At 43.8% G+C, this 144,179-nt stretch overlaps 1 protein-coding gene across 1 annotated transcript; it reads left to right on the top strand.

The window, feature by feature from the left end:
• Window positions 1-49,175: 49,175 nt before the first annotated feature.
• LOC115469072 (ankyrin repeat and MYND domain-containing protein 2-like) lies at window positions 49,176-142,833 on the top strand. The gene is made up of 10 exons (XM_030201358.1): window positions 49,176-49,285; window positions 56,474-56,538; window positions 75,217-75,355; window positions 86,845-86,943; window positions 96,241-96,401; window positions 105,010-105,224; window positions 119,460-119,595; window positions 134,759-134,887; window positions 137,563-137,704; window positions 141,545-142,833. Exons 1-10 carry the CDS (start codon window positions 49,219-49,221, stop codon window positions 141,751-141,753), a joined length of 1,362 nt encoding a protein of 453 aa, XP_030057218.1. The 5' UTR covers window positions 49,176-49,218; the 3' UTR covers window positions 141,754-142,833.
• The last annotated feature ends 1,346 nt before the right edge of the window (window positions 142,834-144,179 follow it).

Genomic DNA, 144,179 nt, shown 5'->3' with positions numbered 1-144,179 from the left:
CTGGCAATCAGTGTCCAAGGAAAATGAAGGTAGTACTTCTGTGACACTGGAGACCAGCAGCTGAGAAGAGACTTCTATAATGGCTGGATATGAGCCCTTACCCATGGCACCACTTCCATCACCGTAGTCATTGACTCCAGAATCTGAACGTAGTCCCAGATCCTGGGCCTGCCTTGAGTGAGGAGAAGACGCTTCAACCTCCTGCGTTACATGAGGAAGACACTCTCCCTTGCTGTGTCAAATAGAATTCCAAGATACTTCAGCATCTGTGATGGAGTTAGTCTGCTTTTCTTGAAATTTATCACCCAATCCAACAACTACAGAAGACTGACAGCTTTGTCCATCGCTGCCAAATAGGATGACACACAAATGAGCCAGCCACTGAGATTGCTTTGATGGAGGGATCAGATCTCTTCTTGTTAGGCATAATTTTGTAAAGAGTGTTATATATTGTATGTGTAATTTAATTATGTATGTGCAATTGTAACCTGCTTTGGTTAAAGCGGGATATAAATCTTAAAAATAAATAAAATAAAAATAAAGGTGAACTCTGATTCCCTGGTGCTGAAGGAAAGCCACCACCACCACGATAACCTTGATAAACATTCTTGGTGCTGTAGTGAGACCGAAGGGCAAAGCCCTGAACTGGAAGTGACGGCCCAGTACTGCAAAATGTAGAAAGAAGTAAGCCAACACTTCCACACACTTCAACTGCATGAACTAAGCATGTGTGGAAATGTTGCCATTGATGGCTGGAGCACTCCGCTGACTTCCTGCTGCTGAGACAGCATGGTCCTGGACTCTGGTGGTGAATCTCTGCCTGGCAGGGTTTGAGTATCCCTGCCAGCCATGCATTTGGTGCCACAATTTTGGAGGGGGCCTGAGCCCAATTGGGAAGGTCCAGGGCCCCGAGCCTCCCTCCCCCCCCCCCCCCCCCCCATGGCTACGCCACTGTGAAGAAATAGGAGTCCTAGGGATCGTAATATGAAACTCTTGAAGGTAGAGAGCAGGAAATATTTTTTTCAAAAAAACATGAGATAAATAAAGAATCCCTAAAGGCAAATGGATGGTAATGAAGAACTGATCTGAAGTGACCTGCAAAGAATACTCCTGGGGGAATTCTACGCAACTGCGCAGCAAAATTTGCACAGAATTCCTCCGCTCCCAGAACACACAGAATTCTGCAATTATTTTACAGAATTCTACTCAGTGCGATCATCAGGTCTCTCTCCCTCTCCCCCGCAAAGATAGCGAGCAGGAGGAGGAGGAAGTACATTGGGTCACTTCCTTCTCCTCTGCCGGCTTAGACCAGACTCTTTATGTGAACTGCAGAGGTCCTGCAGGAGGGCGGAGCAGACAAAGGTGAGTGTGCCATTGCGGAAGGTGGGGAGGCTGGAGCTTGAACAGGGAAACAGGAGGAAATTTCAGGCCTTAGGATGGGGACATTCTGTGTTAAAACGCTACAAATAAACAGCACAGAATTTTCAAACATTTTGTATAAAATTCAGCCAGGAATAAAAGAGCAGTGGTTCAGCCCAAAACATCAGTTAAATGATTGCACTGTGCTCCCATGAAAGCAATATTGTAACCTACCATGGAATGGAGTGACAAGCCTAAACAGGAGGCATGAGGAAGCACCTGACTAGAGATTGAATAGACCATTTTGGTCCTTATCTGACATCATTTACTTTACTACACTGACACATTTTGACAGAAGAATCTTTTTTGTTGTATTCCCATCTACTAACTTGTGACCTGGCTTGGCCACTGTTAGAAACAGGATACTGGGCTAGATGGACCACTGATCTGATCCAGTATGGCTACTCTTATGTTCTTAGGTAAGTGATCTGGGTGGGTAAGGCACCTGCCTCTGAAGAAGCTATTAGAGTAATTTTACATTTGCTCATCTAAAAGTAATATGAACAAATGCAGCACAACAAAATATAATAGGCCAGATTCAGTAAACAGCGCTCAAGGTTAGCGCTGTTATGATCCACGCTAGCCCCTGGATTCTATATATGGCGCCTCGAAATCCGCGCAAAAGCCAAGACATATTCTATAACATGCACATAACTTAATTGGTTAACAAGCTAATCAGCGCAGTTAATTGGATGTTAACAAGCAATTATTGGCATTAATCGGCATTGAGATTTACGTGCACAACTCTCTAAGAGTATTCTATGACGCAGTGCTCCTAAATTCTAAGTCGCATAGGTGAAAAGGGGGTGTGGCCAAGGGTGGGGTGCAGACGTTTCTAAAATCTATGCGCATTGTTATAGAATATACCCGCTCTCCCAGGATTCTATATAGAGTGCCTAGAGTTATGCGCAGAAGGCATATTCTGTAACTATGTGCATAGATTAATTGTTTTAACACGCTGTTAAGCGTTGTTAACAGATCTTAACAAGCACTTTATTATTCTCCTCTCTTTTTGTTTGGTTTTATTTCTATTCATCAAAATAAAGGCAAAATCCATGCTCTTGGCAAGATGAAGAGTAAAGACAATACTGTCTCTGCTTGCAAATCCATGACCTCATCCAGGGTATTAAAAGGTATGGATCTGTAAGCAGAACCTGCTGTGATCTGCAGACATCACGTCTCCATGGACAGATTTAGAAAGAAAGACTGAGAAAAAAAAAACATGAGAGGAAGTACGAGAATATGAATAATGAAAGATGGAAATGTAGGTTATATAGTATTGGTTATGTCATTGGAATGAAAGTGGGCAGTCATCAGCAAACAACCTTCACAACATAGACTGCAAGTCTGTCTCTGTATAAAGGGACTCTGGACAACAGCTGGGGGAGTGGAGGACTAATGTTTACTGCACCCAATTAAGGGAGTCCTTTACTAATGGTCAGCATGCACTATAAGCCCATTTTACTCCTACAGGCCCCATGCCAAATAGTGAATGCCAATGCCATTAGTATGTGCTGTTAGTAAATGACCCTCTAAGCCAGGGGACTCTCAGAAGCAAGCGATAGAAATAATCAGCACTGTGGTGCCTAGGGGTCAAGTACTGATTGTTTTTTATGCAGGGTGAACTATGATGGAAGCGGATATATGGACATTCTGAGGTCAGACTCCTGGGACAGCTTGTAAAAGACAGGAGGCTGGAGATGTTGCAGCTAATTCTAAACGCCCAAACAGCAATATACAGTGAAATACAGTGTTCTTCCCAGGACCATCTGATGGGGGGGCCACCTGGCTGGAGAATGACACGGGGACAAAGTTGTCCCCACAAGCTCAGTGTGACCCCATCCACACAATCCTCGAACAGTTATGATTTTATATTTAAATCTTTTTATTAAAGTATAAAAAAGAACAATTCTTTACAACTGTCCCTTATAAATCCCAAACAATAATACAAATAAGGATGTCCCCCCTCACAAACATCCCCTCCACTATCATGAAAACTGAACATGCCAAATTACTACAGAATGCTACATAGAAAATTTGCTAACAGAATACCTGGTTAAAACACACAGAACGAAAAAAGAGGTCGGAACAAGATGGCTGCCGCTGCATAGAGCTGTTGTAACAGCGTTCCAACTTATCTGGGCAAAGCGATTTTCCCCTTTTAAAATGCCCCACACAAAGAGAAAAGGGGTGGTGAAGAAGGTTCCCTCGCCCTCCGCTACCTCAACACCAACCCAACTAAGTTTGGATCGATTTTTGACATCAATCTCCCAATTATCAAGGGAAGGTAGTACCATAGTGGAACCTACCGGAGAAGTGGAGTCTCCACCGGTTTGAAACCTCCCTGTCTCCTCCATCGCAGTTGCTTCCTCCGTGTCCGGCAGCATCAGCAGCCCTTGGGGCGACCCCATACACCACCGGAAGTGTGGTTGGAGATGCCAGTTGAGGGACCTGAGCTGCAATACTCGCTGCCGAGCCCTCAGAAGATTTTGGGGGGAAAAACCGGAGGTAAATTTAAATTTGATTTGGACTATGTTGAATGGAATGAATGAAACGTTGCTAAAAACGTCTGGGGAAGTTCATGTCATGAATGAAAAATTTGAGGAATTGAAAGTAACAATAGAGCAAGTTAAAACAGAAACCTCAACAAAGATCACGAATATCCAGAAAGAAGTAGATTTTCTCCATGAATTTAAGAATGCAGCAATAAGAGATAGTGGCGATGTTCGGCGCAGAATCGAACAAATTGAGAACTATAATAGAAGATTGAACCTACGATTGCTTAATTTCCCAAAACTCCTAGGAAATTCTCCTTCTGAGCTCTTTAGAAGATACCTAAATGAGATTCTAAAGTTTCCCCTTGAAAGTATGCCGCCAGTAAATAAAATCTATTATATTGGAAATCCTATGGAGAAATTGGGGAAAAACAGAATCAGCAGCAAACAAATGGTAATTTGGACATATCTGCTCTATTAGAACAAACTTTGGATAAATGTACTGACAGGGCGACCCTCATAGTTTCTCTGGTATTTGAGCAGGACTTGAATGCCATTATGAGAAACTACTTCAAAAATTCCACTACTCCTTTCGGAGAGAAAGGATATGGATATACCCGGACGTTACAAAGCAGACCCAGCAAAAAAGAAAACTTTTCCTGGCAATGAGAAAGAGGACATTGGAGATAGGGGGTTCTTTTTTTCTTGCCTATCCATGCAAATGTAATGTTAAGTTGGGTTTAAATAAGTATGTTTTCTATTCACCAGAACAGTTAAAATCTTTTTTAGATTTAAAGCAACTTAAATAACATCTAAATAAGTAATTCTGATTGGGAGTATGCAGCGAATATTTCCTTAATATTTATTTCTACTTTGTAATCTTCTCTATTCTTTTGTTCCTCCATTTTTTTATTTTGTGGTCTGAGGAAGCTAACAAATTTTTTTTTCTCCTTTGTTAATTAATTAGATGATATAATTTCTTTGGCTGTATTTCATAAACAAGTTATGCTTGTTAATTATATTGAAATTAATAAATAGAATAATAAAAAAAAAACACACACAGAACACAAATACCAGATCCAGAATAGCAGGCCAAAAATGCTATACGTAAATTAAACCAAAACACCAAGAAGCCACAACTTGCATGCAGTACAACACCAAAGAAATAAAAACAGATACATTTCCTCCTATACCGTACAAAATAAAAATCACACATGCCAGGGATGGTGTTAGGGGAGTGCTAATAGTGCCCCCTGGCTAGAGAGAGTCCTAAGTCTGTTGGAAGCTGAAGAAGGAACAGCCTGGTAGTGGGCTTTGGGGTCCCCTCCCAAATTTCTAACCTGGGCCCCAGCCATATCTAACTCCAGCTCTGGAGCCCCTGCCCTCTGGGTTAACTAAAGTATTACAAGATGAAAAGTGTGATGGAGCAAAAAGTGAACATTTTCACCAAAACAAACCAGCACTGTGGGACGTTTTTCTCCTAGTGTTGGCTCAATTAGGGGCCCTTTTACTAAAGCATGCCGAAAAATGGCCTGCACTGGTGTAGGCATGTGTTTTGGACATGCGCAGGTCCATTTTTCAGAACACCTGAAAAAAGGCCTTTTTTTGTGGCCGAAAATGGACGTGCATCAAAATTAAAACCAGAACATATTCATTTTTGGCCTAAGACCTTACCACCACCCATTGACTTTGTGGTAAGGTCTCACACGCTAACCAGGCGGGAAGTGTCAGTGCATGTAAACTGCCAATTACCGCCGGGTAAGTGCCACATGGTAGAAAATAGAAAATACGTTCTACTGTGTGTTTTGGATGCATATCAAAAATGGAATTACCACCCGGAGCATGTGGTAGCCAGGCGGTAGTTCCAATTTGACGCACACTGAATGCACGTAGGCGCCTAAGCACCTTAGTGAAAGGGCCCCTTAAATAATAAAATACAAGAATCGGAATTTTTTTCCTGAAAAGATCCATGTAAAATCATGAATATTTTTGCTAAATAAATACATAAAGAAAGAAAACAAACAAACAAACCTATAACTATGTGTAATGGTCCTCTCAGACAGTAGGGCTGAGCGATATCCCTGAGGCTGGTGCATAAACAATTAAGAGCATAGTTATCAACATGGGCTACCATTAAAATGTATTATTTTACCACTAACTTGTGGTACTTTACCACAGGTCCCATTTTATAATGAAACCTAGTTACTAATAATTGGGGTTAACAGTAATACAACACATGTTAACAGCCCACGTTGATAACTCCTCCACCCCCAGCCTCTGTCATCAAAAAAACATCAAATCTTCCAACCTTCCTCTCTCAAGGCAGACTATCAAAGAGCCCCCCCACCCCCCCCCCCACCCAGCAGGTTTAAATGTAATGATTTGTAGCTGGGAGGACTATTCTTAATGATAATAAAATTCCCATTTATTGGCTCTCCAATACTGTACAAAAACATTTAAACAAAGAGATAAGAAACCCATGGAACAAAATAGTCCATAAGAAAAAGTAAACCAGTTAAAAAAGGTATCAAACGTTTCTCAGGGTTCAGGGACTCTAGTACTCTTCTAGCTGCACCTCTCCACTTCCAGCTCAAACATATTTCACAGCTTTTTGCAGTCAGGCTGATATTACAATCCTTACTTTCCAATACGGGATTTTATTTTCCTTTATGTTGGTCAGTGCTCTTTTTCCCTCTTAAAACAAGCAAGTTGATCAGCCCCCAGACTGGGTTCTATCTCCTATCTTTTTAAGTCATCCAACTCACCAGCTCCACTGCTCCCAGTTTTCTGGTCTTATCCCTATATGAACTGTATCCTCCTGGCAGCAGCTTCACTTCATCTCTGTCTCCTCAGAGGATCAGGATCAGGTCTCCCCGATAACCTATCCTTCCACTTTTATGGCACCCTGTGCCTCAGGGGACAGCTGTCAGTCAGAATGGCAACCCCTGATCCGTTTAGTCTCTTTTGGGCTCATTTTTCAAATAGAAAAACATCTAAAAAGTGTTATAAATCTGCATTTGAACGTTTTTCTCACAAAAACGTCCAAATTGGTATTTTTCAAAAACAATTTCTAGACGTTTTCTATGAAGTCCATCAGAAATGCGTTCAAATCACCAAGGGGTGTGTCAGGGGCATGTTACGGGCAGGATCTGGGCGTTCCTAAACACTTGGACGTTTTTCAGCCATAATGGAACAAAACAAAACCGTCCAGGACTAAAACTAAGACGTTTTGAGCTAGACCTGCTTTTATGAGAATAAGTCACAAAAAGGTGCCCTAAATGACCACTGGAGGAATCAGGGATGACCCTCCCTCTACTTCCCCAGTGGTCAATAACCCCCTCCCACCCCAAAAAAATGTGATCAAAACCATTATTTTCCCAGCCTGAGATGTTATACTCAGGTCCATTAGAATAGAATGCAGGCCTGGAGTAGTCTAGTGTTGGGTGCACTGCACTGCAGACAGGTGGACCAGGCTTCTACCTTCCCCTACCTGTTACAATTGAGGAGGAAACCGTGAGCCCTCCAAAACTCACCAGAAACCCACTGTACCCAGCATATTGTTTTTCACCCATAGCGGCTATGGTAGTGGTGTACCAGTTGTGGGTAGTGGGGTTTTGGGGGGCTCAGCAGACAAGGTAAGGGAGCAATGGTGAGATGTTCTACCTGGAGCATTTTATGAAGTCCACTGCAGTGCCCTTTATAGTGCCCTATTGGTTTCCTGGGATGTCCCAGGGGACAGTCTACTAAAATGTGTGCTCCTCCTAAATCTAATGGCTTGATTTTGTGCATTTTGCACTTGGACCTTTTTTTTCCCTGAAAATGGACCAAAAAAACCAAAACTTACAAATCACAAAACCTTGTTCAAAACAGTATTTAAAAACAAAAGGATAGATGTTTTTCTTTTTTTGAAAATGACTATTCTTTCCTATTCAGATTGCGGACATTTTTTTGCAAAACGTCCAAAGTCTGACTTAGATGTCAAATCGAAAATACCCCTCTTTGGGAACAGGCTTCCCTTTCAATATGCAACCGAGAGACAGTTTGAACCACACTGGCAACCCTTGTGCTTTTCCTTATTCAGCCTCTAAGCATACAGCCAAATAGATCAAAGTGGGATAACCCACTTACCACTGTTCTATACCTCTCCTTGCATGGACCCCTCTGGGGGAGGAAAGACACGACTTCTCCCTATCTTCAGTTTATACATCCCTCCAAAAGCTTAAGTTTCAACTCTATTTGTCATTTTCCTCGGAATAGACTTCCTCCTATTCAGATTTGATTGGCACCTTTCTGAAGCAGGGGCCCAGAACGATTTTCCTGCACATTTGATAGCCTTACCAGATGTGCAATTAAGTTTTGTGGAAAATGACAGACTGCAAAAAAATGTTTGCATGAAAGGTAGTTATACTTGATTACTAAGTAACTCATGTGCATGATTTCTGAAATCATATAGCAATTAGCCTCATTTTGTGAAAGGTTTAGCAAAAAAAAAAAAAAAGCACACGCACTTTTAGTAAACATGACATGACTGACATGGTCTATTCAGTCTGCCCAATAGTTGATTGGGTTTGTAACTGCTGATCTGAGCAGGTTACCCCCATCTTTTCTGGGTACTTCTGTGTACATTAGCACTTCAGAGAACTCATTCAGCATTTGATAAATTGACTCAAAGTGACATATGGCAGGGACAGAGACAGACAAAATTTGAATCCAGGCGTCTGATTCCCACTTCATTATTGACGCCAATTAGGCCACCTGTCCTCTCCAGTCACATTCAATGACTCCTGTTTCAGTTCACTGTATAGTCAGTCACACCTCTGCAAACTGTATTTAGTCACAAATGCAACAACTAGATAAAGGCATTTAAAGATTGTGTGCATAATAATACAAAAACTCGGTGCAGGAGGCACAACTGGACCAGCAGGGCTGAGCGATGAATCGCTCCCGAGGTCTGGGCTCTTCCTATGCCCTGACCCGCCAGTTCGTACATCAAGCTGAGAGAAACTGGTAATCTCACCTGGCAAAGTGGTCTCACAGTCTGTGAATTGGCCAGGGATCTGCTGCTGTTTAGCCCTCCTCTTAGGCATTGAAGAAACGGCAGCGTTGTCAGGAAAGAGATAATGGCTGAACCTACGTCGGCAGCCATCTCGCTTCCCCTCTAGATTATCTTCACAGAAACGAAGACAGGGAATTTGCCTCAATGTAGTACTGCTGGATTTGTCAGCTGCTTTTGATATTAAAATTTCATGGTATCACAACTGGCAGAAACAAATATCAGTGGCATAATACTTGCCTGGTTAAGATCATATCAGACAGGCAACAATCCATACTGTTCAGCAGTACCTCATCCAGTACCACAGCCAGACAGTCCAATTTAAGGTAGGCCAGAGACCAAAGAGGTAGGCCCAAAAATTCATCTCTTCCTCCACCCTCCTTGCCCCAAACCAAAAGAAACATCTGAGCTGGAAGGGATTTGCAAGCCCTGCCAACTGAAGACCTCCTCCCAGCAGAAACAACATTACATTCTATGCAGCTGGCAGCATGCAAACTGAACATAAGCATGGGGTGGGGTGGCAGCAGCTTGGGGACACTGGCACAGCGTGCATAGCTTATAAGTGTTCCTTCTGCTGGGAGGATGTCCTCGGCTGGTGGAGCTTGTGGATCCCTGCCAGCCACACCAAACAGAATCCTGATTATGGGCGAGACTGAGCCCTAAGTAGCTGGGCCCTGGAACAGCCAGTCACATCTCTGCCTATGCCACTGACCTCATCACCACCATGGGTGCTGACCTATAGGGTACCACAAGGATCCATACTGTCATCTATTTTGTTTAATGTCAGACTTACCTACAACCCTTAATAAACTGTCTAAAAGCGTTTCAAGAATGGGCTAAAAACAACACACTTTGCCTGAACCCAAGTAAAACTGAGCTCCTGTGGATCACCTAACACAAGCGGTCACATACCTGACATCAAAATCCCTTTTGGGAGCTACAAACTCCCTCTTAAATCACAGACCAGGAACTCTTATGCTGATCCCGCAAATCTAAGCAATGCTCACAAGTTGCCTCCATCATGTAAGACAACTATAATGCCTCTCTCCATACATTGAGAAAGAAAGTCTTGTCACAGTGATTCACACCACGTTGACATCAAGACTGGATTACTGTAACACACTCCGCATTGGTCTGACTACAAACTGATTCAGAATGCAGCAGTATGACTGACAGAAGGTTGTAAGTGATATGATCACACCATTTCTGGAAAAGCTTCTCTGGATACCATTATAATACAAGGTTAAATTTAAAACTCTATGTCTGACCTTAAGGGCTCTCGAAGGTAATGGGCTAAAGTGCCTGCAGAACAGGATCTCCCTCTACACACCTCCAAGGTCAGTAATTCCTCCAACAAATATCCCTAAACCACACCCTCTGCAAAGGAAATCACATGATGTGACACCCATCCATCAACCCTTCTCTAGAGTAGCCCCCCACATTCTGGAGTGCACAACTTGAAAAAATAGTTTTGTGTTAAGCAAACCTATTTCAGCCATCAGGTGAAAGCATGGCTCTTCTCCTAAGCCTTTAATGGAAAGAAGCAACTAAAATTACACACACAGGTTGCACATACTGTAGCGGGACTTGCTTATCCACTCCTGAGATCATTTAATAAGCAATTTTTCCTTCGGTTAGTCACCATTATTTCTAAACTCCTGTTACTCTACCTTAACTGCCTATATGTTGCCTCTGCTCACCCCCCTGCTGTCTATTAAAATGTTTTTAGTATCAATGCAAGAGACCAGTTATTTACGTAAGCCCAATACTGAGGAAAAAAAGTCCAATACTGAGGAAACAAGTTTTTCTAGGAGGAAAAAGCCTCAAGAAGCACAGTTTTCCACTATCTAGGTGGAAGAAGGGCTAGGACTTCTTCATCATCGGCAAAAAACCTCCTGATGTCAATAGCTTGTCTTTAGTTATAGTAATCAAAGCGGGGAACCTCAACCACAGACACAATACCGTTCCCCTCAGTTAACTTTCAAAAGATGTACTTAGCTTGAGGAGCGGGTCTTTCTTCAGTGTTCCTCCGAACAGAGGCCACCGTTGACCACGGTCCGACACACGGAGGAACACTGAAGGAAGACCCGTTCCTCAAGCTAAGTACTTCTTTTGAAAGTTAACTGAGAGGAACGGTATGTGTCTGTGGTTGAGCAGTAGCAATGAGGATGACAGGGTCAGGGCTGACGAGAGACTGAGCAGGGCCCGCTGGCCCCTTCCAATCGCTACTACTGTCACCTCCTTCTCTTGCTCCCAGGCCGCCGGCACTGCAGTCCCCATTCTCCACCTGCCTACCCTCAGCTCCGTCGGACAGCCCCCTTCTGTCTGCCACTGGGCCCCCTGCATTTAAAAAAAAATCTCTAATTGGCAGTGCAGCACCTCGAGTCTGTGTGAAAGCAGCAGATCACCTCGGGCCTTCCCTCACTGTGTCCCGCCCTCATCTAATGTAACTTCCTATTTCCTGAGGGAAGGCCCGAGGAGAGGTGATCTGCCACTTTCACACAGAGGTGAGGCGCTGCGCTACCGATTTAGAGATTTTTTTTAATACAGGGGGCCCAGTGGCAGACAGAAGGGGCTGTGACGGAGCTGAGGGTATGCAGGTGGAGACTGGGGACTGTGGCGCCGGTGGCCTGGGAGCAAGAGGGAGGTGACAGTAGTAGCGATTGGAAGGGGCAGCGGGCCCTGCTCAGTCTCTCGTCAGCCCTGACCCTGTCATCCTCATTGCTACTGCTCAGAAGGAGGATCAGCAGTTCTGACATGGAGGCCCCGGGGTAGAGCTAATCTAATCAAGGTCTTCCCCTCAGCATGTCGGAGATCTTCCTCTGCATCCTACTGTGCCACCTCTTACCACTCTCTGAAGCTCTCTGTCATCCTCACTGCTGCCGCTGGGAGGATCAGCTGTTCTGACACAGAGGGCAAGGCCAGAAGTAATCTAATCTCAGCCAAGCGCCATTGGCCCAGGCACAGCAGCAGCCACCATGGCAGAGAGAACTTGCTACTCTCCAGGACAGAGATGGGTCAGAGGCCGTCTTGCCGTGGTCCTTCGGCTTACATTCTGCCACTGCATACATGCAGCCCACCCTTTCCCAGACATCATTTTAAAAGATTGAAAGTGACAGATGACAGGGGGGCTGTCAGAGAGCAGTGAAGGAGTGGCATAGCTGTAAGAGGAGGGCAGGAAGATGGCCCACCTCTTCCCCTCTACCACAGATCAGTGCCATGGTGGCTGCTGCTATGTATGAGCTGCTGGCTCTGGCTGCAATTAGATTAGCTCTGTCCCCACCTTCCATGTGGCAGCACAACAGCAAGAAGAGCAAAGTGAGATAGCTCCGCCCCCTGTCCTGACACAGTGGCATGTCAAGAGGAGCCAAGACAGGAGGCAGAGGAAGACCTCTGACATGTTCAAAGCAGTAATTGCCGAACCGCTGATCCTCCTTTCCTTAAGTAGCAGCAGAGATGACAGGGCAGGGGAAGGGGGGAGGCTTCAGAGAGGCACAGGAAGACCTCCAACATGCTCAGTGGGGTGGGGGTGGGGGGGTACACTTAGGCAACACTGTTTGAAGCATAAATATCCCGGTGTCTACACATCTATCCTGGTGCCTAAACATCCTGCTTAGCATTTTAGAAGGCCTAGATATCATTCACAATGTAAATAGTGATTGGTAAATAAACAGAATATCAGAATCCTTCAACTTTCCTTTGTCCAGAGACTGTGTAGTCACCAAAAGACCAGTTGCTTCTTCATGAATGCTGGCAGAAAGGCAAGCAAAGATAACTCTCCCTACAATACAGCTCCCTTTGAAATGTATCTGAGATCACAAACCTCCTCTCCTGGCACCATCTCAGTGAGGAAGCCAGCCAGCTACTAAATTATTCCCAGTATGCATTATACAGCTACCTAGGCACCATAACACAGTACCATGCCTCGGTAACGGAGCACTACTGAGGCAAAACATACTCATTAGGGCAAAGAGGTAATTCTATAAAGAAGGTGCAACATTTATGCATCAATACATATGAACATAAGAATAGCCATACTGGGGTCAGACCAATAGTCCATCTAGCCCAGTATCCTGTTTTCTAACAGTGGCCAATCCAGGTCACAAGTACCTGGCAGAAACCCAAATAGTAGCAGCATTCAATGCTACCAATCCAAGGGCAAAAAGTAGCTTCCCCCATGTCTTCTAACAATAAATATCTTCAGCCTGGCCTTTCTGAATACAAAGAACTCTATTTGAACTTACCTATATCTTTTTATATTACTATTATTAGTTACATTTGTATCCCAACATTTTCCCACCTATTTGCAGGCTCGATGTGGCTTACATAGTACCGTAAAGGCGATCGCCAATACCAGTATGAACAATTACAAAGTGATGGTAGTGGTAGGATAAGGTCATGTGTAAAAGACACAATAGGGAATCGTAGAGTGGAAGAGATGTGTTAAGTCCATTACCCTCTTTGGTTTCATTTGTGTGCAGGGTTCAGGCATTTAAGTTTGGGTCGGTAGGGTATGCCTTTTGAACAGGTTAGTTTTAGTGATTTCTGGAAGTGTAGGTGGTCATACGTTGTTTTCACAGCTTTTGGTAATGCATTCCATAGTTTGTACTTATGTAGGAAAAGCTGGATGCATAGTTAAGTACATAAGTACATAAGTAGTGCCATACTGGGAAAGACCAAAGGTCCATCTAGCCCAGCATCCTGTCACCGACAGTGGCCAATCCAGGTCAAGGGCACCTGGCACGCTCCCCAAACGTAAAAACATTCCAGACAAGTTATACCTAAAAAATGCGGAATTTTCCAAGTCCATTTAATAGCGGTCTATGGACTTGTCCTTTAGGAATCTATCTAACCCCGTTTTAAACTCCGTCAAGCTAACCGCCCGTACCACGTTCTCCGGCAACGAATTCCAGAGTCTAATTACACGTTGGGTGAAGAAAAATTTTCTCCGATTCGTTTTAAATTACCACACTGTAGCTTCAACTCATGCCCTCTAGTCCTATTATTTTTGGATAGCGTGAACATCCACCCGATCCATTCCACTCATTATTTTATACACTTCTATCATATCTCCCCTCATCCGTCTCTTCTCCAAGCTGAAAAGCCCTAGCCTTCTCAGCCTATTTGAGTCCTTTGCAGTTTGGGTAGTGGAGATTTAGGTATGTTCGTGCTGATCTTGTTGTATTTCTGGTTGGTAGGTCTATGAGGTCTATCATGTATCTCGGGGCTTTGCCATAGATAATTTTATGACCACTGTGCAGATTTTGAAAGCAATACGTTCTTTGATTGGGAGCCAGTGCAGTTTTTCTCAGAGGGGTTTGGTGCTTTCGAATCGCATTTACCAAATATAAGCCTGGCTGCCGTGTTTTGAGCGGTCTGAAGTTTCTTTATAATTGTTCTTTGCAGCCCACATAAATTCTGTTGCAGTATCTACATGGCTTAGTACATTGACTGTATCAAGTTGCGAAATGACATCCCGCGGAAGAATGGTTTCACGCGTTTGAGTTTCTACATTGATGGAACATTTTCATTGTGTAGATTTTGCTTGGTTCTCTAGGGTGAGGTTACGGTCGACTGTAACACCGAGAATTTTCTTAAATCTCGTTTCGTCCTTTTTTTTCCCAGTCTAGTCCTGCCTAAGTAACTCTCACCTGTTTGTCTCTGAGATAGTCTAAATCCCTGGTTACTTACTGCACACGTATTAATCTGCTTCTTGAAGTTATTGTAATTTATGTTATATTCTGTGCATTATTATGTTTTATTCACTTACAAAGCCAAAAAAGCCCATTTGCGAAAAATGAAACGGGCCCTAGGAAGACTATCATCTAAGCGATTTCTCCTCTCTCCCCGCCCTCCATAATCCCGCCATTCTCCTCTCACCTTCCATCCCATTCCATCCATGTCCAGCCATTCTCCTCTCCTCTACCATCCCATCCATGTCCAGTGACTCGCCCCAGCCCCCACCTGCCCCCCTTTTAAGCACCCAAGGTCAAGTTCAACCACAGCCCCTCACCTGCTCTCCCTCATCTCCCACAAGAGCCCTATTTCCTTCCTGCCACCCTGCCTTTAAAACTTTCCATTTACCTCAGGTGGCAGCAGCGGCAGACTCGGCTCACGTTGCCTCCAGCGTTCCCTTCCCTCTCAGTATCCCCGCCCTCCTCTGATGTCATTTCATCTTTCCGTGAGGGTGAGACACTGAGAGGGAAGGGAACGCTGGAGGCAAGCTGACATAAGCTCATTTGCATGCTGTTACGAACCCAGCCAGCAGCCACCCAGGGATGCAGATGGACAATTATTATATAGAGAGATTGTTTGTTTGTAAGCCACATTGAAATTGAGTCTATTTCAGGCTCATGTAGGGTATAAATGTCATGAATAAATAAATAAATAAATAAATGTCCATCGCAATAACAGACCTATGGACATTTCCTCCAGGAACTTGTCCAAACCTTTTTTAAAACCCAGATACATTAACCACTGTTACCACATCCTCCAGCAGCAAGTTCCAGAGATTAACTATTCTTTGAGTGAAAAAATATTTCCTCCTATTTGTTTTTAAAGTATTTCCATGTAATTTCATTGAGGTTTCCCTAGTCTTTGTACTTTTTGAAACAGTGAAAAATCGATCACTTATACCATTCTACACCACTGATTTATAGACCTCAATCATATCCCCCCTCAGCCGTCTGTTTTCCAAGCTGAAGAGCCCTAACCTCTTTAGCCTTTCCTCATATGGGTGGAGTTCTATCTCCTTATCATTTTGGTCACTCTTTTTTTAACCTTTTTAATTCCGCTATATCTTTTTGAGATATGGTGACCAGAATTGAACGCAATTGAGGTTGCACCATGGAGCGATAAAGAGGCTTATAATATTCTTGGTCTTATTTTGCATCCTTTTCCTAATAATTCCTAGCATCCTTGTTTGCTTTTTTAGCCATCACCGCACATTGGGCAGAAGATTTCAACGTATTGTCTACAATGACACAGGGCGTAGCCACAGTTGGGCCTGGGCCCACCCAGTTTGGGATCAGGCCCACCCAGCGACAGTGTCCCTAAAGTAGCTTGCTTCCACTGACGGGCAGGCTCACAGCAATTCCCACACCTGCCTGCCACTCAACAAACTCCTTCTTTTTTCCTATCCCACCCACAACTCTTCTTCTCATGCTTCTATGGGTTGCTGGCAGCAGCAGCGATTTCCACATGCTGCCTGCCGCTTAACGACCTCCTTGCAGCCACTAAGCGCTAACCCAGAAGCCTCTCCTCTGTTACCCGGGCATAATAATACAGTGAGACAAACAAAATGAGGAGATGGACCCACTAGCAGAACCAAGAAACTTTATTATAATCAGCATCTGCAGCACAAACAGAGCAACCCGACACTGCTGTGTTTCGGCAGAACGATGCTTGCGTCAGGGTCAGAACAATCTCAGTTTCAGTGTGTTGCTGGTTTGATGTGGGAAGAAACACTGGTTTAAAGCCTCAGTCAACTGGTATCAAAAATAGATATCTGAGCTTGAATTCAAACGTGAAGCAAAACCTACAAATCTACCGTGCTGCAGATGCTGGGCATAATAAACTCTCTTTAGTTCTACTAGTGGGCTCTACCTGCTGACTTTGTTTGTCTCGCTGATCATTGTCGTGGGGATCTTATGATTCTCTTACGCTCCGTAATAACACAGAGCCATGCCCTTGGTAACAGAGTCAACACTGAGGTAAACACATTACTCATTAGGGCAAAGAGGTAATTCTATAAAGAAGGTACTAACATTTATGCATCAAATATGTGTGAATGATCAGAATACGAGCATACATATGTGTATGTAAATGCTAAAAATCTGGCTATGTCTACTCTATAACTAGAGAAACCAAACACAGTGAGGCGATGGCTTGTAAAACCAATTTAATCCAGCCACCTCCTCACTGTGCTTGGTTTCTCTGATCTTTTTCATGAGGTGTTGGCCTTTCTTCTTTGTCTTCTGGTTCTACTCTATAACTAGGCACATATCTTCGACAGCAGGTAGTTTTCAGGTTAACATTCACATGGGCAGAGTCTAGACAGAGCGTGGGTGGGGCTCACACTTAGATATGTAACTTACAGAATACTAAGCCCGAGCATTTACACCAGCTCTATGGCTAAACATCTGGTTACGCTAGCATTCTATACAGGAAAGGAGGCACCTACTTCCCTTTCTAGAATAGACGCCCCTTTATAGAACTTCCCTCTTAGCGACTTGGATCATGAATATATCTGGTGATGCTTTGTATCCTTATAGTGGGAAACATTTGGGTTGAGGCAGTTTTTGAGCTAATGTTATTTATTGTAGGTTGCTGCCAGATCTTAGGGTACAGGCTGCAGAGCCAATGCCTTAGTAGAACTACAGACTGTTGTCACCCCACTGAAGGCTACTGCTGTCTACTGATAGGACTCAATTGTCCTTCCAGCCAGTAAATTTGAACAATGGGATGTAAGAGGGGATTTGATGTGGAGTTGTATTTTGAAAATGAGCCCTTAATGTATTTAGGAAGTGTTGCCAGAGGATTTATTGGCTATGTTGTTCATTCTTGAGTCTGATACAATGCTTAGAAAGTCATGAGATGACTCTTTCTTGGCAAGATCCTAACTATGAGTGCTTAGGATTTGTTGCAATAGGCATTGAAGAGTTCAAGTTCCTTTTGGACACAGGTATTAGCACATCTGAGTGATACGTTGGGTGTAATTTTACATGTGAGTGACAAGATGAGTTTGTTGGATCGAACGGAGGATTGCACGAGGAAATGCAGGTTTTTGCATTATTTATCTGCAAAGCTTGTTTGATGGTGAAATATTCCATTTTGTTACAATGAATAGAAGCCTAAGACATTGATGCTGTGGTGAAATCTAATGCATGAACTACTCACAATATAGAGAATGTCAGTGGAAATGGTTGGAAAAAAGACACAGAAGAGTTTTCTTAAGATATGGACACCCTTCTTAAGCACATTGACTATAGTAGTTCACAATGCCTTGTTAAATAATTTGGAGATTTATGAGATAGGTGGGGAGTAGGGGGTAACGGGGGAGAAAGGGGAAGAGGGGATTGTAGGAGTTTATGTATATAACTATGGCATAACTATTGTGCTATCACACGACTGGTTGCAGTTGTGTAAGGAACTTTGTGTGCTATTTGGTTTGGATGTTTTGTTCTACTTATTGCCTTAATAAAAGATATTTCAACGTAAAAGTTAAAGTTCAATTTATTTTGATATACTGCAAATCAAGAAGATTGACTTTGTAAATTGCTTAGGCAAAGTACTTAAGGTGTAGCTCAAGCAAAGACGGACAGGGACAGAGCAAAACACAACAAAAATAAACACATAAAAGGTTAAATGGTTACAATTTAAATAACAGATAACGATGGAGGGGGAGGAGGATAAGGAGTCATGCCGAAGCCAACTAAGAGAACATAAGACAATGAATCAAACTTGCAGAAAAGCCTGAGTAAACAAATAGGAGTTTCTGATGGTTAAGTTTAATCCTAAGGCAGAATAGGAAGCTACTCCAGAGTTCTGAGGCAATGACACTGAATCAAGAACTTCTGATGCTATCAAGCCTCATATGTCAGTGAGATGGAATAGTAAGGAGACACTTGAGATGAGCGAAGAGCTCATTGTGGATCATAAAGAATGAAGAGACTGGTCAGAAATTATGGGAGTCCAGAATATAAAACCTGATGGGTAATGGGCAAGTATTTTTTAGGGCTTAGGACTAGGTTTATGTTTCTTGCTTCATCTATTCTTTATTAATTTGCATAATTTGCATTACTGTAATGTTATGGTTTTTATTGGTGATTTACAGACATGTTGATAGCCAAATTCATAGAAGCCAACTTTAAAAATGGTTGGGATTTGCCTAACTACAAACAAGAACTTTCCCTGGACCAACGAAGGAGTTTGTTCAATATTCAGAAAGCTCAAGCAACACTGTACCCACATAGCTAGCACCTATTGCTGGATTATATTATATTTCTGGTTAATCTGCATTTTATTACGTATGCAGGTCCTTGCAGACTTGATGCCCCATAATCTATATCCTTTGCACATACACTACGTGATAAACATTTTAAATAAATAGGTGTCTTACTCAGCTGTGGTCCCACATTTCAAAAATTATTCCAATACTGAACAACAAATCTACAGAATGAGGAACAGTAAAGAGGGATGAACCATCAGGACTGGAGAAAATCATCATAAGGGAGACCTTAGCTCTTGGTTTATTTACCTCTGAGAAAACACAAAAGGAGGTTTTCAACCTCATTTGGTGCCTGTGGATTTTACTACTACTACTACTACTTATCATTTCTATAGTCCTACTTGACGTACACAGCACTGTACACTTTAACATGAAGAGACAGTCCCTGCTCAAAAGAGATTACAATCTAATCAGGACAGACAAACAGGACAAATAAGGGATAAGGGAATTAATAAGGTAGGAAAGATAAAACTTATAAGGGTACTCTACAAGTGAATAGGGGTTAGGAGTTAAAAGCAGCATCAAAAAGGTGGACTTTTAGCCTAGATTTGAAGACGGCCAGAGATGGAGCTTGACGTAACAGCTCAGGAAGCCTATTCCAGGCATATGATGCAGCAAGATAAAAGGAACAGAGTCTGGAGTTGGCTGTGCAAGAGAAGGGTACAGATAAGAGAGATTTACCTGATGAAAAGAGTTCTCGGGGAGGAGTGTAGGGAGAGATAAGAGTGGAGATATACTGAGGAGCTGCAGAGTGAATACACTTGAAAGTCAATAGGAGGAGTTAGAACTGTATGCGGAAATGGATAGGGAGCCAATGAAGTGACTTGAGGAGAGGGATAATATGAGCATAGTAACACTGGCGAATATAAGACGTGCAGCAGAATTTTTAACAGATTGTTTAGTGGGAGACCTGTGAGAAGCAAGTTGCAATTGTCTAAGCTAGAGGTGATAAAATTGTAAGTATTTTGGTGGTGTGCTTAGAAAAGAACGGATGAATTTTGGTGGTATTATAGAGAAACATTATATTATAGCAGTCTGTTTGATATGTGTAGAGAAAGAGGAGTCAAAGATAACTCCAAGGTTACAAGCTGATGAGATGGGGAGGATGAGAGTGTTATCCACAGAGATAGAGAATGGGGAAAGAGGAGAGCTGGGTTTAGGGGGGAAAGACAAGAATCTCAGTCTTGGTCATGTTTAGTTTCAGATAGCAGTGAGACATCCAGGCAGCAATGTGAGTCAGGCAGGCTAATATTTGGGCCTGGATTCCTGCTGAAATTTCTGGTGTGGAGAGGTAGATCTGGTACTCATCAGCATAAAGATGACACTGAAAACCATGGGATGAGGTCAGAGCACCAAGGGAAGAAGTATAGATGGAAAAAAAGAAGAGGTTCCAAGACAGAGCCCTGAGGTACACCAACTTATAGTAGGATAGAAGTGAAGGAGGATCCGCCAGAGTATACACTAAAAGTGTGATGGGAGAGATAAGAAGAAAGCCAGGAAAGAACAGAGCCCTTATATCCAAGTGAGGACAGCATATCAAGGAGCATGCGGTGATCAACAGTGTCAAAAGCAGCAGATAGATCAAGAAGGATGAGGATAGAATAGAGACCTTTGGATTTGGCCAAGAACAGGTCACTGGAGACTTTAGCAAGGGCTGTTTCAGTTGAGTGAAGATGGTGAAAGCCAGACTGAAGTGGATCAAGAATAGCTTGAGATGAAAGAAAGTCAATACAACGGCGGTGAACAGCACGTTCCAGTATCTTGGATAGGAAAGGGAGGAGGGAGATGGGGCGATAGTTAGAAGGACAGGTTGGGTCCAATGAAGATTTTTTGAGGAGTGTTGTAACTATGGCATGTTTGAAAACATCAGGAACAGTTGCACTGGAAAGTGAAAGATTGAGGATATGACAGATAGAAGGGATGACAGTAGGAGAGATAGTGCTAAGCAGATGGGTAGGAATAGGATCAGAGTAACAGATAGTCAATTTGGAGGAAAATGTGCAGTTTCCTCTTCAGTGATTTCAGAAAAGGAAGAAGAGGAGGCAGGGGTTGAAGGGGGGTTGAGAGAATGGACTGAGGGAAGGAGTGGTGGAGGTGACTTGGTTGAGAATTCAAGGTTAATCTTGTGAACCTTATCATGAAAGTACTCAGCCAGAGTCCGGGGAGAAAGTGAAGGGGGAGTTGGAGGTGAAGGCACTTTGAGGAGAGTTCAGTGTGGCAAAGAGATGTTGAGGGTTTGAGCCAAGAGTTTGACAACTAGATGAAGTAGTCCTATTTGGAAAGTGAAAGAGCAGACTGGAAGGAGGTCAGCAAGAATTTGAAATGTATAAAGTCAGCATGGGCACGGGATTTCAGCCAAAGGCATTAGGCACAGGAACATATGCAGCAGATTTTAGAGGTCAGCCAAGGCTGGGGTTTGGTACACCTTACAGAACAGGGAATTGGAGGAGTGAGAGTATCCAGAGCAGAAGAGAGAACAGTATTATAGGAAGAGACAGCCTCATTGACAGACTTGGATAACATAGTGATTGACAAGAGGTTTGAAACACTGGAGGGCAGAGTAAAAGAGTCAAGAACCTGAAGATTCCTAAATGTATTGGTGGAGATTGGACGGTACTGGGGGGGAGGGTGTTTAAGTGTGAAAGTTATCAGATGATGGTCAGAGAGGGGAAAAGCTGAGGTGCAGAAACTCGAGAGAGAGCAGTTGGAGAAGAAGATAAGATCTAGATAGTGGTCATTCTGGTGAGTAGGGGTAGTGGAGCACAGTTGAAGAGGATGTTAAAGTGAGAAACTGAGAGGCATAAAAGTCAGAGGGATCATTAGCATGAATGTTAAAATCCCCAAGAATGAGGGAAGGAGATGAAGGTTCAAGAAAGAAGGAAAGCCAGGAGTCAAAGTCAGTGAGAAAGGAAGAAAGGGACTTGGAGGTTGATAAACGACAGCTACAAGGAGAGGTAGAGGAGTGAATAGACGGATGGAGTGGACTTCGAAGAAAGAAAAGCAGTGACACTTGAGGTGAAAGAAGAGGCTGAAATCTACAAGAGGGTGAGAGTAGCAGCATGATACCACCTGCACGGCCAACTGGGTGAGAAGTATAGGAAAAAAGGTAACCTTCATGACACAAGGCCGCAGCTGAAGCACAGTCTTCAGGGAAAAACCAAGTCTCAGTTAGGTCAAGCAGATGGCGAGTACGAGAGATAAAGAGGTCGTGGATGTAGGAAAGTTTGTTACAGACAGAGCGGGCATTCCACAGAGCACGTGAGAAAGGGAGAGAAGAAGGGGAGAGAAGAGGAACAGAAATTAGACTGGAGACATCACTGTGTGACCTGCAGGAATAGGATGAGAGCTGATGTGGAGGACCAGGATTTGGATTGATATTCCCAGTGGAGAGCAGAGCAAGAGAATACGGAGAAGAGTAGGAGAGGCATGACGACAGCAATGAAGACGAGATGGACTCAGACAGAATGGAGATGGATGCATGAAAGGAAAGAAATGTTGAAGGCTGAGAGCTGAGAAGGGAAAAGACAAAAGGGATGGTAAGATAATGAAGCAGAATGTGGGTAATGTGTTCCTGCAGTATAATGTTGTTTCAGATAAAGAAAGAGAATGGGAAGGGAACGTGCCAAGAAGAGGAACTGTACTGGAGCCATAAGAACTAGAAGAGAGAAAGTATAAAAAGTTTAGGGAAGATGTTGCGGCGAACGGCTCCTGGAATTTGCTTCTATGTTTTGGTAAGTCTGACACATCCTGGTGACGCTGTGGAAATGGAGCAATTTATACCAGAAATATATATCTATTAATAAAGTATTAGCTATTAGACTAGAATGTTAGAATACAGGCATGCCCACTAACCTATAGACAACCCTGTAAGCCACATGCACATTACATCATTGTCTTAGAAGGAAAAACAGAGTATACTGGCTCTTGATGTTGTGACCTCTTGGGAAAGGAGGAAAATGTTAAGTCATTTACATTGGGGCAGCGAACAGGAGATAACCCTGCAGGACAAAAAGACTCAGGTAGGCAAGGCGTGAGTGAGAGTACCAAAGAAGTCATTACAAAATGCATGTATGAGGTCATAGTTAACTAACATATGCACCTGTAATAATGAATCTTTTTATGTATCTTTTTATATTTTTTTGTATATAAGGAACCAGCCTTTGTCCAGTATTCAGAATATACAACACCATCTCACCCTGAAGCCGAATATCTTCGTTCTGCTTAGTTCTTTTTTGTCATTCTTGATCTCTTTGTAACACCAACTGTATATTATACCCTGTAATGTCGATGCCATAACAGGACTCTGTAAGCCACATTGAGCCTGCAAATAGGTGGGAAAATGTGGGATACAAGTGCAATAAATAAATAAATAAATAAAATACTTTGTCTGTACCCAAGCTCTGTTTTGTTTTCCTATAAATGGATGTGTAGTAATAAAATTGTTTATCAGAGCACCAGGCTAGTGTATATTAATACCTGCTCAGTAACACCAGACTACTTTTAGTCTTCTTACTCAATTTTTATACATTTGTAATATAAATAAATAATATTAAAATTTAATACATAATATTACAAATGTATAAAAATTGAGTAAGAAGACTAAAAGTAGTCTGGTGTTACTGAGCAGGTATTAATTATTCACACCAGTCATATATTTGGTTCCCTCACTTGATTAGTGATTAGTAGTGTATATTAATTTCAGGTCTACAATAAAAGCTGCTCTGTGAGAGTGGTTACTCCCTGAATGCAGCCAGGCTATGTCTTGCCAGCTGTAATCAGGAAGAGTGATGTTGCTGATTTGCGCTAACCAGCTCAACTCCAGTGATGGGGCGGCTCTGCACAAACCGGCCCTTCCTCATCTCAGTCACTTTCAAACCCACCACTGAATGATGATCTGGCACAGAATTCATACCTTCTTAAATCCCCACTAAGCTGCATGCCAACCATCTGGCGTATAATCTACTAGATGTTTCAAATAGTAAATCCAAAATCCAGGAAGAATATCACTGAATGTTCTTTGAAGAAGAATACAAGTCAAGGGCAACCTGTCACAGACCTAATTGACTACCATATTTTTAGGATGCAATCTGACCGCCTCAAGGTTCAGATTTTAAGAGATTATCTTTTCTATCAATGAGTCACCTGTCGATAAAGCCCCAAATGTAGGTCACGTACAATAGTGACTGAGATCAAAATATTTAAATGTTGTCTGTGTGTCTTATCTTGCCATTACTGTAAAGCGCATAGAATAATATTGTTAGATTTGTAGAATAGAAATACTGAATGAATATATAAATGTTGAAGAAATGAATACATAGGTGGAATTAAAGCGGTTACTATAAAATATACTAAACCATAAATCAAAATTAAAGTGAAAAGCAGGTCAGCGATCTACATCTGCAAAAACAAACCCAGCAGATTGATTCTGTTTTTCGGGAAGGTAACTTCAGGTCACAGTAGCTGCAATCCACATGTTCATTTCAGCCGGGTTTTTTTTAACAGAATAATTTATTTACAGTATTAAACACATACTGGATCATCCCTATCACTATGTCACAACCTAGCAGAGTTTATTTAATGGCAGGAAAAATATGTTCATTTCAAAAATGCACCTACTTCTGTCAGAGGTTGCAGAGCAAACTGATCGAGTATCCAGCATAACCTTTCTTCGCACTAGTTCGCCCCTTGACAGTAAACATGACCAAATTGTGTGGGAAGATATTACGCCAGCCACTGTAAACACCTTAAAATATCAATATTTCTCAGAAGCTGAGAGCGCCACTGGATATTTCTTACACATTGTTCTAATGCAGTTGGGGATGGGGGTGGGGGGTGGGGGAGAAGATTCCACAACTTTCCAAAACTATAATACAGTGGATGTGATTTCATCTCTTCAGGGTTTTGTGTTAGAAAAAAAAAATCACCGGAATCATGCATCCTTCTCATTTTCCCCCCCAAACCCACCTCCCCGCTCCCCCCATTTTCTATTTCTGTTGATGGCTCTCTCATTCTCCCTGTCTCCTCAGCTCGAAACCTTGGGGTCATCTTTGACTCTTCTCTCTCCTTCTCTGCTCATATCCAGCAGACCGCCAAGACCTGTCGTTTCTTTCTTTACAACATCCGTAAAATCCGCCCCTTTCTTTCCGAGCACTCTACCAAAACCCTCATCCACACCCTTGTCACCTCTCGTTTAGACTACTGCAATCTGCTTCTTGCTGGCCTCCCACTTAGTCACCTCTCCCCTCTCCAGTCGGTTCAAAACTCTGCTGCCCGTATCATCTTCCGCCAGGGTCGCTTTACTCATACTACCCCTCTCCTCAAGACCCTTCACTGGCTCCCTATCCATTTTCGCATCCTGTTCAAACTTCTTCTACTAACCTATAAATGTACTCACTCTGCTGCTCCCCAGTATCTCTCCACACTCGTCCTTCCCTACACCCCTTCCCGTGCACTCCGCTCCATGGATAAATCCTTCTTATCTGTTCCCTTCTCCACTACTGCCAACTCCAGACTTCGCGCCTTCTGTCTCGCTGCACCCTACGCCTGGAATAAACTTCCTGAGCCCCTACGTCTTGCCCCATCCTTGGCCACCTTTAAATCTAGACTGAAAACCCACCTCTTTGACATTGCTTTTGACTCGTAACCACTTGTAACCACTCGCCTCCACCTACCCCCTCCTCTCTTCCTTCCCGTTCACATTAATTGATTTGATTTGCTTACTTTATTTATTTTTTGTCTATTAGATTGTAAGCTCTTTGAGCAGGGACTGTCTTTCTTCTATGTTTGTACAGCGCTGCGTATGCCTTGTAGCGCTATAGAAATGCTAAATAGTAGTAGTAGTAGTAGGAAAGACGATTCACAAATCCAGTACAGACTGACACTGCTGCTGCTGCTGCTGCTCCTGAAAGCTCCAGCCCTATGCGATTGGTACACTTCTATTTGGGGGCGGAGGGGTTTGTTCCTGCTAATATCTACTAGTAGCACCTTTATGCCCAGAACTATCACAGCAAACATCATTCCTACACCTCGCCAGTGTAGGTGGCTGAGAAGTGCATTGAATACAATGGACAGCTGTTCTCTCATTCCTGTAGCCTACACCACTGCTGTTGTCACTGTGACAGCCAGATGTACCCCTGCCCCGGCTCTCACCTGGCGCTGGCGGCTGCGACTCAGACTCTGGGCAAGCTGGCTGCAGATCTCAGACAATAGAGGAAGAGGAGCCGGTGCTACAGGCAGAGCACACATTCACACACTGCGTGAGAGCTGCCTCCGGACTGAACCACAGTCTGAAGGAGCAGAGGGGGAGGGGAAAGGAGATAACCACGGTCCGCTATTCAGAACATACTTTTTGTCTATAACCAGGCTCTGTTTTGTTTTCCTATACATGGATGTGTAGTAATAAAATTGTTCATCAGAACACCAGTCTAGTAGTGTATATTTAAATTTCAGTCTACATGGTGAGAGTGCTAACTCCCTGAATGTAGCCAGGCAATGCCTGTAATCATGATGGAAGAGTGATGTTGCTGATTTCAGTTAGGCAGCTCTACTCCTCTGATGGGCGGCTCTGCACAAACTGGCCCTTCATTATCTCAGTCACTTTCATACCCATCACTGAATGATGATCTAAATGAGAATCGGGACACTGGATTCATGGGTTCTTAAATCCCCACTAAACTGCATGCCAACCGTCTGGTATATAATCTCCTGGATGTTTCAAATAGTAAATCCAAAATCCAGGAAGATTATCACTGAATATTCCTCGAAGACGAATACAAGACAAGTACAGTCTGTCACAGACCTACCATATTTCTAGAATGCTATCTGACTGCTTCAAGGTTCAGATCGAAAGAGGTCATCTTTTCTATCGCTGAGCAAAATTTAATTAGTCACCTGTTGGTGTAGCCCCAAATGTATGTAAATGATGCATAATAGTGACAGAGATCAAAATGTTTAAATGTTGTTTGTATGCATTTCTAGCCGACTCTGTGGGTGCTTGAGCACCCCCAGTATTGAAAAAATTCCTTGTATGTGTCCATGGAGGGGTTATTTCCATTGGGCTTAGCACCCCCAATAATTTTGAAAAGTTGGCTCCTATGTTTGTATGTCTTATCTATTATTAAATGTGCCATTATTTATTTAGTTATTGAGATTTATTAACCGCCTTTATTAAAAGATTCACCCAAGGTGGTGTGCAGCAGGCACAGTTTTATATAAAACTTACAATTTTGTTAACAGCACAACAACAATAATAAAATAATCAAGAATATTGATCAATACAGTAAACGAGGTAAACTTGAAAACAGTAAATTGAAACCTAATAATAGAACTACCGTAAAACAGTATCAAAAATATATACACATTTAACAGCACTAGAATTCAAATACCAGAGATATAATACAATGTTAGCACAATGCTAATGATACACCTAATAAACATGCAGTAGAACTGTAATCCACATAGCATAGTATTGTTAGATTTAAATGTTCAATAAACGAATCTGTGGATGGAATTGAAGCGGTTACTATAAAATATACTAACCCATACATCAAAATTAAAAATTAAGTGAAAAGCAGGTCGGCACTCATTCATCTGCAAAAGCAAACCCATCAGATTGATTCTGTTTCTCGGTAAGGTAACGTCAGGTCACAATAGCTCGTCTCCACGTGTTCATTTCAACCGGGGTTTTTTTTTTTTTACAGAATTATTTATTTACATCATAAAAGAAATACTGGATCGTCCCTATCATTATGCCACGACCTATCAGCGGTTATTTAATGGCAGGAAAAAATATGTTGATTTCAAAATTGCACTTATTTCCGGCAGAGGTTGCAGAGTTCTGATCGAGTATCTCGAATAACCTTTCTTCGCACTAGCTCAGCCCTTGGCAGTAAACATTTACCAAATTGTGTGGGAAGATATTAAGCCAGCCACTGTAAATACCTTAAAATATCAATATTTCTCAGAAGCTGAGAGCGCCACTGAATAAGTCTCTCGCACATCGTTCTGATGCAGTTGGGGGACAAAGAAGATTCCCCAACTTGCCAAAACTATAGGGCGTATGTGTGTGGTTTTCATCCCTTCAGGGTTTAGTGTTAGAAAAAAAATCACCGAAATCATGCATCCTTGCAACGCTTACATACAAGCGAGGAAAGACGATTCACAAATCCAGAGCAGATTGACACTGCTGCTGCTGCTGGTCCTGAGGCTTCAGCCCTAAGCGATTGGTACTTCTGTTTGGGGGTGGAGGAGTTTGCTGTTGCTATGATATCTAGCACCTTTATGACCAGAACTATCACAGCAAACATCATTCCTATACCTCGCCAGTGTAGGTGGCTGAGAAGTGCATTGCATACAATGGACAGCTGTTCTCTCATTCCTCTAGCCTACACCACTGCTGTTGTCACTGTGACAGCCAGATGTACCCCTGCCCCGGCTCTTACCTGGCGCTGGCGGCTGCGATTCGGACTCTGGGCAAGCTGGCTGCAGATCTCAGACAATAGAGGAGCCGGTGAGTGATACAGGCACAGCACACATTCACACACAGCTCCGGACTGAACCACTGTCTGCAGGAGCGGAGGGGGAGAGAAGAGGCTAAAACCAGCAATGCTCAAGTCCACGAGCGGAAACACCGCCGCTGCCCGACAAACCTTCATGCTCCAGTCACCAAATGTCCCGTCACCCTTCCCAGCACACCCTGCATTTGAAGACCGGACAGTCTCGGCTTTGAGCCCGTGCATCCCCAAGCCGCGGGCAGACATCCCCCATTTCTGTTTTATAATTCACAGTACACCTTAAGTACTTCCCTTATCCCTTATTTGTCTGTCTTGATTTAGGATTGTAAGCTCTATGGAGCAGGGACTGTCTCTTACATGTTCAGTGTACGGTGCTGGGTACATCCATTCTAGTAGCACTATAGAAATGATAAGTTAGTAGTGGACAGAGCTGGCACTGGGTAACTCCAAGATCGGTTTGGGGTTTGGGCTATCTCAGGGAGCTTGGATTAAGAGAGAAAAGAACTGCAGTAGTTTTAGAAGCATTCAGATTAAGGCCATGAGAAGATAACCAGTCAGCAATATTGTCAAGTGTGGAAGAAATCCCTGGGATGACATGAGATGTTTTTATTTTATTTTTGTTACATTTGTACCCTGCGCTTTCCCACTCATGGCAGGCTCAATGCGGCTTACATGGGGCAATGGAGGGTTAGGTGACCTGCCTAGAGTCACAAGAAGCTGCCTGTGCCTGAAGTGGGAATTGAACTCAGTTCCTCAGTTCCCCAGGACCAAAGTCCACCACCCTAACCACTAGGCCACTCCTGGGCAAATAGGAAAAAGCAACTGAATTTCATGGTGTACAAGAAAAAAGGTGTACTTAGTGAATAAGCAGAACAAGAGGTGCCAAGAAAATATTAAAAAGACTAAGGCCCAGGACTGAACCCTGGAGAAACCCACAGGAAATATTGTGAGAAGATGAAATGGAATTACACCAGAACCCACGGTAACTTCTACCTGTGAAATAAGAATGGAAGCAAGATAAAGCACAGCCCACAATACCCAGTTCTGATAGTCACTGAAGAATAATATGATGATTCACAAGGTCCAAGTCAGCAGACGAGTCTAACACCCAAGAACAACTTCATCACCTCTGTCATGGGCAGTATGGATAAAATTTGTGATACCCAGGAGAGTGTGCTCAGTGCTATAACGTAACATTGACAAAACCCGGTGGGAGGGGGACGAAGACACAGATGTCTGGCCTGCAGGATGGGACAGAACAGGGGAGTGATGAGAAGGGTAATCGTGGGTTTTTTTTTAATGTTTTTATTTTTACTATGGGAGCAAGGCTTTTTACTGTTCCTGCAGGGTAGTAAAAAGTTGTGCTCCCGCATTCATAGTAAATCTTGTGAAGTCTTTTTTTGTTACCTTGGATTTCCATAATTTACTGTGGTTTACCACAGGTTCCCATCCCCATGTCTTTCTCTACACCTGCTTGATTTTACTGACCGCCTAGCTAACTTAGGCCCAGATGCATCAAACAAACGTAACAAAATCTAAATCGTTAAAGTCCTTAACGATTTTGAAAAACCGAAGCATGCACCAAAAAAACAGGTCAAACATGTTCGTTGCGGTATCCAGAAGTACAATGTATCACTGAATTGTAATCCCCGTCGTAATCGACCCCTAAATCATGCGCAGAGCAGCCAAGCGTTATGCTGGCTGCTCTGCGCATGCCACAAACATCCAAAAAAACCCACAACACAAGCACGTGGCTCCCCACTTCCCCCTGCACTAACCAAAACATTAAAAAAATCCAAATAGATCGGGAGGGGGCAAAGGTGCTCGTCAGGAGTGTCCTGTATGGGCGCCCTTGCCCCCCTCCCCCAAGATTGCCACTGTTCCCCGCTTCAGCCGGTTTTAATAAAAACAAATCTCCAAATTTTCTCATCCCTGGTCCCTCTCCCTTCCTGTGTTTCCAGATAACTTACGTCAATGGAGGGCGGGCCCAGGAACAACAGACTGACGTCGGAGAAGGGAGAAGCAATTGGCGATCAGATGTTTTATCCCGTGCAGCACCTTTGCATACAGGTGAGAGGCGCTGCACAGGACGGTAATATGGAGGGGGGGTCCGGTGGAGGGTGGGAGCGGCGGCGACGATCCCAGGGGGTGGGGCACGGGGGCGGAGGCGGAGGATGGCGGGAGGTGGAGCCCTGGAGCAATGGACAGGAAACACAGGAAGGGAGGGAGACCGGGGATGAGAAAATTTGGAGATTTGTTTTTATTAAAACCAGCTGAAGCGGGGAACAGCGGCGATCTCGGGGGGGGGGCAAGGGCGCCCATACAGGACGCTCCTGACGAGCGCCTTTGCCCCCTCCCGATCTATTTGAATTTTTTTTTTGTTTTGGTTAGTGCAGGGGGACGTGGGGAGCTATCGGTTTGCATTTTTATATAACTTTTTTTTTTTACATGCCAGCTTGCATTTTTAAGGGAGTGGGGAGATGACAGCTCAGCCCTGAACGACAGGTCTGAGAGCTCGCTAAATTTGTCACGTTAAATGATTCGTTAGAATCGTTGGTATGGTTAGTGCATAGCGAATTGTCCACATTTCAATGGTAGTTTCTGGTTTGCATTCCGTTTTCATTATCTGCTAGTGGCTTCAGAAAAAGGCCTATAATGCATGCAACGGTCGCAAATTTTGTCATTAGAGGGTCATTAAAGGGTCGTTAGAGTTTTGTGCATCTAGGCCTTAACAGAAAAGTTTATAATGTTGTACAGTACTCCCCTGCTCTCACCTGGTTACTCATGCTGGCAAAAAGTTCTGGGGAGAACACTGGAAATAGTTCCCTACCCTCCAGTCCAGTGTACACAAATTGCCAATGCAGGGGTCCTGAATGCAAAGGCTTGAACCCCTATAGTGGGCTGCTCGTGCTGTGCAGACATTTGTTGGGGTGAAGGAGGATGACACACAGGTATGTAGGAGTATTTGCTGTGATCTCACCCACCCTGTGTGCAAATGAGAGCACCTTTACAGCCAAAATGGACGCTGCAACCTTTCACCTATATGTCTGACTACCAACTGTGCAGAAGTCAGCATTTCAGCTTGTAATAGATTTACTGAAGCCTGCACCACCTTCAAGGTCACTCCTCGAGGGAGAGAGAGAGAGAGAGCGTACGAGATAAGACGGACAAAGGAAGCTTCATACAGATGCTGGGAGTACATGGTGGGATTATTTCTGATTGGCTCCCAGAAAACTGATTGGTCTGAGAAGCGGGAAGAGAAACAAGTTAGTTGCTGAAGAACCGAGAGAAGAACAGAAGAACAGAAGAGGAGAACACTTGCATTTCTGCAAGCACCTAATTTACCTGAGAGACTTACTGATAATACCTGGCAAAGCTTTTCCCCAGATTACAGCTGTCTACAGGATCTATACTGAGTCTGTATCATCTGTGGCTGATCAAGACAAGTGCATCACCTGAGCTTGTGGGACCTCGCTGAGACATTCGGCTGAGGCATCGGAAGGAATCTGATCTGGACGGTGAGATCATAGTTTACTTCCTTCAGGCTGGGTTAGATAATTAGTCTGTGCTCGGACCCATCAGATGTGTGACGTCAGGATTTATGATCTCTAGTTGCTGTTAGCCTAGTATAAGATTTGTGTGGTAATCATTAGGATCTTGGTATTGTGTTTATCTGTCATTACAGATTAGCCAATAGGATAATCATAGTTATTCTCTATATTTTGGTATCATTGTGCATGCAATCAGGAATTGCTGATGCTATAAGCTGATAAGAGTTTCTCTATTTTTGTATATAACGCTGTATAAATAAACTAATATATTCCATTGGTCTGTCCGTTATTTTCCATGCAGCTAAGGTTGGGCAGAGGCCACGCCCCCTAGACATAAGCGAGTACATAGGTAGGAATTGGCCTCTTACAAAATATATATATAACCACCTACAAATTGGGGGCTCGTCCGGGATGGTTGGTGCAGGAATAACAAGTTAAAACGTTTTCTGGGTCTTTTCAGAAAGCTGTTTTGACTCTCTGTTTTTTTTTGCACGAACTGCAGATTTACCCTAGCTGACGGCAGACTTTGTTTATACAGCTGTGTTTTATTGCTGTAATTGGTTGACAGATTTATTACTCTGAGCTCCAAAAGAGAAAGAAACGGTTTCTCTAACTCTCTGGAAGGAAAACAGGGTGTGTTTAGTCTTTAACATGGCGACCGGCACTGTTGGCACATTGCCTGAAATTCTTCTGAGTGAACAGGAGAGGGGCGTGCTTAAAATATTACTGCCACTCTCTCATAGTAAGGCGAAACCAGCTCCTCCTACAGTAGAGTCTGTACGTGCTTTATTTGGTAGCAGGTCACCGAATAGCTCAGAAGCATATGCTACGGTTTTAAATACAATTATAAAAGAGAAACAGCATTTGTCACAATGGATGCTTTGTGAACCGGGCGTGTCTCTTTTGGCAGTTAAGGACTCTTTGATGAATGAGATAAGACAGGTATCTGTACCTCTAACAGATCGCATAGCAGAGTTGCAGTTAGATTTGTCCCAGACTAGGGAAACTGTCCAGGAGCGAGACAGTGAGTTAGCTGCATTACGAGTTGATTTAGACACTGCCAAATCTGCTTTAGCAGGGACCAATGTAAGCCCCGCCCCACCTCATTCCTCTGAAGAGATTTGTACGCAGTGCCAGACACTGGATGATAAGTGTAAAACTTTGCAGTGTGACCTAACTGATTGTGAAGCACTTAATTACACATTAAAGCAAGAAATTGCCCAGTACCTCGTGTCTTTTGATTCGTTGCAAGAGAAATTTTCTCGTTTGACTGATGCATTACACAACCAGATTAGGGAAACAGATAAGTTGCAGACATTAAATCGGGAGCTAAAACAGGTCTCAGAAGGTGTTCAGAGTGAGTTGCGCAGGGAGCTAGTGGCCACTCAAGAACAATCTGTGTCTGTGTTTCAAGATTGGCACGCAGCCAAGCTAGAGTTAGCGGAGGTAAAAGAAAAGCAGGAGACAGTCTCACTACAATTAGAATGTACAGTGAAGGACAGAGATTCATTGTCTAAAGCATTAGATGAGTGCACTGTAAAGATTTCCACAATGCAGCAAGAGCTTACGCAAATGGCGCAGGAAGAAGTACCGTATACCTTAGAGTTCCCCGACAGTTTTGCTGTGGGTCACCCAAGCCCAGCTCCCGAAATGAACCGTTACGTGAGCCGGGAGGGACCCGAGTTAAACACACCCACTGGGGGCATGGCTCCGGCTCTTTCCCGCCCCTCTGTACAATTCAGCCCCATAGTGGCTGGTGACCTAAGCAGCAGACCCGAGACAGTGCCACACCCATTGGGGGCACGGGCCCAGGGACTGTCTGCTGAAATCATCAGCTCACTTGGTCAGGTGCCTAGCTCAGGGCCTCAGCCTTCGGCAGATCCACCCAGTTTTAGCAATACACCTGCCCCGAGGTTCTCTACACCTGGTAGTGATCAGCGGCATGTCAGGCCGGAACCCAAGAAAGGAATGTCTATGGAGAGGCAGGCATATGTTATAAAGATGCTACGCACCGTAATAGCGCCTTTTAAAGCGTCTGCCTCGGTATCCATAGAAACCCATCTTAAGGCAGTGCATGAACTCCTGCAGACCATGCACGTCTCTTCTGAGGATGACATCAGAGCCCTCCTCAAATGGACCTTTAGTACCGAGTGCCATGAAGTTCTAGATTTGATCATGTCCGATAACCCTGATTTACGGTCAGTGGAGCAAGCCTTAGCGAAGCGCTACGGTCTCTTTGCCAACTCTCTGGAAGCTAAGCGTGCAGCGTATACTATTAGTTGTAATCCGGAGGAGAGTCCGCGGGAGTGGGCCCATCGCTTGAAGCGTGCATTTTACCAGGGGGGGGGTCCCGCCTGATTCTAAAGATCTTGAATTTGGTGATTTCAGGGAACTTTTCATACAGGGTCTGCCTGATCCGATAAAGATTCCCTTGGCAGGAAAAAACGCAGAACCCTATTCCAGCCTTCTAAAGCAGGCTGAAGGAATTTTTGAAATCTGCCGCGCCAAGCCAATCGCAGAGACTCCGAAACCGGCATCCAAGAGTCGCAACAGGGTGATACCACCCGCTGTTTGTGCAGTCACTTCCACGCTTTCTCTGGAAAACAAAGCGCCGAGACCAACTACGCCGCCGGGCTCTCAGGCCCTGCCGCGGGATGCAGCGCCTCCTATTGCACAGGAGGGACAGCAACAACCTAAAAAGAAGCGGTTTAATCAGAAGAAGTGGAATGCAGAGAAGATCCGTGCTATGCAAGCTCAGCTGGACCAATTGCTGGCAAGATGTTCAATCGCGGAGTCTAGCAATGTACCTAAGACACCTCCATCTCCTAAAAAGGTCAAATTCCAGAAGCAGAAGGACCAGTCTTCTAGACCGCCGACCCCTCCAGGGCTTAGTGTTAAATCTGTTGAGGTGGAACAGCCATCCTCTTCGGAGGAAGAACAAGCATGACTAGACGTGGCCACAACACCTGTTACCGCAAGCGTCCCCACGGTCCACGTGGATGCGTTGTCGTCCTTCAGTGAGGAGTCCCCCGTGAACCATGCTGCGTCGCAGCCCTCGAACCCGGAAGGGCCTCTTTCAAAAGACTCATCCCAGGAAGTCAGGTATTTTCTAGGTAAGCTTATATCTAAAGGTTACAGATATACCGTGGAGTTGTTAATTCAACAAGTACTTTCCTGTGAAGGTCTCCTGGATACAGCCTCAGAGGTGACTTTGGTCACCCAGGGCCTGTTTCAGAAACTAGAGGCATCTCTAGGGGGGGGGTCAGGATGTGCTGCATGTCACACCGTGCGACTTGTCACTGGTGGCCTATGGCAATCAAAGTATTGGAACTGTGGGACAGGTTTGGCTATCTTTACAGCTTGGACCGATGACCGTCAGGCACCCTGCCATCATCACTACCAGTGAGGGTGAAGAATTTCTGATTGGAAATGACCTTTTGAAGAGATTTCGGCCTGTTTTGGATTATGACGAGGAAACGATCTGGTCTAAAGTCACTCGACCCCTTAAATATGTGCGAGGGAGATACTGGCGTACAGTCGGTGATGCCAACTCTGTGGAGCTACAGGACACTCCCCTGCGGACTGATCTCCGGTGTTCCGCGGATCCGCCCTTGCGGGAGCCTCCTTTGACAGATGCACCAAAAGGGGGTCAGAAGCATGAAGAGCTGGTGCAACAAGCGGACCAACTAGAGATTGTTTCACAGGACTCAGCCAAGACGGATGACTTAACAGATACTGTGTCTCCCGTATCACTTGAAATCTCATCTCCTATCTCTGCTCCTGATTTTGCTCATCCTTGCAAGGTGACTGTCATCACCCGGAAAGGTGATGAATTCACCATACCAGTTCAAGTGGCTAACACCCAATTGCTTCAAGCTACTTTACTGTTCACTAGTGATCTCTCCTACATCAGTGACTCGTTGTACAGCCAAATTCGTAAGTCTGTACAACTTCCCTTCAGCAGATGTTCCTCTACTTCGGTACAGGTACCGGGACAAGGCTCCAAGCCGCTTGACGGAATATGTGGCCTTCCCTTGACTGTGGGAAAGAAGACATTCACTCACCACTTCTCTATTGTCCGGGGCTTGAGGGAACCCTTATGTTTGGGGTCAGATTGCCTTGCACGACTGGGAGTTTATGTGGACCTGGTGAATCTTGTCCTGTGGAGTAGAATGCAGAACAACCCAGTGGAACTTGAACCTACGGCCGTTTGCTTGAAGTCTGGACAGACCATTCCCCAGGTCTGTGAGGTAGTCTGTGACAAGGATGTAACCATTCCAGGAAGAGTTCGGGATTTTTCCCTCAAGCTTCGCCTCGCTCAAGGACAACGTCTGCTGGATGATGTAGTGTTCTTTAACCCACATGCCCACTTTCGAGACCTTGGATTGGCAATTGGTGTTCTGCCATGTTTGGAGGTCACCGGTACCACCTTATACCTGTTGGTCACCAATCCACAGTCTGCTGAAGTTGAGCTATCTGCTGGAGATTCTTTTGGCTTTCTGGTTGGCCAGTCTTTCCATGATGTCGAGGTAAGTTTGCCTATCCTTGGCAGGCTGCCTTCTTCTTGGGACACCTGCCAGGGGGGGGAGACGACTGACAGTTGGTTTACCTCTCCCAGGGGCCTCATATCTCTCGAGTTTGTTTGGCCCTATGATGCGACGTGTGCTCAGGTACAGGTGGAAGATGACTTCTTGGTTCTGTCCAGGGAGATGTCTGTACCTCAGAAGCCTCGAAGGGTGAATTCTGTGGAAACCTCAACCTTGCAGGAGGACATTGAAGAACAGGTGGAAATTTCATCCAACCAACCTTTCTCAGAGTTTGATGCTATGGTGAAAGAGCAAGTGGAACAGGCTGATGCTTGTACTACTCACACAGTAAAGAGTAAGTTGCACATAGCTTACCGACCTCAATCTTCGGGACAGGTGGAAAGAGCTAATCGCACCATCGTGACCATTCTGAAGAAGTATGTGTCATCCTCAGGTAAGAATTGGGACCTTGTCTTACCATTGGTCCTTATGGCGATTCGTTCCACACCCCACCGTTCCACCGGAGTGTCTCCTTTTGAGATGATGACAGGTAAGGAAATGACATTACCAATTCATTTGTTGTACAGGACTAATGATGTGAACTTGTCCAGTGCTACCTCCACTCATGAATATGTCACCCATTTGCGTAAGCATTTGCAAAGTGCCTTTGCCTTTGCTCAGAAAAATTTGGAAAGTAGCGCTAGAGGTAGAAAAGCCTATTATGATCAAGGGACTACCTCTAAAGAATACCAAATTGGCGACAAGGTATTCTACTTCAATTTTGCCAGAAACAAGGTTAAAGAAAGGAAGTTTCTGCCTAGTTGGCGTGGTCCATTCCCAATAGTGGAAAAAGCTTCACCTGTGGCTTACCAAATTTGCCTCAAGAAAAATACTAAGGGTGAAGACACCCTTAAATGGGTCCACATCAATCAGTTGAGACCACGTCATCCCAGTCATTTGATTCCAGACGTATGTGTTGATGACACGAACTGTACTAACACCCCAACAGCATAGTCTGTTTTCTTTGTACCTTGCAGATGCAGAAAAGAACCCTGATGATCGTGTTCTTGATCTCCGTGCTGCTGGGATCGTGGTCCAAGATGATCGAACCTGGTCCCATGTCTGGAGTTGTTCTGCAAGATACCCCTGGCTTCCTGATTACCCAGTCCCAGATTGTTCCACAGAAAGTAGTTGTGTCCCTTGACCCAATGCATGTACTACTGAAACATTTCAATATGAGTCACTTATCTCTGTCTGCTGTTACCCATTCCTGGTTTTTCAATTATATGCAAAATGCCCGTGCACAAGTGAAGAACATTTTGCATCAACTGGACAAAGTCATGGTACAACCTATGCAACCTTATAATTCCAGGTCCAGATCTAAGCGTTTTCTGGGTCTTGCCGGTGGTTTGATTTTTTCGGCCATTGGTTCACTTTTTGGTATTTCCATGTCTGTTGCCAACGTAGTTTCTGTCCAAAAGCTGCAGGCCAATATACAAGCCATCCAAGCAGACTTGAAAGCCATCGAGACCAAATTGGTAGTCCAACAGAGCCAACTTGTGGCCCAGGGTAAAACTATTGCTGATACGGTCACTCTTGTGAATTTACATACACATAAAATTAGTGCTAACACAGCTGATTTGTTGACAATTAAAGGTACCATGAATGAAGACCGTGTGTTTATACAACCTGTTAAGGACCTTATCCAGGATTTATTTAGGGAAGTAGATACTAGTGTTAGTAAGCTAATGCAGGGACAGATACCAACGTACCTAATACCATCTGATGTTGTTAAAGATGCCTTTGCCAAAGTTACCCGTTTGTCTATTGAACCTTTTCAAATTCAAATCGCATTTCATTTAGGTACTGCCTTTCCCCTTTATTTGGATATGGAGCGTATGGAAATTGCCTTCATCCTTAATTTGCCATTTATTATGCCTGATAATGTATACCAGCTTAAACAAGTTGTAAATGTAGGTACGTGGCATGAGAATTTGTACCTTAATGTTGATACACCTAAGTATGTTGCTTACCAACAGGATGCTCCGCAACATTATTTGGTCCCTAACTTAGACCTTTGCCACAAAACTAAAGATGTTAATTGGCTATGCCCTGGTAAACCTTTCCTGAAAGACACAACAGAAGCTCTTTGTGGCTTGTCCACAGAGAATGTCCAAGAGAAGTGTAAGGTTACCGTATCAAAATATGACGATTTTTCTGATACCACTGTAGCTGTACTGGATACGGTATGGTTAGTTAGCACACCTAGTACTGAACTTACTGTCACCTTTCAGAAGCATGATGTAATCAACCGTTACACTCTTCCTTGCAATGTTTGTGTAATCGCTGTACCCAAGTATGCTGTTGCCCATGTAGGAGGAGTTTCCCTGTTTTATCTTGACACAGACCCGGTTGTTTCGGAATTGGAAGTGCTTGATGTATTTCGTGGACATCCTATTGACCTTGCTATGGACCTTATACCATTTTTACAGTCCAAAGACTCTCACACTGTTGAATTATCTGTTGACCATGAGACTCTCGAGGTTGCAGATTACAAACGTCGTTCATCTGATGTCACCCAGTTCCACATGTCCACTCACGTTGTCATCCCACTTTTGACCATCTCGTGGGTCATCATGCTCCTGTGTGCTGTAGTGTTTTGGAGAGACCTTCGTCATTTACGCTATCGCGTAAACACTTTGTCACCTACGGCAATGAGATTGCAAGACTTTATGTAGTTACATCTGACCAGAGTTTTGCCAACAATTTATTCCATTTTCACTTTTCTGTACTAATATGCTTTGCTTTGCATGATGTGATTTTCATGATCTATGTGATTATGGTTCATGATTTGTTTGATTAATTTTCATGTGTTAAGACTGTTAACTAACTGCACATGCAGGTTCTATTATTCAGTATTTTGCTGTATTAGCATTTGTGATTTCCTTGTGAACATTATTTTGCTTAATTGTACTGTTTGAAGAGCGTTAGTTTGCATTAGTTGAGATTTACTTTGAAACTTTTTGTAGTTTGACCATGAAGTTTGTACCTGAATCCTGACTGAACTGTCTGGCTTATTTTTGTAGTTAGGTTGGAGAAGGCCTTTACTCCTTTGCAGTAATTTCCATCTCCAAGGGGGGGAATCTGTAGGAGTATTTGCTGTGATCTCACCCACCCTGTGTGCAAATGAGAGCACCTTTACAGCCAAAATGGACGCTGCAACCTTTCACCTATATGTCTGACTACCAACTGTGCAGAAGTCAGCATTTCAGCTTGTAATAGATTTACTGAAGCCTGCACCACCTTCAAGGTCACTCCTCGAGGGAGAGAGAGAGAGAGAGCGTACGAGATAAGACGGACAAAGGAAGCTTCATACAGATGCTGGGAGTACATGGTGGGATTATTTCTGATTGGCTCCCAGAAAACTGATTGGTCTGAGAAGCGGGAAGAGAAACAAGTTAGTTGCTGAAGAACCGAGAGAAGAACAGAAGAACAGAAGAGGAGAACACTTGCATTTCTGCAAGCACCTAATTTACCTGAGAGACTTACTGATAATACCTGGCAAAGCTTTTCCCCAGATTACAGCTGTCTACAGGATCTATACTGAGTCTGTATCATCTGTGGCTGATCAAGACAAGTGCATCACCTGAGCTTGTGGGACCTCGCTGAGACATTCGGCTGAGGCATCGGAAGGAATCTGATCTGGACGGTGAGATCATAGTTTACTTCCTTCAGGCTGGGTTAGATAATTAGTCTGTGCTCGGACCCATCAGATGTGTGACGTCAGGATTTATGATCTCTAGTTGCTGTTAGCCTAGTATAAGATTTGTGTGGTAATCATTAGGATCTTGGTATTGTGTTTATCTGTCATTACAGATTAGCCAATAGGATAATCATAGTTATTCTCTATATTTTGGTATCATTGTGCATGCAATCAGGAATTGCTGATGCTATAAGCTGATAAGAGTTTTCTCTATTTTTGTATATAACGCTGTATAAATAAACTAATATATTCCATTGGTCTGTCCGTTATTTTCCATGCAGCTAAGGTTGGGCAGAGGCCACGCCCCCTAGACATAAGCGAGTACATAGGTAGGAATTGGCCTCTTACAAAATATATATATAACCACCTACAGGTAGTGCTCTTCTTTTTCATGTAATTCTATCCAATTTCACAACAGCACAAACAGGACGCTGTTGCATAAACTGACAACTTTTTTTCCGGATAAATAATGGGATATATATTGGAGGAGAGAGGTATGAAGCATCATTCAATCTCTCAAGGACCAGGGATCATTTTAATAAATATGTTGCTAAATTTATTTCATGCACTGAACCAGGAAAGAACAGACTCATGCAAGTGGCAACAGAGTCAACAATGCAAAGAAAAGAACAGACTGGAGCCACCTCTGAAGCTGACCACCAATGAGTGGACCAGAATATTGAGGGCCGAAGGTTCAAGCAATGATCGTATGGATCTAATCAGCCATAAAGTAAAAAAATGTTTGACGAATCACCTGACTAATTTGGTGTCTAAAAGAAAGACTGTCATCTATAATAGCCCCAAGAATGTGCATATAAGATAATACAGGAGCATGATTGTGACATAAAATAACGGGTGTACGTAGAATTTTGATTGAATGATTAGTGAAAAGTAACGCTGTAGATTTTAGCAGGTTTAGTATAAGTTTATTGGTTTGGAACCAATCTGTCAATTGAGATAATTTGTTATTAACAGCAGCAATTTCTATAGGATCAAGGTGGTTAACGGTAGAAAGCAATTGAATGTCAGTGTAAACAAAAGTAGTAAAAGCAAGAGACTGGGCAAGGGGAAAAAAAGGGGGGGCCAAGAAAATATTGAAGAAAAGCAGGGAGAGTATCGATTCTTGTGGGACACCTGAAGGCGGAGTATAGGGTTTAGAAGCAGTTGCTGTATCATAAACAGTGTATGATCCATCTGACAAATAAACCATTTAAGAACTGTGTTTGTCATACCAATTTCTTGAAGACAACGAATTAGAATAGAATGTTCAATGAGACTGAATGCAGTAGTAATATCTAATGAAAGAAGAACGGATTTTAGATGATCTATATGATATTGAATGTATGAAGTGATACCTAATAATGTTGTTTCTGTTCTGTGATATTGCCGAAAACCAGTTTGATATGGATGCAAAATATTATTTATTTGTTACATTTATATCCCACATTTTCCCACCTATTTGTAGGCTCAATGTGGCTTACATAGTACCGGAGAGGCGTTACAGACTCCGGTGTAAACAAATACAAAGTGATATTGTGGTAAGATAAAGTTCATGTGGCACAGCCACACGAGGGAATTGTACAACGGAAGAGTTGTGTTATGTCCATTACATTCTTTAGTTTTGTTGTGTTGCAGAGATCAGGCAGTTATGTTGGATCGAGTCATAATCTGAAAGTTGAAAGTAAACAAGCTTCTTTATAGTTTTGGCTATAAATGTTAAGTTGGCAATAGGACAATAATTGTCAACAATGGCAGCACATTTAGATGTATCTTTAAGTTTAGGAAAAACTGCAGCTATAATGTTGGAACTGTATTTTCTAATAAACTACTCTGTACCATGGTATAAATGAAAGGAAGGAATGTGGCTCTTCCTCTTCCAGTCCCCAAAAACAGTTTGTTTTTTTTAATATAGCTTCAAAGAAAGGTCTTTGCCTACATTTGGTGCAATAGGCCTCCAAAGGTGAGTAGAGATATCTTATACCAACCAAAACTTAAGGGGAGTATGGGTGTTCAGAATTTTTCCCTTGCAGCTCAGTTGTGGATTTTAGCTGATTGGACCCCGGGCATCTTGAAAAAAATGGGATCAAAGGGAACAGACTTAAGTTGGAGCCACTCACTTGTGGGTGGTCTTGTGCCTACCAAAAAAAGATCTCCTCTTTTTGATTAAGTGGTTACCACAGGGGATCGGTCACCCTCTATCTACCTGGTACATGATCCATACAAAGTTTTTTTTCTAGACAGACTATACCAGTGGTTCCCAAACCTGGTCCTAGATGCACCCCAGCCGGTCAGGTTTTCAGTATGTCCACAATGAATATTCATTAGATATATTTGCATGCAGTGGAGGCAGTGCATGCAAATTTCTCTCATGAATATTCATTGTAGGTATCCTGAAAACCTGACTGGCTGGGGTGCCTTCAGGACCAGGTTTGGGAACCACTGGACTATATCATCTTCAGACTGTGCTCCAGCATATTCCTTTGATTTTACCAGGGGCTGGGGATGTGATTTTTCAACACTGGGCCTCCAATGGTTTGCGGACTTTGGGGCAATTTTGGGAAGGGGGTAAGTTAGTATTGTTCTCAGACCTCCAGGGCAAGTATGGACTGGAGGTGAGAGAACAAGACTTCATTTATCGGAGGGCCCGGGAAGACCTAAGATTTTAGAAGAAACCTTGCTAGAATGAGCCATCATAGACGGGGGAGAAAGTGCAGTATATCTCATTTGTATGTGGTGCTCTCATTGCACAGTACTCCGCTCTAGAAGTACATCTCCAGATAGGAAACTGACCTAAATAATACTCATACCTCCAACTGCTGGGAGGTGGGTTTTAAATATCTGTTTAAGTTTTCTGTAGCTAGTAATCTAACTGAGAATGGTTTTACATTTTTCTATTATACTCCTGAGAAGTTGCTTAAGATGTATCCTCAGACCTATGATCTTTGCTGGAGAGAATGTGGTGGCAGGGGAAATTTGTATCATATCTGGCAGACCTGCCTTAAGTGTCACAGATATCAGGATTTAGTAAGTGAGCCCTTGTGCTGATCCAGAGACCAGCGGTCAGAAACCCAACATTTCACCTGCAGCAACCACCATTCCCCAGCGGTTGAGCCCCTGGGTTCGGATGGCCAACAGAACTTAAGGAGTCAGGTGGCAAGATGGACTCAGGCTCAGACAGGAGGAGGAGGTGAGCTCAGAGCTGGCAAAAGTCAGGACCATGAAGTTGTCAGGGCAGGCGGCAATTCAGCAGAGGTCAGGTCCAGGCAATAGCCAGGTCAGGCAGTGATCCAGCAGGGGTCAGGTCCAGGCAGTAGTCAGGTCAGGCGGCGATCTAGCAGAGGTCAGGTCCAGGCAGTAGTCAGCAAGGAAGATCAGCAACGGGAAAAATGCACCAGACAGCAGGAAGGCAATGAAGTAGTGAGAAGTTCTTGTTTTAAAGTGAAGGCGTCTGATGTCAGAGTAGGCACACCCAAACTGTAGATGCGCCTAGATGTAGGCGCGCCGAAGTGTAGATGAGCCCAGATGCAGACGCGCCCAAAGTGTATATGTGTCCAAAGTATAGGCACACTAAAGTGTAGGCATGCCAAAACTGGAGATACTTAGAAGAGAGATATTAAGCGTGTCACAGGTTCGTACATCTGGCTCCATGTTTGATATTCCAGGTTCGTGATACTAAGGTTCATGTAATATATGGTAACATATATTAAATGTTTTTTTCCTGGGGCTCTGGGGGTGCTGTTCCAGGGTTTTGGTGGATGGTTCTGGCTGGAAAGGGTTTAAAGTTAGTTTGGAAATTGTTGATGGAGTTAGCTGAAGAAAGTGTGAGATGTTTCTTAAATGTGGTTTTATTTTTCAAGAGATAAACCATGATTAGGTGGGGATTGTACTTTAAAATGTTCCTTGCTGTTTTGGGTACAAGTCAGGTTAAAATTGACTTTGAAATTCTCTGTATAGGAAGTTTTGCATTTACTTCTATGGGGGAGGGAGATTCTAAACAGATCAGAGGGGAAAAAAACAGTCTTTAGCTGACAAGCTGATTGGTTGAGGGACATCAGGTGTTCCTCTAGAGGGAGTGGGCAGGGTTGCCAGATGGGCGGTTTTCCGCAACCTGCCGCGGGAAACTTTTGCCCGCGGCGGGTTGCGGTTTTTTGGGCTCGTTTTCTTTTTTTTGTGCGGGTTTTGGGGCGGTTTTTCGGCCGGCGGGGGGTGGGGCTAATGGCGACAGAGGCGGGGTTTGTGATGTTTTGGGCGGGGTTTGTTGACATATTGGGCGGGGCAATGACTGTGGGGGCGGGGTGATGATGGAAGGGGTGGGGCTGATGACGGCGGGGGCGGGGTGATGACGGAAGGGGCGGGGTTGATGATGGCAGAGGTGGGGGTGATGACAGAAGGGGCGGGGTTGATGACGTCGGGGGTGGGGTGTGTGCGGTTTTTGGGCGGGTTTTGAGCGGTTTTGTGTGGGAATTTTTTTTTTTTATATGGCAACCCTGGGAGTGGGTTACCAGGGGGACTGGTGAACTGAAGACCAGAGCAGGGAATGACTGGGATAGAAACGTATGCTGAGTGTGTGAAATGTAAGAAATAAAGGTATATTTTATGAGTTTAAAGTGAAATAAGTGACATTGAAAAAGGGTACTTTGATATTGAAAGTGAGCTGAGGTGAGTGAATGTCCCAGTATAGCCCTGAATTTCCAGAGATAAGTGATTTACCATTTTAGGGTGAGAGAGGCTTTGATTTGTGGTGGGAATTGTACTACATGAGAAAGCCTATAAGGGTGTCAGGAAAAAGTGTGTAAGGATTTTAAGTAGGACACAGGGGAAGGACTGAGAAGTGAAGTTGATATTTGAAAAAAAAAAAAAAGCCATTAAGCTGTGTCTGTGGGAAAGGTATGTTGTTTGTGAGAGTTCTGAGTTCAGTGCAAGCAAGGTTTGGAATCTGACTTCAGAATAAAGAAAATCCAGCACTGCCTGTGTATGAGTGTGCTGTATTTTTCAGATAGTTCTGATAGCTGTGAAGGGAAATGTGATGTTTTTATGTGAAGTCTGTGAGATGAAATGTTGTATCACCATTTGAATATGGAATGGGTCACTGTGTGAGATCTGAAGGCAGTGCAAAAGTCTTCTTCTGCAACAGTTTATAATAGGGAATTAACAGTGAGAAATAAGTTTTGTAGTGAGAAAACCTTTAACTTTTATTTCAATTAGAAAGTTTGGCCACAGTATTGAGTACTGATTAATTGTCACCAGTTCCTGGACAAACAGGGAGTTGTAAGGTTTTGCACCCAGTTATTTTCTTTATAAGTGAGGTTTAGGGAGAAGAGATCGGTGAATTATCCTCTGCCGGATTTCCAGCTGAGCTCCAACGCAAGAAAGACCTCACCTAAATCAATTCAAACACAGCTAAGTGACATTTGCAAAGAGTGTTGAAGGACATATAAGTTTTTTTTTGGTTTACAACATTTTAAGGGAAAACTAAAGAACAGAACAACATCAAATATAAAAAATCCATGTTTTCCTAACTTGCCTAAGTGTTCTGGGTTCAAGTGAGATCCTTGCACAAACATCTATAATACCCATAAAGACTCTAATTCTGACATCAATAGCAAGGAAAGAGTATTAAAACAAGTATCCGATTTTGATAAAAAGACAATTTAAATATTTATCTGAAAAGGTTCTTTTCTGCTTTTTTAGGTGAAACAGAAAAAGTTAAGGGTATCCATGTAAAACTACGATTGAATGTTGAATATGTTACTGCAGTTCTATTAAGCCACACACTAATTGTGAATTTGAGTTTATTTGAATGAAAGTTTGTTTGCATTTGTATTCAATAAAGAAAAAGATAATTTGCAGATCTGAAGGTGCGGCTCTTCCATTTCAGGAACAAATCCTAAACTTAGATTATTTTCCTCCTTTATTCTTTGAGAGTAAAGGACGAGGTTAGTTTATTTGTTCCACTCCCTCGGCTGTGAGTGTGTGTTCCCTGGATATTCGCCATGACTACAACCATCAGGTATCTGGGAGCACATCACTACAGTCCAGCCGAGAGGGGTGGTAACATTCAACCCTACTGGGTGTCTATTCTGGTATTAGTAGAGCAACTAATATGTAAGCCTTACCCTCAACAGGTGGAACATTCTCTACTACATTTTAAACCTTTAGAGATTATGGTGGATCAACACAGACTGGTGATTCATTTGTTTATAGCTGCAAAACTGGCCTTGGCTGAGCCCTGGAGGCAGCAATACTTCCCACCTCTACCTCACACAAACTGGACTTTATTTTCCAAATGTCTAAATTGACTACATTGAAATGTGGATGATTGGCTGTGATTTGTTTTTCAACTTTAAATGTTTTATGAGTTTTATCATATAAAGCCAACATTGCAATGCAGTGCAATCAAACATACAATTATGCCTTGAGCACTGGACCTGGGCTGACTGGCTGTGATTTATAAAATTTGGCAAGGGTATGAGACCTGGCGTTCAGCCCCAGATCACAGATCCTAAGTTTGCCAGGCACTATTGAGGTAGGTAGGTGATGGTGTGTGTGTGTGGGGGGGGGGGGGGGGGGGTAGGGGAGGGGTAGTTTGTATCAATCTAGGGACAGCTGGGTGTTGCCTTTGTTTGCTGTTGTAATATTGCTCATAATATTGTTTTTGTTATCATTTCCTCAATAAAACTTTTTTTTATAATGTGAAAAACAAAAACAAAGGGCCCCTTTACAAAGGCACGCAAGCGTTTTTAGTGCATGCTAAAAATTAGTATGCGCTAAACACTAAAATGCCTATAGGAATATAATGTGCATCTTTTCATTTAGCGCTTGCTAAAAACACCAGAATGTCTTTGTAAAAGATCCCCAGAGTTACATGGGCATTTTCCATATGACATCTAAGTGGGGATTATAGCCATTTTCAAAACAGAAAAATGTCTATCTTTTTCTTTCAAAAATGGCTATTTGCTAGATGTTTTTCTGCTCTGTGCATTTATCTTTTTGGTCCATTAAAAAAAAAAAATCTGTTCAAGTGAAAAACACACAAAATCAAGCCATAGGGATGTAGGAGGAGCCAGCATCCTTAGTAGACTGGCCAAGCAGACATCCCAGGAGAGCAATGGGGCACCCGAGAGGGCGCTGCAGTGAACTTCAAATAAATGCTCCCAGGTCAAAAAGTTGAAGCCACTTAGGTTAGTCTAAGTTTCCCATTCCCTGCGCAGTTGTTGTTCTGCGTACACTCAAAATAAAGCAAACAAACCTATGAGCTGAGCTGCTGCATCCAAGTTGTCGTTCTTTACTGTTGGTAGCATTTTAATTTAATCTCACTTATATTTTCAAACATGCCAGCTTGTGCAGCATACGAATGTACACAGAGGAAGTATAATAACAAAATAACTTTTCATAGGTAGAGTAGTAATTTATTATAAATCATAATCAGTGTGTAATTTGGAGGGGCTGGTTATAAGAACAACCTAGCATGTGTTATATTCGTGTAAAGCGCCACTAAAACAGACATTATCTGCAGCAGGGCCTTTTTATTCCTATGAGCCCTGTTGCAGATAACTCGAGCTAAGCTTTAGTAAAAGTCCCCTCTCAGAGTTTCTATCTATTTGCTTATTTATGGCGGTTATATTCTACATTAAATATGAATAAGGTTGAAACTTGGGAGCATTTAAAATCTTGTTTTTTTTTCCTGTATCTAGATAAAAAGAGAAAGATGATTTGTGGGATTTTGCTCCTTTTGTTTTGTGGAATGCAGTGGTATATTATAAAATGCTTTTGATATTGTTTATTATTACTATTTAAAAGAAAGATATTAAATAATGAGGGCAGAGCTACCTTCATGCAGATGTATGGAGTCAGTCTAAGGGCCCTGTTTACTAAGCCGCGCTATAGGCGTGTTAACATTTTTAACACACGTTAACCATAACTGTGTATGTGCCTACAATCCCTATAGGTGCCTACATGGTTAGCGTGCACGCTAATTGTAGGTGTGTTAAAAACGCTAACGCGCCTTAGTAAACAAATGAGAGATCTGCATGAAAGAAAATATTTATTTTTATTATTTTGACTTATGAAAACCACTTGTCCCTGAAACATGCTCAAAACAGAATAATCTCTGTACAAAAGAGATGAAGTGAAGATGTGATTCCATGTACCCCAAGAGTTTAATTTTACTTTCAGTCTTTATAACATCATTCTTCCAAGGCAGACTACAATAACAGTTAAGATAAAACCATCAAGTACACAGGACAGCCTCACTGAAATCTGGCTATGTATTACTGTATTGTATAGAACAGTGTAGAAAAATGAGCACAAAATAGAGCCTTTATTAGGGCTGTTTCCAGCAGCTACAATAAATTCTGAAGCTGTTTTAGTGATATTCAGTTTTGATTTAATGATATTTATATCTACATATGGGAAGCTTTCATTTAAATTAAAAAGTTGTCAAAATAAGTAAAATATATAGATATATTTTGTCCTCAACCTTTTAAGGCACTGCCTATCCAACGGGAATAGCTTTTGACTTTTTACAGATGGACCACGCATAGGCAGGCCATTATTTCTAATGATCTTTTAGTATTGCATTCAATAGCATTTGCTATTGTTTTGGGTGTACTTGTGACTCCGCCTACTGGCTTCAACCCATATAATTGGCTAGATAGCCTAGTACCGTCTGCTGTTCTCAATCTAACCTCCATGGATGCAGCAGATGATAGGTTTGTTTGCTGTTCTTGGGTGTACGAAGATGGCGGCTGGAGGGAGGTGCCAGCTTCAGCGTTTTGACGTCATGTCCCATCTCCTGTAATATTATCTAATCGCCTTTGGTAAAGCTAACTCTGGCCGTACTAGTGCTCGGTCTTGGGCTGCCTGTTTGTGCACGCGTGACTGGGTATCAATGGCGCGAGCTAGCAAGGGGGAGTTGCACAACGAAGAATACGAGCTTTTGGAGGTGATCGGCACAGGTGAGGAGATACAGTGGGGAGGGTACCGGCGACTGCGGGTTACCGTTCCCAGCGGGGCAGCCAGGCCTGGCATTCTGCTGCGAATTAAGACTGGCTGGCGCTGGCTTGCTTGTTTAGTTTTTTTCAGAGTAATAAAATGATGAGGGAGGGTGCTAGTTAACGAGTTTGGACTGTCTATAGAAAGGTCAGCAGACCCAGCACTGCAGGTGGCACCTCCTTTGGGCAGAAAATATACTGATGTAAAGATGGTGTTGCTTGAATACACAGCTGTAGTTTAGCCTAGCTTAATTTCTGGGTCAGCCGAATGTTGGAATTATGAGTGAAGAGTAACCTAGTGTCCAAAGCAGCAGGTCAAGTACCAGGAAAACGAATTTTCAGATCTTACTGACTCCGTTCCTTTTATCTTGCTGCACAATATGCCTGGAATAGACTTCCTGAGCCTGTAGGTCAAGCTCCATCTCTGGCCCTCTTAAAATCTAAGCTACAAGCCCACCTTTTTGATGCTGCTTTTAACTGCAAAACCTTATTCACTTGTTCAGAACCCATATTCTATCATCCTCACTTCAATATACCCTTATCTCTTTTCTTCATGTTCAAGTGTACAGCGCTGTGTACGTCTAGTAGTGCTATAGAAATGGTAAGTAGTAGTAGTTCTTGCGACCCTGGGCAATCATTTCACCTTCCATTGCTTCAGGTAAAGAGATTCGGACTTAACTCACACCTTTCTGTAGCGCAAGTTGCGTAAGTGCAGTAATAGGACCTGAGTTATGGGCTGGCATCCCTGTGACAGCCGCAACTGAAGGAGGCATAGCCTGTGAATTGGAGCCCATTCCCCAGTTTTTGCCCTGAGCTCTTGCATATCCAACACTGGCCCTGTGCAGTAGCAAAATTTTCCTGCCCCTGGAAGGTTTGTACTTCAGGCAATGAAGGATTAAAAATCCCATGCAGTAAGTTTGTGTTACACTTGAATTAGGAAACTGTGCACAAAGCTATTAGCACAAGGCTCTAACCAGGGCTGACTCAACCTCTGGACCAGGTGAGGCACCTGCCAGGGTGCGATGATACTGGGTGTAAAAATCCCAGTCCAAGATATCGCCCTCTCTCTTCCCACCTTTGCAAGCTGGGAAGGAGAGATGTAAGATCAGTATTTAGGATTTTGGTGCCCTTTATTACTAGCGGGGGGGGAGGGGGGGGACGTCATTGCAAAAGTTTGCTCAGGCGCCATAGTCCCTTGGGCCGGCCCAGGCTCTAACACACCACATTTTTGTTTCCCAATGCAGTAAACTATGCAGATAGGACATACATAAAACTTGTGCACAAACCCAGGACAGCATACCATATGCATGCACACATGGAATTGCGATAACAGCTGTTAATGCATGTTTGAGCAGAAAACATGGATTAGCACTTGTCTGCACATATGCTTGAATGCTAAAAATTCATGCAGTTAATGTACAATCGCATTTCAGCACATGTACAGATGAAAATGTTTTTTTCTACTTGGACACGCAAGTCCTGAGGTGCCCAGATTTGGCTGTGGGAATTGGTGCTGTTCAGTAAAGAGAACTCGGCCTGGAGTAACCTTTATAGAACAGTGCTGAGTGCTGATTTTTTTTAGTACCATTTATTGAATCCGGCCCTTAGTGTGTGACTTAATGCATATTGTATCGAGTCAGTTCGGTACCTGTTAGCATGTATTAATTCGCACAACGTACTTAATGCACCTTAGTAAAGGGGTTAAAAAACTAAGCCTTCTGGTGCTAGGGAAATAACTTCTGTACTTGAATGTAACTCAGCTTGAGCTACCACTGTGAAAAGGCGTGAACTAAAATCCAGATAAAAATAACTGCCCAGGAATCTTGGCTGTTTCAGGTTGAAAGTAAGCAATTCCCGTGGAACAAACACAAAGGGCTTAGGAGACATTGTTTTTTTACTTTATAACCAGACATAGTGCTCCACTAGAATTTTAGGTAAGTTTCATTTGTTTTTTGTATATAGCAGAAGCTGGTTTTGCTGAGTCTCTGGCTACATGTCTCCTGTTATGTTGCATGTTTTCTTTTCCTCCTGTGATATTATTAGTCATGCTATCTTCTGGTCTTTACACACTTTCATGTTTCATTCTTTTACAGACATACAACAAAACAGGTACTTTTTTTGTTTGTCATAGGTGGGAAAATGTGGGATACAAATGCAACAAATAAAAAATACATGTTGCACTCAGTAGAAAGAGACCTGATAGCTTTCCCCTTGCTGCTGGGATACTGTTTGCCTCTTAGTAACTTTAAATAACTGTTCCTCTTAGATACTTAAAGATTAGGACTGTCTAAACTAATATAAATGCTTTGGGCTTTTGATGTTGAATGCTGTAAATCTGAATTTAGGCCCAGTGTCCATGGGTAAAATTTATTAGTGAAAATCGCCTCCAGTCTAAAGATAAAGAGACATACTGAAGACCACAGAATGTAGGGGAAAGAGAAATGGTATATGTGAGGGACAAAAAAAGGGCTGTGAAGATTGTAGCCTAAAACATTAGAGATGTTCCTTTTATATGTAGGCAGTATTGTAGTGCTATGAGGTACCTAGTCTATTTACTGAATTCAGTTGGCCAGTCTCCTAAATGGAATAAACAGAAAACTTTCAGCTGCCAATAATGTGTTGTGGTTTTTTTGGCGTTTTTTTGTTTTGTTTTGTTTAAATATATTGATAGTGCTATCTTATTTTTTTTTGTTTTTTTAATTACTGGATTACTGTAATGCACTATACAATGGTCTGACTACAAACGGCCTGCACCAGCTCCAGTTGATTCAGAATGCAGCAGAAAGACTCACAGAAGGTTGCAAGCGAAGTGACCACACCACATCATTTTTGCAAAAACTTCGTTGGCTACCAGTACAATACAGGACTAAATTTAAAACTTTATGTCTGATCTTCAAGGCCCTGAAAGGAAATGGCCCAGAGTACCTGAAGAATAGGATGATCCTCTACACACTGCCAAGGACACTGAGGTCCTCTCAAGGACTATCACTAACCACACCCTCTCCAAAAGACATGACACGATGTGATACCCGCAAGCGAGCCTTCTCCGGAGTAGCCCATACACTCTGGAGTGCATTTCCTGAAAGGCTTCGCTTAACACAAGACTAGACAGATCCTTCTGCTTTCCAGGCTGTTTTTTCCAGTCTTTCCAGTTTGCTGGAGACATTTGTAATCCAGCCTACTGTACGGTCTGAGTCTGATAGGCGGTGGTCATGGAGGATAGGCAGTCACGTGTGTGTGTGTGGGGGGGGGGGGGGGCTTCCTGGGTTCTGCTCCTTGGCCCTAGGTGATGGCTTGGGTGGCTCTTCATGAGAACTTTAATTCTGCTTGCATGTCTTCTGTCTTTCTGGAACTGTTTCCTTCCATTTTATTCTCAGCCAGACATGGCCTTCAGTGTTTTTGTATAATTTGTGTTCTTTCAGTCTTATCTAAGAACATAGTCCCACTCTATTTAGGGAACTACTTTGTCACATCCCATTTATCTGGACTGGTCTGGCATGGTTGAAAAGGAAGGGATACATTTCTTTCCTTTAGTCCTGCCAGACCAGTCCAGAACCCTCCCTCCCATTCTCTTTATTTTTCAGATGGGTTTCCTTTCTAGGGCACCTTCGTGTTCAATGCTCCGTTACACGGACATCTTGTCTTTCTGGGAAATAGGGCATGTTAGTCAAAGAAGGGCCTCTTTTTGCTGTTAAGTGCCTGAGTTTCTCCTGCGTCACTGAAGCAGCTGTTGGGGGGGGGGGGGGGGGGTTATACCTTCTTTCTACAGTCTCGTTTGGCTAGAGGGCATGCCTCCTGACTCAGTGAAATATCTGTCTGTCAGTAGAGGATGTGCCTGTCTTTGTCAAGCTCATGCTGGCTGCTTGCACCCCTCCTGACTGTGAAATATCTGTACATCAGAGGATTTGACGACTGGCTACATCCATATGCTGGTGAAGGAGTTCACACTTGTTTCTTTGGTTGCCTGATATTTAGAGTTGAGCATCATGGTTTGCCTAGGTGTTATACTGGACATTCTATAGCTGCGCAAGGCCCTAATAGGGCAAATCATACAACTACTTTCTGTGCCTCTCTCCATCTGCTGATGGATGAGCACATCAACCTCATTTATCTGGACTGGTCTGGCAGGACTAAAGGAAGGAAAATTATCAGGTAAGATATAATTTCTCCATATGCCTGTCTTAATTTGCAGGACTTTACAGCAATACAATGTCCATTAAACAAGCATGGCAGAAAAACTAAATTTTTCATTTTTTTCACTGTGTTTCCATTTTTAACTTTTAATATCCTACCTTTTTTGGGTGGGGAAGTATTGATTAATGTCTGGGTATAAGTGCAGAGAAATAGCTACATGTGCACAATCAATATATATAAATGGCGAGTGTCATACTCACTCGCAAATGCGCAGTAGAGACCCTCTCTGCCCCGCCCCCACGTCAATACGTGATGACGGGGGCGGAACAGAGAGGGTCTCTACTGCGCATTTGCGAGGGACACCGCCATCGCTAACGCTCCCCCCACCTTCCACCCGGTCGGGCCCTCGCTCCGCTATTGAAACAGCGAGGGTACGCAGCACACAGCTCTGCTGAGCTGCCATCGGCCTTCCTTCTTCTTCTCTGCCTGTGTCCCGCCCTCGACGATGTTACGTCACACGAGGGCGGGACACAGGCAGAGAAGAAGAAGGAAGGCCACGGCAGTAGAGCTGTGTGCTGCGTGCCCTCGCTGTTTCAATAGTGGAGCGAGGGCCCGACCGGGTGGAAGGTGGGTGGCGACGGCTCCGGGGGGGGGGGGGGGGGGGGGCGAACTCGGAGGGGGAGCTGCAGCGGTGAACTCGGCGGCGTGGTGGGGGGCCTTTCAACCCCCCCCCTCCTATACTAGCCCATTTTTACGGGCTGAACGGCTAGTGTACTTATAGGCTGTGTAAGGTTTTGACAGTAGTGTAGCAGTGGCCCACCCACATTGGGCTCAGGCCCACCTAAGATCAGTTCTCTGTTGATGTGGTCCCTGCCAGCTGAATACTTCCTTCTGACAGAAGGAACATTTAGACCCTATACAGCCAGTGGCAGTGTGTGTCCCTGAGGCACTGCTGCTCCATTCCTTAGACAGTATGCAGTGGTGATTGTCGCCAATGAATTTGACTGTCAGAACTCCCTTTTTGATAACATGAGAGGTGTTGACAACGGATGCTAGCAAGTCGGGTTGGGGAGCTCACTACATGTTGCACCTGGCCGGGACAAGAGTTTCGGTGGTCAATAAATCCATTGGAGCTCAGGGCAGTGCAGAATGCCTTACGCAACTTTGCTCCCTTTCTGGCGAGGACCCGGTCCAAGCTTTCTCCGGCATTGCAATGGCAGTGATATATATCAGCAAGCAAGGTGGGACCTGCAGCCATCCAGTGGCGGTGGAGGCGACCTCCCTCATGAGGTGAGCAGAGAAAAAAATCTTCTCTGAATGTTGGCAGCTCGCATTGCGGGTATTTGAATGTGGAGGTAGACTTTCTCAGCAGGCACTCCTTGAACTGATGGAGTTCTCTGCTTCTGGAGTTGATGGCGAAAAAAAGGAGTGCCAAAGTTCTTCAGCCATTGGAAAGAACCTGACTTGATGAGGATTGATTCCCTACTGTAGCCCTGGCTGAAGATGCTTCTGTACATCTTCCCTCCTTAGCCCATCGTAGGCCATATATTGAAAAGAATTACACTGTACTGGGTTTGGATAATTCTCATAGCCCTGGATTGGCCATGGAGGCTGTGGTACACAGACCTGGTTTGATTGCTGGACAGGGGTCCTCTCCATCTTCTGCAAGTATGCGGTCTACCGAAGCAAGATTCAGTGCTCATGGAAGATCTGTGCCCTTTTGATTTTATTGGGCCATTGAAAGGGCTTGGCTGAGATGAAAGGGTTATTGTGATTTGGTCCCATCTACCTTGCTTCAGGCTCGGAAATGCTTTACATACATGGCATAAGCAAGGGTGTGGAGGATGTTTGAGGGCTGGTGTTCTGAGCGTGGACTTTTTTCTGTGCTCAGATTGCGCACCCATCTTAGCGTTTCTCCAGACAGGTTTTCAGAAAAGATTGGCGTTGCGTTCTCGGAAAGTTCAGGTTTGGCTTTGTCAGGGGCCGACTACAGAAGACATCTCTTGCAACTCGCACAGATTTTGTTCAGTTTTTACAGGGAGTGGGATGTGTGCGGCCTCCCTTTCATAGTCTTTGTCCAGAGAAGAACCTTAATTTAATCCGGGCTGTTCAGAAGCCTCCTCTTGAGCCACTCTGTGGTATTCTGTAGGAAAGCCAAAAAGCAGGAATATATACATGTATGGGCACATTCAAGCCAAAAAACATCCCTCATTTTGAAAACGTAAAGAATGGCTAGGTACATAAATACTATTAAATTGGTCAAACTTCTATGGTCTGTGCCCTGAGAATGACAAGGACAAATCAAACTCGGGAATACATATAAAATATCACATACCATGTAAAATGAGTTTATCTTTTTGTGTAAACTGGATGGACCATTCAGATCTTTATCTACCGTAATTTAATATGTTACGTTACCAGCTCAGTCTGGGCTTTATGTTCAACTTCTGTATGTGGCATTTTTGTTTAAAATAAACATGCTTTTTTTTTTTTAAACCAGTATATGTCAGAGCTGACTGAAAAGCAATTTGTAAAATGTAATTTTTATACAGTGTTTTATTCATCAGGTCAACTCTAATGCCATACAAGAAAGAATAAGTGGAGTGGAGGAGTGGCCTAGTGGTTAGGGTGGTGGACTCTGGTCCTGGGGAACTGAGGACCTGAGTTCGATTCCCACTTCAGGCACAGGCAGCTCCTTGTGACTCTGGGCAAGTCACTTAACCCTCCATTGCCCCAGGTACAAATAAGTACCTGTATATAATATGTAAGCCGCATTGAGCCTGCCATGAGTGGGAAAGCGCGGGGTACAAATGTAACAAAAAAAAAAAAAGTGTATATATGTGTGTGTATATAGATATATACATACATACACATATGTATCTATCTCATTCATCTCAAAGATACATAACTCTTCTTCCTAGCACAGATGATTTACATAATAAATTTCATTAGGACCAGTCAAATAGAATTTTGGCATTTGTTTTATGAATACTAATTTTGTCTTTAAAATCTTTCTAGGAAATGTTCAAAAAGCAGGACTCCTCTTGGGCAGCAAGAATGTCCGTGTCAATTGCTTGGATGAGGTACAAACATGTTTTAGTTTAAATTTAATTTCTAATGGTATTAAAGAAAAGTGTCAGTTTGAACACTCCTTTATAATGTAGTTTTTTGCTGTTTTTTAAATAAGCTTGCTCCTTCTCTTCTGGTACATATTTCCTTAGCAGATTGACTGTATATTTTACTTTTTTGAACTGATATCATATATGCTTATCTGGATCATCTTGCATCTAGAAAGAAGTTACGTGCTGACCACTGCACTTCCCTGAAAAGCCAAAACACAGTAACTGTTGAGAATGTAAATATGAAGTCTAAAAAACGGATTTATTTGAATTAATCCCTATGATGTAATTCTTGACCAAAACAATATACTACTGTGCTCTGGCTTAACATTTCTTCTATTTATCACGAGATACTGTGCTTTGGACTTTTGCTACAGGCTTGAAAATGCATCCAAATGTTAAATGGCTTCAGTATTACGAAATACACAGTAACTACAGGACATTTGGTGAGGTATCTTTAGATCTGAGAAAAATTTGTGTTGATGTGTTCTGGCTTTTCAGGGCAGTGCAGTTTAGACGGGAGCCCAAAGTGTTTCAGAAGCATTTGATACTGTAGCAGAGTGGTTCCTAATCTTCTTTTTTTTTTTTTTTTCCCCTCTGGAAACTCCCAGCTAGCCAGGTTTTCAGGGTATTCACAGTGAGTGTGCATGAAGAAGATTTGCATGCACTTCTCCATCACATGCAAATGTATCTCATGCATATTCGTTGTGAATATCCAGAAAACCTACTGCTTGAGAGAGGAAGTGACGTCAGTGCTAGAAGATGGTCGCCTGAACGCTTAGCTCCGTTGGAGCAGTGAATATATACCCAGTCCGTAGAGCTTCTGCTCACCTGAATCTAGCTGAGCTTACAAGATATTGAGCAGTGTCAGCCCGACGACGTTTGGAGAAGTATAAATTTACATCGACTACGAGTAAATCAGTGGCTGGATCAGCTGGGGCGCCAGCAAAAGTCCCGTGCCAAAATGGCGGAGGTGGACTCTGGATCTGAGATTGAGGATCCCACTGAGTCAATAGAAAATGAAGGTGAACTTACCAAACAAGATGTAGTCAGATGGTTCAGGGCGCTTAAAGCTGAGATGACTGAGGTGAGGAAAACAATCCAGACGGCGGTGGCCGATATTCGGAAGGAAGTTGGTGAGATAGGGAACTGCGTGGGGCAGGCTGAGGGGAAACTTGAGAGCTTGGAGGGGGAGATAGAGACACTACAGAGCTTAATACGGAACGTAAAGAGCGTGAGATGTTACAAGAGATGGTTGAAGATCTGGAAAATTGTACCAGAAGGTGTAATTTAAGATTCAAAGGGGTCCCAGAGACTGACACAAATAAAAAGCTGTGAGCAAATTATCAAAGAGATTTGTAATAACCTACTGGGCCCTGAAGACGGTGAGCAAGGCGACTCTCACGTAATCCATATTAAGATCGATCGTGCCCACAGAAGCTTGGGGCCAAGACGAGATACACTCCCAAGAGAAATTGTGGTCTGTTTTCTTAGAAACAGTAACATAGTAGATGACGGCAGAAAAATACCTGCACGGTCCATCCAGTCTGCCCAACAAGATAAACTCATATGTGCTAGTTTTTTGTGTATACCTTACCTTGATTTGTACCTGTCTTTTTCAGGGCACAGACCGTATAAGTCCGCCCAATACTATCCCCGCCTCCCAACCACCAGCCCCACCTCCCACCACCTGCTCTGGCACAGACCGTATAAGTCTACCCAGCACTATCCCCGCCTCCCAACCACCAGCCCTGGCACAGACCGTATAAGTCTGCCCAGCACTAGCCCCGCCTCCCAACCGTCTCTGCCACCCATTCAAAGCTAAGCTCCTGAGGATCCTGAGGAAACATGACGGCAGATAAAGGCCACATGACCCATCCAGTCTGCCCATTCTTTGTAACCCCTAATTCTTCCTGTTCCTATTATGGTATTAAAGATCTGGAAGAAGGCAAGAAAATCAATCTACTTCACCTCCACAAAAGAGAAAGCAGACATGGCAGAAGAGATGTTCTGGCCGCAGTTCTGTGAAAAGCTTCGGAAATTCTGGAGAAGAACTAACTTGAGATTTCTGGACTGGTGAATTGGATAATACAGTGACAGCATGTAGAGAGAGAAGTTCCCCTACTACTCACCCCCATATGCTTTTTACTGTTGTATGTATGGATGTAATTGAATGGGTGGTTATGTTTGAGACAAATGGGTAGATGAGTGGGGAAAATGGGGGCGGGATAGGAAGGGGGAAGAGAGGGGATACCATGGTGAGACTGGGAAGTTATGGAACTAGGGCCTGCTCTGGCACTGGGGCGCTTCCTCAGGGTGAACACTGGTCATGAGTGTGGTTGACCAGTCAGTGAGGGGGGGGGAAGGGGAATGGGGTGGGCTAGAAAAAATAAGGGTTGGCTCATGTAATGTAAATGGGTTGAGTTCTCCAAGGAAATGAAGCTTGATACATAGAGAGTTAAAACGTTTTCAATGGGATGTGATCCTGCTTCAGGGGACCCATATACGAAGACAAGACACACAGTTGCGTTGATAAGGCATATAGTGAATATGTTGTTCATTCTGATTCCAGGGGGGGAAAGTTTGGGTGGTTGCTAATATATGTTCATAGGGGGGGTTCCCTTTGTTAAAGAAGCAGTATTCCTGGATGGACAGGGACTGTGTTTGACAGTGAGAGGCCTCCTTTATGGTCAAGAGGTTACAACAATAAATTTGTATGCACCCAATACAGGACAACGGGATTTTGGGGGGGAGGGGCATAAGTGAAGATTTGCTACAGTTTCGGAAGGGAATAGTGATCCTGGGAGGTGACTTCAATTTGGCCCCTACAAACTTGGACCACTCTAAAGGAGTTAGTGGCCTTAATATACTCAATTGTAAGCAGTTGAAGTCTCTGGCTTCAAGTTTAGACCTGATAGATGTCTGGCGTCTACAGCATCCTGCCCAGAGATCTTACTCATTCTACTCTTATGCTTAATCCACTCAATAGACATGTTATGGTGTAGCCGTCAATTATGGGGGTACATATTAGATTCTTCGGTAGAGAGCATCACGGTTTCTGATCATGCTCCGGTCGGTGTAATTTTGGGTGGCTTGAGGAATGAGAAACGCCAGTCATTTTGGAGGTTAAATGAGGGCCTTCTGGGGGACAAGAAGGTATGTCAAGAGCTCCGGGATGCTATTAGTGATTATTTGGTTACTGAAGCTATATTGTGGGATGCTTTAAAGGTGGTGCTTCAGGGCCATTTAAATGGGGAGCTAGGAAGGAAAAGGAAAGCAAAGAACTTGATCTTAGAGTACAACTAGCCCACCTGGAATGTCTCCATCGGGAGGGGGGAGCAAACGAGGTGTTGGCGCGATTGAGAAGTTGTCGCCAGGAACTCCATAAACTACAGGTTGAAAAAATAGAATATATGAGGAAGTTAACCCAACAGAAAATGTTTGGCCAGCATACTACCTGATTTCCAAATTCAATCTCCTTCGAAAGCGACAGCAGTTAAACACCATCACTAAAATTAAGGGGCCTGGGGATATTTTTACTACCAGGATAAGGATATTCACACACAGTTTACCCAATTTTATCAAACATTGTACAATGCAGAGGAACAGGTAGACCCTGCTAGGATCCATAAATACCTCCAAAGACTTAGTTTACCAACACTGATTAGTGAGGAGAGTGCACAACTAGAGGCACCTTTTCAATTAGATGAAATCCTTCGAGCAATTAAGAGCCTTAAGTGGGGAAAGGCTCCAGGCCTAGATGGTTTTTCAGCAAAATTTTACAAAATATTTGTTGGGGAAGTGGGCCCTCTATTGCAAAGGGTTGGTAATACCTGTTTCAATGGCCAGCAACTTCCATTGAGCATTCATGAAGCGGGAATATCTGTGCTCCTGAAATCGGGGCAAGACCCAGCCCTATGTGGCTCCTATTGCCCAGTCTTGTTACTGAATTTAGATATAAAAATTTTGTCTGATATTGGCAGATAGGTTAGGGTGGGTGCTCCCACGTTTGATACATACGGATCAATCAGGGTTCGTGGTAGGAAGGCAAGTAGCGGATAATATCAGACGCACTTTACACATTATGTGGGAGGCCCAGAGGGGTGGGAACCCGGTGAGTGCGGATGCTGAGAAATCTTTCGACGGGTAGAGTGACCATATCTCTGGCAAGTGTTACAACATATGGGGTTGTGCCGGTTACTTTTGGGTTGGCTGGATCGTCTGTAACAGGATCCGGAGGCAAGACTCAAGATTAATGGAACTTACTCCTCTACTATCAAGATAGGAGGGGTAATCGGCAGGGATGTCCATTGTCGCCCCTCCTTTTTGCTCTTTATATTGAGCCTCTGGCTCAGAGGGTGAGGCTACTGGGAGATATTCAGGGAGTTCAAGTTGGACAGAGTGAGCATAAGCTGGCTCTTTTTGCAGGCGATATTTTATTTTACATGAGATCGCCGGGGTCTTACTTTACCAGTTTTGATGCGAGAATTAAATAACTTGCGTAGATTATCTGGGTTCAAGATCAATTATGTTTCTTATTTTCTGTACCAACCCTGACTTACTATTTTTTTTTTTTTTAATCATAAAAGTTGTTAGCCACATAGAGTCCGCCTTGGTGGGAATTTGTGGGATACAAATGTTCTAAAAATAAATAAATAAATTATATCACATCAGAATTCATGGAAATAACATATATGCAAGGGGAACTGGATCCTGGGACCAGGGATTTTCCCTTCCGGCATGCTCGAGAGCACTTTAAGTATCTTGGGATTTATCTCACTTGTGATATTTCCCAACTATATAATAACTACGTTCCCCTGTTCAAGCACCTCCGTAGAGACCTGGCAGATTGGCATGGTAGATGGGTGTCATGGTGGGGCCGCACTGCGGCAATAGGAATCAATATTTTACCAAGATTACTATTTTTATTTCAAACATTCCCAATCCCTATTCCCAGGTCTGAGCTGGAGCGTTTACAGCGTGATATATCGGGGTTTATATGGGGGTGGAAAAAACCAAGACTATATAGAACAGCGATGTGGAGATTGGTTGAAGTGGGAGGACGGGGAGAAGACCAAAATGGAGGGCTTTGAAGGGGGGCCCGTTTCAGCGAAAGCCAGGAGCTCTTTAGACCAGGAACAAGTTCTCTGCGCAGTACGTATGTTACAGATGAGCTCCCACTCTGCTGTGACAAGCCCTCCCTTTTTTATTAGGCTCCGAGCCCATGCCCAGAACTAAGGAAAGTTACTTTATGCTTCTAAGGAAAATTACAGAACGCTTCTCTGTTTAGGACTGTGGGAACGTGGTCACATGATTTCCAACTCCAGGTGGCCAGGCTGGACCTCGAAACAAGAACCATCTTCCCTTCACATACCAAATTAGTTAGATTGTGTCTTATCTTCTGCATTCCAACTTATTTTCACAATCAAAGTTAAACAACCATTTTTAAACAGAATTACTTCTAATCAACAATACAGACCCCGAGTGCACTGGTCTGTCCAGACAGGATTGAAAAACAATCTTTAAATTTCACTTGCATTACAGAAGGTGTCATAAGATTAGGCAAAAATGACAAAAAACAATTCGGGACAGTATCTCTTATTCCAAGTGAAGTCAGACGAGAAAGGAGAAGAGTGAACGGTAAGGTCAAATGCAGCTGATAGGTCAGGGGTGATAAACTAAGACAACTAATCCTTTATCAAGAAGAAATGGATCTCTTTCAGAACACTGGTAAGGATCGTCTCTGTGCTGAAATGGGTATGGAACTCAGATTGTTGGGGGTGGAGTGCTAGTCTGCAAAGGAAGAAAGTTGATTGAAAGCTACTTTTTTCAAGGGTCTTAGGAGGAAGTGGCGATAGTGTTCAGGGTTAGAGGGATTGAGGGTTGATTTTTTTTTTTTTTTTCAAGATAGTCCGAACTGCATATTTTCATTGGGATGGAACTTGGCCAGTGAATAGACTGAGATTGAGCAAGGAGAGGGCAGTGGGAAGAACACCAAGGTGAGATTCTTTCAGCCAGGTTGAGGGAAGCAGGTAAAGAGACCAGGTGGAGGATTTTATCTGGGAGATTTAAGGTAGTAAAAGAAGATAATGTCTGGAGCTGAAGCTGAAAGTTAGACCAGAAAGAGGAGGCCATCAGCGACTTAAAAGGGGACAGTGAGGTCAAGGTAAGTAAGGGAAGTGCAGGAGACGGTGAGGTCGAGATAGGTAAGAGATGTGCAGGAACAGAAGTTTGAAGGGCAGAGGTTTTAAACCTGAAGAGTTTGCCAAGAATTCCAGCGGAAGGAAGAGCTGAAGTTCGGGAAGGGCAGGGGTGGGTTGTGAGGGACTGATGGATAAAGTAAAGTTTACATGCTGGGGAATAAACATGACTGGACTTGCTGGCGTTTGCATTTCAGTAAGAAACCTCTTCAAAAAGAAAAGGTTTTAAATTATACGTGTATTGCTGTTGAAAATGGAAAATAAATGCATACTCTTCTAACCCACCTAAATCATGCTTTATAAGTACATAAGTAGTGCCATACTGGGAAAGACCAAAGGTCCATCTAGCCCAGCATCCTGTCACCGACAGTGGCCAATCCAGGTCAAGGGCACCTGGCACGCTCCCCAAACGTAAAAACATTCCAGACAAGTTATACCTAAAATGAGGAATTTTTCCAGTCCATTTAATAGCGGTCTATGGACTTGTCCTTTAGGAATCTATCTAACCCCTTTTTAAACTCCGTCAAGCTAACCGCCCGTACCACGTTCTCCGGCAATGAATTCCAGAGTCTAATTACACGTTGGGTGAAGAAAAATTTTCTCCGATTCGTTTTAAATTTACCACACTGTAGCTTCAACTCATGCCCTCTAGTCCTAGTATTTTTGGATAGCGTGAACAGTCGCTTCACATCCACCCGATCCATTCCACTCATTATTTTATACACTTCTATCATATCTCCCCTCAGCCGTCTCTTCTCCAAGCTGAAAAGCCCTAGCCTTCTCAGCCTCTCTTCATAGGAAAGTCGTCCCATCCCCACTATCATTTTCGTCGCCCTTCGCTGTACCTTTTCCAATTCTACTATATCTTTTTTGAGATACGGAGACCAGTACTGAACACAATACTCCAGGTGCGGTCGCACCATGGAGCGATACAACGGCATTATAACATCCGCACACCTGGACTCCATACCCTTCTTAATAACACCCAACATTCTATTCGCTTTCCTAGCCGCAGCAGCACACTGAGCAGAAGGTTTCAGCGTATCATCGACGACGACACCCAGATCCCTTTCTTGATCCGTAACTCCTAACGCGGAACCTTGCAAGACGTAGCTATAATTCGGGTTCCTCTTACCCACATGCATCACTTTGCACTTGTCAACATTGAACTTCATCTGCCACTTGCACGCCCATTCTCCCAGTCTCGCAAGGTCCTCCTGTAATCGTTCACATTCCTCCTGCGCCTTGACGACCCTGAATAATTTTGTGTCATCGGCGAATTTAATTACCTCACTAGTTATTCCCATCTCTAGGTCATTTATAAATACATTAAAAAGCAACGGACCAGCACAGACCCCTGCGGGACCCCACTAACTACCCTCCTCCACTGAGAATACTGGCCACGCAATCCTACTCTCTGCTTCCTATCTTTCAACCAGTTCTTAATCCATAATAATACCCTACCTCCGATTCCATGACTCTGCCATTTCTTCAGGAGTCTTTCGTGCGGCACTTTGTCAAACGCCTTCTGAAAATCCAGATATACAATATCAACCGGCTCCCCATTGTCCACATGTTTGCTTACCCCCTCAAAAAAATGCATTAGATTGGTGAGGCAAGACTTCCCTTCACTAAATCCGTGCTGACTTTGTCTCATCAGTCCATGTTTTTGTATATGCTCTGCAATTTTATTCTTAATAATAGCCTCCACCATCTTGCCCGGCACCGACGTCAGGACTCACCGGTCTATAATTCCCGGATCTCCTCTGGAACCTTTCTTAAAATCGGAGTAACATTGGCTACCCTCCAGTCTTTCCGGTATTACACTCGATTTTAGGGACAGATTGCATATTTCTAACAGTAGCTCCGCAAGTTCATTTTTTAGTTCTATTAATACTCTGGGATGAATACCATCAGGTCCCGGTGATTTACTACTCTTCAGCTTGCTGAACTGACCCATTACATCCTCCAAGGTTACAGAGAATTTGTTTAGTTTCTCCGACTCCCCCGCTTCAAATATTCTTTCCGGCACCGGTGTCCCCCCCAAATCCTCCTCGGTGAAGACCGAAGCAAAGAATTCATTTAATTTCTCCGCTACGGCTTTGTCCTCCTTGATCGCCCCTTTAACACCATTTTCGTCCAGCGGCCCAACCGACTCTTTGGCCGGTTTCCTGCTTTTAATGTATCTAAAAAAGTTTTTACTATGTATTTTTGCTTCCAACGCTAATTTCTTCTCAAAGTCCTTTTTTGCCCTCCTTATCTCCTTTCTTCTACATTGTGCATGGTATGACTTTTCCTCACTATTTAACTTGTATTGTGTTGACATTCTAAGTTACATACTGTGGCATAAGGTGTACTGTTTGAATATTTTTACTGCTATAATAATTTGCTAGTGTCCAGCTTGTTGTTGCTGTATACCACCCTGGGTGAATGTCTTCAGAAAGGTGGTAAATACATTCTAATGAATAATAGTATGTTGTCTGAAGGTAGGGGGCAAGTTTAATTTTTAAAATTATTTATTTATTTTTTTGTCACTACTGTGCTAGAAAAGAACAGGACAAAGCTTCTTTAAGATTTCTGTGATATACAATCTGCATCCGATATTGCACTATTCTCTTCTGCTATTGTTAGAGCATGCTGGTTTTGGCTGAATCTGGCAACAGTGTTATGCTTGAGTAATGACCATATCTCCTTCCCTTTCCCACTGGGGTTGTGAATTTTGCCTCTGCAGTGTTCCCATACAACTGAAGGTGTAGAAGACCCAACTCATGCATTGAACTGGGCATCTTCTGCTTGGCACAACACTGATACTGGGTTGGCCCTTAAGAGTTGCTGGTTCAACATGTGACATGGGTCATCATAACTAGGTGCCTGCACTTTATTAAAATTTGTTACCTGTATATTGAGTATGCTTAAAACATTATTTTAGATGGTAGTGCAACACTTACTACAGTACGTCCTATATAGTTTTCCCAAAAGGCAAATTAGCCCAAGGGAAAAGATTCTTAGGTAAGTGCCTTTCTTCACCTTTCCAACCCCACTGAAAAAGGCCCAAAAGACAATACGGTATGTTCTGAACTATCTCACCCGGTCTAATAGAAACTCTTGATTTTCTGAAGTCTAGTATGGGCTATTAATGGAAGCATTACTCTCCTCCCCACAACGACCATCATTTCTCTCTTCTGGCTCTGCTCCCTGCAATGACCACCATTTTTCTCCGCTGGCTCTCCTCCATCCTGCTTTTGTTAGCACTGGTCCTTTTGAAGTGTTTGATTTAGGTGGCTCTATAACAGTACAGTCTCTCTCCGGTTGTTTGAATTTTAGTGTGGGTTGGTAGAAGGGGAGGGGATAAGGGGGGTATTGGGATTATTAGATTCTGAGCTAATTTGTACCTCTCTTGCTTTTTCTTTCATTTGTGTTTCAGACCACCTTCTACTTACGGGTTTTATTTTTTTTGTAGTTATGCCTTGTTGTTAATAATAAATAAAATAAAAATTACAAATTGTTAAACTGTAAATCATCCAGGGGAACTACTTTCACATTGATAAATCTGGGGTTGAGGGTTCTTGGTTTTTCTTATTTCTGAAATTGTTACCAGTTTGGTTGGGGGGGTGGCAGGGATGTATTGGAATGTATTATGTTGTAGGTGTTCTGAGGGGTTATAACAGTCCATGCCTTTCAATATTCGAGTCTGGATGAATGGGGCGTTCTTTGGTGGTGGTGGGGGGAATGGATTAAGGGTGCAAATATTGAACTGTATTTATTGTATTTTATTTAATCCTATATAATAAAACGCACCTCCAACATTCTGAAGCTGACTGCATGGCTGAGGCATTCCTGCTCTCTGTATCCATCTCCTGAATTGACATCACGTACTTCTGGGTTCGTCACAAGCAGAAGTGACCAACCACACGAGGTTTCTCGGCTTCAGAATGTTGGAGGTGCATTCTATTAAATAGGATTGGTCAGTTCCTTGAAGCACAGCCAGAGCTCAGTGTCCTGCACAGTAATGCTCAGACACCAGAGAGAGAGAGGGGGAGGGCGGACACCAGAGAGAGGGAGGGAGGAGGGGGGCTGACACCAGAGGGGGGGGGGGGTATCTCTGTCACACACACACACACACTCTCTCTCACAGTCAATGTCTTTCTCACTCTCTCACACACTGTCTCACACTGTATCACATTCACTCTCTGTGTCACACAGTCACTCACACACTCTCTTCGTCTCATACACTCAGTCTCACAGAGAGTCTGTGTCTCTCACACTCTCTCTCTCTCGCACACACTGTATCTGTGTGAAACACACACTCTCTCTCACACACTGTGTCTCACATACACACTTGCACACACACTCATTCTCACACACACTCGCACCCAGACTCACTCTCTCTCACACACTCGCACATTCACTCTCTCTCTCACACAGTCACTCTCACATACACTCACATTCCGAGGAAAACCTTGCTAGCGCCCGTTTCATTTGTGTCAGAAAACTGGCCTTTTTTTACTAGTTTGTTTAATAAAAGAAACGAACTGTTGGATTTATATTAAACTTTTGCAATGGGATGGTGAGTAATGCAGGTGTGCGGGTGGGGCCTTTCAATGTAAAGCGTCTCAACTCTCCAAGGAAGAGAAATCTATTATTCAAAGAATTAACTAGGCTTAAACTTGATATTGTTCTCATTCAAAGATTTATTTCAATAGAAAAGGAGAAAAACTCGTACAACATAAATTATATCCTCAGGTATTAAGCTGCTCCACTAGAGATGGTAAGAGAAGATGTAGGGTTTCCATACTGATTTCCCAGCATATATCCTTTCTCTATTAGATAAGAAACGAGAGGAGGGCAGGCTTCTAATGTTGGTATGCGACCTTTATGGGGCACACATTACTATTCTCAATGTTTATGGACCCAGTGATCATCAGATTTATTTTTGGAGTTGTGTTCATACACTAGTTGATGAGGATGAGGAAGCCCAAGGCTATCCTTTAATTGGAGAGGGGGAGGGACTTCAATTTTGTGCATAATCCAGGGTAACCTTTAATACTAGTAAAAAAGGCCCGTTTCTGAGAAATGAAACGGGCGCTAGCAAGGTTTTCCTTGGAGTGTGTATGTTTGAGAGAGTGTGTGTGAGATTGACTGTGTGAGAGAGAAGGAATGTGCGAGTGTGTGTGTGTATGACTGCGAGAGTGTGACTGGGTGCGAGTGTGTCTGATAGTGTATGTATGAGAATCAGAGTGTGTGCCAGGGGCCCGGCCCATCACTCCCTCCCAGTTCCAGGGTCTCCCTCCCCCCTCCCTGTGCACTCCAGCTGACCTTGTTAATCACCCAGGGCAAGACTCTGGGAGGAGTTAATTGCTTTACTCCAGCTGACCTTGTTAATCACCCAGGGCAACCACTCCAGGTGCCTGAGAAAACAACTGTGGCAGGAGTTAATTGCTTTACTTGCAACTCTCTTTTCCTTTGTGTACTTGCTAAACCCGGTATCTATGCCACCTCACGTTTCCGGTTGGAGGCTTCAATTAGATCGTTGGAGGTGCCTTTTATATATAGAGATAAGAGGGGAGGTTCCTTGCCTATACAAAACTTCTTAAAGATACTAAAATAACAGAACTATGGCATACTAAATATCCAAGAGAAAACAGTTTAATTTCATTTTTTTTCTGCTATACACAACAGCTACACCCATTTAGATATCATACTGGGTGATTCTTACTGGTTGAACCAATTGGTGGACATTAATGTCAAATCTTCCACATGGTCCGAGCACGCTCCTGTGTGGTGTTCCTTTGACCTGCTTGCTAAACCTAAGGGCAGGACCTGTTGGAGACTTAATTAAAGTCTCCTACAGGATAGACGTATAAGGGAGGACATTACAGCAGGAGATTGATAGATATTTGGAATTTAATGAAATTTAATGTTAGTAGGGAAGTATCAGATCCTGTGCTGAGGGAAACATTTGTAAAGTGGGAGCCCAGGTGAAAAAAGAAAAGACAGAAAAAGAGAATCCTTTTTTTTTTTTCCTTTAAATCCCAGATTGTGGTGGTAGAGGAAAATGTACAAAAGACTGGCCTGCAAAAAGGTAGGAAATTACTGGGTAAATTAAAGGGAGAATTGCACACTCTGAGGCTAGTCGACAGAGAATATCAGCAGAGGCAAATTCAACAAATGTTTTTAAAAAAGGAGATAAATCAGGAAGGCTCTTGGCGAGATGTGTGTATATATGTATGTACGTAAGCCCAGATACCTAAAATTAGAGATGTGAACAGGTAAACTTTTGTATAAGCAGGATCTAATTCAGAGTAGATTTTTAGATTTCTATAAACGACTCCATTCAAGAGACAAGACTATAATGGAAGAGAACATACACTCCTATTATACAAGGAGTGTGTCTTCCTTGCTTTACTGAGGTGGCCCGACAGTCCTTTGATGCTGATATAACTGTTAAGGAGGTGGAGTTAATAATCATTGAGTCTCCTGTGGGGAAATTCCCAGGCCTAGACAGATTTACCAATCCTATATAATAATTCTCACCACCAACGTTCTAATGTGGGACTGCCTGTGTCCGTTGCTCCTGGAGTTTCTGAGTTAGGCTCCGTAGCCAGGATGACGTCACTAACAGCTGATTCCCAGGCAGGGGGAGGAGTAGAGAAACACGCGTGTTTCCCTACTCCTCCCCCTGCCTGGGAATCAGCTGTCAGTGCGCCGCTCCCTGTCAGCCGGGGGGGTGGGGGGGGGGGGGGGGAGAGGAGGGTCCCTGGAAATGGGTAGCTGCAGGGGGGAGAGGAGGGTCGCTGGACAAGTGTAGCTGCAGGGGGGCAGGGGGAGAGGAGGGTCGCTGGACATGGATGGCTGGAGGTGGGGAGGGGGTCCTGAGACCAGAGAGGTGGGGGCGGGGAGGGGGGCCCTGCGAGAGGTGGGGTGGGGGCTCACACTCACTCTCTCACATACACTCTCTGACACACTCCCTGTCATAAGTACATAAGCACTGCCACGCTGGAAAAAGACCAAAGGTCCATCAAGCCCAGCACTCTAATTTCATCTTGTGTCCCCTAGTTCTATTATTGTTAGAAAGCGTAAACAAACGCTTCACATCTGTCCGCTCTACCCCACTCATTATTTTGTAGACCTCTATCATATCACCCCTCAGCCTCCTTTTCTCCAGGCTAAAGAGTCCTAGCCGTCTTAACCTCTCCTCATAAGGTAGTCGTCCCATCCCTTTTATCATTTTCGTCGCCCTTCTCTGCACCTTCTCCAATTCTTTTATATCTTTTTTGAGATGAGGCGACCAGAACTGAACACAATACTCCAGGTGTGGTCGCACCATGGAGCGATATAACGGCATTATAACATCCTCATGCTTGTTTTCCATCCCTTTTCTAATAATACTCAACATTCTGTTCGCCGCCTTAGCCGCCGCAGCACATTGAGCGGAAGATTTCAACGTTCTATCCACGATGACTCCTAGATCCCTTTCTCGGTCCGTAACTCCTAAAGCGGAACCTTGCATGACATAGCCGTAATTCGGGTTCCTCCTTCCCACGTGCATCACTTTGCACTTGTCAACGTTGAACTTCATCTGCCATTTGGACGCCCAATCCCCCAGTCTCACGAGGTCCTCTTGTAATCTTTCACACACCTCTATCTCTGTCACACACACACAGTTTCACACACACTTTCTCTCAAACATACACACTCCGAGGAAAACCTTGCTAGCGCCCATTTCATTTGTGTCAGAAACGGGCCTTTTTTACTAGCTCTTTTTATAAAACATATGTTATGAAAATGACCCCCATTTTAGCCAGACTTTATAATTCCCTGAGTGCAGGGGCTGTGATACCAACAAGACAATCACAGCTGGTATACCATGCTTTGCAAGTTGGGTAAGAGACAGCATGGTTAATGGGTCATATAAGCCCATATCTCTGTTTAAATGTGGTCTTGAAAATTTTAGCAAATCATTTAGCTCCATGGCTGCTTACTGTGATAAATCCTGATCATGAAAGTTTTGTGACAGGGAGACCAACTTTTAATAATAATAAATGCGCTTTTCATATTAACTGGGTGGTGTAGAAGCACAGAATTCCAGCAATTTGATTGGCAATTGAGTCTGAAAAGGCATTTGACCGTGTGCATTGACCCTTTATGTTCAGAGTATTGAGAGAGCTCAGGGTGGGTGAGGGCTTCTGCACTTGGTTGAATGCTTTATACACTAATCCTAAGACTTGTGAGTTATACACCCAGCTTTGATTTGGAGAGAGGTACTAGGCAGGGTTGCCCTCTTTACCCTTTATTATCCACCTTAGCTATGGAACTATTTGCACAACGTATAAGGGATGATCTGATATCAGAGGTCCCTATAGGCCCCAATTTTCACAAAATCTCATTTGCAGGCAGTGTGATACTTTTGCTTTCACAACTTTGTCCGTACCAGTCATTTTACAACAGATGAAGGTCTATGGAGTGGTATCAGGCTTTAAGGCTAGTATAGAGACTGATGCTCTTAACATCTCCTTAGGACCCTCTGAATTAGAGCAAACTAAGGCTAATTTTCTCTTCAAATGGGTCTCCAATCATCTTAAGTACCTAGGGATCAAGGTTACTTCTAAACTGTACAATTTATTTCAGATTTATTACACCCCATTATTGAGACTATTCCAGGGAATGGAATAGCGGTACTTACTCATGGCTGGGAAGAATTTCCATACAGAAGATTAATATACTCCCCAGAAGCCTATATTTGTTTCAGGCCTTGCCCATTTCTGTCCCTCAGCAACATTGGCAGACATCAGTATCCCAATTTTTTTGGAGGGTTTGGAGACCTTGAATCTCAGGCTGTATTACTGATACATAAGGAACTAGGGGGATGGGGGTACTGGACCTCAAATCCTACAGTCTTGCTGCGCAGATCTGTCCATGACTTCTACGGTCTGTGCCCTGAAAATGGCAGAAACAAATCAAGGTCAGGTAAACACATAAAGTAGCACGTATGAGTTTAAATTGTTGGGCAGACTAGATGGACCTTGCAGGTCTTTTTCTGCCGTCATCTACTATGTTACTATGTGGGATTGGAAAGATGGGAATACATCAAAGCCCTATGTACAAGTTGAGCAGTCCTTGCGTTCTATACCACTCTTGGGAATACCATGGAGGTCTTGAGCCTCTTCATGTATTACTGATCTACTCAATCCTATTGTTAGGCATCTCATGCAGACCTGGAGATTGGTAACACATACTGTGTTTGGTGAAAATTGGAGACCTTGGCTTACTGGCCCTTCTTTTGGGGAGGGGGGATACACCTTGCTATGACATGGCTTTGGTCTCTTGGGCAGCTAAAGGGTTAGTATTCCCTCTGCATCTATTCTCTAATGGTCATTTGAAATCTTTTTGAAGTTACGTACACAGTTTCAGCTACAACGATTCGATTTTTATTTGTATTTGATCATTAGGCAGTGTTTATCCTCTGGGTTGTGCAAAGAGGTCATTCCCCGGAAGATGCGTCCATTTGAGGACTTATGTTCCCAGCCTGATCTTACCAGGGGTTTTGATATCTGCTCTTTATAAAATAATTAGATTATATGGATTTAAAAGGCTTCAGTTTGACAGTTGGTCAACAGAACTATCCATCACCTTTCCTGATCAACAGTGGGAGGAGATGGTGCAGAACACCAACTCTTATTCAATCTCTGCATGCATTAAGGAAAATGGCTTGCAATTACTGATGTGCTGGTGTGTTGCGCCTCTACAGTTGCACCGCAGAGGTTTGAAGAGGGACCCGCTATGCTGGAGACAGGGTGAACTTACAGGAACTTTACTAATATGCTGTGGGACTATTCGGCTTCATCAAAGTTCTGAAGTTATGTGGAAGGGGAGCTTGACACTATTTTAGGTGTCCATGTTGAATTAAGCGGGGAACTGTCTTTTTAATATATACCGTCCTGGGTTTGATCCTTATACATGCAAGATCTTAAAAGTGTGGAATTTATGCAGCTTGCTTTGTGACTGCAGCTGAATGGAAGTCCTGTAATCCACACTCTGCTGTGAGATGGCACTAAAGGTTAAAACGTGTTTTTGTAATGGAAACAGTTCTTAAGAGTAACCAAATTGACATACTGGGCCCTTATATATGTAGCAATCTGCTTACGTGCAAAGGTCTGGGACCAAAGAAATACATGCAGTTAACCGGAGCGTGCACTTAACCGTTGTGACCCAAAGAAACTTGACATCTGATAAACATGTACAGTACTGTTTATTATATGTACAGTATACAGTCTCCATTAACTGACGTTAGGCTTACTTGAAGTAATCAGTCATAGTCCTCTGTACACTCTTGTGTCTGTGAGTTGCATAGACTGTCTGGCAGACGGTAAAACCTGTCATAGCACTGACATCCAGTGGCCTCCAGATATGCCCGCTCAGTGTTGAGACTCTCCAGGGCTCTTGCAAAAGTGACAGGAGGTTGTTGAATTTCATCAGCATGTGCCTTGCTGCTCATTTCATCATCTGTATCATCATCATCAGCCATTGCCTTCGTGTAGGCGCATATCTGGACATCATTGCTGTCGTCGACTGTTTGTAGATCGTAATCAACAGCTACGTAGTGATGAAACTCCTCTTCAGTAACATCGGCTGGGATGTCAATAGCCTGTTCATCTGACACGTTTGCAACAGCTGCATCTGTTTCGTCCCTCTCCACATCCCTAACAAAGCTTGCCCACTTGTAGCAGTTCACAATGGTTGCCTGTGTAACATGATTCCATGCATCTTTCTGCATATGTAGGGAATCCAACAGTGATACATTACAAGCCAGTTCAGCAGTACGTTTATCCTTGCCAGTCTGGTCATCCATAACGCTCATCAGACGACATAGCACAAGAGCCTGATAATGTTGTTTGAAATTGGCTATTATGCCCTGATCCATAGGTTGGATCAGAGAGGTAGTGTTTGGTGGCAGGAAGACCACCTTGACGTTAGACAGCCTGACATCATCACTGTGTGCAGCACAATTATCACAAAGCAACAAAATCTGATGCTTTTGTGCCCACATTCTAGTGTCTAACTTCTTTAGCCACTGCTTCCAAATTTCCCCAGTCATCCATGAATTTGCGTTAGCCTCGTATGACACAGGAAGTCGCTTAACATTCTTGAAGCAACAGGGCTGTTTGCTCTTTCCAATGACGAGTGGTTCCAACTTCTCACTCCCATTTATATTGCAGCAAAGAAGGGATCGTCAAGTCGGTCCTTCAACGTTTTACTTCCTGTAGTTTCGACTTGTTTGAATGCAAGTGTTCCATCAGGAATTGCTCGCCAGTAGAGACCGTTTTCGTCAGCATTGAAAATGTCAGGAGGTGCAAACTCGTTCAAGATGGTAGGAAGAACTGAAACAGCACCAAAGTCATCAGTGTCTTGTTTTTCACCATGCTGTTTCTTGAATTTTCTGTTCCTTGCCTTCCATCTTTCCAATCATCCAACAGTGGCTTTGAATTCAGTTAGTCCAAGACTTTCAGCTAGCTGATTAGCTTTCTCCATAAGCAGTGGACCACTGACAGGAAACTGTCTGCTTCTGACTTGAGAAAACCACCGAAGAAGTGCATCTTCTACATCCTCAGCTTTTCCCGCCTGTTTACGTTTCCATTGTGGATTTGTATTGTTTTGCCATTCTTCCAGAAGCTGGTCTTTCTGCTTCATGATAAGTGAAATTTGACTGGGATTGACACCATATTCTTTAGCAATAGATGCTTGAATTTGTTTGTTTTCTAATTTTTTAAGAACTTCTATTCATTCAGCCAGTGTTAGTCTTACAGTTGTGCGACGACGACGACGACTCCAGTGTACACTCTAACAACGTTCTTTTGCTTCTTCTGCCAGTAGCAGTTAGCCAATGAGATTTCAAATTTACCGCCCCTTTGTCACGCGCCAGTTGGCTTCCATATTCTGTGAGTGCGCTTAAGTGGAGTCTTCCCTGCAGAGGAGCGGTCTTAAACCATGCATATAAGCGAATCTTGCACTTATCAGTGGTGCGCTAAACTGGTTTGTCCCCATAGAAATTGATGGTGCCAAAAACAGGACTGAAGTACGGCATACAGTTAAACAGAGCATGCACTTATCCGACGTGCACTTAAATGGAGTGCACTGTATATATGTATGTGTATATATGTGTGGGGGTGACAAGGGGGTTATTTGTTATTTTAAAACTTTTGATATTCGTGTTGTTTATGTGGTTCTTTGTATTTTGCTTGGCTTATTCTCAATAAAGATTACATTAAAAAAAAGTTTCAATATGGTTAAGTATCCTTTTGCCCATAACTTTTATTTCACATCTGAGAGGAAAGATTAGAACCAGGAAGTACAATATTTTGAATCGAGGCAAGTAGCAGACTGAGCAATAAAAAAATTAAAAAAAAAAAAAGATGAAACTGAATATATTTTGTTTATTTTCTAGCATGGAATGACCCCTCTGATGCACGCTGCCTACAAAGGGAAAGCCAGTCTGTGTAGACTATTGTTGCAGCATGGTGCTGATGTCAACTGCAATGAACATGAGCATGGCTACACAGCCCTGATGTTTGCTGGACTCTCTGGTAAATTGGTAATTGAGTGCTGTGTTGTATTTGCATGCCTTAGTGTATTAGGTGGATTCTAAAGAGGCAGGATATACATTTTTATTTGTTAAAGGAATGGTGTTAGAGTGTGAGTTTTTTTTTTTTTTTTTTGCTGCTGCTGTTTTGTTCAGCAGATGCTCCAGTGAATTAACTGTTGAATGCTAGAAGTTGGCACAGTCAAGGCCTCCTGGGTCCCCACAGACTTGACGATCTTTGGAACTCTCCCATTTATGGCTCTTGCTGTTTCCCTCAGTACCTTTCAAAACATGTTTGACTTTTGGTATTTTATAGCATATTTCATGAACAAAAATGTAATATGATTTTTGAGTTTTATAAGTCTGCACTAGATGGGAGAAAATTGAATTTATCAGACTTAGAGGTGTATTTTCAAAGCACGTAGACTTACAACGTTACATAGAGGCATATTTTCAAAACACTTAGTCTTAGAAAGTTCCGAAGGTTACTATTAATTAGGATTTATTTACCGCCTTTTTGAAGGAATTCACTCAAGGCAGTGTACAATAAGAATAAATCAAACATGAGCAATAGGCAATTACAGCAGTAAAAATATTCAAAAACAATACAAAGTATAGCATGGTATACTACTTACAATGTCAACACAATACGTAATAGAGCATTATAATTGATAGTGAAGGGTAAAGCAAAGAAGTAACACAAGTAGGTAAGAAAGTAAGGTGATTTATTTAAAGAAAGTTGCACATGAGGTCAGAGAGATGGTTAAATATCTCAGCTAGGGTAGGAGTGGATAAACATGTCCTGCTGCAGTATGTGCAGCCCATGTCACTCGTGAGTGTTTGTGAGTGAGACTAACAAGTTAGTTACTTCTTCCATTGAAGGCCTGGTTGAAGAGCCAAGCTTTTACCTGCTTCCTGAAGTAGAGATAGTCTTGTGTTAAGCGGAGCCTTTCTAAGTCTAAGTGCTTTGAAAATGAGCCCCATAGTGAATACCAAAATGATATAATGGGCTAATGATTTTCGGGCTTATTTTTATTTAGATGCTTTAAATCTTGTTTTACATTATGTTTGTAATATCTGTTTGAAATTGTTTCTCTCTTTTACCTCAGTGATAAGACTAGTGATAAATGCTTAAATAAAATAAATAAAACTTAACAAGCATCCAAAATAGAGCCTGTTTTAATCCGATCAATTAAGATTGAGTGTACCTGTATAGAGATACTTATTATAGTAATGTTTGTCACTTTAGGTATACAGTAGTGTGGTTATCTAAGATATGGGTGCTATGATTTTCTTGGGCAAGAATAAAGAAACAATTGAAACATAAATATAAAGCAATGTCTGTAGCCTAGGGTAGAATACAGCCTTCATTGTTTTCACTTTCTCTCCCCCTCCCCCCACACTTTTATTTCTCTATCTCCACTGAATCTCTTCAGGGGGATTTAGCCTTGTACTATTGCCACTATTTACAGTTACATCATCAAATATCATCAGATACAAATAACAGTCATCTAGTCTGGCACTGATTTTATCTCTGGTGCCAATACTTGCTTGACGTTGGCAAGTTGTTCTATCTTATCCCTGCAGGACTCGGTTCGTTCACCACAAGTCTGTACCCTGTAGAGTACTACATCACTTCACTTGACAGCTTTTCAGAAAGGAATTCCTGTGATGCCTTTTTATCCCATGACTGGGCTAGATGCACTAAAAAATAGTTAGAGCCCTTCCCTTACCGATTCCCTTAGCGAATCGGTAAGGAACTGACATGCATCAAGGAAAAGGAATGCAAATGAGCTGCTGGTTGAAGCTCACTTGTATTCTCTATTCCATCGGAAATCAGTCGGTCAGTCAGCCGGTCGAGCATGCGCACAGCAGCCAAGCGTTATGCTGGCTGCTCTACGCATGCCAAAGACGTGCTTTGTGGATGTCCTTCACTAAAAAAAAAAAAAAAAAAAAGGACGTCTCTGACTAGTAGCCAAGACTTTCCGCCCCTAGGAAAAAAAAGTTCAATCATTCAACTCTCCCCCCACCTCACTTTGCTGCATCTCCTTCAAAGTAAACCAAAGACGATACAGCAGAAGTATCTCCTTGGGATATGTGTCCTGGAAGTCAAGCTCCTCAGCTTTTGAAGAAGGGCTGCTGCAGCCTATTGTCACGAAAATCAAGCTCCCAATTTCAATTAATAAAAAGAAAAAGAAAAGCAGTTTTGATCATGGCAATCAAGCTCCTGATTTCACAAACAGAAATTAGAAAAAAAGATCTCCCCCCCACCCCCCACCCTGCAGCTGTTTTGGACAGCCCTTTCGATTATGCCCTGCCTCCAGGTCTCAGCCAATCACAGCGCGTTTAGCTGACACCGGTGAAGCTAAACGCGCTGTGATTGGCTGAACAATCAGCAGTTTCACAGAGGAAGGAAGGAAGGAAAAGAACACTGAACCTAAAGCGTCATTGTATCCCAGATTCTGAGGCACTACTGAAAGGTTTTAAAGGACGCAAATGAAAAAGGTTGGAATTCTATAAGGGAAGAGTCAAGGGACAAGAAAGAGATTCGGAATAATAGTCATTTTAGAAAGAAGGTTCTGATGAAAATGTTGAGAGGGAGGGAGACTTCAAGGTCTCTCAGCTGAGTGAAGCACGTCCATAAAGGACGTCCCTGACGAGCACTTTTTTCCCCGTTTTCTTTTTTTAACATTTATAGAAGTTTTTCAATCCTGCGCAGCCCCAACGACAGGTACAGACCTCTCGTTAGATTTTCCAGCATTAAGGCAATCGGAAAAGGTTAGTGTATCTCATTACAATAGGGTTTCTACATAATTTGCTCATCTGCATTCCGTTTTCGTTAGCTGCTACCGTCGTCGGAAAAAAGTCTTTAGTGCATGCCAGGGTTTACTACTTGCTTGTTAAGTTTGGTGCATCTGGCCCCCAGTCTTCTACTTCCCATTCCTCAATTTTCAGGAAAATAAAAGTTTGAAGTTAAAATGAAGTTGAAGGTTAACAAGAAAGGACTTAAAGGATCTAGGTTTCGGATTACATTATAAGCCAGGGATCACTATCTTTCTAACAGCGATCTGAGGAGCAGGAGCGGAGCGATGCACACCTAATGGGAGATGATCATGCAGGTGCGGGGGTGATTCCCTTCTCTGAGCTGAAAGACTGGCTGCAAGAGATTCGGACTGATGTAAAGGTGGTCCGTTCGGATCTAGCAACATTGGGAGATGACCTGTGCGGGGAAATCCGTGAACTGGGCAATAGTGTGAAGGAGGCAGAGACTCGCATTGAGGAGAACGCCGAAGCATTAGGATCTTTGGATAAAAAAAAAACTATGAAGCTACACATTGGGCAGCAACAGCTGATGGATAAGCTAGAAGATCTGGAAAATCTGATCCGGCGGCGCAATCTTCGCTTTTGGGGTCTCCTAGAAATGCCTTACTACCAAGGCTGTGAATCAGTGGTTCAGTGCTTAGTAAGCGCCCTGCTCACTACAGATGGCTCATCACCTGAACCTAAACCTAATACAGTCATTCTTGAACGGTCTCATAGAGCATTGGGCTCACCGTGAAATAATATGCCTAAGGACATTATTGCTTGTTTTCAGGATTACAAACTTAAAAGGTTTTAAAAGCAGCAAGGCAAACCCACAACTTTCAGTGGGACTCCTATGCGGTGGAAATCTATCAAGATCTTGCATCGGCCACGCTTAAGCGTAGAGCTGATTTGAGGCCCGTCATGCAAAGGCTCCAGGAATTGGGCATCCATTATAGATGGAGGCACCCTTTTGCATTAGTGTTTTATAAAGATGGGTGCTTGCACCAAATTAAATCAATATCTGAGGCCTGTGAGATTTTACCAGAGAAGGTACCATCAGAACCTCCAGCGACTCCAAGCCAGCCCACGAAGGTCTCAGCTCTGACCGCACCTATCAAATGGCAGAGGGTGATGAAAGGACATAAACGTCTACAACGTCAGCAGTCGGCAGTTCAGATCACCTGAGCTCTCCTTTGGAGATTTCCTCTCTCTTTTTTTCACAACAACTCATCACTAGTGCCTACTTTCATTGTGTCATGAAAGCTAGTTGTTGAAGATATGGATGATGTAAGGTAATTGAGGACCTCCATTTCACCTACAAAATGCTGGGACTAAAACTGTAAAGGTTATTTGCTACATATGTTTGATTTCATATTAGTTGCACTATGTTGATATCGTTAAGTGGGTTATGCGGTCAGTAAATGTTCGAACCGCACTTTCTCTAGTGACACCTTGCAAGGATGGGAATGAGGGGAGGGGGGAGGGCGGGAAGGGAAGGTTTTTTTTTTGGAGATATGTGAAAGAGAGGGGGAGGGACTGGATGCAGTGATATATTGAGGTGGGGGTCTGGAGATGTAGGATCATCCTTGTTGCTTTTGGTACTATTCTTTTGAATGGCAGATGTTAATATGGTGCTCCTGAATGCCAGGGGGTTGAATATTCAATGGCAGCTTCTCCAATGACCTATTACTGGCTAAATCCAGAGGTCAATATTCCATCCTCATTCTTCTTGATCTTTCCGCTGCTTTTGACACTGTCGATCACAGCATACTTCTCGATACCCTGTCCTCACTTGGATTCCAGGGCTCTGTCCTTTCCTGGTTCTCTTCCTACCTCTCCCTCCGCACCTTTAGTGTTCACTCTGGTGGATCCTCTTCTACTTCTATCCCTCTGCCTGTCGGCGTACCTCAGGGTTCTGTTCTTGGTCCCCTCCTCTTTTCTATCTACACTTCTTCCCTTGGTTCATTAATCTCATCCCATGGCTTTTCCTACCATCTCTATGCTGATGACTCCCAAATCTACCTTTCTACCCCTGATATCTCACCTTGCATCCAAACCAAAGTTTCAGCGTGCTTGTCTGACATTGCTGCCTGGATGTCTCAACGCCACCTGAAATTAAATATGACCAAAACCGAGCTTCTCATTTTCCCCCCCAAACCCACCTCCCCGCTCCCCCCATTTTCTATTTCTGTTGATGGCTCTCTCATTCTCCCTGTCTCCTCAGCTCGAAACCTTGGGGTCATCTTTGACTCTTCTCTCTCCTTCTCTGCTCATATCCAGCAGACCGCCAAGACCTGTCGTTTCTTTCTTTACAACATCCGTAAAATCCGCCCCTTTCTTTCCGAGCACTCTACCAAAACCCTCATCCACACCCTTGTCACCTCTCGTTTAGACTACTGCAATCTGCTTTTTGCTGGCCTCCCACTTAGTCACCTCTCCCCTCTCCAGTCGGTTCAAAACTCTGCTGCCCGTCTCATCTTCCGCCAGGGTCACTTTACTCATACTACCCCTCTCCTCAAGACCCGTCACTGGCTCCCTATCCGTTTTCGCATCCTGTTCAAACTTCTTCTACTAACCTATAAATGTATTCACTCTGCTGCTCCCCAGTATCTCTCCACACTCGTCCTTCCCTACACCCCTTCCCGTGCACTCCGCTCCATGGATAAATCCTTCTTATCTGTTCCCTTCTCCACTACTGCCAACTCCAGACTTCGCGCCTTCTGTCTCGCTGCACCCTACGCCTGGAATAAACTTCCTGAGCCCCTACGTCTTGCCCCATCCTTGGCCACCTTTAAATCTAGACTGAAAGCCCACCTCTTTAACATTGCTTTTGACTCGTAACCACTTGTAACCACTCGCCTCCACCTACCCTCCTCTCTTCCTTCCCGTTCACATTAATTGATTTGATTTGCTTACTTTATTTATTTTTTGTCTATTAGATTGTAAGCTCTTTGAGCAGGGACTGTCTTTCTTCTATGTTTGTGCAGCGCTGCGTATGCCTTGTAGCGCTATAGAAATGCTAAATAGTAGTAGTAGTAGTAGTAGTAGTAGTAGTAGTAGCTTCTGTTCCGGGAGTTGCTCCGCCTTCGGGCGGATGTGGCCCTGGTGCAGGAAACGCATTTAAAACCTGCCCATGAGCGTTTATGTTGTCATCGTAGCTATCCCAATCTATATTTTGCTTCCAATCATGATAACACAAAAACTCAAGGAGTTTTAATTGCCTTCAGTAACTCTATGCCATGGCAAATTGGGAAAGTTATTAGGGATAAGAGAGGCCGCTTCCTACTGGTAAATTTTTCATTGGGGGGTCAGGCTTACACCCTGGTCAACGTATATGGCCCAAATGCCGACCATGGGGAACATCTGTCTCAACTGGATCAGCTTCTCCTAAAACATGGTGAGGGATCCCTGTTTATAGGAGGAGATTTTAATCTTACTCTCAATCCTCAGTTAGATAATTCGGCTTTGGGGGTCCAATATGCACAGCGAGATCAGGAGAAGCTACATAGGTTTCTAGTGCGATGGTACCTGACAGATCTCTGGTGACATGCAAATCCAATCCTGCATGATTACACTTATTTTTCGTCGGTGCATAATTCTTTTTCGAGGATTGATTTTTGGTTAGGTGACACTTCTATACCCAAGCGGGTTCATGGACATCAAATACTATCACGTACTTGGTCGGACCATGCCACAGTTTTGTTACAACTACGGTACATCTATTTTAGGAGACATGAGCCCCACCGCTTTGGGGGATGGATGATTCGTTATTATCAGATTTATCCAACATTTCACAAATTGAAAAACAGATAAGACTATATTCAATTAAATGATAATGGGGAGGTTTCACCGGGTATTCTGTGGGAAGGCCTTAAAGCAATTGTTAGGGGCCACCTTATCTCACTGAAGGCCCACGTGAGGAAGGAGCGATTTACTACAGAAAACACACTTAGGAAGCAGGTGACACCTATAGAAGGTTTGCTACATCGACACACCTCTCATCCACCACCACACCTGGATCAGGCATACAAAATTCGCATGTAATTACATGAACTCCAATTAGCTGACATCTCAGAGCAATTACAAGTTCGTCAATCTCATTTTGAATTTGCTAATAAAGCTAGCAGACTCCTGGCCCATAAACTTAAGCAGCAGACCTCTAGAGCCCATATTGTTAATCTTAAAGATGATGAGGGCTCTATGCATACTGATCCCAGTAGGTTGCAAGGCATGTTTCGCCAATATTATGAGCTTCTCTACACTCCAGACATTTGTCCATCAGAGGAGGCAATTCAGTTGTATCTTAATGGACTTGACTTGCCCAAGTTGACTGAGGGAGCTGGACGGGCATTGTCTGTCTGTCTAATTTTGGATGAGATATACTAGGCAATTCGAGGTCTTGCGCATAATAAAGCACCAGGCCCCGATGGATTCACTAACAAATTCTATAAAATGTTTGGTAGGGTGCTGGCCCCTCTGCTTCAGATGGTGTTTAACTCTTTTGACGAGGGACAGCTCCTGCCACAAACTTGGAATCTGGCTACTATAACAGTTATACCCAAACCTGGCAAGGATCCTCAGCTATGTAGTTCTTAAAGACCCATCTCCCTTTTGGGGGTTGATTTACAAGATTTTTACTAAGATCTTGTCCTCCCGACTACAACGATACCTTCCATCTTTGGTCCATGAAGATCAGGCAGGATTTATCCATGGCAGGCAAACCTTTGATAATAGACGTAGGGCCCTACAGTTAATCCCTCAGGCTCAACTGACAAACTCCCCTCTGTCTCTTATCACTGGATGCAGAGAAGCCATTTGACAAAGTGCACTGGCCATTCTTACTTGCTGTCTTAGATAAAATTGGTATCTCTGGTCGATTTTCACATAGGCTCCGGTTGATTTATGATACGCCAAGTGCAACCGTCCGAGTTAATGGTCAGTGCTCTTGCACCTTTTCACTGAACTGAAGTACTCGTCAAGGCTGTGCACTGTCCCTGCTACTCTTTGCGTTAGTGGTTGAACCCCTGGCCATACATATACGCGGACATCCAGATATCAGGGGCCCCCGAGGTGGGGAACATGAATCACGAATCATTCTCTTTACTGATGACATACTCCTCACCCTGGTGGATCCGGCGGCTTCTTTTTTAGCTTTCTCGGCTGTACTGCAGGAATATGGTGTGGTTTCGGGGTTCAAGATTAATCTTAGTAAATCTGAGGCCCTCGATATAAACATTTCAGCCCAACAGATTGCTCTGTTACAGGCGCAGTTTCCCTTTCAATGGGCAGAGTGAAGTACACGGTACCTGGGGATACAACTCCCTTCAGGTTTGGATGATCTATATAGAACCAATTTCTCTGTCAAGGCATGTGAGTTATTTCTAGAACTGGATCGATGGGAAAGCTTAACGATCTCATGGTTGGGGCGTGTTGCCGCACTGAAAATGATCCTACTTCCTAAAATGTTGTACTTGTTTATGGCATTACCTATCTCCCTACCAGATTCCTTTATGCGAGGGTTGCATAATAGGGTGCTCTCTTTCATTTGGGAAAAAAAGGCCCCCAAGGGTGCATAGAGAGGTGATGTGCCAATTGCGTGCATAGGGGGGAATGGGAGTTCCTTCTTTTCTTTTATACCACCAGGCAGTCCACCTTAGAATATTAGTGGACTGGCTCCAGGATGCTGGTAAGATATGGAAAAAACTCGAACAGACAAGATTGAACAATTATTTACTAAAAGCAATACCCTGGCTTCCTAGTTGCCTCCTTAAAGAGATCATCAAGGGAGCACCACCATTACTTAAGTGGCTCCTCATCATCTGGAGTAAGATACGAGACAGATGTTTCCCAGGCCGTGCCTACTTCACACATATGCTTATTTGGTTTGCCCCAGGATATCTGGATCCTTGCTATCGTACTTGGGAGGGTCTTGGCCTCTTCGAGCTAGGCCAGGTTTGGGAGAAAGAAGTGCTACTTCTGTTTGAAGAATTACGTGAGGAATATGGGCTCCCTCTCTCTAATGCCTTCCAATATTATTAACTTCGGGATTTTATAACTCATAGGGCGAGGGGGGACTTGAGCTTTTCTGAAATTTATCTTTGAGCAAGCAATCGAGGGTGGGGGAGGGAGAGGAGGGATCTCTAGGATTTACTCCTTATATATCGTAGGCCCATTGCATACTATCTATCAAAGTGGGAAAATTCCCTGGGGCGTGTCCTATGATTATGCACCGTGGGAACAGGTTTTTTGGTCATTGCTTCAGGTGTCCACCTCCAACGCCCTGGTGGAAAATGGCTACAAAATACTTTACTGTTGGTATTACACCCCTCAACGGTTGGTGAAGATGTTTCATCAGGGGCTCTATGCTGGCGCCAATGTGGGCTGGAGGGAGACATGTTCCATATTTGGTAGTCCTGCCCTCATGCCCCCCAGACATTCTGGACCAGGGTTTTGAAGCATGTTTTTAGTGTAACGAATGTTAATTATGAACTGAAAATGGCTATTGTCTTCTCCACTTTAATCCTCCAGAGATGAAGAAGCCTGCTCATCGCCTTGTCTCACAAATGTTTGTAGCCAGCAAGCTAGTTCTGGCGGCAGCATGGAGGAGCCCCCACCTCCGTGGTCTTCGAGCGATTTTACTTAAGTTGGACTATATTCATTTGATGTCTAAATTGACAGCTATGCATACAGGACACCTATCAAGATATCATAACACCTGGGACCCATATGTTCAGTGGACTTCGAATCCAGACCCTTCTTTGATCATTCAATAATAAGGGGAGGGAATTTCTTTTAGGGGAGAGGGGGTTTGGGATATATTAGGGAAGGATGCTGAAGAGTTGTGCTTGTATTGAGACCCTATTTGTTGTGGGGTTGATTTATGGCTGTTCGTTGATATATATGGTAACCTGTGTCTCTGTTGCTATTGTTATTTTTCAGTAAAAGAAAATAAGCATTGAAAAAAAGAGATTAGTTTGACGTGGATTCTTCTTTGGTAAAACCATGTTGCCTCAGATCTTGTAAGCCATTGGATTCTAAGAATTGTACTATCCTTTCCTTCAGCAGCATCTCCATAATTTTTCCTATCACCGAAGTGAGGCTTACTGGCCTGTAGTTTCCCACTTTTTCTCTGTCACCATTTTTGTGGAGAGGGACAGACTATATCTGCCCTTCTCCAATCCCATGGAACCTGTCCCCTGTCTCCAAGGTTCTGTTATACAAATCTTTTAAGAGAGCCCACCAAAACCTCTTTGAGTTCCTTTAATATCGTCTGATGTATCTCATCCAGCCCCATGGTTTTGTCCACTTTTGTTTTTCCAGTTACTCATAAAACTTTCTTCCATGAATGGTGTGAATCTACTCCACTCACAATATGTTTTTGTTAACCAACAGAGGTCCTTCTCCAGGATTTTCTTCTGTGAATATAGAACAGAAGTATTTGTTTAGTATGTCAGCCTCTTCCTCATCACTCTCCACATATTGGTTCTCAGCAGCTTTCAGTCTCAACATTCCATTTCTAGTATTCCTTCTTTCTCAAGTATACCTGAAAAAAAGTCTTGTCGCCTCTTTCTCTAGTTATTTTTTTTTCTTCCATCTGCACTTTTACCAACCATATTTTTGTCTTCACTCCTTTGACTTTTATATAGTATTGTTTTCTATGTTTTTCTTTCTGCATTTTTCTGACTTCATAAATACTGCCTATTTTGCCTTTATTCCTTCAGACACTTGTTTGGTGAACCGTATAGGTTTCCTTTTCCTCTTGCTTTTGTTTACGTTCCTTACATAAAGATCAGTTGCCATTTTTATTGCTCCTTTCAGCATGGGCCACTGACTTTCCACTTCTTATATCCTCCCATCCTGGTAGTTCTTTTCCTCAAGTACTCCCTCATATTATTAAAGTCAGCATGCTTGAAATTCAGGACTTTGAGTTTATTGTGTCTACACTCCCCTTTAGATCCTATATCGAACCATGTGGTGTAATGATCACTACTACCCAGAGGGGCACCCACCCAGACAGCACACTTTTTTTTTTAAAAAAATATTTGTGAGCATGAGATCCAGTGTCTCCTCTTCCCTGGTGGGTTCTGTCACCATTTGTCTGAGGAGAGCACTTTGAAAGACATCCACTATCTCTTTACTTTCCGATTCTGCAGATAGAACACTCCCATCTGCATCCAGCAAGTTGAAATCTCCCAGCAACAGCACCTCACCTTTCATTCCCAGCTTTTGGATATTTATAACTAGATCTTTGTCCAGATTTTCTGTTTGTATCCGAAGTCTGCATACAAATCTTGGAAAAGGGTGTGGGAAGGTTGGGCAAGGAGAAAGAGCAGCAGTTAACTCGTTGCCAGTAAAGAATCTAAGGAAATTGCTGGTACAGGAGAGCAGAGAAGAGAGCCGAGTATGTTAGAGGCAGGATTAGATGGCACTTAACAGTCTGATCCTGGCTGATTAGGCAGGTGAGAGTGCAGCCCTTACTTATTCCTGGACACTAATTGGAACAAGACTGAAGAATTCCTTTGAATGATAAAATGTCTAGATGCAGAGCCTGACGATCTATGGTTCAGCAGGAATGGTGGGATGGCCATCCTATGGTGGCATGCCAGCAGTCAAATTCAGTTTCTGTAGCCTAATTTTGGGAGTGAAAATTTTACTGTTGCACAATACTGTCTGTCCATTTCTTTTCAGGGAATAAAGAGATTACTTGGATGATATTAGAGGCTGGTGCAGACACTGATGCTATCAACTCAGTTGGGAGAACAGCAGCTCAGATGGCTGCCTTTGTTGGTAAAGTATTCAAGACATATTTTTTTTCTAATGATAGCTATGTTTTAATTCAAAAATTAAACCTCTTAATCTGATAAAATGTAGTAAGTTCTTGAAACTTCTAGTGAAGTTGTGTTAATGAAACCATACGCTTCTTCATGTATTAGTGTTTCTATATATTCTTTCAGATATGTATCCTTAAAATGTATAACATTTAGCCCCTGTTTACTAAGCTACGCGGCGACAGTAGTGACACAGCCCATTCAAAGTGAATGGGCTGTGTCGGCACTAATGCACGGCAGCCACTAGCATGCCTTAATAAACAGGGAGGTTACTGTTTTATACGTTTTAAATTTAACCGTTTTATGTGATAAACTCAAATGATTTAAATGGGTTGTATTTACTATATGTTGTCTTAATTTGGGGTATTTTTCATGGTTAACTGTAGTGTTGGATTCAGGCTTTTGTTGCTGCCAAACATCTTTGGTACTACTGTACTCTCCCAAAGTTTTTTACATGGCCTGGGAAGAGCGCCTATGATAGCGGCCTACTTCTTGTGTCACAGCCTTTGCTCAAACTTCCAGGAATCTCTTTACCTTTGCAGATTAGAGGCTGCAAAATGCTGTTTCCTTCAGTGGAACATGCAACTGTCTAGGAGGTGAAGTAATGGTGTGGTTTGATGTGGCCAAGATCTGCCACAGTTGTGTGACCCTGAACGAGGGCTGATCCATAGAGGGAATGCGGCCCAGATCCTAACAAAATTCTTTCCCTCAACATGCCCTCTACTCCCATACAACCACCATCAGAATAACTGTATTTTTAAACACCCAGAGATGGCACTAACAAAAGCTGTGCTGATTGTTTTATTTTTATTTTTGTTACATTTGTACCCTGCACTTTCCCACTCATGGCAGGCTCAATGCGGCTTACATGGGGCAATGGAGGGTTAAGTGACTTGCCCAGAGTCACAAGGAGCTGCTTGTGCCTGAAGTGGGAATTGAACTCAGTTCCTCAGGACCAAAGTCCACCACCCTAACCACTAGGCCACTCCCATTGTCTGGGTCTGCTGCCACTTCTGCTACTTTCTGGTGCCAGCAGGGGCCTTGCAGGGTTCAGACATCAGATTGAAGCTGGTAGCATATGCAAGGAGGAAGTTCTGTATTCCAGCTTCACCTGGTGAGAGAGGATCTTGCTGGGGGAACAGGGGTTAGAGGGAAGGATCATATGAAGTTGCTGATTCCTGGGGAACCCAAAACACAAGTTCAGAACAGTCATCCCAATTTATACCCTTCCTTAAGAATAGTCCTTCTGGAAACTGCTGTTCCCAGAGCTTTGACAACCTATGTGCTGGTTTAGTAGGTGTGTACAGATGTCCAGGCCTGTGTGTGCACCTGGTATCATTTGTGACTTCAAAGCACTTGGGGACTGACAAAACTGAAATATGTGGAATTATATGAAAACATACAAAAGTGTGACTCAAAAAGAAACAATCATATTTTAAGATGTTTGAATTAGCTGGAAACTTAGATTATACCTGAATGAAACTCATATTGAGGCATGAGCTAAATCCAAATAATTACATATTTATGCTGATTGTTTTAGAGCCATGATGATGATGATCTTGCATGTGGCCAAAGTCCATTTATGTGCATAAAAATTGCTAGATTGATATTTTCATTATGTATTCCAGAGTGGCAGGTATAGAGAGCAGCAGATAAAACTTTAGCCACCTTATTGGATGGACTGGTTGAATCATACTGGTCTTTGCGCCATCAATTACTATATTACTGTGTTTATTTTTTTAATTTCCATTTTTTTTTTCGTTAAGCTAGACTCTGTACCTTTGCATGTAATTTTTTGAATAGTTCAATAAAAATTAGGCAAAAATCAAAATTCCTCAATTTTGTCATATTTTTGCAGGTATTATACAACTGTCATGTTAGAAAAGAATCTCCTAACTTGTCGAGTTTCGCTACAAAAGTGTGTGAGTGGGGGCCTAAGTCTACAAAAGAAATTGCACCTGTTCCCAATGAAATGTAATCATCGAGATGTTCTATTATGATGATGATTACAGTCCATTGGGAACAGGTGTGATTTCTTTATAGGCATTGCTGCAAGTATCTTTAGATCAAAACTTGGGGGGGGGTGTTCAGTATGGTAAAGTCAGGCTTTTACCACAACCTAATTTCCCACAGTAATGACTAACCTGCAGTATCTCAGTATGGCAGGCTAGTCACTCACTTTGTACATGAATAATGGAGCTTATATCCTTGCAAACTGTGCAGTGCCTGGGAACATCGGGCGCTAAAACCATGGCCTGATGCTCCCAGGCAGCATGTTCAAGAGGCTGGGCATTAATAAGCTCCCACCCCATACCCTCCCAGACCTACCTTTAAAAACCTCTGGGGTCTAATGATGTTGGGGCAGGAGCAAGTCTCAGGAGCTCCTGCCCTGCCAGCGCCAGATTTAGAATGTCAATTACTCTTAACGGTAGTGTTGTAGTACTTCACTAGGGTTCAGCCCGCTCTATGAGGATGAAAGGGTTTCATACAGCAGCTTGACTGCTAGTGATATTACTGCAAGCCTACTAGGGGTTGCTAACACCATTTTGAATTCCGTGCTGACAAGGGCACGTGCTCCTGGGGATTGCTCCTGCCCTGACACCAGTAAACCCAAGAATTTCGCAATAAATAAGGTAGGCCTAAAATGGGGGGGGGGGGGGGGGGGGGGGGTACTTTTGGGGAAAGGGAGGATCTTTGGGGGGGGGGGGGGGGGGGAGAATCAGCAGGAGGGTTTAAGTTGGGCCAGCCCTCTAAAGAAGTGGCCCGATGCTCCCGGCCAGGAAAAATAAACCATCTTTTTGCTGGCATTATTTCTAGGAATAACCCAGTTTATGGTGTTCATGGTAAGCTGTGTTGTGCAATGTACTAGTAATGAGTTTTGGTTTTTGGGGGGGAGGGGGGGTTGCTTGCATTGGCATACTTTGCATCTCATTACTGTGTATCTTGAATCTCATGATACTGTAAATGTTATGCAATACACAATAATATACTGTAGTAATATAATATGCACTTTTAACATGTGTTAAGGGGTAAAGTAACACAGTATGGCTGTAATGCATGTTAATAACTACCCCCCCCCCCCAGTTGCATTTAGGAAGCAAGAGTTTTTCCTTCTTTTTGAATTATAACCTAGTTTTGCTTTGTGTGGTTGGATGGAGAGAGGATGATCAGCATATTTGAACAGCAGTAATTTTATAGTGTCCTTTATTCTGTTTTAGTTTTCTGCTTGTCTTGAATGTCGTGGGGTTTTTTTTTTTTTAATGTTCTGTTTTGTACCCTGCCTAAAATAAGGGATGGAGCAGGTAATATATATAAATAAAATAAATGGTGGGTGTTCTGTTACTTTATAGAAAACCTTGCAAGCAGATGCCAATACTGAGCAATTTGTTTGTGAGATGCCAGTGGGGTGCTTAAGCTAACTACATTCTGTTGCTAAGGTTCTTTTTGTTTTCTGTTAAATTTGCCATAGTGAATTTTTGTCTCCGATTTCTATTAACCTGCACACTTGATTTTTGGAAAGGTATAGCTGAGCTTAAAAATTAAGGCCCCCTTTTATCCAGCTGTGCTGTAATACTGACAAAGCCCATTCAAAGTGAATGGGCTTTGTTGGCATTACTGCAGCGGCAGCCGCTAGCTGGCTTCATAAAAGGGGGCCTAACTGATATAAGAATTATTTTTCAACACCCAAATTGATAATAGATTCAGTTGCAGAGCTGGTCAAGTCAAAAAGCCAGGAGGTTTGAGTTCAACATTGCTTTAGTACTAGAAAATCATGCTTGTGAGATTTTCTGTTTTGAAGAATTTTCATGATATCAAAAGGTAGTGCCCAGTATTTACCAGAAAAGCATTATTACTTTGCCACAGTTAAGGGGTGTTGGTGGTGATGAAAGAGAGGTAGTGGGAAAAGATGGTAGTCACAAAATAAAAACCAGAAAAACTACTGAACATATACGGTACAGTCTCAACTATCTGATGTAACTGTCACCAGCCCATTGTCAGATAAGTTGAATAATATGGAAAACAATGGTAGCCCCTCAAACAGTGCATAAACAAAGGCACAGAGTTCCCCATTTTCAAAAATCCTTCTAACAGCACTATAACACATTCTACAGTATGATTGGAGTTCTAAAACATAATCGCTGTGCTATACTGTAAAATAAGACCAATACAGAACTGTAAAAACAGAGTATATACTGTACTGTATACCTAGTAGCAATGCAACTGGTAAACATAAATTATATAATTACTTTGTAAAATTTTGTGATTGTTTTTTGTTTTCATACTTCTCTTCCTTGCTGCAAGGTCGTGCCAGCATCTCAATAACATTACATCAGTAATTGTTGCTTCCTCTTGTTCCACATATGCCAGTGTAACCTCACTTGCCTTGACACCTTTACAATGATTGACTTATACATTTGACTGGTCAGTTTCACTCGAGGTATCCTCAATGGCATCATCTCCATTCTCATTTCCGTTCACCATAGCAATCACATCATTGTCAGTTAGCTTGTCTACCTGCATCCATTCTTGTATGTCATGCTCACAAGTATTTTCACAGCCCGGTATTTTCTGTAACAAAGGAAGGAGATCTTTCTCAGCTGCTCTGTGTTGAGTGTTATGCCCTCATTCATTTTCATTCTCATGAATTAAATTTCTGCATGATTTTTCTAAGGTTGGAGGTTTGACTCATTCCATGACTGAACAATCCAGTAGATAACATCTTTGATGTTCACTTTCTTTAAAACTTCAATCATTCCTTTCCCTTCATCCAGCACACAAACAAGCGTAGTAAGAAGCTTATGATGATATTTTTTTCTTTAAGGCTTCCAGTACGTTGGCTGACACAATGAGGTGACATTGGGAGGCAGAAAAAGCACTCTAATGTCAGCATTTCTCAGTTTGTCCTCGTCAGGATGAGATGGTGCATTATCCAAGAAAAGGATTGCTTTCCCAGGCAGGTTTAAGTTTTCTACTGATCGAACAAATTCCTTAAAAAAAAAAAAAAACAGTTACAGAAAATGTCTTTGTCCAGCCAGGCATTCCTCTGATTCCTATAGCGGGAGCCATAGGAGCCAACTTGGCATCACTTATTACAGATCTTGATCTTGACTTTACCCATTTCATCTATGCTGATGATATTCAGGTTCTGGCACTTTGTAATCCTACTGATTTGATAGCACAGCCTGTATTACTATCTATATTAGAACAGAACTTATCCTGGATCGAGTCCCATAAGGTGAAACTGAATCCTTCCAAAATGAAAGCACTGATTTTTCTCCTGTGGTCCCATGCCTTGTAGTATGACTTGTCTACATCTCTTTGGTAGCCCCATTTCCATTTCTGACTCCTTTAAGGTTTGGGGGTAGTAATTGATGTGATCCTTAATTTTTCAGCCCATATCTCATCCGTGGTCTCTAAATGCTTTTACAGACGTCTGATTCAATCACTCTGTCCCTTTTTAGAACCCAATGTGCCTTGCATCTTCACACGCATTGGTTATCACTAACATTGATTACTGCAATGCACTATTTAATGAATTATAACAAAGAGAACTGAGGCGCTTGCAAATCATACAGAACATTGCAGTTAAATTCCACCTCCCCCCCCCCCCCTCCAATTCTATCCCAATATCTGATACCTTACTCTCCCACCTGGGACTATGCTCTGGAGCTCAACTTCTTCTTACTGTCCCTGCTTTTCAACTGGTGTCTCTTGCTACTTTTAGAAAACAATGTTCTCTGGGTCTGCCCTATGAAACTCTCTCCCCACCAACCTACGTTGTTTATGGTCTTCCTCAGATTTTAAAATAGTTCTCAGGACACATGTTTTCAGACAAATTTATGGGTCCTACGCCTGATTTATCTAGTCCCAGCTTTGCCTTCCATTTTAAGAGCCTGTGATGTTGCAACTCAGCCTGCTGAACCTTTGTTTTTCTTTCTTTGTTTCCTAATGCTATCTCAGTTGCTCTCTCTCTTTATCTCTACCTCTCCTGACCTCCTTTTTCCATTCTCTTTACCTTTCCTATGAATATTGTAGTTCCTTTATCCGTAAATTCTCTAATTTGTGGTTATTGTGAATCACTTTGATGGCATTTGCCTTTGGCAGTATATGAAAAAATAAAGAGAATTAATGGCAACCTCCTCATCCCTCCTGGAGGAACAGCTTCGAGGAGAAATGGATCATAGGATAGTGGGGAGTGCCTCTTCAATTCAGTCATGTTCTAGGGTGGACTAGAACAGTACACTGCTGCCACCACCACTACTCTTGGAGCACAAGAGTATCTTTACGATGAGTGCAGCAGGTTGGGGGCATGGGAGAACAGGACTCCTTTCCCTTTTTTCCGCAGATATAAATTTGGGAGAAAAGTATAGGGTGCAAGGTATAGGGGGTTGCAAAGAAGTGGAGTGCTGTTCAGAGTAGGTGCTCTCAGCTTGAGGTCCTCCCTCTTCTTCACTGGGCCTCAGGTCTATGGCTCTGTGCACCTGATCAACATTTGTGCCTTTATTCCTTGTAGGTACCACAGTACTTCTTTAATGGTTGGCTAGAATGGAAGGGTCTGGGTCATTCAGATTTTATCCCTGACAAGAGTATGCATGGTAGTGAGGCAGGCCAGGATGGCCTTAATACTCATGGAGCCTTTTTGGGATTCACCACTCTGCTCCTCAGGAGCATCCTACAGCTCCCTATAAGCTGGCCTGTGGACTGCTGGAGCAGATCAGTTTGGAAATTCATCTTGGTCTCCTAATTAAGGTCACATCATGTAGGGTGATTGCCTTATAGTATGCAAGTTACAGATTCAAGGCCATTATGTACATGATGATGATCCTGTCCTTGGGTGGAAGGCTCCATCAGGAGATGTTGGGTCTAGGTAGATCCTATGTAGGGGGAGTAGTAGAAAGGAGACCTGAAGTTGTTCATCCCTCTACCTGTTCAGTCATTGTTTGGGTCTGCTCTCAGACTGATGCCGTCTGTGCAGGCCACCTTCTCAATCAGTGGCAGAATAGCTGTTCTGGAGATCAGTTGGCTCCTGTTCCAAAAGCTATGGTCTCAAGTTTGGCTGGTGATAGTTAACAAAAAAAAAAAGCCAAGTTTTATATCTGAAAAGGAGGTGTTCTACTTTGTGCTGGAGGAGGAGTATCCTCACTAGGCTCAAGTGATTGATTTGGTTTGTGTTTTGTTTCAAGATCACACTCTGAGCCCTTTTTAGATCTGTAGACCTTGGAGTTTTGCTCTCTCCCCAAACTTTGCAGGTATAATGTTAGCTAGAGACCTGGACAGGGTGTTTTCTACCACAGGTCCTTGGGTCCTTAAAGGTGGCAGACTGCTTTGTGGAAGAGTTTTCTATTATTTTGGCACCCCACAGAACTTTTTCATTGCAATGTCCAGTAGTCATAGTTCCTGTGTATGGTATTTGGCAGCATGATGCGGAGATGTTCTGCATTCATGGAGTCTGTTCTTTGGAGTCATGGATGCTGGAAGTTGTATGTCTCCATTTCAGGCCCAGCTCTATAACCTACTTCTAGAGACTCCTTTGTGCCATGGGTTGATGAGACCTAGGGACATGGTTTGCATCAAGTTTAGCCTTCGTAGCTGCCTTTCCAGTGCTCTTTCAATTCTGGGATGCCTTGGAGAGGCTCTTGAGCAACACATTCATGGTCACATTCCACTTTCATGGTAGTTGGCATTGGAGCCCCTGGTGTTGCTTATATGTAGAGCTGCTCCTACCTCAAATCTGGTACCTAAATAGAGGTAGGGCCTTGGTTTTTCAGGTTGTAGTTCAAAAACCACATGGCCTATCCTACCAGGATATCATTTGCATTAGTCTACATTTCATTGAGGCTTTGGAGGACCTCTCCTTTATTGATAGGGAGCACTCTTAGATGGGCTAGGCCAGTAAGACTCTGGCTTGAACTGGAAGGGAGGGGGGAGGCATGTTCAGACTACTTTCTGAAAGGGTCCACCTGAACAGGTCCTTTGGTCCTCTTTAGTTGCACAGTGTCACACAGTAGGGAGCCTGCGCTTTGTTTCTTCGTTGAAGAGTCCATGTTCTAAGTCACTAGCATGTGCAGTTAATACTGGAGTTTTGGATTTGTCTCCTCCTCAGGGTGGAATATTGGTGCTTGATCTGGGTGGTCACCTGATTGGCCCCTTTTTGGCTGCTATTCCTGTTTCTCCTTCACAAAGAGGCTTCCAGTGGTGGGTGATTATTGCCAGGTGAGTACTATGCCTGGTGTATTCTTGTCTTTCTCCCACCCTTGGCCTTGCAGCTTTGGTATGTCCCACTTATCTGGGCTGGTCTAGCAGGATAAGGAATATGAAATTTGTTCTTCCCTGCTAATTTCCTTTCTTTGAGTCCGGCTAGACCAGGATCTGCTCTGGAAGACTGCAGTTGGAATGTTTGTCTATTAGTTCAGTCTGTTGGATTGGCTTTGCTAGTTGTCCTCTTGTGCAATTGAGGGGAGTACTTCATTCCTCCAGTTAGTCATCCTTTGGCTGGGTTCTTAATAAAAATTGTATAGTTGAGCTATTGTCCTGATCCTTGGAGCTCTGGGATACACTATTGCTCTGGGCTAAATGGCTGGTTCAGCCTACATACCCATACTCGTGACTATTCTGTATCTAGGAAGTGCTGTCCTCTCTTTGGGCTGAGAGTTGCACCTCCTTGTTGTGTTGGTGTAAAAGGATTAGAGATTGGCAAGTAAACAAATGTTGATATCAGTCAGCCTTGATATTTCTTTATGAAGTTATGAGTTTGCTGCTTAAGATTCTACCGTACAATTGGTTCATGAATTGTGAACTTGATAAGATGGGCAGCAATATCAAGTTGCTGATGCACTGTGTGGACCCATGTTGCTAACCTATGTTGCTGTTCAGTTGTTTCAGATCTGCTTTGTCAATGGAATACTGGCAAGTTCCAGGACTGCACCACCTCTTATCGTGATGATACTGAAATGTCAGTTTCTCTGCCTTCCTCTGCTGGTCAGGAAGGGACACAGTAAACTTGTCTGGACAGATCTAGCAGGACTATAGGACAGGAAATTTAGTATGTAAGAACAAATTTCACCTTTTTCAGTAACAGAGTACTATAAACATATTCTGAGGAATATATTCAAATTTGAGTACTAGTAGAACTTTTTTGAGGATTATTATATTAGTGTTCAGATATATCTGTCCCAAACCATGTAGAATTCTCATAGATACTTCTGGTTTGTTACACAAATCTTCACTTTTCACATAGGTGTGTTTTCTCTTTTAGGTCAACATGATTGTGTCACTGTCATCAACAATTTTTTTCCTCGTGAAAGATTGGACTATTATACTAAGCCTCAAGGACTAGACAAAGATCCAAAGTTGCCAATAAAACTGGCTGGGCCTCTGCATAAAATAATCACAACTACAAATTTACATCCTGTTAAGGTAAAAGAATAGGTTTTTTTTTTTAATGCTTTCGTCTATGTGTTCAGTTTGAAATGGACTACAGTTTCTTTTACAGACATTTTTAAACATGAGTGCAAACATTTTTTTCATGCTTAAATGTTTGATATTTTGGTTCTGATACTACTTGTGGACTTGGGAAAATCACTTAATCCTCCACAGTGGTGTAGCCAGACAGCCAATTTTGGGTGGGCCTGAGCCTAAAGTGGGTGGGCACAAAATTATCTCTGCCCCGCCATACCTCCACCTCAAAAAATAAATACTTTAGCTAATGAGGATCCTCAAGCTCTGTTAGCTGAAGACTTTCTCCGAAGGCAATTAATACCAATCGATCCACCACTTTTCTCTCTTCCCCGCCTCCAGTCCCCGGTCTGGCACCTCTCCCTAGCTCCACCCCATTGACAATTAATACCTTTAATTAAATTTAGATATTAGATATGTATCAAATGTCAAAGAATTTTAGATATTAGATGTGTGTCATATGTCAAAGAATAAAGTGGTTGCTCAAAGCATATACTAACCACAATCGCTCAACTGCAAAACATTATGCACAAATTTGTGCAAAAACACACTCAGAACCTTACTGTATCATAAATATTACATTGGGCAAACCCTAATACACCAATATACCGATACGGAAAATGCAGACCGTCAACAATATGAAACAAGGGATCATACCACAATTATCATGTAGAGCCACTAAACACCTTTTTAGGGTGGATAGTGTTCACAATGAGCTCCTTTTATTAACGACCATATATAGATCCTTCAAGAGGTAGTGTGTCATGATTTAGGCTCTACACCATTTCTGATGATTTGGTGCCACCTCAGTAAGGCCAACACACAATCTCTCCACTGCAAAACACTATACACAAACTTGTGCAAAAACACACTCATAACCTTACCAAACCATAACAGCACTAATTCCAAGGACAGGACAAGCTACAACCTTATGCGTGGAAAGGCAGCACTACAATTACACCGGGCTCTAAAACACCAGTACACAACCTAGTGAAACAAAAAACAAAACAAAACAAAAAAGGCTGCAAATACTACACGCTAGCAGAATACTGCACCTTGATCACACATGAAAAACACATGACACAACAGTGTAGCGTTCTAGAAATGTTAAATAGTAGTAATATGAAGGCAAATTTCTGAACTGGAAAGTTACCTCAAGAAGTCAGACTCAGCATGCAGCAATACTAGAAAAATTGAAACTTACATGCAAAATATCACAGATGCACATTTCCAAAAGCTGACATTCCAATTAATAAATTTGGAATTAAAAAATGTTTTCTACCTTTGTTGTCTGATCATTTAGTTTTTCTATTCGCTTTGGTCCCAGTGTCCTCTGTTTTATGCAGTGTCTTCTTTCTATTTGATATTTTTTCACTCACCATGTCCACCATCCTCCTGTGTCCTTATGTTCTCTCTCCCCCTGCCCTCCCCTCTCCTCATCCATGTCCAGCAATTTCCTCTCTCCCCTCCATCCATCCATCCATGTCCTGATGTCCAGCAATTTCCTGTCTCCCCTCCCCTCCAGCGATCTGTTCTCTCCCCACCCCCGCCCTCCATGTCCAGCGATCTGTTCTCTCCCTCCCCCTGCCGTGATGGCCAGCGATTCTCCCTGCCCTCCCTCAGCTCCCCAACAGCCCTCCGAGTCCTCTCCGTTCCCCCCTCCCCTCCCCTCCATGGTCAGCGATTCTCCCTGCCCTCCCTCAGCTCCCCAACAGCCCTCCGAGTCCTCTCCGTTCTCCCTCCCATCCCATCCATGGTCAGCGATTCTCCCTGCCCTCCCTCACCTCCCCAACAGCCCTCCGAGTCCTCTCCGTTCCCCCCTCCCATCCCATCCATGGTCAGCGATTTCTCCCTGCCCTCCCTCACCTCCCCAACAGCCCTCCGAGTCCTCTCCGTTCCCCCCTCCCCTCCCCAACAGCCCTCCGAGTCCTCTTCGTTCCCCCCTCCCCTCCCATCTGTGGTCAACGATTCTCCCTGCCCTCTCTCACCTCCCCAACAGCCCGAGTTCTCTCCATCCATCCCCCCCCCCCCCCCCCCGCGTGCACACGAGTGTGTTGAACCTGTCCTTTTTCTTTCAGTAGCAGCGAGCGACGTGAAGGCACTGCAAGTTCGCCAGCTTCAAGTTCTCCCTTCCCTGTCTTCACACAGCGTCCGACCCACCTTCGCAGAAACAGGAAATACATCATCGTAAAGGCGGGACGGACACTGTGTGAAGAGGAAAGGCCGCCGAGAACTTGAAGTAGTGTCTTCACGTCGCTCGCTGCTACTGAAAAGAAAAAGGACAGGTTCAACGCTCTTGCGTGGAGGGGGGGAACGGAGTGGAGGAGGAGCGGTGGAGGGCTGCCGGTCGGGCTGAGGGGGGGGAAGGAGGAGCGCCAAGCAAGGCCTCTTAGAGCGCAAGGCCCTGTCACCCGCACCGCCCTAAGACCGGCTCGACTCAGGTGCACCATTCCTGGTTAGGCCTTGGGGTTAAGTGGGTGGGCCTGGGCCCACCCAGGCCCACCCGTGGCTACGCCCCTGAGTCTGACCAGGCTGGATTTATCCAAGTCGGCAGACAATGGATAATTTTACGAGTGCTCAATTTAATATCGGTGGCCCAGAGAGAAAAAGATTCCATCTATGTTGATAGCGATTGACACTGAAAAAGCATTTGATTGCGTTCACTGGACTTTGTTTGCAGTACTTAAAAAGGTGGGTGTGGAGCTAGATTTTATACAAACCCTCTATGCAAACCCAGAGGCCCGAATTAAACTACACTAATAGCTTTAAATTAGGTAGGGGCACCTGACAAGGCTGTCCTTTATCACCGATTCTATTTGCTGTGGTGATGGAGTCCTTTTCTCAGAGGTTTAGGGAGTCCATAGATATCGGGGTATAGAAGTAGATCATCATCATACATAAAATTTTGTTTGCAGGTGACATTATTTTATCATTTTCTAAACTGCACATATCCCCTTACCTGTTCTTCTGCATGAAATGAAGCTTTGCGGATCAGTTTCTGGGTTTAATGCTAATCTGGATAAAACTGAGGCATTCAATAATATTATCACAGGGGCAGAGTTGGTACAAACAAAGGAAAATTTTCCCTTTAAATGGGTTCGTTCACATCTGAAATATTTGGGAGTTACGATTTCCAATTATCTTATGTCACATTTTTATCTCGGTTATAAGCCTTGGTTAAGAAATTATAGGAGGATCTGAGGGACTGGGCCAAGAGCACTTTTTTGTTTCAGGGGAGGCTGGTTATTGTAAAAATGAATGTTACCTCGGTTAATGTATCTGTTCCAGGTCCTTCCAGTCCCTATCAATGGGAAGACACTTGGCCTTTACCAGTATATGATTCAGGGTTTTATTGGTGGGGAGAGAAGGCTTACCCCACTGTTTACTAAACTGTGTGGCAATGCTGACACAGCCCATTCAAAGTGAAAAATGCAGTACAAAAACTTTTGGAGTAGGGTGGTCTGCCTTCCAGCAATACCTGAACTCAGTGTTCAATACTAAATGCGTTGGTATGAACCTAATGCTGAACATGGTCTAGTGTTGTAATGTCTGTACTTCTTATTATGTCCTTGGTTGCATGGAAGAAAGGGGGAGGGGGGGCTGTTGGGTGTAATCTGACAGACGAGAGAGATTATACTTTGTTACTCTGAGATTAATAAACCTTACAAGTTAAAAACAAACAGAAAAAAACTTGGGAGTCTGAGGAACTTGGGCCATCAATGCTCCCTTTAGACAGAGTTAGGTTTGTTTCCATTTCTTCAGGATTTATCCCTGAGAAAAACAGTTCCATATCATCATGCTGATCAATCCATAGACTGGTGGGTTGTGTCCATCTACCAGCAGGTGGAGATAGAGAGCAATCCTTTTGCCTCCCTATATGTGGTCATGTGCTGCCGGAAACTCCCTCCCCCCCAGTATGTTCTCTATCTCAGCAGGTGGTGGTCACACACAGCAGCAGCTCTGGCTAGGTCTCCAAGCCTAATTTTTAGGTTTTGTTGAGTACCTGGGGTTGAGGGCTCTTCTTGAGCAAGTGCAAACCTGGTGGCGCCAGGTCCCTCCTTTTCTCCCCCCTCCCGCTGGCTCCGTTAAAAAAAAAAAAAAAATTTTGGACGTCCTTAAAGGCGTTTATTTCGACGTTTATTTAAACGTTTATTGCAGCTACTCACTGGGACACCAGGTCGTTACAGCTCGGAGCGAGAAGCAGGTAATTTTTACCTTTTTATAGCGGGCAGGGGGTTCCCCGATCGATCTCCACGTGGCCTATGGCGTCGGAGGGCGAGGGCGCGAAGAATCGCTCCCCGGACCGCGTGTGCGCTTCTAGCTGGGATGCGGGGGTCTTAAAATCTGATTCGCCCTTGTTGGGTGTCAGTTCGGAGGCCGGTCAGTCTCCCGGGTCTTCCTCTGGTGCGGCGGTTTTTCCCGCCATAAACGCCCATCCCCCGCTGCTCGCCTCCGCCATCTTGGCGAACGGGAGGCCTTTCTTTGGCCTACCGTGGATTCTTTAATCACTGCGGTGACTAAGAAAACGGCGTTGCCGGTGGAAGGTGGCACGGCCCTAAAGGACGCCCAAGACAGAAGATTGGAGGCGGCCTTAAGGTCGTCCTTCGAGGCGGCTGCCTTAAGTTTGCAGGCCTCAGTTTGCGGCTCCTATGTGGCCAGGGCGTGCCTGACGATTGTGCAGCGGGCTTCCCCCTCGGATCCTTCCTTGAGGGCTGATTGGCCGGCCCTGGAATCGGGCTTGGCTTATTTGGCAGACTTACTGTATGATGTCTTGAGAGCCTCGGCTAAAGGTATGGCTCAGACAGTCTCTGCGCGGCGGTGGCTTTGGCTGAAACATTGGTCTGCTGACCACGCCTCTAAGTCCCGCCTGGCTAAGTTGCCTTTTAAAGGCAAGCTGCTCTTTGGGGTCGAGCTGGACAAAATCGTGACCGATCTCGGCACGTCTAAGGGCAAGAGGTTACCAGAGGTCAGGGCTTGGGCCAGTGCTCGCCCCGGTATCTCCAGAGGACGGTTTCAGGAAGCCCGTCTGTACCGCCCGGGCAAGTCGGGCTCCTCTGCCCCCTCTTCCTTCAAGAGGAACTTCTCCCCCAAGCAGCATTCCTTTCGCAGAGACCGCCGTCCCGGAGGTGCGCCCTCCGGTCCTCCCCCAGGGTCTCGTACCCAATGACGGGGTCCTGGTCCATGGCCCAGTGCAGATTGGAGGACGCCTGTCCTCGTTTCTGGGCGAGTGGACCAGAGTAACTTCAGACGCTTGGGTGCTGGAAGTCATCAGAGACGGCTACAAGCTAGAGTTCTGCCAACCCTTAAGAGACGGGTTTGTACTCTCTACCTGCAAGTCTCCGGTCAAAGCTGTGGCAGTGCAGCAGACCTTGGACAATCTGATCCGCCTGGGTGCGGTCATTCCGGTGCCAGAAAATCAGCTTGGCAAGGGACGTTACTCCATTTACTTTGTGGTACCAAAGAAAGGAGGTTCTGTACGGCCTATCCTCGACCTCAAAGGGGTCAATCGGGCCTTGAAAGTTCGGCACTTTCGCATGGAGACTCTGCGCTCTGTTATAGCGGCAGTGAAGGCAGGGGAGTTCCTGGCATCCTTGGACATCAAGGAAGCGTACTTGCATATTCCCATCTGGCCTCCTCATCAACGCTTTCTGCGTTTTGCAGTCCTGGGCCGACACTTCCAGTTCAGAGCCCTCCCGTTCGGGTTGGCTACTGCTCCGCGGACCTTCTCCAAAGTAATGGTGGTCATTGCGGCCTTCCTGCGAAAGGAAGGAGTACAAGTCCATCCTTATCTGGACGACTGGTTGATCCGAGCCCCCTCTTATGCAGAGTGCGGCAAAGCTGTGGACCGGGTGATTGCTCTTTTGAGCTCCCTGGGGTGGATCATCAACTGGGAGAAAAGCCAGCTGCGCCCGACTCAGTCCCTGGAGTATCTGGGAGTTCGATTCGACACCCAAGTGGGCAGAGTGTTCCTGCCGGACAATCGGATTGTCAAACTTCAGGCTCAGGTGGACCAGTTCCTAGTAGCCTCTCCGCTTCGGGCTTGGGACTATGTGCAGCTGTTGGGCTCTATGACGGCCACGATGGAAGTAGTGCCCTGGGCCAGGGCTCATATGAGACCACTACAACACTCTCTGCTGCAGCGCTGGACTCCTGTGTCGGAGGATTATGCTGTGCGCCTTCCCTTGGACCCAGCAGTGCGCAAGGCGCTGAGCTGGTGGCTGAAGACAGACAAGTTGTCTGCGGGGATGCCTCTTGTGACCCCGGAGTGGATTGTCGTCACAACGGACGCCTCTTTGACGAGCTGGGGAGCCCACTGCTTGGGAAGGACAGCGCAGGGGCTCTGGAGCCATTCGGTTGGCGCTTTTGGAGTTCCTCCCGGTACTGGCGTTGAAGCCAGTACGGGTCCTGTCGGACAATGCCACGGCTGTGGCCTATGTCAACCGCCAGGGAGGTACCAAGAGCGCCCCTCTAGCCAAGGAAGCCATGAATCTATGCCAGTGGGCGGAAGCGAACCTGGAACAGCTGTCAGCTGCCCACATTGCCGGAGTCATGAATGTCAAGGCGGACTTTCTCAGTCGCCATACCTTGGATCCCGGAGAGCGGCAGTTATCGGCTCAGGCGTTCTTGGACATCACGAAGCGCTGGGGCCAGCCGAGCCTAGATCTGATGGCGTCATCGGCCAATTGCCAAGTGCCGCGCTTTTTCAGCAGAGGACGGGACCCTCGATCTCTGGGAGTAGATGCTCTTCTCCAACAGTGGCCGACACAAGAGCTTCTCTATGTGTTCCCGCCCTGGCCCATGTTGGGCAGGGTACTAGACCGGGTGGCAAAGCATCCGGGCCGGATAATCCTGGTGGGTCCGGACTGGCCCAGACGTCCCTGGTATGCGGACTTGATCAGGCTCTCAGTGGACGAGTTTCCGGCAGCACATGACCACATATAGGGAGGCAAAAGGATTGCTCTCTATCTCCAACTGCTGGTAGATGGACACAACCCACCAGTCTATGGATTGATCAGCTATGATTAATGGAAAGAAAATTATCAGGTATGATACATAATTTTACCTTAAATTGGCAATTTATCCAACTTTAATCTTGTAGAATCTAGGATTGTTGCTTCATCCAGAAATATCTTGTTCTCTCTCAGCCTGGATGTTGAGGGGAATGTGATTTGTGCCTTTGGTTTCTTGAGTAGCAGAGTGTCTCAGATCTGTCTGACGTTTAGAATGAAGTCCATCAGGAGATCTTATGTCTTTATGTGAAGGCTTGCCACCTGGTGTGAGGGCAAGGCCCCTGTTCCCATCTCTTGCCACCTATAAAATATGCTTGAATATGTTTATGTTCTTTAGTCTGACCTCAAAATGTACTCTGTAAGGGTTCATCTTAGTAAAACTAGTGCTTTTTACCAACATATAGATCAACTGGGGGGGAAGGGGTCTTTGGCATTGCACCAGGAGTGGTATTGAGCAGACTGGATGAGCCTTATGGATTTTATCTGCCATCATATTTTTTTTTCTATTAAGCTCCATTTCTATATGGGCCCTGGCTATCAAATGCATGCAAAATTTGTTTGTTGACTTTCCATCAGGCTTTTTGCACTGTCATGGAACATCTCTTAACCAACTGATATAGCTGCTTTCAAGCTATGTGACTTTTGTTAGCTCCCGACCAGACAGATGGCATTTTTGGTGGCAATTATGTCAGTCTGCAGAAACATTGAGTTGCGGGTCCTAGTGACATCCATCCTATATGTTCCAGTTATTTTCTGAAGACATCAGTTTTTCTCTCCCAAGATATTCTGGAGTAGGGAAGGAAGGAGAGAAATTGACAAATCAGGATATGTATTCTGGACTATGCAAACTATATTTGATATTTTCTTTTTTATAAAGTGTAGTAACATGTTGGCAGAAAAACCAGGCTGCCCATTCAATGTATTCCTTGTTTCCTGTATATACCAAGGGTACATACCAGCTGCCAATCATAGTGATTGCCTGCCTATAGGATATTGTTCCTTATCCAAGACATTGTCATCTTCACTGTACTGAAACCTCCAGGGTAACTAAATATGCAGGATAAAATAACACAAACAATATTGCTTTAAGTACTTCGTTTGCCTCCCCTTCCCTATCCCCTTCCCTACATGCAAACTTTCTTCTTATTGTAATGTTTCCCATTTATAAAAAGGATTTTCAAGTTTGTCTTTCTCATAAATCAATAGATAGTAAAGACAGCAACATACACTTAATACACACATAATAGTCTTTGTACTTTGAACTATCACTATCTTTGCATTTAGCTAATAGGAATGTATAAACCAAATTTTATCTCAACAGATTGCTGAATTCTTTTTAAGCAAGTACATTTTTCTGTAAATACTGCATTGTGTTTAGTTATGGTAGATTCTTTTGTGTAAATAAGCCATTCATTCACCGTTTGGAATTGCTATAAATGCAGTTAATGTCTTTATTGCTGCCTTAGTAATCCAGAGGGGTTTACTAACAACTTGAGTTCTGGTTCCTTTTACTTCTGGTCTTGTTTTTATTTTTTTTATTTTGTTTATTGTTTCTGCAGATTGTCGTGCTGGTTCAGGAGAACCCGCTGCTGGCAGAGGTAGAATCACTTAGAAAATGCTGTAGGGTTCTAGACCTGATATGTGAAAAATGCATGAAGCAAAGGGACATGAATGAGGTTCTCGCTATGAAAATGCACTATCTTAGCTGCATCTTCCAGAAGTGCAGTAATTTTTTGAAAGAGAGGGAAGATAAACTCGATGGATTACTCAAAAGGTATATGTATTGGATGTTCTTATCTCATAAGCACAGAATACATTTTAACAACTTGAGCAAGACTAAGTCGCAATCGTCCAATAATATTTAAAGTTAAAGAGGAATATCCTATTCTTAACAGGAAAGCTCTCAACTGAACATATATGAGAGCTCCCATTCTAACCCTCCCCCTTTTTAAAAAAAAAAGCCGCGTAGTAATGCTGACACAGCCCACTTTGAATGGGCTGTGTTGGTATTACCGTACCAGCGGCTTTTTTTTTTTTTTTTTTAAAGGGGGAGGGGGTAAATTTTTAAAATCTAAATATTTCAAAATGTGTCAGCACCTTGGTTATTGGGTTTGTGATGGAAGAAATGTAGTTGTTTCCACAGTAGTAAATAGATTTATTGACTTCTAGAAGAAATTTAAATTTTTTTATTGAAAAATAAAATGGAAGTTAAACATTGAATTTTGAGATGGGCTGCTTTTCTTATTCTTTGTAAAGAAAGGAGGCTTGCTTACAATGGGATCCCACCAAGCAGTTTAAATAAAACTCTTTCCTTGGGTGTGGTACTTCACACACAACTTAGATACCACCTTAGGTATTAACATGATTGCCATCCTATCTGACCAATATTTTTCCCTTGGCCATATGTTTATGAAGGTGAAAGGCCCTCCTTTATTTGGATTGCAAAATAACTCTTGTCACCTACTTGAAACAAATTTAGTCCTATAGAAGGACCATAAAACTGTGTCATCTGACACCATTAAGCATTGTAATACAGTGAAAGGTGAACCTGCTTACCTAGGGAGTCCAACTTTTCTGACTGTCTTCAAAGAACACAGAGATGCTTACCTATATTAGATGTTCTCTGAAGACAGTATTTATTAGACCCTTGCACCTCCTTTTTGGAATTTTCTCCCATTCAAAACTATATTAATAAATTGATGGTAATTGTGGAAATTGGCACATATTGAGAGAGAAACTTTTTGCTTTTCCAGAAAAGTATGGAAATTCTTTCTTTCAGTACTGAGATACACTAACGGAAACCACTTGTGTGACTGCCAAAATTGCCCCTTACAGGCAAGCAGCTTCACTTTTTTTGTTGATTGCCAATGTCTTCCTCCTCAACTGTCCTCTGCTGGGGCTACAGTGCTAATAGTCTTCATTCAGACCTGTCTGGGGAAAGCATACAGTTTTAACTTGATTCCCATTAGCCCAATCATTGCAACATCTCTTGTCAGCTTTGGCCACAGGTGATGGCTATCTTCAGAAATGGTACACATGTTCTTCGAGGACAAGCAGGCATGATATTCTTACAAATGGGTGATGCCATCTGATGGAGCCTGGTGCAGACACTGCCAAAATGTACTGTCACCTTAAATCTTTAAAGCAGTGCCCCCACTGCGCATGTGCGGGTGCCTTTTCACCTGACACACGGGACGGACAGTCTTTTGTTTTCCGCGGAGCAGAGAGGTTATGTTTTTATCCTCAGTGTATAAACTTTTTGCCTTTTTGATGCCTTCCCTTTTGGGTCAGATTTTCTTCATAGCTACTTGTTTTTTGTCATAGTTTACTTATAATATTTTTCATAAAAGTTTTCAATTTTTTAATTTTCAGCCTGAGGGGCCTCTGAGGCCTTCCGTCTACCCGGGATCCATCGACTTTTCTCAGATACAGGATTACTTGACCTCCCCGGACCATAGAGCCTTTTGACCTTGCATCAGCCATTTTTTTCCCTTCATGTCATTGAGGGTGCCGAGTGGCTTTAAGAAGTGTACTCGATGCAATAGGACTATTTCAGGCAAGGATCCCCATAACTGATGTGTTCGATGCTTGGGTCCAGACCACAGAGACATTCAATGTCACCTCTGTCAGGGTATGCAGGTGAGATCCATTAAAGCCCGCAGAATCCAGTGTCAACTTTTGGTTCTGCATCGAGCATGGCAGGAGACTCCTGCATTGCCATCAACATCCAGTGCACCCGTTCAACATCATGAGGGTGCTACATCAGACAATACCACGTTCACACCAGGACTCTGTCCTCTTCATCGGTACTATGTACATCAAGAGACCTGCCATGCAAAATGTCTAAGAAGCATTGCTCACTCTCTTCCTCTAGGCACTTGGCCCATACCTCCCCTGCATCCATGTCATTGATGCACGGACAGCGTCCATGCCACAGTGACTGCTCTCCATCTCGACATCTCATTTCACATCGAGAGCCTTCGAGGTCTTCTAGATCTCCTACGACTGCACAGACTATATCTCAGGCTGTGTCCGCACTGGCTTCTCAGCTGATGCTGACACCTACCTTGCATGAGGAAATCCAGGTTCTGCTCAAGGAAGAGCTCTTGGGACTATTGCAGTCACAGTCTCTACAAGCATACAAGGTGCTTGCGCCTGCCTCAGCCCAGCCCATGGATACATCAGAGTGACAGTCATGGGGAGGTTCCATACACAGGCTCGACATTGACCGTCGGGAGTAGCTCAAACCCGACATGCATGTATCGTCGTCTGAGACAGCAACGTGGTCAGAAATCCCAAACACCATCTCGGCCAAAAACAGCCTAGTTTTTGGCTCCTTTCTAGAGAGCATTGCCACCATTCAGTTGTCAGTACCAACAAACCTTCCTGTTGGAGACAGGCTTCTATTTCATTAAAGATGGACTCTCATAACCTCCGATTGCTGAATCTTACACACCATCCAACATGGCTACGCTTTATGTTGGCAGAGAAGACCCCCAGATCATTCAGCAAGAATCTCATTTCAACTCCTTCCAGCTCACATTACTATAAGAGATGATCTTGGCCCTCCTCCGGCAGAATGCAATAGAAACAGTTTTTCCTCCACCAGACAAAGGGTTCTACTCCAGATGTTTTCTAAGTCCTGAAAAGACAGTAGAAGTATGCCCAATTCTCGATCTAAAAGACTTAAACAAATTTCTCCACAAAGAAAAGTTTGCATGGTATCTCAGGGGTCACTACTTCCCATGATACAACTCAACGATTGGCTTTACTTTCTAGACCTCAAGGAGGCATATACCCACATACCTATTCTACCTGCTCACAGAAAGTTTCTTTGGTTCTGCTGTGGGTCTCTACACTATCAGTACAAGGTCTTACTGTTTGGCTTGGCCTCGGTTCCTTGAGTGTTCACGAAGTGTCTGGTAGTAGTAGCTGCAACATTTCAGAGATGGTGCATCTATGTCGTCTTTTCCCTTATCTGGATGACTGGCTAATCAAGGCAGCCACTCAGGAATCTGCCACTGCTTCCATGAAGTGGGTGATACAGCTCCTAGAACTTTTCAGATTTGTTGTCAACTACTCCAAATCACATCTTCAACCAGTACAGACTTTGGACTTCATAGGGGCTCTTCATGACACAACTCAAGGTCAAGCGTTCCTTCCTCAGCAGAGGGCGAACAATTTATTACATGCAAGAATCCCAGTGGACTTGTATATCTGCACATCAGATGCTGTGCCTCCTCGGTCACATGGCCTCAGCAGACCATGGAACACCATTGGCTTGTCTTCACTTTCGAATTGGACACTCTCCTCACAATGGTGCTAGGCCACGAGATTACTTTCTGCCAGAATCCAAGTAACTCCACAGCTCCGCCTCTCTCTCCAGTGGAGGATGCTGTTGCACAATCTGACCTGAGGCCTACCGTTCCAAGCCCTTCCACTTCACATGGTTCTCACCACGGATGCTTATATGATGGGATGGGGAGCACACCTCAACGGTCTCCATGCACAAGGTTCTTGGTCCCCATGGGAGCAGACATATCAATCTCCTGGAATTATGAACAGTCTGGAACGCTCTCAGTATCTAATTCTAAACCAAGTAATACTAGTATGCACAGACAATCAAGTAGTGATGTATTACCTGAACAAGAAGGGAGGAACTGGGTCTTACCTCCTCTGTCAGCAAGCAATTCAAATATGGACATGGGCGGCTCCTCAAAACATCTTCCTCAGAGCTGTTTACTTAGCCGGAAAGCAGAGTGTGTGGCAGACAGATTCAGCGGAGTCCTTCAATCTCACTTGGTCTTTCAGTGCCTCAGTTGTCCACCAAATATTTCTACAGGGGGCACTGCAGTGGACTTCATAAATTGCTCCCAGGTACATAGCTCCCTTACCTTGTGTGCTGAGCCCCCCCAAATCCCCCCAAACCCCACTACCCACAACTGTGCAGTGTTCAAGATTTTCCTATGTTACTGAAGACTCGTTTAGGAGAGCATATGACTGTTAGGCTTGTGGTGATTTTTGTTGTCATATTTAATGGCTTTATTATCAACCTGTTGTCTTGATGTTTTTAGGTACCTGGAATTCTGGAGGCCACCGTACCCATTTATTCCAAGCCAGTATCCAGATATGGCCTGGCTCTGAATATCAGGGTATAACTTTAAATACTGCAGTCAGTGTTTTTGAAACAGTGCTGACTCTGGAATACATTTTTTTTTTCAGTATTTACAATCCAGTTGGCATAGAATATAATTTTGTTTTAGTAGCAACACACTGTCATGCTTCAGTATAAATTCGTTGAAATAGCAAGTTATTAATTTACTTTAAGGTGTGTGTCAGATGCCCACTTAAAGTAAAAAAAAAAAAAGGCAGCATGAGCAGTAATAGTAAAGAAAATTTGAAAACAAAAAAAGCTTCTGTTTAAGAGTATGTTTTCAAGGGTATCATTGATGACATTACTAAACAGAACAGCATTGTTGGGATGCTATGAAGCAGTTTGGATGGCTTCACCTCCAAATTTTAGAAACCTTTTTCTGGTCTCCTGGTTCTCATCCTTTCTGGTTTTTAGCAAGGTTTTGAAGAGGGAGCCTTTGCCCCTTCCCCCCCCCCCACCCCCCATTATAGAGGTGGATGTAACCAAATTACCTAAACCTGGGAAATAACCGAAGCTCTACAGTTCATGGTCACTGATTTCCCTTCTCAACGTTTTTGGCTAAGAGACTGGATATATAGCAGAGCTCATCGGGGAGGATCAATGTGGGTTAATTTCAGGAAGATCAACAAGGGATAACATCTGGGCAATACAGCTGAATTGGATTGCTAAACACACGTAAGACACCCATGGTGCTTGTGGCCATCAACACTGAAAGACGTTCGATCCAGTAGCGTGGCCCTTTATGATGGAGGTATTGGATAATATGGGGTTTGGTCCAAATTTTAGGGCCTAGATTTCACTCTGCTCCAAGGGTGAAGATTAGGATGAAGTGTGTGTGTGGGGGGAGGGGGGGGGAGCTTGTATTCCATGTCATTTTCTTTGGCCAGGGGGACATGCAGGGTTGCCCACTATCCCTGTTTGCACTCTTAGTGGAACCTCTGACTGCTCATTTGGCTTAATCCTTCTATCAGGAGGCTATGTATAGGTAATGATATCTTTATTCACTGATGATATCCTTCTCACGGTGACTGAAACTGAGCATTCGCTGCCCCCATATAGCCCATACTTTGGGACCTTGTGGGACCTTTTGACTTTTAAAATGAATCCTACTAAATCTGAGTTATTGAACATCTCAATATAACCTGCCGAGGCACATTGGTTAAGGAGGAAGTTTCCTTTTTTTGTTAGGCCAAAGGTTGCACAAATTTGGAAGTTAATATTAGCCCAAGGTATAAGGACCTCTGTAAGCTAAACTATTACAGGATATCTCTCTAGACTTGCACAGGTAGCATAGACTTACACTTGGGGCAAATTGCAGTTACCAAAATGATGGTTTTACCTACTTTTTTATATTGTGCCAAACATTTCCAGTCCTAATCCCAAAGCAGGCACTTGACAGATTGCAACAATAACTCTGCATGTATTTGGAGGAAACGCTCCCCCCCCATGGGTTTCTAGGTTAGTGCTAATGAAAAAAAGTTTCATAGAGGACTGGGGCAATTGATTTTAAAGGATATTTTTGTACAGCGCATATTGCTTCTGTCCTGGGGGGAGCAATCCCTAATGCCTTGAGTACCAATGAAACAGACTTTGGGCACTGCTACTCGCCAAGAGGCATTATGAACCCCACAAAGAATTCAAGGGAAAGGGAAACTTCCTAACCCCGTCCTTAAATTACACAGATGCATTGGGATGAATGGTGTATCTTGTTGATAGAGAGGTGGGAACTCTGTCCATTGGCCCCGCTATCCGATACAGTTGGTGACATCAACAAAGCTGACCTATATCTACTTCCAAGTGTGTCCTTTGGGTCCCCTTTTGGAAAGCTACTTGTCCATCCCTATTTTTCTGTGCTGCACATTCACCTGTAAGGCTGTTTTTATCTTTTTTTCTTCTGTTTCCTAGGTCACCCACAAAGGTGACCTAGGAAACACTCTTACAGCATGTTAACGCCCTTTGAGGAATTGTCATCCTGTGGGCCTCGGTAATGCAAGATTTTATATCTATATTATGTCCTGGGAAATACGGCGTCTTCAATACTTACACAAATCTCTCATTTGGAAAGGAACTTGGGTCCCTCACTAACTATTCAGGATTGGACTATAGTGTATCAATACCTTCAGTTCAGCAAACCTGGAGGAAAATGGGTGAAACTGGTATATAGATGATACTTGTCATCTTCCCAGATGGCTCGCTTTTATCCTACTCAGGGATTTTGTGCTGCAGAGGCTGTGGGGAGGAAGGCACCTATTTTCAGGTACAGTAGGACTATTTAGCTGTTTGAAGATTATGGGAGGATTGTGCCATGCTTTTTTCCTCTGGTTGCTATTTTCATTTAGGCTGATCCTACCCTCTTTTTACTATAACCACTACATGCCTCAATTCCTCCTGATGTTAAGGTGCTTTACTTTGCATAATGGTCATCTGTCATGAGGTGGCCCGGTGTTGGTGACCAAGTCTTCCACACCTGAGGATTATATTGGATGCCTATTGTCTGAGCATGCTGACTGCCCAGAGGTGTGGTGTAGCACCAGAATACATCTATTTAAAAACTAAGTTAGTGGAAGGACATCTTATACTCTGGCTATGGTTGTACCCCATTGATTTATCATTTCTGGAAGCATTTTAAACTTTGCTCTTGATGGCTGACTGTGGAGTATTTTGATTGAGTGTTCCTTGGGGTAGAGGGAGTTATAGTTATGTTCAACAGTTTTTTTAGTACTTTGAATATTAGTGCTGTTCAATGTTTATTTTTTTTCTTTGTTTTTTTTAGTCATGCAGTAACTAAAAAAAAAAGTTGATGAGATTGGAATACAGATAGGAATATTTCTCTCTTTTTTTTTTTTATTATTATTTATTTTCCAAACGTCATACAAAGCATAAAAGATACAGTGAGCACATTAAATCAGCAAGTTACGTCCAGAAACAAAAACAGAATGCCCCAAATTGAGATCTTGCAGCCAAAGGCAGCTTAGTAATGACTTTTCCTTTTTTTTTAATTTTATATAGAAACCCCCCCCCCCTTATCCCCTGCACCACCCTTCAGCCCATTTACACCCATTCCGAATCCTCAACATCCACTTTTTCAATAACCCTTCTCCATTCACTCCCTCCACATCCACACTGGCGAGAATCCCCCCTCCCCGGTCAAGCATCTCCAGGCAACGTTTCCAAATTAGAGCATACTGCCTATTGTCCAGTCGTCTATGTACACATATGGATTTTTAACAATAGTATGATGTCAGAAGACCACAGTGGTAGAAATTCTCCGACGACAAACAGGCTTACATTCTCACAATTGGATAGACGATCCACGCCGCCCGGGAATTGGCAATTTAGCCAGCAAAGAAAAAATTCCAGAGCCTGCTGGGATGTGCGCCGTGCCCCACTGCACATGCACAGAGAGGCTTCCTGCCCGCAGCTTCTCCATGTCTCATCAGTTTCATCTTTTCTGCGAGAGGAAGCTGCTGTGTTGTCCATTGCTCCTCATATGCCCGGGAAGAGCCTTTATCGCATTTTTGGCGCTCTATTTTGTTTCTTGTGTTCTTTTTATTTCATTATTTTAAAATGCAATAAAAAGAACACAAAAAGCAAAACACAAAAAAACTTCTTAAGTTTTTTCCCCCCTGCGTTTGTTTTCTTTGTTTTTCGTCGCGGGCCCCCTTTTAGGCCTGCTCGGATGGCAGTCCTTTTTTTGTGCCTTACCCTCTTTATCAGGCACAATCACGGCCTTTGATTTTGCCGGAGCCATTTTCCCTTTCATGTCCTCGAAGACTCCCAGTGGCTTCAAGCGTTGCTCCCGGTGCAACTGGACTGTCTCGGGTACTGATACACGTTCTTGGTGTATTCAGTGCCTCGGGCCTGACCATAGCCTGGCAAATTGTGTCTTTTACCTTCGTATGAAGAAAAGGACACAAATTTCCCGAGAAGCTCAACGTGAAAAACCTTTTGGAACTCGGTCCGGTTCCTCAACATTGAGGTCAGCGTTGACATCGAAGGAAGCATCGGAGTCAGGAGTCGAGGTAAGGATGGCTGCTGCGAGACCCCGAGACACTGGAAGCAATGAGGCATCGAGTGGGTCTCCACCTGCCTCGAGGCCTCCTGTAATTTAGCCCCCCCCCCCCCCGGGACCGGCCATTGTTGGACCCCACACCGAGGCGGCGTGAGGATTCAACATCGTCCTCATCGGCACCAAGAAGTTTGGATGAAGTGTATCGGGCGAAGGCCAAGAAGCACCGGGATGCTGAGGGACTCTGCACCCTCCGGGAGGACTGCTCCTGTTCCATCCAAAAGGTGCCAATGTTTGTCTCCCAGCAGCCTCCCACACCCCAGGCGGTTTGGCAACCTGAGCCACCGGCTCTTCAGCCTTTACTAATGGCTGCTCTCTAGCGTATTCGGGCCTTGCTCTCAGAGCTCTTGGAGGGATTGATGCAGCGATGTGCATCGGGGGTGCCTGTGCCTGCAATGCTTTCCGCTGTGTCCACGCCTGGCCCCCAGTCTGCGTTGCGGTCCCCGGCACAAGCAATGCTTGCAGCTCCAGTGTCTATTGCCACCCAGGCTGGTTCTCCTTTGACGTTGGTGGAGGAAGCTTTGCCGGAGTCGAGGCGGGAGCCGGCTCCTCGACACCAACTCCAGAGCTGCCTGTTGGGGAATAACAGTATATAGCGACTTAACGTCCATCAACTTGATTGAGGGGTCAGCCACCTGAGCCATACCCAACATGGAAAGTAAATGTGCCGTATCCCTTACATACGAGGGAATCATCTTCAGCAGCGGCTGTAAATGGAAGTCCAAGAACTGCGATAGCGGCTCATGGAGCGAACCATTGCTGCCTACTATCGGACGAGAAGGAGGATTCCTTAAGCTCTTATGAATTTTCGGCACAAATCTGATGACTGGAATAGAAGGAAATTGTATAAATAAATATCTGGCCTCAAGGATAGAAGTAGTGCCCTCTACTGATGCAGTGTCTATTAGCATTTTGATATCACTCTGTCAATTTAAGCTTTCTAAAAAATCGATACAGGGACTGGGTTGTGACAAATCCATATACTAGATATGATGAAACAAAGGATGATCCCAATCTGAGGACCTCAACTTGGCTATCCGTAACCCTTATTGAATATTCACATCGGCAGTGTATTCCCCGTGGGCTTAGGTGGAATAAGGAACCTAGGTTTCTAGAAGATAAGGAGTTTGTTACTCAATGGAAAGCTATAATATCTAGATGTTCCCTTGATCTTATGCTCTTGACGATAGATAAATTGGAGAAACAGCTACTTAAACAGAAGAGAGAGTTAGATGAAGCCATTGAGAGCCCGCGGAGTTCTACGGAACATACAGTGTTTGAGTCACAGTTGGCTTTTTAGAAAGCTTAAATTGATATCAGAGTGATATCAAAATGCTAATAGACACTGCATCACTAGAGGGCACTATTTCTATCCGTGAGGCCAGATATTTATTTATACAATTTCCTTCTATTCCAGTCATCAGATTTGTGCCGAAAATTCATAAGAGCTTAAAGAATCCTCCTTCTTGTCCGATAGTAGGCAGCAATGGTTCGCTCCATGAGCCGCTATTGGAGTTCTTGGACTTCCATTTACAGCCGCTGTTGAAGATGATTCCCTCGTATGTAAGGGATATGGCACATTTACTTTCCATGTTGGATATGGCTCAGGTGGCTGACCTCTCGATCATGTTGATTACCATGGACGTTAAGTCGCTATATACTGTTATTCCCCAACAGGCAGCTCTGGAGTTGGTTGATGTTAATTTATAGAAGTTGGACATTTCTCACCAGAAGCTAGCCTTACTCAACGCCATGGCTCAATGTGTGGTCCTTTATAATTATTTTAAATTTGGGGAGTCTTTCTACCTGCAAACATGGGGCATCGCTATGGGGGCGACGGTGGCCCCCACCATTGCGTGTTTGTATATGGCACATTATGAAGAGCGATATGTTTATCGGCCTCAAATTACTTCCAACATTGTCCTTTGGGTTAGGTACATTGACGATGTCTTCTTGGTGTGGAAAGGGGACAAACAACAACTCGACACTTTCTGCCATCATCTCAACACGTGTGATCCTAATATTGAACTTCCTGTCTGTGTAGGGGGTACTAAAGTGAATTTCTTGGACATCTCTATTGAGCTGCAAGCTGGGCGGTTCAGTACCCAGCTATATCGTAAAGAGACTGATACGAATAGTATGCTTCACTATTCTAGTTTCCACCCTGTATCCCAAAAAGAAGCCATCCCTTTTGGACAATTTCTTAGGGTAAAGAAGATCTGTGATACTGAAGAGGGTTTTAAGAAGCATGCTGCTGATATGGTTCATAGATTTGAGCAGTGAGGGTATCCCCGGAAGACCATAAGGAAGGCACATAAGAGAGCAGTGAATGTGCATAGGCGGTGGCTATTTGAATCTCGTGATGATAGCAGTCGTATTAAGGATAAGGATGTAGTGACTTGTGTGTTACCTTTTTCCTCAAGAACTTCGAAAATTAAAAGTATCATCAAATCCCATTGGCCCATGTTGCAATTACATGGCATGGCGTCTATACCACGGTTTGCGTATACGAGGTCCCGAAATTTGGTTGAGTTACTAAAATATAAAGACTATGTGGTTGGTTCTGCCCATAACAGAGGACATTTTCGTTGCCAGGGATGCAATTATTGCCCTTATGCATGGGTTACTACACAGCTCACGCACCCGGTTACCAAACAAATTATATACTTGAGGGAAAGAACTGATTGTGACACCGCACAAGTTATTTATGGCATTCAATGTCCCTGTTCGCTGTGGTACATTGGGCAGACTAAAAGGAAAATCAAATTGAGGATAGGGGAACATCTCAGTAACTTGCATACCCATAAAAAGGAGGCCCCGCCGGTGAGCCATTGAGATCAGATGGGACACAAAGAGGAAGATTTGAGATTTGTGGTACTAGCTTGCATACATCAACCACGTGGTGGTAACATTGTCTCTATTCTATTGAAGAGGGAAGCTCAATACATCTACAATTGGCAGACTACATATCCCAGAGGTCTCAACAAACCTATTGATTGGTGGGTGGTTACCTACCTGTGAGCAATTTGGTATATAAATCTTCATTGCGCATGTCTCGGCGTACTTTCGACTTGGATCAGGACTGCTGACTGTTTCTCGTCTGGTGGCCTTTGGATTTAAAGTAAGACTATAAAACTTTAACGAGTATAAGTGTAGTCTGAGAATACGAGTGGTAAGAGCATTACAGCTTGGACTATTTATTTTTGTATTTTAGATCCGTTCTCCTGAAGACACCGATAGTTGAAACATGTGACTGCATGTTGAGAGTGTGATTGAGTTATGATGGAAGTGTATACACGATTTTAATTGCACAATAATTGCACAGCATATAAAAGAAGAAAAAATGAGTTACATAGGACTGGGTCTAGCACTGCTGTTCGCTGCATTTTCGTAGGAGTTGCCCTGCCAGCCCAAGCTAAGTACATTCATTATTACAGTTTTGATTTTGAACATTTAGTGGTACTGACATCTTTTGGTAGGTAAGGAGGGCTGACGGTGCTATGATGTTGTGGTGGCAAGTGCATCGCTGGACAGCAGTTCTTGCGCACCCAGTTCTGAGCACTGTTCACTTTAATTTAAGTTAATATTTAGTCCTAGCTCTTTTAGGCTCTACACTATTTTAGTGGTTTAGGTGGGTGGTTATATGTATAAATATTGAGGAGGAGTCAAACAGGTTTCTATTTTTTAGGCATTGTATATATGGAGAAACCTCACAGTATATAAATCCCCAGGTTCTTTTGATTTGTTGATGGGTGTAAACAGCCTGGCCGACAGACTGAGCAAGATAATGCAACCTCACAAGTGGTTTCTCAACATGGGCATAGCCCGCAAGATCTTCCAAGCGTGGGGCCACCCCCCTTGGTGGATCTTTTTGCTATTCAATCCAATCACAAGGTCCCTCAGTTCTGTTTCAGGCTTCAGGCCCATGACAGACTAGCGTCAAATGCCTTTCTTCTTCATTGGGGGACAGGCCTTCTGTATGTGTATCCTCCGATATCTCTAGTGGGAAAAACTTTGTTGAAATTCAAGCAAGACCGCAGAACCATGATTCTGATCACACCCTACTGGCCGCAACAGATTTGGTTCCCTCTTCTTCTGGAATTGTCCTCTGAAGAACCGTGGAGATTGGAGTGTTTTCTAACCCTCATCACACAGAATGAGGGATCGCTTCTACATCCCAACCCCCAGTCTCTGGCTCTCATGGCCTGGATGTTGAGAGCCTAGAATTCAAATCCTTGGCTCTTTTGGAGGGTGTCTCCCGAGTCTTGCTGGCTTTCAGGAAAGATTCCACTAAGAGGTGTTATTCTTTTAAATGGAGGAGGTTTGCCATCTTGTGTGACAGCAAGGCCATAGATTCCCTTTCTTGTCCTACACAGACCCTGCTTGAATACCTTCTACACTTACCAGAGTCTGGTCTGAAGACCAACTTTGTAAGGGTTCACTTTAGTGCAATTAGTGCTTATCAGCGTGTAGAAGGTAAGCCTATCTCTGGACAGCCCGTAGTTGTTTGCTTCATGAGAAGCTTGCTTTTGTCAAAGCCCCCTGTCAAACCTCTGCCTGTGTCATGGGATCTCAACGTCATTCTCACCCATCTGATGAAAGCTCCTTTTGAGCCAGAGTTCCTGCCATCTGAAGTGCTTTGGTGGCTGTTACTTCAGCTCGTAGGGTCAGTGAATTTTAGGCCTTAGTAGTGCATGCACCTTATAGTAAGTTTCATCACAAGACAGTAGTCCTCCGCACGCACCTTAAGTTCCTGCTGAAGGTGGTGTTGGAGTTCCATCTGAAGCAGTCGATTGTCTTGCCAATATTCTTTCGCTGACCTCATGCCCACCCTGGCGAAAGCAGCTTGTACACCTTGGACTGCAAGAGAGTTGGCCTTTTACATGGAGGGGACGAAGCCCTTCAGACAGTCCACTGATTTTTGTTTATTTTGATCCCAACAGGAGGGGAGTCGCCATTTCCAGTTGGCTAGCAGATTGCATTTCCTTCACTTATGCCCAAGCTGGGATGACTTTAGAGGGTCATGTCACAGCTCATAATGTTAGAGCCATGGCTGCGTCAGTGGCCCACTTAAAATTAGCCTCCATTGAAGAGATTTGCAAGGTTGTGACGTGGTCTTCAGTCCACATCGCAGCAAGATACCTGATGCGACAGTTGGTTTGGGCATTCAAATCTGTTTGGGGTCTAGAATCCAGCTCCACCCTCCTAGGCCAGTTTTATTCTGTTCCAGGCTGCACCTTCATCTAGTTGCATTTTGTTTCAGGTTAATCTGCGTTTAGTTCTTGCCTTTCCGAGGCACAATTGACCAATGTTTGCTGTTTTGGGTGAGCCTGGATGCTAAGGATTCCCCACTTGTGAGAATGTAAGCCGGCTTGTCCTTGGTGAAAGCGTAGATACTTACCTGTAGAAGTTATTCTCTTAGGACAGCAGGCTTCACATTCTCACAATCCCACCCACCTCCCCTTGGAGTTGTTTCATTTTTATGTTACTGTATTAAACTGAAGAGACACAGAGACGTGGGTGGGAAGGCACTCCACGCATGCGCGGTGGGGCAAAGCGCGCGCCTCAGAAGGCTCTGGAGTTTTTTCTTTGCTCGCTAATTTGCCAATTCTTGGGTGACGCGGAACGTCTACCCACTTGTGAGAATGCTGTTCTCTGAGAATACCTGCTACAGGTAAGTATCTTCGCTATATGCACTGTGAGGGGAAATAGATTATAGCAGGAATGCTTTTTATGTGATCCATATAGTGCTTGTGTACCATTCATATATTATTTCTTTTTTTTAGCTTGTTAAAAGGAAGAGATACAGATGGCTTCCCAGTGTATCAAGAAAAATTTATAAGAGAATGCATCCGAAAATTTCCCTATTGTGAAGCTACACTCCTTCAGCAACTCGTTAGAAGTATTTCTCCAGTAGAAATTGTAAGAATCCACTAAATGCTAATTTAGGGTTATGTTTGTTTGTATCTCGCCTTATATCCAAGGCGGGTAACACAACATACACAATATAAAAAAAAACACAATACAGTCCACTAATCAATACAATAACATCTACGTTACTAAAGTGCTTAAAATAAACACACATTTGCCCTGCTATGCTAGAATTCTGTAAGATGCAATGGGACCTAATGACACACACAAATGGTGTTAGTATGTGATAACATTTAGCACTTTACAGCATGAAATTTAATTGGACTTTCTTGTTTGAGATGTGATAGTTATTTTCGTGACCTGTGCTGATCGCTGTAAAGAAGCAAAATGCTTGGGCTTGATGGACCATTGGACTAAACCAGTTTGACAATGTTTAGTTTCTTATGGTAAAATCCCATCGCATTTTTACATAATGTATAGCAAAATGGTTTTCATGCAATGAAATGTCAATTGTTCTGTATTCATTTGCAGAGAAAATATAGCCTGATGATAAAAATGAACTGGAGTGTGTGGGCTTATCCTGCTATCCCATCAGAGAGAGAAAATGATTGGCTTGAGTTCAGTTTATCCCATTACAGCCTGATTATTTGTATTAACATTGTACTTGATTTCTTCTTGCCTACAGACTTTCCACCCAAAAGTGTCTGAGAATGTGTCTCAACATACTGTCAAAGCAATCCTAGATAAATGAAATGTACCATGTATAGGTTTTTCTCCGAGGATTCTCACGACTGGGTGACGTCCGCGGCAGCCCCCACCAACCGGAAGAAGCTTCGCGGGCGGTCCGCACGCAGGGCGCGCCCACCGCGCATGCGCGGCCGCCTTCCCGCCCGTGCGCAACCGTTCCCGCCAGTTCCTTTTTTTCCGCGACTGGAGAGAGTCGTGCCTTCGCCGCTCTCTCTGTTTTCAGCCCCGGAAAAACCGTCGCGTTTACGCGAATGTCTTTATTTTATTTTATTTAGTTGCCGCGCGCTCCTTTCTTCTTTCGTTCCAAAAAAAAAAAAAAAGGAGCACGCGCTCCCTTTTTCCCTCGTTTCTAGCGGGGGCGTCGCGTTGCGGCCTAGTGGCCGCACGGTTGATTTATTTTTCCAGGTGTGATTACCGCCACCATCGACGACTTTAACTTCGCCGACGCGATTTTTCCGTCGATGTCCTCGAAGGTCCCGAGTGGATTTAAAAAGTATGGTCGGTGCGGCCGGCCGATCTCACAGACCGACACCCACGCTTGGTGCCTCCAGTGCCTCGGGCCGGAGCACAATATCAAGTCATGTTCCTTGTGTCTCGGTCTCCGGAAACGGACTCAGGTTGCGAGGCAAGTTCTTCGGGACCGTCTTTTTGGAACTTGCGCCGGCCCCTCGACGTCGACCTCGACGGCATCGGTATCGACGGCCGGTTCTTCGGTACCGGTATCGAGGCCCAAGAAATCGGCACCGATGGCATCGACCCCAGGAGCACAGGTCCCGTCGGCCCGCCGGTCCTCCGGTGAAGGTAGGGGTGAGAGGCCACGTGGGCAATCGGCCCCGGTCACTCCCTCGGCCCATGGCCCTCGGGACCGAACCCTGTCTGACCCGGTTCCTCGGGACCGAGGGGGATCGACCTCCTCCTCCTCTGCTCCACCTGGCGCCGATGACGGGCACCGCAAAAAATCAAAAAAGCACCGTCATCGGTCGCCCTCGATGCACCAGGGTTCCGGTGCCGGCGAGGAGTCGACGCCGAAGCGTCCTCGTCGAGAGGAGAGATCCCCTTCGGTTGTGGAGGTACCGACACGTCAGGGTCCCAGCACTTCGGTGCAGTCTCCTGGACCCGAGCAGCTTCCGGCACCGACACCTCTACCGGCCCCACCGTCTTTCCCGGCAGCGGGCCTGGACGAGTGCCTCCGAGCCATCCTTCCGGGGATCCTGGAAGGGCTGATGTGCCAGGCTGTGCCGGCGCCGGGGGTGCTTGCGCCCTCGGCGTCGTTGACTGTGGCGCCGGTGAGCTCTAGCCCGGTGCCGAGGCCGTCGACACCGCCGCCGCTTGCGGCGCCGGTCTTGACCGCCACGCAGGTGGAGTCCCCGTTGACGTCGATGGAGGGAGCTTCGTCCCCGCCGGCGCTGGAGTCCACCGCTCGACGACACCGAGGTCTTGGTGCCTCGACGTCGAGCCGGGCCCGTTTCAGGACTCAGCTACATGAGCTTATGTCCGATACCGAGGGAGAGGCCTCGTGGGGGGAAGAGGAGGACCCCAGATATTTCTCCTCAGAGGAGTCTGCGGGCCTCCCCTCTGACCCCACGCCTTCACCGGAGAGGAAGCTCTCACCCCCGGAGAGCCTCTCCTTTGCCTCCTTTGTAAGGGATATGTCTATCTGCATTCCCTTCCCCGTGGTCTCCGTGGATGAGCCGAGGGCTGAGATGCTCGAGGTCCTTGACTATCCATCACCACCTAGAGAGTCCTCCGCGGTGCCGTTGCACAATGTCCTCAAAGAGACACTGCTTCGGAACTGGATGAGACCGCTATCTAATCCCACCATCCCCAAGAAAGCGGAATCCCAGTACAGAATCCACTCTGACCCAGAGTTAATGCGGCCCCAATTGCCCCATGACTCGGCGGTCGTGGATTCTGCTCTCAAGAGGGCACGGAGTTCGAGGGATGCCGCCTCGGCGCCCCCGGGGCGGGAGTCTCGCACTCTGGACTCGTTTGGGAGGAAGGCCTACCAATCCTCCATGCTTGTGACCCGCATCCAGTCATACCAGCTCTATACGAGCATCCACATGCGGAACAATGTGAAGCAACTGGCGGACCTGGTCGATAAGCTCCCGCGGAGCAGTCCAGGCCTTATCAGGAGGTGGTCAGGCAGCTGAAGGCGTGCAGAAAGTTCCTGTCCAGGGGTATCTATGACACCTGTGACGTGGCATCTCATGCTGCGGCCCAAGGTATAGTGATGCGCAGACTGTCATGGCTGCGTGCCTCTGATCTGGACAACCGCACCCAGCAGAGACTGGCCGACGTCCCTTGCCGGGGGGATAATATTTTCGGTGAGAAGGTCGAGCAGCTGGTGGACCAACTGCATCAGCGGGAAACCGCCCTCGACAAGCTCTCCCACCGGCCGCCTTCAGCATCCACCTCAACAGGTGGACGTTTTTCCCGGGCCCGGCAGGCTGTACCCTATTCTTTTGCGAAGCGTAGGTACGCCCAGCCGGCCCGAAGGCCTCGTCAGGCACAGGGACAGCCCCAGCGTGCTCGTTCTCGTCAACAGCGTGCGCCTAAGCAGCCCCCTGCGCCTCCTCAGCAAAAGCCGGGGACGGGCTTTTGACTGGATCCACGGGAACATAGCCGCCCTCAAAGTGTCCGTGCCGGACGATCTACCGGTCGGAGGGAGGTTAAAATTTTTTCACCAAAGGTGGCCTCTCATAACCTCCGACCAGTGGGTTCTCCAAATAGTGCGGTGCGGATACGCCCTGAATTTGGCCTCCCTGCCACCAAATTGTCCTCCGGGAGCTCAATCCTTCAGCTCCCATCACAAGCAGGTACTTGCAGAGGAACTCTCCGCCCTTCTCAGCGCCAATGCGGTCGAGCCCGTACCACCCGGGCAGGAAGGGCAGGGATTCTATTCCAGGTACTTCCTTGTGGAAAAGAAAACAGGGGGGATGTGTCCCATCCTAGACCTGAGAGGCCTGAACAAATTCCTGGTCAAAGAAAAGTTCAGGATGCTTTCCTTGGACACCCTTCTGCCAATGATTCAGAAAAACGATTGGCTATGTTCCCTGGATTTAAAGGACGCATACACTCACATCCCGATACTGCCAGCTCACAGACAGTATCTCAGATTCCGCCTGGGCGCACGGCACTTTCAGTATTGTGTGCTGCCCTTTGGGCTCGCCTCTGCCCCACGAGTGTTTACAAAGTGTCTCGTGGTGGTAGCGGCGTACCTACGCAAGCTGGGAGTGCACGTGTTCCCATATCTCGACGATTGGCTGGTCAAGAGCACCTCTGAGGCAGGAGCCCTCCGGTCTATGCAGTGCACTATCCAACTTCTGGAGCTGCTGGGGTTTGTGATAAATTACCCAAAGTCCCATCTCCAGCCAACACAGTCTCTGGAATTCATAGGAGCTCTGCTGAATACGCAGACGGCTCAGGCCTTCCTTCCCGAAGCGAGGGCCAACAACCTCCTGTCCCTGGCTTCGCAGACCAGAGCGTCTCAGCAGGTCACAGCTCGGCAGATGTTGAGACTTCTGGGTCATATGGCCTCCACAGTTCATGTGACTCCCATGGCTCGTCTTCACATGAGATCTGCTCAAGGGACCCTAGCTTCCCAGTGGTTTCAGGCCACCGGGAATCTAGAAGATGTCATCCGCTTCTCCACCAGTTGCCGCACTTCACTGCTCTGGTGGACCATCCGGACTAATTTGACCCTGGGACGTCCATTCCAAATTCCGCAGCCCACGAAAGTGCTGACGACGGATGCATCTCGCCTGGGGTGGGGAGCTCATGTCGATGGGCTTCACACCCAGGGTCTGTGGTCCCTCCAGGAAAAGGATCTGCAGATCAACCTCCTGGAGCTCCGAGCGATCTGGAACGCACTGAAGGCTTTCAGAGATCGGCTGTCCTGTCAAATTATTCAAATTCGGACAGACAATCAGGTTGCAATGTATTACACCAACAAGCAGGGGGGCACCGGATCTCGCCCCTTGTGTCAGGAAGCCGTCGGCATGTGGCGTTGGGCTTGCCAGTTTGGCATGCTCCTCCAAGCCACATACCTGGCAGGTGTAAACAACAGTCTGGCCGACAGACTGAGCAGAGTCATGCAACCGCACGAGTGGTCGCTTCATTCCAGAGTGGTACGCAAGATCTTCCGAGAGTGGGGCACCCCCTCGGTGGACCTTTTCGCCTCTCAGACCAACCACAAGCTGCCTCTGTTCTGTTCCAGACTACAGGCACACGGCAGGCTAGCGTCGGATGCCTTTCTCCTCCATTGGGGGACCGGCCTCCTGTATGCTTATCCTCCCATACCTTTGGTGGGGAAGACCTTACTGAAGCTCAAGCAAGACCACGGCATCATGATTCTGATAGCGCCCTTTTGGCCCTGTCAGATCTGGTTCCCTCTTCTTCTGGAGTTGTCCTCAGAAGAACCGTGGAGATTGGAGTGTTTTCCGACTCTCATCTCGCAGAACGACGGAGCGTTGCTGCACCCCAACCTTCAGTCCCCGGCTCTCACGGCCTGGATGTTGAGGGCGTAGACTTCACTGCGTTGGGTCTGTCTGAGGGTGTCTCCCGTGTCTTGCTTGCCTCTAGGAAGGATTCCACTAAAAAGAGTTACTTTTTCAAGTGGAGGAGGTTTGTCATTTGGTGTGAGAGCAAGGCCCTAGAACCTCGTTCTTGCCCTGCACAGAACCTGCTTGAATACCTTCTGCACTTATCAGAGTCTGGCCTCAAGACCAACTCAGTAAGGAATCACCTTAGTGTGATTAGTGCTTACCATTATCGTGTGGAAGGTAAAGCCATCTCTGGAGAGCCTTTAGTCGTTCGATTCATGAGAGGCTTGCTTTTGTCAAAGCCCCCTATCAAGCCTCCTACAGTGTCATGGGATCTCAACGTCGTCCTCACCCAGCTGATGAAACCTCCTTTTGAGCCACTGAATACCTGCCATCTGAAGTACTTGACCTGGAAGGTCATTTTCTTGGTGGCAGTTACTTCAGCTCGTAGGGTCAGTGAGCTTCAAGCCCTAGTAGCTCATGCTCCATATACCAAATTTCATCACAACAGAGTAGTGCTTCGCACCCACCCAAAGTTCCTGCCGAAGGTGGTGTCGGAGTTCCATCTTAACCAGTCAATTGTCTTGCCAACATTCTTCCCCAGGCCGCATACCCGCCCTGCTGAACGTCAGTTGCACACATTGGACTGCAAGAGAGCATTGGCCTTCTACTTGGAGCGGACACAGCCCCACAGACAGTCCGCCCAATTGTTTGTTTCTTTCGACCCTAACAGGCTCGGGGTCGCTGTCGGGAAACGCACCATCTCCAATTGGCTAGCAGATTGCATTTCCTTCACTTACGCCCAGGCTGGGCTGGCTCTTGAGGGTCATGTCACGGCTCATAGTGTTAGAGCCATGGCAGCGTCAGTGGCCCACTTGAAGTCAGCCACTATTGAAGAGATTTGCAAGGCTGCGACGTGGTCATCTGTCCACACATTCACATCACATTACTGCCTCCAGCAGGATACCCGACGCGACAGTCGGTTCGGGCAGTCGGTGCTGCAGAATCTGTTTGGGGTGTAAATCCAACTCCACCCTCCAGGACCCGAATTTATTCTGGTCAGGCTGCATTCTCAGTTAGTTGTTCTTCGTAGGTCAATTTTCTGTTACACCCTCGCCGTTGCGAGGTTCCATTGACCTGGGTTCTTGTTTTGAGTGAGCCTGAGAGCTAGGGATACCCCAGTCGTGAGAACAAGCAGCCTGCTTGTCCTCGGAGAAAGTGAATGATACATACCTGTAGCAGGTGTTCTCCGAGGACAGCAGGCTGATTGTTCTCACCTACCCTCCCTCCTCCCCTTTGGAGTTGTGTTTTCATCTTTTTTTGCTTGTCATTCAACTGGCGGGAACGGTCGCGCACGGGCGGGAAGGCGGCCGCGCATGCGCGGTGGGCGTGCCCTGCGTGCGGGACCGCCCGCGAAGCTTCTTCCGGTTGGTGGGGGCTGCCGCGGACGTCACCCAGTCGTGAGAACAATCAGCCTGCTGTCCTCGGAGAACACCTGCTACAGGTATGTATCATTCACTGTTTCCGAGGACAGGCAGGGCATTTTCTCACATATGGGTGATATCATCCAATCCCTGTGCAGGTGCTACCCAATGTTATGTTGTCTTTGTTTTTTCATGGAGCAGAGAGGTCATGTTCATTGAGATCTCAGCGCATCATACTTTTTTTTTCCTTTTAAAGGCTTTTATTTAGATATCAATTAACATACAAAATTATAGTTCAACATATCAAACCAGTCACCATCCACCTCCTCCATTCCGTGTCCCCTGTTAGCATCTCCAGTACTGTGTGGGGTCATTCTTCATTCATTATCTGTATACCTGGGAAGATTTAGCTATCCATGTGTTCTCCTCCCTCCTTCTCAGGAGCTTCAGCTCATACTTTTGATTCTTTTTTTTTTCCTCTTTGTTTTATTAATGTTTTCTTCCTGCCTCTTTATTTCTTAAAATTTTCAGCATGTTTGTTGTTTTGGGGTTTTTTTTCATGGCTGCTGAGGCCTGCTTAGGCCTGAGCTCTGGCTAAGGTAGTTTTTTTTTTCTTTTTCCTTAAGAGATTTCTTCTCTTAATTGAGCCATTTAATTTCACATCAGCTAAAGCTCATAGTCAGTCTACCTAGTTTTTTGTTTGTTTCAACCCAAACAGCTGCACCCTCACAATAGGCCTATTGAGTTAAGATTGGTTTCTAGTTGGCTTTGCCGTTTCAAGTCCTTGTTTGACTGTTAGCCTGGTAGCTAGGGGTTCCCATATAAGAGAAACCATGTCCTGCTTGTCCTTGGAGAAAACAAAGTTACTCACCTGTAGCAGGTGTTCTCTAAGGACAGCAGGACATGTATTCTCGCATCCCCATGGAATTGTATTCTTTAACTTTGATATTGTAATGCTGGTCCCGCGTGCTCATACTAAGTGGAAAGACACTCATGCATGCACTGTACAGTGCTGCAAAAGGCTTGTTAAAGTAATAGAACACTGGGTGGATCCACACCAGGCTCCATCGGATGACATCACCTATATGTGAGAATACATACCCTGCTGCCCTTGGTGAGCACCTGCTATAGATGGGTAAGTTCACTTTAGTACCTATACAATTAATCATTAGAAGTATTACATTCTCTAGGTAGCCTTAGCTGTTTTTAGATATAGTCATGGCCTCCATGTCCACCAGGCCAACTTAAGCTTGACTATGCCTTTCATTTATCTTAGAGAGAGACTGCAGTAATGCCAATAGATGTAAAATCAAGATCTCCATGAAAATATATTTGAAGCTTTCATCTGTAACCATTTTCAAAGTATGTTCTGGAATACATACATCACAATCGGTCATTTAGAAAACCAACATATGCCTTCTAAAATCTGCTCATTTTTGGACCTTCAAATGAACCTGAACTTCTAGTGTGCAGTTATGAGTCGGTTTTAGTCAAGCAGTAATTCCAAAATGAAGTGCAAGGGCAGATCTGAAAACAGTTTAATGAGAAATGTTAGCCAATATAAATAAAAAATAGAAGTCACTATGTAGACATTTGAACAATTGGTAACTAAGGAGTTGGCCTCATTCCATTATTCTAGTTAAGAGAAATTGTACCAAATGTGCATATAAAATTTGGGCTAGTGGTTATAAGAAATACAGTGTATCAAAGTTTTGTCTTATGCATTTCATATGGCCAGAGTTGTCAACTTTACCCCCTTCTGTTTACTGCCAAACTTACCAATTCTGAATGATACAAAAATATACCCCACCAAAGGACCTATCTGTACAGAGTTCAGCTTGCTGTTTAGGAGTTGGGGAGGGGAGAGGGAAACAAACCCAAGTAAAAAGATTGTCCGATAAGCTGCATTCCTTAAGGAGGCTAGGCTAACAATGCAGTGATTCTCCTTCCATTATTTAAGTGATCAGATTACTAAATATGAGCCCTTCAGTTCAAAAGTGGGCCCTGTCCACTTTTTTACATTATTTCATCTATGAACTAATTCATATCCTCTATGACCTAAAGACTTAGAATAAAATCAGGCCATATCCATACTTAACTAATTCTGTTACTACTTTCTTCATAGTCTTTGGACAAGAATGGGTCATGTCCATTAAGGCATAGGTTGAAATACCTACATATGTGTAATTGCTGTCTGATTAAAGCTGATTTCAGGCATTGCTTGTTCTTACTGTCAAAAGATGAGGGTTTAAAATGTCTTGTGGTTTTTCTAAAAGCAAGTATAAAGTTTAACTTAGAAATGTAAAAAGTGGACATGGCCCGTCTTTGGTTTGAAGAGCTCATATATATTCACATTTGGATTATTAGTAGGATACAGTTATATGAAGTCCCAAACTATAGGTTTTTTTTTATTTTATTTTTTTTGCCACAAGATTGATAGCAAAGGGGTTACAAACACTGCTTAATATTTGGATACCATCAAGAGTAGGTAGCAGGGCTATAGAGTCGGAAGCAATTTTGGGTGGAGTCTGAGTCAGTAAAAATGTACTGACTGACTCTAGCTTTAAAATTAAACATTATATAGTAAATTTATCGTCTGTGTCCTGGATCTAAAGTCATATTTACCAGTACTTTAGATCCAGAACAAAATCTTTTAAACCTAATATCAGTTGAAGTTGTACAGCAGAACAATTGGAGTCAGTTGAAGGTTTGGTATACTGACTCCGCAGCCCTGGTAGGTAGAGAGGGTGATAATGTCTGAGAGAGAGATAGTGTGGTTGCTTACCTTTAATGGGTGTTCTCTGTGGTCGTCAGGATAATGCATATACGCATGGTAGCCTGCCTTTTTTTTTTTTGTTACGTTTGTACCCCGCGCTTTCCCACTCATGGCAGGCTCAATTTGGCAGGCAATGGAGGGTTAAGTGACTTGCCCAGAGTCACAAGGAGCTGCTTGTGCCGGGAATCGAACTCAGTTCCTCAGTTCCCCAGGACCAAAGTCTCCTTAAGCTGCTGGCTCGGACGCTCTCTCCATAGTTTGATTGTTTGAACTATACATCCAATCAGGTACTGAAAAGTCCTTCCCGCTCAAAAGCACGTCACTGTTCATATCAGTTCTTTGAATAGCCAAAGAGGATGTTATTAAAAATGGAGAAGTTATAAATGGATGAGAAGTGCGTTTGTTACTTGATGTTATTGGGTGCTATAGGTTACATTGTTCTAAGCTTTCCTTTTTTGTGTTTTTGAGGGGATTGAGGGTGGGATGGTGTGTATGCATTATCCTGATGAGCACACATTACAGGTAAGCACTACGCCTAGATTTCTGTGCAGAAATCCAAGTGTATTCTGTAACAACACGTGTAATTTAATGATAATAGTACTAAAGCAATTAGCATTAAATGACAGTGATTAGAATTTATGCGCATAAATTGCTAAGCATATTCTGTAACCCACTGCGCCTAAATTCTAATACGTGCATCCAAAAAGGTGCATGGCTATGGGTGGGGAAATAGGTGTATTGTGGGAGTTCTGCAAAACAACATGCATAGTTCTATAATACACCTGCTTCGTGTGTTATTTAGGCACCGTTATTTACACCAAGTTTTATTTGGCGTAAATGGACATGTCTACAGTTAGGCACGGTCATGGCCGCTAGGGGTATTCTATAAACTATGTAGGTGTATTCGACATACTGCGTGTAAATGTAAGTGGAACTTATAGAATACGTCTATATTCCACACGGATTTTTCAGGCGCCATATATAGAGTCTAATCCTTGGTGTCTCCCTAGCTCAGGGTTGTTAGTTTCTTCATGGCTATGAAACGACCTGGCGTGAAAAGATTGGGAGGAGGAACATTAAGAAAATAAGTTTTGGAGTACTGCTTGTCAAAATCTGGCATCCGTTTAGATACATTGTTCAGACAGTAATGTTGAGTATGTGGAGTAGACCACATTCCTGCTTTGCATATATCCAGGAATGGAGTTCCCCTTAATTGAGCAGTGGAAATGTCCATTGCTCGAGCAGAGTGAGCTCCAATTCTATGTGGTGGAGGAGGGTTAGCTTGATTGATTGTAACAAAAAGAAATACAGTCAGCTATCCAGAATGAAAGCGTAGACCAAGTGTTTTGGGATGAAAGGAACAGCTGAGAGGAGTGCCATGAGGTTGTGTGCAACTGAGATATAAAAAGCTAAAGCTCTGTGACAGTCCAGTGTGTGAAAAGTTTTCTCTGCAGGAGAGGAATGTGGTGTTGGAGGGGGGGGGGGGTGTGGAATGGGTAACATTATATCTTGCTTGAGATGAAAAGTGGAGACAACCTTGGGTAAAGTTTTTGGATGTGTACGAAACACCACCTTTGACAGAAAAAAATCTTTTGTATGGAAGATAATGAGCCAAAGCTAGTATCTTACTAATACGACAAGCTGATGTAACGGTGATGAGGAAAAGTGTTTTCCAGGAGAGGTGCTGTAAAGAGGCAGATGCTAAAGGCTCAAGGGAGGCTTCAGCAACTGTGTAAGGACTAAATTTATTTATTTATTTATTGCACTTGTATCCCACATTTTCTCACTTATTTGCAGGCTCAATGTGGCTTACAGAGACCTGTAATGGCATCGCCATTTCAGGGTAGAAGATACATTTGGTATTACAGTGAGCTCAGGGATGACATAGAAGAGATAAGCAAACAGTCATAGAAAGGTGTCATTCAGTATAAGGTGGAGTGGTGAGGTGTTGTAATGACTCTATGGGTTCTCATGATAGGCTTTGTTGAAGAGAGAGGTTTTCAGAGATTTGCGGAAGTTGGACATTTCATTAATTGTTTTCAAATTTGTTGGTAGTGCATTCCACATCTTCGTGCTTAGGTAGGAAAAGCTAGTCGCGTGTGTTAGTCTGTATTTTAATCCTTTGCAACTCGGGCAGGTTGAGGAGTGTGCGGGAAGATCTTTTAGCATTTCTTGAAGGTAAGTCAACGAGGTCTGACATGTAAATTGAGGTCCCACATAAGTAGAGAAGGTTGAATAGGAGGATGTAGATGGCAACAGTCCTTTGAAAAACATACTTGATCAGTAGATGAGATGAAAAAATGATTGATGAGCATCTGTCTGAAGAGAAGAAATGGCTGCTAGATTAACGGACGAAGGTTTTAATTTGAGTTGGAGAGGTGTAATAAATACTAAAGATGAGTTTGTACTGAGCAAGTAAGGGGATCAAACTCATGATCTGTGCACCATGTCATGAATCCTCCTCCATTTATAAGAATAAGATTTTTGAGTAGATTGCTTAATAGCTGCAGACAGAACATTTTGAACTGTGTATTATGCTAAATATGTAGAGAGCCCTTGAGTCTCCAAGCTGTGAGGGCTAGTTTTTGCAGGTTGTGATGAAGGTGAATGTTTTGCTGAGACAGCAATTGAGGGTGAGTCCCCAGAGACATGGGATAGTCCACTGGAAGCTTGAGAAGCCAAGGGTACCATGGTTGTCTTGGCCAGTTGAAAGCTATGAGAATAATATCTGTTGCATTGTGAAGTATTTTCCTGATCACGTCAGACAGCAAGGGGATTGTAGGGTAGGTGTAATAGAGACCTCCTGTTCAAAGGAATGCAAACGTTTCCTGAGGAAGACTGTGTTGGAATGGAATTCTTGAGCAAAAGGTTTTGCATTTGGTGGTGGTGTCCGAAGCAAAAACATCAACTAACGGTGTGTCCTAGTGAAGGAAGATGGATTAGGCTACTTAAGTTGATAGGGACAACTTGTGAGGAGTAAGCACTCTGGTGGATCTATGAGAATGCCTGTTGCATTGTGAAATATTTTCATGATCACTCTGGACAGCAAGGTATAGGAGAAGGTAGAGAAACAGGGTGCTGGGTGAAATGCTTCATTTTACTCACTTTTTAAAAATGTTTTGGTGGAGGCTGAAACGGGTATGTGATTTGCACCTTAGAAGACAATGGAGTGGCCTCTCGAGACATCTTAGCCGAAGTTACAGGTATGGGAGAGGTATGTCCGGTCAGTGCCGACTTTGCGACTGAGGGAGAAGTCAGCTATTGTTGTTTCAGTTTCGGCAGCTTCACGTTTTGCAGCTTGAAAGCACTTCCTGCCTGTGTTTCAACTAGTATGAGAGTCCCCTAAAGTGCCTAAAACCTGAGATACTGTCTGAGAGCCCATAGGTTTCAATGAAGTCTGAGAATCTCCGGGTTGTGAACCTGCAGGTACCATAATATGACCCCTTGGGTCAGCACTCTGTGAAGTCATACTTTATGAATTAGCTTTGCAGTTTTCCTGTCTGCTGTTCTTCCCTGTAAGTGAGAAACATCTGTCGAGATAAGCGGAAGGAAAAGAACTGATATGAACAGTGATTTGCCTTTGAGCGGGAAGGACTCCCTCTGTACCTGATTGGATGTACAATTCAAAAAGTCAAACTAGAGAGAGAGCATCTGAGCCGGCAGCCCAAGGAGAAAAATTACCAAGTGTGTATACATTATCCTATACGATGGAGAACACGTTACATTCAGTGTGGGATTCACTGTACAGAATGTGACATTCTCTTCTCCTCACTGTAGGAAACGCATGTTCATCCTAACTTCGTTATAAAATGTATATATCCATCAGTCTATATGGGTTATAATTTCACACACAATAAAAGCACAAAAGTTAACAAAATAAAAAAAAATATATATATAATCTGATAAAATAAGTCAAGTAAAATATCATAGTGTAAATCAATAAAATAAAACATAATAAGTAATACCTGAACTTGCATCAAGATGTTATTAATAAGATTTAAACTCTTCTCACTTGCCAGCAATTTGCTAATCACTTTCACTTGGAACAGAGTATGCTATCATGGTAGGAAAAAGCCTCAGAACCCTGTATCCACTTATGTGAGTGGTAAAACTATTAGGGAATTTACAGTCATTGGCATAGAAAACCTCATCACATAGGCGGTCATTTACTAAGCCACAGTAGAAAACAGCTGCAGGTAAATGCTGAGTAGCCGATAGGAATATAATGGGCGTCTCGGTGTTTACTGCTAGTTGATTTCTACCACAAGCTCAAAACACTACTGTGGCTTAGTAAAAGACCCCCATAAAGCATTAAAACTCTGTGCAATGCTGACTTTTCATTGGTGACCCAAAATGTGACTCATGAAAAACTAAGTTCTTCAAGCACATTTTTGAAAGCTAAGCTATTTTCTTAGTTTTTCATGAGTCAGATTTTGGGTTACCAGGGAAAAATCAGCATTTCACAGAGCTGTTTTTTTTTTTTTTTTAATGCCAATGACTGGAAGTACCCTGATAGTTTTACCATTCACATAAGTGGATATAGGGTCCTGAGGTTTTTTCCTCCCATAATAGTGCACAGTGTTCAAGAGTTATAGCTTTAATGAATGTGATTATTAGTAACATCTTGATGCAGGCTCAAGTTCATGTATGCATGTGTGGGAAAGAGGAACCCGAATTATAGTTATGTAATGTAAGGTTTCATGTTAGGAGTCACCGACCAGGAAAGGGATCTAGGTGTCGTCGTGCTCAGTGTGCGGCAGCGGCTAAGAAAGCAAATAGAATGATGTGTATTACTAGAGAAGGAATGGGAAAGAAACATAAGGACATTATAATGCCTTTGTAGTGCGCCATGGTGCGACACCACCTCGAATATTGTGTTCAGTTCTGGTTCTGCATCTCAAAAAAGATATAGTGGAATTAGAAAAGGTACAGAGAAGGGCGAAGAAAATGATAAAGGGGATGGGAAGATTTCCCTATGAGGAAAGGCTGAAGTGGCTGGGGCTCTTCAGCTTGGAGAAAAGACGGCTGAGGGGAGATATGATTGAGGTCTATAAAATAATGAGTGGAGTGGAACGAGTAGATATGAATCGTTTGTTTACTCTTTCCAAAAATACTAGGACTAGGGGGCATGCGATTAAGCTACAAAGTAGTAAATTTAAAACAAATCGGAGAAAATGTTTCTTCACTCTACTTGTAATTAAACTCTGGAATTTGTTGCCAGAGAGTGTGGTAAAGGCCGGTGATATGGAAGGAAAAACAGTTGTGGGCAAATCAAATGGCTCAGTGGTGCTAGGAAAAAGCGGCAAAGCACCTGAAGAGGGAAAACAAGGGCAAAAAAGAAAAATAGGAGAGAAAATCTCCCAGGGAAAGTACTATTTGCAATCGGACAGTGTGAGGAGCTGTGGATGGGCGCGTCCTCTCTTTACAATGGAGACTACTGGTCCCATGCTCTTGTGGCAGGTGGGAAGGCAGTCACATTTGCGTGATGGGGATGCTGCTCATGCTATTAAAGCAATTTCAGCTTTGTAATGTTCTGCACTGGGCAACGTGGATGATGTCATACACATGCGAGCTATGACCTGCTTGTCCTCGGAGAATAGAAACTACCTCAAAACAGTTCTTTTTATGAATTTATAAACATACATATTTGGGAACCTTAGACATAAGCTGCAAGTAAATATCTAAGGTTTTGCTAACAGATATGGTCTTTTTGTTTTGTTTAGGGGTCTGATCCATCTGCTTTCTCTGTGTTTACCCAAGCTATTACTGGCCAGGTGGGCTTTGTAGATGCTGAATTTTGTACTACTTGTGGTGAAAAGGGAGCAGACAAAAGATGTTCACTGTGCAAAATGGTAAGAATTCTCTCCTGAACTATGCTACAAACATCTTTTGAAGTATTTAGTAGTCATTTCATTAGTAGTCCTTTCACAGACTGCTGTGTGCATCTTCTGGGACTGGCATTTGGATAATAGCACCATTTTCTCCTATGACAGTATGCAGTTAGGCCAACACAAGTATGCATTATGAAATACATTAAAGTATCCTGTAGTTTTGTTTCTTAATGACAGGATCATGCTACATTTATAAATAAGTTACATTATGTGAGTTTTTTTTTCTCTTCACATTTTTGGAATGTGTTTAACTTTATATTTCCTTAATGTTAAAAGGAATTCATTTCCTGACAAGTTCCATACAAGTCCTGTGTAGATGTCTGTAATAAAGGCATTTATTTTTTTAGTAGTCCATAAAGAATAGAATGGGAGAGAGGTGCTATATCTTTGTTCACCTGTAGCAGACTTGGGACTGGACAGATTTACCTTTCAGAGGACAATAATCCTAAGCGCTAACGTGTTTCCTGACTACCTTTCCTGTAGGTTGTTTTCTGCTTTTCATTTTATCAGCTTTTTATTTCTAGGCATCCAAAGAGGCTTCATGTGACAACCACACTACTGTACTTCATGTATAATAGTTAATTTACTTAGGGTCCTTTTTTACTAATCTGTGGTTCGCGGTATCAAAAGCAGTTGAGAAATCCAGCAGTACTAAAACTGAGGTGAATCTCCTGTCTCTGGTTCTTTCCTAGCCAATTGTTGAGCCAAATGCCAACTGCTTGTTCTATAATGGAATGTTAAGATACTGGCTGTTAACTTTGAGCTTGTCCTTCTTAATACTTTTGATAGTTGCCCATTAGAAAGAAAAGCTCATAATTTCTAACAAGCAAATCACAAACTAATCCACACAAATCACTACAAACAAAGCAATCAGTGTTGTATTACTTTAAAATAGACTTTCTGTCCTTTTGTTCTGACTGCTGTTGTATATGTTCTAAATGGTTTAATTCATTTGTTGTTTCCTTGTAAGCCACATTGAAAGGTGGGGGGGAGGGGGGGGCGATGGGACTTCATATATCACCTTTCTGAAGTTATTTTGCAACTACATTCAAAGCAGTTTACATATTCAGGTACTTATTTTGTACCTGGGGCAATAGAGGGTTAAATGAATTGCCCAGAGTCACAGGGAGCCGCAGTGGAAATCAAACCCAATTCCCCAGGATCAAAGTCCGCTGCACTAACCACTAGACTGTTACTCCACTCAATGAACCAGTGTACATTGGAAATTGTGAGGTATAAATGCTATTATAAATACATTTTGTGGTCCTTTTTGAGGCTGTTTCTTGCCACACCATCTTTGATAGGCAGGGATCAAGGGGGCAGGTGTTTGGTCAAAGGCCCTTCCCTATAATAGTTAAGAGTCCCATATGTCTGTGTAAGGAGAGGGCAATTTGTATGTCCCTGATTAACTGGCAGGAGACTGGGTAAATCCTCACAGAGACTTCTGATTTTGCTGGCAAAGTATGCTGGCAAAATCATTGCAGTTCAGTTTCAAATGGGCAGGTTGACTTACCGGCTTGTAGTTCCCAACTTCTTCCTTCTGCTTTTATGGAGAAGGGGCCACTTCTGCCCTTCTCCAGCCCTCTGGGACCACTCCTGACTCTAGAGAAGAATTGAAAAGGTAGCCAGCAGAGTCACCAGAACTTGCCTAAGTTCCTTCAGTACTCTCCAATATCAACCTGCTCTGACACCATAGTTGTCTTTTGAACCACATAGGGCTAGTTCAAGGCCTCCAGGAAATTCTCAGCAGTCAAATGTTTCTGGTTTCTGATCTCTTTCCAAAATATGGAAGGCACACCCACCAGGTGATCATTTAGAGAAAATTTGATTACAAAGTGGTGTGTCCATGATAGGTGTTATTTCAACACTGGCATTCTGGGATGTTAATCCCCTTTGCTAAACATTGACTATTATGTGGCACTTTTCATGGGTTGAAGAATTGATCACACGTGTGAGTCATATTGACTTTGTGTCCAGGAAGACAGTGGTGGCGATCTGTGGGTTTTGATATTTAGATTCACTTATCTCTAGCCTAGGGAAACTGTCACCTCTATAATCGGAGGAGTTCTTGCACAGATGTGTTACGAGGTGCTCAGAAGACCATGATCAGCCAGATTGGCTTCTCTTCCAGCTGGATTAAAAGGGATTCTGTTGGTTAGTTGTTATTTTGCTGGCATGGCTTTTCGGCCTTTGCCTATCTTGGAACCACTATTGACCTGGCCTTTAATATTTATGCTTTAAAACTAACCATGTGGAATAATGCAGGCATTACAGCTAGTGAGGGAGAAAACAACCAATGGAGATCAGCATTTTCAAATTTAACTTCTGTGGTGTTTACTTTAGCAGAGCCTTTCCTCATAGAATATTAACATGGCACTGCATTCACTGTTCCCTGGTACAATAGTGATGGTAGATACCTGTATAAACAGACTGCAGGTCTCCAACATGATCTAAAAAGGAATATATTTTTATTTACTTCACATTTTTTATTGTCATAACCTTGAGTATTTAAAAAAACAAAACACCCCAACATTCTTTTTTTAATAATTAAATTTATATTTTTATTCTTCCTGTGTGCTGCACCAGTGCGCTTACACTATTTGAGCATTACATTTATGATAGTCCATTATTTTCAGGTGATTTACTGTGATCAGAAGTGCCAGAAGGCACACTGGTTTACACACAAGAAAGCATGTAAAACTTTGCAAGATGTCCGAGAGAAGCAGGAGATTGAAGCTGCCAAGGTGAAAAAGAACCAGGAGAAACAACAGAAAAAAGGTTGGTATGATGTGCTAAGTGTAACCATTTCTAACTAGCTTCTCATGACAGAATTTGTAAATTAAAGTGTATTACATACTGGTATGAAACTATCTTCTCTCCCTCACCCCACCATGATCATCTCTCCTTCTCTCATGACACTGCTGTCTCTTCAATCTTCCGGTACCACGCTCGATTTTAAGGATAAATTGCATATCAGTAGCAGTAATTCCGCAAGCTCATTTTTCAGTTCTATCAGTACTCTAGGATGAATACCATCCGGTCCAGGAGATTTGCTACTCTTCAGTTTGCTGAACTTGCCCCATAACGTCCTCCAGGTTTACCATGAAGTCTAAGTTTCTCCGACTCGTCCGCTTGAAATATCATTTCCTACACCAGTATCCCACCCAAATCTTCCTCGGTGAAGACCGAAGCAAAGAATTCATTTAGTCTCTCCGCTATGTCTTTGTCATCTTTGATCGCTCCTTTTACCCATTGGTCATCCAGCGGCCCAACTGATTCTTTTGCAGGCTTCCTGCTTTTAATATACCGAAAAATTTTTTACTGTTTTTTTGCCTCTAATGCTATCTTTTTTCGTAATCCCTCTTGGCCTTCTTTATCTGCGCCTTGCATTTGCTTTGACACTCCTTATGCTGCTGCTTGTAATTTTCAGACGGTTCCTTCTTCCATTTTCTGAAGGCATTTCTTTTAGCCCTAATAGCTTCCTTCACCTCACTTTTCAACCAGGCCGGCTGTCTTTTGGAGTTCCGTTTTTCTTTTCTAATTAGTGGAATATGTTTGGCCTGAGCCTCCAGGATGGTATTTTTGAACAGCGTCCATGCTTGTTGTACAGTTTTTACCCTCTCAGTTGTCCCCCTAAGTTTTTTTTCCACCATTTTTTTTCATTTTATCATAGTCTCCTTTTTTAAAGTTAAACACTAACATATTTGACTTCCTGTGTATAGTTACTTCAAGGTTGATATTAAAACTGATCATATTATGATCACTGTTATCAAGCGGCCCCAGTACCATAACGTCCCTCACCAGATCATGCGCTCCACTAAGGACCAAGTCTAGAATTTTTCCTTCTTTCGTCGGTTCCTGCACCAGCTGCTCCATAAAGCTGTCCTTGATTTCATCAAGGAATTGTGCCTCTCTAGCTTGTCCCGATGTTACATTTACCCAGTCTATATTTGGATAATTGAAGTCACCCATTATTATCACATTGCCCATTTTGTTCGCGTCCTTTTCCCTTTTCTACATGGAATTTCAACCCACAATGATTCAAAGGTGTGATTTGCAGTGGCATTCCGAGGGGCGCTGACACCGGGGGCGGATCGCTGATGCGCCTCACCCCGGGTGCACGCCGCTGGGGGGGGGGGGTGCCGCACACCGGTCAGCGTCGGTTTCCATGCTCCCTCTGCCCCGGAACAGGTTACTTCCTGTTCCGGGGCAGAGGGAGCATGGAAACCAACGACGCTGACCGGCGCGCGGCACCCCCCTAGCGGCGTGCACCCGGGGCGGACCGCCCCCCCCCCCCCTTGGTACGCCACTGGTGATTTGTGTCCTGCTGAATTTGTAATCTATCTGAGTCAAGGCTCTCGTTAATATACAGTGCTACCCCTCCACCAGTCCGGTCCACCCTATCTCTACGATATACTTTGTACCCCGGTAAGACAGTGTCCCACTGGTTATCCTCCTTCCACGAGGTCTCAGTAATGCCTATTATTTCCAATTTTTTCATTTAGTGCAATATATTCCAATTCCCCCATCTTATTTCTTACTAGCATTTACATATAGACATTTCAGAGTATGTTTGTTGTTCCTATTTGCATGATGCTTAGTACTGGACACTACTGATTTGCCTGCTTTTGTCTGATCTTTAGTTGTATTTAAGGGCACCTGGCCTACCACGGTCTGTTGTGCAACCTCACTATCCAGAAACCCTATCTTCCCTGTTTGTGAGGTATCTTTGCAAGATACCTTATCCCGAACCATGCGCTTTTGAGCGACTGTCGGCCTTCCCCCCATTTCTAGTTTAAAAGCTGCTCTATCTTCTTTTTTAAATGCCGACGCCAGCAGCCTGGTCCCACCCTGGTTAAGGTGGAGCCCATCCTTTCGGAATAGGCTCCCCCTTCCCCAGAATGTTGCCCAGTTCCTAACAAATCTAAAATCCTCCTCCCTGCACCATCGTCTCATCCACGCATTGAGACTCCGGAGCTCTGCCTGTCTCTTTGGCCCTGCGCATGGAACAGGTAGCATTTCAGAAAATGCTACCCTAGAGGTTCTGGATTTGAGCTTTCTACCTAAGAGCCTAAATTTGGCGTCCAGAACGTCTCTCCGACATTTTCCTACATCATTGGTACCCACATGTACCAAGACAGCGGACTCCTCCCCAGCACTGTCTAGAATCCTATCTAGGTGACGCGTGAGGTCCGCCACCTTCGCACCAGGCAGGCAAGTCACCAGGCGATCCTCACGTCCACCAGCCACTCAGCTATCTATATGCCTAATGATCGAATCACCAACTACAACAGCTGTCCTAACCTTTCCCTCCCGGGCAGCACTTGGAGACATATCCTCGGTATGAGAGGATAGTACATCCCCTGGTGGGCAGGTCCTGGCTACAGGAGTACTTCCTACTTCACCAGGGTGATGTTCTCCTTCTAGGGGACCTCCCTCCTCCAGGGTAGAACAAGGGCTACCAGACTGGAGGTGGGACGTCTCTACAACATCCCTGTAGGTCTCCTCTGTGTACCTCTCTGTCTCCCTCAGCTCCACCAAGTCTGCTACTCCAGCCTCAAGAGAACGGACACGTTCTCTAAGAGCTAGGAGGTCTTTGCATCGGGCACACACATATGACATCTCAACAACTGGGAGATAATCATACATGTGACACTCAATGCAAAAGACTGGATAGCACCCTTCTCGCTGCTGGACTGCTGACTCCATCTTAGTACTTAAAACTTGCTACAGTATTAAGGATATTAGCCTAATATAAAAGTGTCTTTTAGTTTATATAGTATATTGTATGATTTATTTAGTGTTTCCTTCCTAGATGGTAATGAAATGTATTTAAAACTCTGTAAGAGCACTCCTTGCTTGTTACCCTAATTACAATAAATGACTATAAATGAAGAATTGTCCTAGGGGTGGGTGGGTGGGAATACTAAATTCGATCCTGCAGTGGCTATTAGATTCTATCTGTTAATGCTGTGATACAAAGCTTTTAAAACTAAGTGGAAAAGACTATGGAGATTAGTTGTTAAAATTTGCTTTATAAAGTAACTGTACCAGGTCTTTAGTACAGGGAATTTTATAATCTTCAGTTTAAATACACAGACACACACAATGTTCTACATGGATGAGGGAAATATTTAAATTGCTACAAGTCTGTGCGTGCTTTTTTTACCTGTAGTTTTTTCACCAGCTTTCAAAGGGAAAATACACACAGAATTTCACTTTGAAAATTACCATTGGTACAAAGCAGGTGTAGACACTTGTGCCTGTGTTTTGTGGGGAATATCTTCTCTTAGTACCTCTAAAAGTGTTCTACATGTATTGTGGAACAATGCCCAAATTTGGCTACATCAAGCACAGGCAGTTTCCAGACAGCTGATTTACACAGGTAAAATATTCTATCCATGGATACTGTGTTGAGCGTTTCCCTTAGTGTTTCTAACTATGAAAGTGGGCTTGATGCACATGATTTTAGGCATAGTGTAATTTTCATCAAATATTTTTGCCAAATCGTATGAAAAAAGACAGATCTAAGTACAAAATCATTTAAGTATCTCTGTTTTATAGAACAGTAATGCTTAATGGTGTGTGTAAGGTTCTTTTTTTCTTATATTCTCTTAGCTGAAATAGAAGCAGCAGAAGTGAATTCAGAAGTTGGGCCATCCAGCCCTCAAACAGGCTGTACGGAAGAATTAGTGAGCATTGATCCCAGCACTGGTAGAGCAGAGCCAAAAAAAACTGCAGAGGTATCAGTACCATCTCCGGAGAGTGCATATGAAGGTGACAGCAGTATAACTTCAACTAATACTCTAAAGGAATTGGAAGAGTGAGGAAGGGGTAGTAAGTGCTTGTTGCCATCTTAAGCCCCAAAAATGTTATGAACCAAAGCAGTGGAGCTTATTGCTCTTCTCTGTAAGAAGAAACTAGCCATATTCATTTCTCGACAGTTTTGCACAGTGTTCCACGTTGTCAGAAGAAGCTGTTCAGCACCTGGCCAGATGCTCCTTAGAGAGATATATGTCTATCCTAAGTATATTTAAATATATGTATGCCTGTCTGTGAAAATGGTTATCATTAATGAGGTAGAAATCTCCATGAAGAAATAAGTTGTACTCCAGTGTAAAAAACTGTGCTCTATCATTTCTAAGAGAACTTTTTAAAGTGATTATATATCCTTTCCTGGAAAGGTAATACTGGAGCCAGGAGTAAGAAATCACTGAAACCCATCAACTGTCAGCACTTATTCCATTGCAAAATAAAGGTCAAAAGCAAGCCCACATCCTTTCCGTATTTATAGTAACCTAACAGAAATACAGAGTAGTAACTCTACATTTTTGTGACATATCTACATCACTTTGAAAAGAGTACAAAGTTTCTCTGGCAGCTTCACCCAAGAAAGGAGGAGGATTATGCTGTGTTGAAGGACTGTAGTAAATTTATTACACTTTTGATGACAATTTTTCTCTGTGAAAAATACCAGCAATAGCTATAATGTTTACAGTGTAATATACATGATTTATTTTGGTTGTGATCATTTAATTTGTTTCCCAGTGGTATGATTCACATAAAACAGATGGCTATTGCCAGGGTTTAATTCTTTGGCACATCCTGTGTTGAATATACTTGGTTAATTGAATTGTACATATCACAACTCAATTTGCAAATTATTTTGTATATTAATGGAGAACCAACATCTTCTCATTATAAATCATAGAAGCAGAGGGAATCTTAAATATTTCAATATATGTGATCCAGTTAATATGCAGTTAAGATTTTGTTTCATTACATCCCTTCAGTATAAAGCTAGTGTCTCAGCATTGTTGCTTTTCATTCTTGCTCATATTGTTTCCTTTCAACTGTAAATATTTTGTAGTCCTGCACAATATAAATAAAGAAGTACAGCATTGGCACTGATGTATTTTTCATCTGACAGCTGTAGTCACCAAAATGTCTGTAACTTAATTATCTGTCAAAATGTGTTAGGAAAAATCCTTTGGTTTGCGTAATTGTATTACTGTTCTTTACCACAGTGCTTCTCAACCCTCTCCTGGAGGCATACCTAGCCAGTCAGGTTTTCAAGCTTACCACAATGAATATGCACAAGACACGTTTGGCATATAGCATAGATCTATCTCATACATATTTATTGTTCTTAACTAGTTTTCCTCTTTTCTGTCATCTCGATCTTTCTCTGTACACACCAATAGTGGCTCCTCCCAATCCTCCTCCCCTACTCATCAATATTTTCATTAGTCCCTTAGCAAAACTTACAGAAGAGCATAATATTAACTACTATGCAGATGACATTCTACTCTGGTTCTCAACCTTTTCTATTAATACTGATCTTGAACCTGTCCAGTGTTTTCTTGTCCTTCTGGCTTTCATCTAACAAATTTGTCTTGAATCCTGATAAAACTGTCACTTGCTGGATATTGATGCACTCTTCTTCAACTCTGGTTCTGATTCTTTTTTTGGTCAGCCAGTTGCCCCAGTCACTACTTTTAAGTACTTAGGTATCTGGTTTGATAGTCAAGTGACCTTTACAAAATAAATTTATGAACTTGTTAAAAATCCTGTTTTGGCACTCTCTGTACTCTGCTTTCTCCATAATATTTTGGATTTTCGAACATTGCACACAGCTTTTCATGTATTATTTCTAAACTAGACTATTGTAATTCAGTGTACACAGGCATCTCTAACTCCCAGCTTAAGCAATTACAAATGGTTCAAAATGCAACAGTCAGATTATTTTGCAAAGTAAAAAAAGTCAGATCACATCACTCCTTTTCTTATTAATTTGCACTGGCTACCTTAACTGTTGTGTTAAATTTAAAATTCTTGTCTTAACCCATAAAGCTCTTCATTTAGGCCAACCATCTCTCACTATACCATATACACCCTCCCGTCATCTGTGCTCATTTGATTCGAACCATCTCTTTCTGAATCTATTTGACATTCAGCATTCTTTTTTCTATCACCAAAATTATGGAATGATTTTCAACTAATTTTGAAAACATATGGCTTATAATGTCTCACTGTGATGGCACTTCTCCCTGGCCCTCCTTGCCTCTTTCCTTTGTGGACCAGTGAGTCAGTGGGTTGGATGGGACGTCTGAGTACTCTGTTGGAGCAGTAGAATTGACCTATTGGTCAGATTGTATGTGTTGTGCATCTGGAGTCTTGCTTTCCTTTTAACAAATGGTGTTCCCTTTCATATATTTGTATATTGTTTTAGATTGTAAACCATTTAGACCTG

This window comes from Microcaecilia unicolor, chromosome 1 (assembly GCF_901765095.1).
Source record: "Microcaecilia unicolor chromosome 1, aMicUni1.1, whole genome shotgun sequence".
Taxonomy (NCBI): domain Eukaryota; kingdom Metazoa; phylum Chordata; class Amphibia; order Gymnophiona; family Siphonopidae; genus Microcaecilia; species Microcaecilia unicolor.
The sequence above is the reverse complement of the archived record's forward strand: the minus strand, read 5'-3'. Positions and strand labels throughout refer to the sequence as shown.

Bases quoted from the DNA above. Each gene is read 5' to 3' on its own strand.
- LOC115469072 (XM_030201358.1), top strand. From the start codon at position 49,219: ATGGCGCGAGCTAGCAAGGGGGAGTTGCACAACGAAGAATACGAGCTT. The intron at 119,596-134,758 runs GTAAGAATCCAC...TGTTTTGTTTAG, and splicing joins GTATTTCTCCAGTAGAAATT to GGGTCTGATCCATCTGCTTT. The intron at 137,705-141,544 runs GTTGGTATGATG...ATATTCTCTTAG, and splicing joins GGAGAAACAACAGAAAAAAG to CTGAAATAGAAGCAGCAGAA.